The sequence below is a fragment of the Oncorhynchus mykiss genome, chromosome 13 (genome assembly GCF_013265735.2).
Source record: "Oncorhynchus mykiss isolate Arlee chromosome 13, USDA_OmykA_1.1, whole genome shotgun sequence".
NCBI classification, from domain to species: Eukaryota; Metazoa; Chordata; class Actinopteri; order Salmoniformes; family Salmonidae; genus Oncorhynchus; species Oncorhynchus mykiss.
In genome coordinates this window covers 3,481,289-3,608,728 of record NC_048577.1, presented here as the reverse complement: position 1 = coordinate 3,608,728, position 127,440 = coordinate 3,481,289, and the positions used below count along the sequence as shown (strand labels likewise).

Sequence of the window (127,440 nt, the reverse complement as noted above, 5' to 3'; positions counted from 1 at the left end):
TCCTCTCCCCTCTCTTCTCCTCTCCCCTCCTCTGCCCTCCTCCTCTCCTCTCCTCTCCCGTCCTCTCCCCTCCTCTCCCGTCCTCTCCTCTCCTCTCCCCTCCTCCCCTCCTCTCCTCTCCTCTCCTCTCCTCTCCTCTCCTCTCCCCTCCTCTGCCCTCCTCCTCTCCTCTCCCGTCCTTTCCCCTCCTCTCCTCTCCTTTCCCCTCCTCTCCTCTCCTCTCCTCTCCTCTCCTCTCATCTCCTCTCCTCTCCTCTCCTCTTCCCCTCCTCCTCCTCTACTCTCCCCTCCTCTGCCCTCTCCCCTCCACTTCTCTCCTCTTCCCTCCTCTCCTCTTCCCCTCCTCCTCCTCTACTCTCCCCTCCTCTGCCCTCTCCCCTCCCCTTCTCTCCTCTTCCCTCCTCTCCTCTTCCCCTCCTCCTCCTCTACTCTCCCCTCCTCTGCCCTCTCCCCTCCCCTTCTCTCCTCTTCCCTCCTCTCCTCTTCCCCTCCTCCTCCTCTACTCTCCCCTCCTCTGCCCTCTCCCCTCTCCTCTCCCCTCCTCTGCCCTCTCCCCTCTCCTCTCCCCTCCTCTCCCCTCCTCTCCTCTCCCCTCCTCTCCCCTCCTCTGCCCTCTCCCCTCTCCTCTCCCCTCCTCTGCCCTCTCCCCTCTCCTCTCCCCTCTCCTCTCCCCTCCTCTGCCCTCTCCCCTCCCCTCCCCTCCTCTCCTCTCCCCTCCTCTCCTCCTCTCCTCCTCCTCCTCAGACATAACCATTTTAATATGTGTGCTGCTTTAGAGCCCACCTGTCCTCCAGAGACCAGTTAGTCATGTGACCTCTGTAGTGATACGGTAATCAGCCATGTAGAACGACCGACAGCAGAACAACAAAGAACTAGAACACTGCTGTGAAGGTCATATGGTCCAGACCAGAGTCCCTCTCTCCCTCTTCCTCAATCTGTCAGTCTCCCCATTTCCTCCTCTTCTCTTGCATTGTCTCTTTAATTCATACTGCTCTCTCTCTCTCTCTCTCCCTCTCTCTCTCTCTCTCTCCCTCTCTCTCTCTCTCTCTCTCTCTCTCTCTCTCCCTCTCTCTCTCTCTCTCTGGCTCTCTCCTCTAACAGTAATAAATACTGAGTAACATTGACTGATTACCGTGAGTCAGGTGTTAAAACTCATTTCTCATCACTAATTAACACATCATTATAAAAACACATCTTCCCATTTCCATTCCCTTCCTGGTTCGTAATATCCTCCAAACACATCTCAAACTACTCCACATTTAGGGCTCAAATGGCACCCTATTCCCTATGGACCCTGGTCTGAAGTAGTGCACCCTATTCCCTATGGACCCTGGTCTGAAGTAGTGCACCCTATTCCCTATGGTCCCTGGTCTGAAGTAGTGCACCCTATTCCCTATGGTCCCTGGTCTGAAGTAGAGCACCCTATTCCCTATGGTCCCTGGTCTGAAGTAGTGCACCCTATTCCCTATGGACCCTGGTCTGAAGTAGTGCACCCTATTCCCTATGGTCCCTGGTCTGAAGTAGAGCACCCTATTGCCTATGGACCCTGGTCTGAAGTAGTGCACCCTATTCCCTATGGACCCTGGTCTGAAGTAGTGCACCCTATTCCCTATGGTCCCTGGTCTGAAGTAGTGCACCCTATTCCCTATGGTCCCTGGTCTGAAGTAGTGCACCCTATTCCCTATGGTCCCTGGTCTGAAGCAGTGCACCCTATTCCCTATGGTCCCTGGTCTGAAGTAGTGCACCCTATTCCCTATAGTCGCTGGCCTGAAGTAGTGCACCCTTTCCCTATGGACCCTGGTCTGAAGTAGTGCACCCTATTCCCTATGGACCCTGGTCTGAAGTAGTGCACCCTATTCCCTATGGTCCCTGATCTGAAGTAGTGCACCCTATTCCCTATGGTCCCTGGTCTGAAGTAGTGCACCCTATTCCCTATGGACCCTGGTCTGAAGTAGTGCACCCTATTCCCTATGGCCCATGGTCTGAAGTAGTGCACCCTATTCCCTATGGTCCCTGGTCTGAAGTAGTGCACCCTATTCCCTATGGTCCCTGATCTGAAGTAGTGCACCCTATTCCCTATGGCCCCTGGTCTGAAGTAGTGCACCCTATTCCCTATGGTCCCTGATCTGAAGTAGTGCACCCTATTCCCTATGGTCCCTGGTCTGAAGTAGTGCACCCTATTCCCTATGGTCCCTGGTCTGAAGTAGAGCACCCTATTCCCTATGGTCCCTGATCTGAAGTAGTGCACCCTATTCCCTATGGACCCTGGTCTGAAGTAGTGCACCCTATTCCCTATGGTCCCTGGTCTGAAGTAGTGCACCCTATTCCCTATGGTCCCTGGTCTGAAGTAGTGCACCCTATTCCCTATGGTCCCTGGTCTGAAGTAGTGCACCCTATTCCCTATGGTCCCTGGTCTGAAGTAGTGCACCCTATTCCCTATGGACCCTGGTCTGAAGTAGTGCACCCTATTCCCTATGGTCCCTGGCCTGAAGTAGTGCACCCTTTCCCTATGGTCCCTGATCTGAAGTAGTGCACCCTATTCCCTATGGTCCCTGGTCTGAAGTAGTGCACCCTATTCCCTATTGGCCCTGGTCTGAAGTAGTGCACTAGGTAGGGGGGGTTCCATCCGTCTGATGACTTCCATTCCCCCAGAAATCTTTGGGGTCCGAGGGGACCAATGGGTGCTCAGAGTCAACACGGGCCAATTGAGACAGCTCCACCTGCTGTGTTCTGCTGTGTTGCCGTGGTTACAGCTAATAGCCAGTCAGCTGACAGGCTGCTGAGTGATGATAAGAGTTTCTCATTATAAGACTCAGTCACACAGCGTACACACACACACACACACACACACACACACACACACACAGAGGGAAAGGGGAGAGTCATTATGAGGTAATCTCACCAGTAAATGGATGTAACTACATCTCCCAACAAGGTGTGAATAACAAGTGGGACTTTATATTACCTGTGGTGAGTGATACGGAGAGGAGTTCAGGAAGTGGGTGTGTATGTCGTGACTGTGGGAAGGGGAAAGTGTGTGTGGCATGAGAATCACAAAACCACTCAGCACACAACAGTCTAGAGAATCACACCCTGAAATATCACTTCTTCCTGTTCAACTCTGACCTCTGTAGCAGCAGTCTGACGTCCTGTTCAACTCTGACCTCTGTAGCAGCAGTCTGACGTCCTGTTCAACTCTGACCTCTGTAGCAGCAGTCTAACTGATGTTCTGTTCAACTCTGACCTCTGTAGCAGCAGTCTGACAGACGCCCTGTTCAACTCTGACCTCTGTAGCAGCAGTCTGACTGACGTCCTGTTCAACTCTGACCTCTGTAGCAGCAGTCTGACTGACGTCCTGTTCAACTCTGACCTCTGTAGCAGCAGTCTGACAGACGCCCTGTTCAACTCTGACCTCTGTAGCAGCAGTCTGACTGACGCACTGTTCAACTCTGACCTCTGTAGCAGCAGTCTGACGTCCTGTTCAACTCTGACCTCTGTAGCAGCAGTCTGACTGACGTCCTGTTCAACTCTGACCTCTGTAGCAGCAGTCTGACTGACGTCCTGTTCAACTCTGACCTCTGTAGCAGCAGTCTGACTGACGTCCTGTTCAACTCTGACCTCTGTAGCAGCAGTCTGACTGACGTCCTGTTCAACTCTGACCTCTGTAGCAGCAGTCTGACGTCCTGTTCAACTCTGACCTCTGTAGCAGCAGTCTGACGTCCTGTTCAACTCTGACCTCTGTAGCAGCAGTCTGACGTCCTGTTCAACTCTGACCTCTGTAGCAGCAGTCTAACTGATGTTCTGTTCAACTCTGACCTCTGTAGCAGCAGTCTGACAGACGCCCTGTTCAACTCTGACCTCTGTAGCAGCAGTCTGACGTCCTGTTCAACTCTGACCTCTGTAGCAGCAGTCTGACGTCCTGTTCAACTCTGACCTCTGTAACAGCAGTCTAACTGACGTCCTGTTCAACTCTGACCTCTGTAGCAGCAGTCTGACGTCCTGTTCACCTCTGACCTCTGTAGCAGCAGTCTGACGTCCTGTTCAACTCTGACCTCTGTAGCAGCAGCCTAACGTCCTTTAAATGCTGAATTGAATGGCAGAACTCAATAATTAGCGAGCTAACTCTTCAGCAGAGACCAGTGTGATGCCTACATGCATAGTACGTGTGTGTGTGTCATGGCCAGATGTCTGGGAGGAGGCCCAGGAGACAGATAAGTCTGACGGTGAAGGTCACATATGACTTGCTTCCCAAATGGCAACACTATACCCTAGGTAGTGCACTACTATTGAAGTAGGGCCCAGAGGGCTCTACATAGGGAATAAGGTGCCATTTGGAACTCAGCCATAGGGCTACACTAGTGGATGATAATTCCCATGTCCTGAGGGACAACGTGCACAAGAGTGTGTGTGTGTGTGTGTGTGTGTAGAAGTGTGTGTGTGTGTGTACTGTATGTTCCATTGTTTCCGGGGCCTCTGACCTTCCACTCAAACGAGAGGGGTTTCGGACAATCCTGAGTGACGGGTGTGTGAGTCTCAGGTCTGAGTGGCAGGGGGGCCTCAGGTCCCACAGAGAAACACAGAGCAATTAGACAGGACCAGAGGGCCAATTAAATCAACAGAGACAGGAAGAGGGTGTGTGTGTGTGTGTGTGTGTGAGACTCCTGTGTGTTTTCTTAAGAGACGACCGAGTACAAACTGAATTCATGGGTAATATTGTTGGCTTCAACCTCTTCAAATGGCGTCAATGTTTATCTACTGAAGCCCAATGGAGGCATCATTTTATTACGTTACCTAATTACCATATTATTCTAACAGTATGAACGGATTAATTCATTCCCATCAGGTGTAGGTCAGGATAGACTAACAGGTGTAGGTCAGGATAGACTAACAGGTGTAGGTCAGGATAGACTAACAGGTGTAGGTCAGGATAGACTAACAGGTGTAAGTCAGGATAGACTAACAGGTGTAGGTCAGGATAGACTAACAGGTGTAGGTCAGGATAGACTAACAGGTGTAGGTCAGGATAGACTAACAGGTGTAGGTCAGGATAGACTAACAGGTGTAGGTCAGGATAGACTAACAGGTGTAGGTCAGGATAGACTAACAGGTGTAGGTCAGGATAGACTAACAGGCAGACCGTATTCCGTTGACTCATAGTCTGTAAATTGGTCATTATGACGTTAGATATCTAATGGGGTATAATTTTTTAATGGCCGATGTATTTCCAGGCTTGAAAACGCGCTCCAATCATCCTCTACTCGGGGCGCCGTTGAGATTCTCACCTTGTCCAGTAAAATGTCAAACCGGGGACGCTTGAGACGAGCCGGTAGCAGCTAATTTACCAACGAGGAGGAACAGAACGCACCGGCTGTCGGGACTAACGATTGGCGGGGTCGCTAGGAACACTCCCTGCCCAGGTAATTAGCTTTAATAAGGGAGAGTGAAAACTGCCACTTTGGGGAGATGTGTGTGTGGGTGTGTGAGAGAGAGAGGTCAATATGGCATACAAATGAGAGAGAGAGAGGGAGAGAGAGGGGGGGAGCGAGAGGTGTGGGCGGGAGAGAGAGGAGGCAGAGAGAAGGGGGTGGGAGGAAGAGAGAGAGAGGGGGGAGCGAGAGGTGGGGGTGGGAGAGAGAGGAGGCAGAGAGAAGGTGGAGGTAGAGAGAGAGAGAGCGAGCGAGACGGGGCGGGAGGGAGAGAGACGGGGGCGGGAGGGAGAGAGACGGGGGCGGGAGGCAGAGAAAGAGAGAGGGGAGAGAGAGAGAGAGAGGTGTTCTAAATTAGCTTTACAAATGAGTCAGCTCCTACTAAATGGAAGACAGAATTCAATATGAAAATATTCTGTTCTGTTCTAATGGAAGCCTCCGTCTCCACATTGACAACCTGTCTCTCCTATCTGTTTGTCTGTCAATATCACTGGAAGTCTATGAGCCAATTAGTACAACCCATCCCCCCTGTCTCTGTCTGTCTGACAGTCACTTCACTCTGCCTACAGATCCATAATGGAACTCAATGAGTTGTCGCTCAAATTACACTCAAGTGACACCCTGGTCCAAAGAAGTGCACTATATAGGGAATAGGTCTCTGGTCTAAAGTAGTGCACTATATAGGGAATAGGTCTCTGGTCTAAAGTAGTGCACTATATAGGGAATAGGTCTCTGGTCTAAAGTAGTGTACTATATAGGGAATAGGGCTCTGGTCTAAAGTAGTGCACTATATAGGGAATAGGTCTCTGGTATAAAGTAGTGTACTATATAGGGAATAGGTCTCTGGTCTAAAGTAGTGTACTATATAGGGAATAGGGCTCTGGTCTAAAGTAGTGCACTATATAGGGAATAGGTCTCTGGTCTATAGCAGTGTACTACATAGGGAATGTGGCTCTGGTCTAAAGTAGTGCACTATATAGGGAATAGGGCTCTGGTCTAAAGTAGTGTACTATATAGGGAATAGGTCTCTGGTCTAAAGTAGTGCACTATATAGGGAATAGGTCTCTGGTCTAAAGTAGTGCACTATATAGGGAATAGGGTTCTGGTCTAAAGTAGTGTACTATATAGGGAATAGGGCTCTGGTCTATAGTAGTGTTGTATATAGGGAATAGGGCCCTGGTCTAAAGTAGTGCACTATATAGAAAATAGGGCTCTGGTCTATAGTAGTGCACTATATAGGAAATAGGGTGCCATAGGGCTCTGGTCTATAGTAGTGTTCTATATAGGGAATAGGGCTCTGGTCTAAAGTAGTGCACTATATAGGGAATAGGGCTCTGGTCTATAGTAGTGTTGTATATAGGGAATAGGGCCCTGGTCTACAGTAGTGCACAATATAGAGAATAGGGCCCTGGTCTACAGTAGTGCACTATATAGGGAATAGGGCTCTGGTCTATAGTAGTGTTCTATATAGGGAATAGGGCTCTGGTCTAAAGTAGTGCACTATATAGGGAATAGGGCTCTGGTCTAAAGTAGTGCACTATATAGGGAATAGGGCTCTGGTCTATAGTAGTGTTCTATATAGGGAATAGGTCTTTGGTCTACAGTAGTGCACTATATAGGGAATAGGGGCCATTAGGGAATCATTCTAACACCCCTGAGATGGTGAGTGTCCAGACTATGGGCCAATGCTTCAATGATCCTGACCTGCTCATTAAGGAGAGATATGAAGATGGCTGATGCACTGAACTTGGCCATCTTCAGTTGTTTTGCAGTGAATAGTTACTCTGGTCAAAAACAGGGAGGGACTACCTGCACTAGCCCAATAATACTCCTTCTCCCCATTGCAAAATGTTTTGCTACGGTGTGCCCCTAATGAATTGGACCCAGGAGTCGGAGTGGCCAGAGTTATACACCAATAGCAAGGTTTTATTCCAGCCTTATTGCAACACCTGATTTCACTAATCAGCTGATACTCAGAACCTTGATTAGCTGAACCAGGTGTGTTGTGTAAAATAGGTCTGGAGCAGGGCCTCCCGAGTGGTACAGTGATCTCTAGCTGTGCCACTAAAGATCCTGGTTGCCAGGTTACGGTGTTTCCTCCGAGTCATTGGTGCGGCTGGCTTCCGGGTTCAGCGGGCATTGTGTCAAGAAACAGTGCGGCTTGGCCGGGTTGTTTCGGAGGACGCGGAGTGCCCGCGATGGGACAAGAAGAAAATAAATAAATAAATATAGGTCTGGAGCAAAAGCCTGCTCTGTCGGTAGCTCTCTATATGAAGAGGATTTGGTCACCTCTGTGCTACTGGCTGGGTCTACAGTGTGATACAGCGTCACCTGGTGTTACACAGCAGTAATGGCTAAATTAAATTGGAATAGGTATCTGTAACCAGGTTTACACACAAATGTATGATTTAAAAAAAAATCTGAGTTAAGTAAAAATGTCATGACAGGCCTGACGGAAACAACTATTTGTTTTCGGTAAACTTTCCACATGTCGACAAAAACAAAATACGCTGGACAAGGTGGGATTTTATGCACAGATATTGATATAATAACCATCACATGGAAGTAACCGTTGAGTTACGCGATGACGTGGTGTGTGGTCCTCCCCTACGACTCGTCGGGAAAGCAAGCAGTTTATTAGGCTACAGATGAAATACGTAGAAATCATGAACTTCACAGGGTGGTGAAAGAGCACGGTGATCTTGATGCTCATTTTCAATACATTTTGAGGGTCTTATTCCGATGACACGATGATTGATGCTGGACTGCCCTTTGACAAATAACAATTATTCCTCTCTTTAGTACATAATCTCATCGCTCGCTATACAACGCAACATGTCTCGTGAGACAACTATCAACAGCTGAAAATGCAACGGAAACAGATTGTCGGTACGTGGGAATTAAACCCTGAAAACAATGTATTTCATATGCACCAAGTCATCACACACAGCCTTTTTATCTGCTACAAGTCAGTTTGATGGAAACACATCTCTCTCTCTCGTGGGAAAATTTGCATATCGTTTTTATGCAGATTTTCACAATATTCGCATTGAAAAATCTCCCGTCAGTTAGATGGAAACCGAGCTGGTGAGTTACTTTGAAAAGAAATTGGAGGGAGAATGAGAATATAAAAACACACAAAACAAAATCACTTTATTTCAAGGATCGTTTTTTTTGGGGTTACTCTGTTCTACAAAACAAAAAGGTATATTACAGTATACCTCCATTATCGGACAGTATACGAGAGAGTCCTGCACTCAGATCAGGCCTTACATTCCTGGGGCCGCATCAATGGTCTCAGAGCTGATCTAGGATCTGTTTTGTCTTTAAGATTATAACAAATACAATGATATGGACAGGGAGAACCTGATCCTAGATCAGCACTCCTACTAAAATGATACATAACAGCCCCATGGACTAAGAAACACTTAAAATGGAGATTCTCATCTGGGTCCATGAGTGTGTTTCATCTGGGTCCATGAGTGTGTTTCATCTGGGTCCATGAGTGTGTTTCATCTGGGTCCATGAGTGTGTTTCATCTGGGTCCATGAGTATGTTTCATCTGGGTCCATGAGTATGTTTCATCTGGGTCCATGAGTATGTCTCATCTGGGTCCATGAGTATGTTTCATCTGGGTCCATGAGTGTGTTTCATCTGGGTCCATGAGTGTGTTTCATCTGGGTCCATGAGTATGTTTCATCTGGGTCCATGAGTGTGTTTCATCTGGGTCCATGAGTATGTTTCATCTGGGTCCATGAGTATGTCTCATCTGGGTCCATGAGTATGTTTCATCTGGGTCCATGAGTGTGTTTCATCTGGGTCCATGAGTGTGTTTCATCTGGGTCCATGAGTGTGTTTCATCTGGATCCATGAGTATGTTTCATCTGGGTCCATGAGTGCGTTTCATCTGGGTCCATGAGTATGTTTCATCTGGGTCCATGAGTATGTTTCATCTGGGTCCATGAGTGCGTTTCATCTGGGTCCATGAGTGCATTTCATCTGGGTCGATGAGTGTGTTTCATCTGGGTCGATGAGTGTGTTTCATCTGGGTCCATGAGTGTGTTTCATCTGGGTCCATGAGTATGTTTCATCTGGGTCCATGAGTATGTTTCATCTGGGTCCATGAGTGCGTTTCATCTGGGTCCATGAGTATGTTTCATCTGGGTCCATGAGTATGTTTCATCTGGGTCCATGAGTGTGTTTCATCTGGGTCCATGAGTGTGTTTCATCTGGGTCCATGAGTATGTTTCATCTGGGTCCATGAGTGTGTTTCATCTGGGTCCATGAGTATGTTTCATCTGGGTCCATGAGTGTGTTTCATCTGGGTCCATGAGTATGTTTCATCTGGGTCCATGTGTATGTTTCATCTGGGTCCATGAGTATGTTTCATCTGGGTCCGGGAAACCAGCCCTGTAAGAACTGGGTCAACTTAGACGACTAGTCTTCTAACATTAATTTACAGAGGAAAGACTGCCAGGTGACTAGGGTTGAAAAATTCTGTGAACTTTCAATGAATTCCCTGGTTTTACAATTCCCTGGATTTCTAGAAAACGAGGGAATTTAAATAAAATAAAATAAAAATATGACACCTTTATGTTTAAAAAAAATGTATCTATTTAAAAAATCTAATGACATTTAAAAAAAATTTTACCCATCAGCTTTCAGTGATGGAGAGGAGACCAATGGACTGTCAGCGATGAGGAGGACATGTTGGAGACAATACAAAATGGAGGACCGAAGGGATTTTGTCGTAGTCAGGGTTGGGTACCATAGGACCTGGTCTAATGTAGTGTACTATGTAGGGAACAGGGTACCATAGGACCTGGTCTAATGTAGTGCACTATGTAGGGAACAGGGTACCATAGGATATGGTCTAATGTAGTGCACTATGTAGGGAACAGGGTACCATAGGATCTGGTCTAATGTAGTGCACTATGTAGGGAACAGGGTACCATAGGATCTGGTCTAATGTAGTATAGTTAACTAGTACCAGGGTTGGTGTCTGTTCCCTTTTCGATTCAGAATGTAACCCCAAATTCCAAAAGGTTCCTAAATCGGAACACATCGAAGAGAAATTGAATTTCAGTGTATTTACTGAATTGACTGGAAATGAACAGGGAATTGATCCCAACCCTGGTACTAGTCAACTATGCACCAACCCTGGTACTAGTCAACTATGCACCAACCCTGGTACTAGTCAACTATGCACCAACCCTGGTACTAGTCAACTATGCACCAACCCTGGTACTAGTCAACTATGCACCAACCCTGGTACTAGTCAACTATGCACCAACCCTGGTACTAGTCAACTATGCACCAACCCTGGTACTAGTCAACTATGCACCAACCCTGGTACTAGTCAACTATGCACCAACCCTGGTACTAGTCAACTATGCACCAACCCTGGTACTAGTCAACTATGCACCAACCCTGGTACTAGTCAACTATGCACCAACCCTGGTACTAGTCAACTATGCACCAACCCTGGTACTAGTCAACTATGCACCAACCCTGGTACTAGTCAACTATGCACCAACCCTGGTACTAGTCAACTATGCACCAACCCTGGTACTAGTCAACTATGCACCAACCCTGGTACTAGTCAACTATGCACCAACCCTGGTACTAGTCAACTATGCACCAACCCTGGTACTAGTCAACTATGCACCAACCCTGGTACTAGTCAACTATGCACCAACCCTGGTACCAGTCAACTATGCACCAACCCTGGTACCAGTCAACTATGCACCAACCCTGGTACCAGTCAACTATGCACCAACCCTGGTACCAGTTAACTATGCACCAACCCTGGTACTAGTTAACTATGCACCAACCCTGGTACTAGTCAACTATGCACCAACCCTGGTACTAGTTAACTATGCACCAACCCTGGTACTAGTCAACTATGCACCAACCCTGGTACTAGTCAACTATGCACCAACCCTGGTACTAGTCAACTATGCACCAACCCTGGTACTAGTCAACTATGCACCAACCCTGGTACTAGTTAACTATGCACCAACCCTGGTACTAGTTAACTATGCACCAAACCTGGTACTAGTTAACTATACTACATTAGACCAGGTCCTATGGTACCCTGTTCCCTTTATAGTGCACTGCATTAGACCAGGTCCTATGGTACCCTGTTCCCTTTATAGTGCACTACATTAGACCAGGCCCGTTGGCACCCTATTCCCTTTATAGTGCACTACATTAGACCAGGTCCTATTCCTGTTCCCTATATAGTGCACTCATATATGGGGATTAGGGTTCCATTTGGAATGGACAACAGGAATAGGACCTGTTCTACAGTAAAGCTACATAAAAACACACTGACTGCATCACCTGCACTGTGAGATGCCTTTTGAGTTGTTTATCAGTCCCATTTCACTTCCTCTCTCATTCCCCTCCCTCTTCTTCTCTCCCTTCCTGGTACAGGGATCTACTTCACTTCCTCCCTCATTCCCCTCCCTCTTCTTCTCTCCCTTCCTGGTACAGGGATCTACTTCACTTCCTCCCTCATTCCCCTCCCTCTTCTTCTCTCCCTCCTGGTACAGGGATCTACTTCACTTCCTCCCTCATTCCCCTCCCTCTTCTTCTCTCCCTACCTGGTACAGGGATCTACTTCACTTCCTCCCTCATTCCCCTCCCTCTTCTTCTCTCCCTACCTGGTACAGGGATCTACTTCTCTTCCTCCCTCATTCCCCTCCCTCTTCTTCTCTCCCTACCTGGTACAGGGATCTACTTCTCTTCCTCCCCCTTTCCTTCCCTCTTCTTCTCTCCCTACCTGGTACAGGGATCTACTTCTCTTCCTCCCCCTTTCCTTCCCTGTCTGTTTTTGGGGCATCCTTTCCCTCTTCCTGTTTCCCATCCTTCTCTTCCTGGTTCGACTTGATCTCTTCCTGTTTCCCATCCTTTTCTTCCTGGTTCGACTTGATCTCTTCCTGTTTCCCATCCTTTTCTTCCTGGTTCGACTTGATCTCTTCCTGTTTCCCATCCTTTTCTTCCTGGTTCGACTTGATCTCTTCCTGTTTCCCATCCTTTTCTTCCTGGTTCGACTTGATCTCTTCCTGTTTCCCATCCTTCTCTTCCTGGTTCGACTTGATCTCTTCCTGTTTCCCATCCTTTTCTTCCTGGTTCGACTTGATCTCTTCCTGTTTCCCATCCTTTTCTTCCTGGTTCGACTTGATCTCTTCCTGTTTCCCATCCTTTTCTTCCTGGTTCGACTTGATCTCTTCCTGTTTCCCATCCTTTTCTTCCTGGTTCGACTTGATCTCTTCCTGTTTCCCATCCTTCTCTTCCTGGTTCAACTTGATCTCTTCCTGTTTCCCATCCTTCTCTTCCTGGTTCGACTTGATCTCTTCCTGGTTTGTGGTGACCTCTCCCTGTTTCCCATCTTTAGGCCCCTCCTCCTTGGCAACCTCCTGCAGGTTGTACTTCCTGTATAGAGTGTAGTCCCTGACGACGCTGACGCAGCACACACTCTTGATGACCTCGACGATGATGGTGAGCTCAGGGGTGGTCAGGTCAACCTTGTTTTTAGGATTCATCTTCCCCACCAGGCCTGCAGCGGGAGATAAACATAATGAGGCCAGGTACAGAGTTTATAGGAGCAAACACAGTACACACACACAGACACAGACACAATACAGACACACACATACACAGACAGACACACACACAGAGTACATAAACACAGACACAGACCACACACACAGACACACAGTACATACACACAGACACAGACCACAGACACACAGACACAGTACATACACACAGACCACACACACAGACCACACACACACACACACACACAGGTTGTCCCATGGACAGAGGACAGGTGTGTGAGATATGAATACACTAGGAACATATAGAGACAGTTTCCTGAATGTAATCTCTACCCAGCATGCTTCTCAGACCAGGCCCAGGCTTAATCTGCGTCTGGGGGAAATGGTCCAATGAGACACAGACACACAGAGGGGTTGTGCCATGGACAGAGGACAGGTGTGTGAGATATGAATACACTAGGAACATATAGAGACAGTTTCCTGGATGTAATCTCTACCCAGCATGCTCATCAGACCAGGCCCAGGCTTAATCTGTGTCTGGGGAAAATGGTCCAATGAGAGACACAGAAACATCTAGGATGGAAGTGGTTGGACCAAGCAAAGAGGTTTGACTTTGAGGAAGATTAAATCTGTCTTCAGTATTCTAGAAGACCGTTTTAGAATTCTATAATAGAACTTCATTTAATGTATTCTAGAAGACCGTTTTAGAATTCTATAATATAACTTCATTTAATGTATTCTAGAAGACTGTTTTAGAATTCTATAATAGAACTTCATTTAATGTATTCTAGAAGACCGTTTTAGAATTCTATAATATAATTTAATGTATTCTATTTGATAGGATCTCTGTGATTATACGGCATCACAATAGATCAAAGGTAAAAGAGGGAGGTCCTCAATAAGGAAGTGGTCGGACCAAGCAGACACGAGGCTACAAGACCGTTTTGCTAGCACAGATTGGGATATGTTCCAGGGATTCAACCACAACAGTCACGAGCTTCCTCAATAAGTGCATAGACGATGAACGCGCCCACAGTACCTCTAAGAACGTATCCAAACCAAACACCATGGATTACAGGCAGTATTCACGCTGGGCTAAAAGCTAGAGTTACCACTTACAAGGAACGGACACATACAAGAAAGCTAGGACATCAAACATGCAGAAGGACAATATAGGAGGAATCGTAGTACAGAGGCTCCGATGCTCGTCGTATGTGGCAGGGCTTTGCAGACGGTAACGGATTACAAAGGGAAACCCAGCCGAGAGCTGCCCAGCGATGCAGAAGCCATAGACTCTCACTGTTCACTCTGCTACCCTCTATATCAGCCACCCAGGCCATAGACTGTCACTGTTCACTCTGCTACCCTCTATATCAGCCACCCAGGCCATAGACTGTCACTGTTCACTCTGCTACCCTCTATATCAGCCAGACAGGCCATAGACTGTCACTGTTCACTCTGCTACCCTCTATATCAGCCACCCAGGCCATAGACTGTCACTGTTCACTCTGCTACCCTCTATATCAGCCAGACTGCTATAAATAGCCAGACTGATAAATAGCCAGACTGATAAATAGCCAGACTGCTATAAACAGCCAGACTGCTATAAATAGCCAGACTGCTATAAATAGCCAGACTGATATAAATAGCCAGACTGATAAATAGCCAGACTGATAAATAGCCAGACTGATAAATAGCCAGACTGATAAATAGCCAGACTGCTATAAACAGCCAGACTGCTATAAATAGCCAGACTGCTATAAATAGCCAGACTGCTATAAATAGCCAGACTGATAAATAGCCAGACTGATAAATAGCCAGACTGATAAATAGTCAGACTGATAAATAGTCAATAAAAGGTGTCCGAACTATATTACACTGATCGCACAATCACTAGACTTTAAACCCACAAACACACACCTTTATTTACACTCATCATATTCTGCTGCTACTCTGTTCTTTATTTTACTCTTATTATCTATCCTGTCTAGTCACTTTACCCTGCCTTCATGTACATATCTACCTCAAATACCTTATTATTATCTATCCTGATGCCTAGTCACTTTACCCTGCCTTCATGTACATATCTACCTCAAATACCTTATTATTATCTATCCTGATGCCTAGTCACTTTACCCTGCCTTCATGTACATATCTACCTCAAATACCTTATTATTATCTATCCTGTCTAGTCACTTTACCCTGCCTTCATGTACATATCTACCTCAAATACCTTATTATAATCTATCCTGATGGCTAGTCACTTTACCCTGCCTTCATGTACATATCTACCTCAAATACCTTATTATTATCTATCCTGTCTAGTCACTTTACCCTGCCTTCATGTACATATCTACCTCAAATACCTTATTATAATCTATCCTGATGGCTAGTCACTTTACCCTGCCTTCATGTACATATCTACCTCAAATACCTTATTATTATCTATCCTGATGTCTAGTCACTTTACCCTGCCTTCATGTACATATCTACCTCTAATACCTTATTATTATCTATCCTGATGTCTAGTCACTTTACCCTGCCTTCATGTACATATCTACCTCAAATACCTTATTATTATCTATCCTGATGTCTAGTCACTTTACCCTGCCTTCATGTACATATCTACCTCAAATACCTTATTGTTATCTATCCTGATGTCTAGTCACTTTACCCTGCCTTCATGTACATATCTACCTCAAATACCTTATTATTATCTATCCTGTCTAGTCACTTTACCCTGCCTTCATGTACATATCTACCTCAAATACCTTATTATTATCTATCCTGATGTCTAGTCACTTTACCCTGCCTTCATGTACATATCTACCTCAAATACCTTATTATTATCTATCCTGATGTCTAGTCACTTTACCCTGCCTTCATGTACATATCTACCTCAAATACCTTATTATTATCTATCCTGATGCCTAGTCACTTTACCCTGCCTTCATGTACATATCTACCTCAAATACCTTATCTATCCTGTCTAGTCACTTTACCCTGCCTTCATGTACATATCTACCTCAAATACCTTATTATTATCTATCCTGATGTCTAGTCACTTTACCCTGCCTTCATGTACATATCTACCTCAAATACCTTATTATCATCTATCCTGATGTCTAGTCACTTTACCCTGCCTTCATGTACATATCTACCTCAAATACCTTATTATTATCTATCCTGATGTCTAGTCACTTTACCCTGCCTTCATGTACATATCTACCTCAAATACCTTATTATTATCTATCCTGATGTCTAGTCACTTTACCCTGCCTTCATGTACATATCTACCTCAAATACCTTATTATCATCTATCCTGATGTCTAGTCACTTTACCCTGCCTTCATGTACATATCTACCTCAAATACCTTATTATCATCTATCCTGATGCCTAGTCACTTTACCCTGCCTTCATGTACATATCTACCTCAAATACCTTATTATTATCTATCCTGTCTAGTCACTTTACCTTCATGTACATATCTACCTCAAATACCTTATTATTATCTATCCTGATGTCTAGTCACTTTACCCTGCCTTCATGTACATATCTACCTCAAATACCTTATTATTATCTATCCTGTCTAGTCACTTTACCTTCATGTACATATCTACCTCAAATACCTTATTATTATCTATCCTGATGTCTAGTCACTTTACCCTGGCTTCATGTACATATCTACCTCAAATACCTTATTATTATCTATCCTGATGTCTAGTCACTTTACCCTGCCTTCATGTACATATCTACCTCAAATACCTTATTATTATCTATCCTGTCTAGTCACTTTACCTTCATGTACATATCTACCTCAAATACCTTATTATTATCTATCCTGATGTCTAGTCACTTTACCCTGCCTTCATGTACATATCTACCTCTAATACCTTATTATTATCTATCCTGATGTCTAGTCACTTTACCCTGCCTTCATGTACATATCTACCTCTAATACCTTATTATTATCTATCCTGATGTCTAGTCACTTTACCCTGCCTTCATGTACATATCTACCTCAAATACCTTATTATTATCTATCCTGATTATTGTATTCCTCATGTTAGTTACCATGTTATTGTGTTAGTGTTAGTTACCATGTTACTGTATTCCTCGTGTTAGTTACCATGTTATTGTATTCCTCGTGTTAGTTACCATGTTATTGTATTCCTCATGTTAGTTACCATGTTATTGTATTCCTCATGTTAGTTACCATGTTATTGTGTTAGTGTTAGTTACCATGTTATTGTATTCCTTGTGTTGGTTACCATGTTACTGTATTCCTCGTGTTAGTTACCATTTTATTGTGTTAGTTACCATGTTATTGTATTCCTCAGTGTTAGTTACCATGTTATTGTGTTAGTGTTAGTTACCATGTTACTGTATTCCTCGTGTTGGTTACCATGTTATTGTATTCCTCGTGTTGGTTACCATGTTATTGTATTAGTTACCATGTTATTGTGTTACTTACCATGTTATTGTGTTAGTTACCATGTTATTGTGTTAGTTACCATGTTATTGTATTCCTCGTGTTAGTTACCATGTTATTGTATTCCTTGTGTTGGTTACCATGTTATTGTATTCCTCGTGTTAGTTACCATGTTATTGTGTTAGTTACCATGTTATTGTATTCCTCAGTGTTAGTTACCATGTTATTGTATTCCTTGTGTTGGTTACCATGTTATTGTATTCCTCGTGTTAGTTACCATGTTATTGTATTCCTTGTGTTGGTTACCATGTTATTGTATTCCTCGTGTTAGTTACCATGTTATTGTGTTAGTTACCATGTTATTGTATTCCTCAGTGTTAGTTACCATGTTATTGTGTTAGTGTTAGTTACCATGTTACTGTATTCCTCGTGTTAGTTACCATGTTATTGTATTCCTTGTGTTGGTTACCATGTTATTGTATTCCTCGTGTTAGTTACCATGTTATTGTGTTAGTTACCATGTTATTGTATTAGTGTTAGTTACCATGTTATTGTATTCCTCGTGTTGGTTACCATGTTATTGTGTTAGTTACCATGTTATTGTATTCCTCATGTTAGTTACCATGTTATTGTATTCCTCGTGTTAGTTACCATGTTACTGTATTCCTCGTGTTAGTTACCATGTTATTGTATTCCTCGTGTTAGTTACCATGTTATTGTGTTAGTTACCATGTTATTGTATTTCTCGTGTTAGTTACCATGTTATTGTGTTAGTTACCATGTTATTGTATTCCTCGTGTTAGTTACCATGTTATTGTATTCCTCGTGTTAGTTACCATGTTATTGTATTCCTCGTGTTAGTTACCATGTTATTGTATTCCTCGTGTTAGTTACCATGTTATTGTATTAGTTACCATGTTATTGTATTCCTCGTGTTAGTTACCATGTTATTGTATTCCTCGTGTTAGTTACCATGTTATTGTATTCCTCGTGTTAGTTACCATGTTATTGTATTCCTCGTGTTAGTTACCATGTTATTGTATTAGTTACCATGTTATTGTATTCCTCGTGTTAGTTACCATGTTATTGTATTCCTCGTGTTAGTTACCATGTTATTGTATTCCTCGTGTTAGTTACCATGTTATTGTATTCTTCGTGTTAGTTACCATGTTATTGTATTCCTTGTGTTAGTTACCATGTTATTGTGTTAGTTACCATGTTATTGTGTTAGTTACCATGTTATTGTATTCCTCGTGTTAGTTACCATGTTATTGTGTTAGTTACCATGTTACTGTATTCCTCGTGTTAGTTACCATGTTATTGTATTCCTCGTGTTAGTTACCATGTTATTGTATTCCTCGTGTTAGTTACCATGTTATTGTATTCCTCGTGTTAGTTACCATGTTATTGTATTCCTCGTGTTAGTTACCATGTTATTGTATTCCTCGTGTTAGTTACCATGTTAGTGTGTTAGTTACCATGTTATTGTATTCCTCGTGTTAGTTACCATGTTATTGTATTCCTCGTGTTAGTTACCATGTTATTGTGTTAGTTACCATGTTATTGTATTAGTGTTAGTTACCATGTTATTGTATTCCTCGTGTTAGTTACCATGTTATTGTGTTAGTTACCATGTTATTGTATTCCTCGTGTTAGTTACCATGTTATTGTATTCCTCGTGTTAGTTACCATGTTATTGTATTCCTCGTGTTAGTTACCATGTTATTGTGTTAGTTACCATGTTATTGTATTAGTGTTAGTTACCATGTTATTGTATTCCTCGTGTTAGTTACCATGTTATTGTGTTAGTTACCATGTTATTGTATTCCTCGTGTTGGTTACCATGTTATTGTGTTAGTTACCATGTTATTGTGTTAGTGTTAGTTACCATGTTATTGTATTAGTGTTAGTTACCATGTTATTGTATTAGTGTTAGTTACCATGTTATTGTATTCCTCGTGTTAGTTACCATGTTATTGTGTTAGTTACCATGTTATTGTATTCCTCGTGTTAGTTACCATGTTATTGTATTCCTCGTGTTAGTTACCATGTTATTGTATTAGTGTTAGTTACCATGTTATTGTATTCCTCGTGTTAGTTACCATGTTATTGTATTCCTCGTGTTAGTTACCATGTTATTGTATTCCTCGTGTTAGTTACCATGTTATTGTGTTAGTTACCATGTTATTGTATTCCTCGTGTTGGTTACCATGTTATTGTGTTAGTTACCATGTTATTGTATTAGTGTTAGTTACCATGTTATTGTATTCCTCGTGTTAGTTACCATGTTATTGTGTTAGTTACCATGTTATTGTATTCCTCGTGTTAGTGACCATGTTATTGTGTTAGTTACCATGTTATTGTATTCCTCGTGTTAGTTACCATGTTATTGTATTCCTCGTGTTAGTTACCATGTTACTGTGTTAGTTACCATGTTATTGTGTTAGTTACCATGTTATTGTAATAGTGTTAGTTACCATGTTATTGTATTAGTGTTAGTTACCATGTTATTGTATTCCTCGTGTTAGTTACCATGTTATTGTATTAGTTACCATGTTATTGTATTCCTCGTGTTAGTTACCATGTTATTGTATTCCTTGTGTTAGTTACCATGTTATTGTGTTAGTTACCATGTTATTGTATTCCTCGTGTTAGTTACCATGTTATTGTGTTAGTTACCATGTTATTGTATTCCTCGTGTTAGTTACCATGTTATTGTATTCCTCGTGTTAGTTACCATGTTACTGTATTCCTCGTGTTAGTTACCATGTTATTGTTTTAGTGTTAGTTACCATGTTACTGTATTCCTCGTGTTAGTTACCATGTTATTGTATTAGTGTTAGTTACCATGTTACTGTATTCCTCGTGTTAGTTACCATGTTATTGTATTAGTGTTAGTTACCATGTTACTGTATTCCTCGTGTTAGTTACCATGTTATTGTGTTAGTTACCATGTTACTGTATTCCTCGTGTTGGTTACCATTGTAATGTTAAACTCTTCATCGTTGAGAAAGGTTCGTAAAGCATTTCAATGTGCACCAGTTGTATTCGGTGCACGTGATCAATAAAATGTGATTTGATTTGGGCTTATTCTCTGGTCTCTGAACACACTGTATCTCGAGATGTGTTTCCCAGTACTGTGTCCATGTAGCCCACCTGCCAGGGCCTTGATGATGTCGTCCCTCTTGTTGTGGGAGCTGTTCCGGGCCTTGAAGGCGATCTGGTAGCTGCCCTGGTTGGGGGCTTTAAACCACGGCTCTAAGAACACACTCAGGTACTTATCCATGTCCTCCTGGAACGCCTTACACGTTCCACTCACCTAGAACACACGGAGAACCATCAGAACCACAAGGAACCCCCCCCCCCACCACCACCAAAAAAAAAACACACCTTCCCAAAAAGAGACATTCTTCCAGCCAGTCTTTCCCTCTCTCTTCTGGTTGGACGGTCAGGAAACCTTCATACTCAGCCCCACGACACCTGATACTCAGCCCCACGACACCTGATACTCAGCCCCACGACACCACATACTCAGCCCCACGACACCTGATACTCAGCCCCACGACACCTGATACTCAGCCCCACGACACCTGATACTCAGCCCCACGACACCTGATACTCAGCCCCACGACACCTGATACTCAGCCCCACGACACCTGATACTCAGCCCCACGACACCTGATACTCAGCCCCACGACATCTCATACTAAGCCCCATGACATTACATGTGCTCACCGGCAGCATTCTGAGGATGACTCGTGACTTGTTCTTCTTGGTGATGTGGAGGTCTGACAAGATGTGATGCACCAGCTTCTCAGGGTCTGGAGAGAGAGAGGGGAGACAGAGAGAGAGGGGAGAGAGACAGAGAGAGAGAGACAGAGAGAGGGGGGAGAGAGAGAGACAGAGGGGAGAGAGACAGAGAGAGAGAGAGAGAGAGAGACAGAGAGAGAGAGAGACAGAGAGAGGGGGGAGAGAGAGAGAGAGAGAGAGAGAGAGAGAGAGAGAGGGGGGAGAGAGACAGAGGGGAGAGAGACAGAGGGGAGAGAGACAGAGGGGAGAGAGACAGAGAGAGAGAGACAGAGAGAGGGGGGAGAGAGAGAGAGGGGAGAGAGACAGAGAGAGAGAGACAGAGACAGAGAGACAGAGAGAGAGAGAGCGAGAGAGCGAGAGAGAGACAGAGGAGAATAAAAATACTAGTTAGTTATAAACAAAACAGACTATTTTGAGAACTTCTGAATAGGTGTAACTGTCAATGTTGGCAGTTCTTTATTGAACTAAGGATAAAACCTAGCCTGGTCCCAGATCTGTTTCTGCTATCATGTCAGCTCCTTGTCATGCCAAGTAGTGGCATGACGGCACGAAACAGACTGGTACCCAGGCTAGGATACAACTAATGATTATTGAAATGAGCTAAAGAACTATGATAAAAGTGTCTGCTATAAATGAGTCGTCTCACTCTCCACTCGGGGCCCTGGTCCAGGGTAGTGGGCTCCCGAGTGGCACAGCGGTCTAAGGCACAGCATCTCAGTGCTAGAGGGGTCACTACAGACACCCTGGTTCGAATCCAGGCTGTATCACAACCGGCCGCGATTGGGAGTCCCACAATTGGCCCAGTGTCGTCCTGGTTTGGCCGGTGTAGGCCGTCATTGTAAATAAGAATTTGTTCCTAACTGACTTGCCCAGTTAAATAAAGGTTCAATTAAATATAAATATATACTGGGAGTCTTTTGAGACATGCTTCATCTCGGTCTAAGAAGCTCGGATGCTGTCTGTCAAACTCTTCCTCACCGAGGTTCTTGGTCTTGATGAAGATGACGTTGTTGGCCCCGCTGTCCATGGCCTGGAAGCGCCGCTGCCGTTTCCCCGACGACGCTTTGAGCTGCTTCACCTCCTTCTTCAGAGCCGCCTCCACATCTTCATCATCCTCTTCCTCACTACTGCTCTCCTCGGGTTCCTTAAACTGGGTTATCAGAAGAGTTTAGAGAAGTTCGTTTAAACAAAAAAAAAGAAAAAAAAGACTTAAGATTTATAACTATTAACAAAGATTACCAATACCGATTACCAATTCACACTGAAAGTTGGCTTGGCGCAGATACTTTAGAAATGACTCCTATTTACGTTCAGTTGATGCCTGATTTGAATGACATGATTGGACAGTTATCCGTTCCACCAGTGACGAGTTCAAGGAAGGAATTAAGGGAAACACCTCGTCACGTATTCGTACATGGCCTCGCTAAATGTACTGCTTACATTCTCAGGTCCGTAGAGTTGGTCGGCGTATTCGTTCAGCAGGTTGAAGGCTTCCGCGGTGCATTTCCTCTCGTTCATATTGCAGGTGATGAGGACACCTTGCATGCCCACCTCGAGCTCCCGGGAACCCTTGTACTTCTTACTCCGGTGTCCGCCGCCATAGCGTTTCTTACTGCGCTTTCTCAAGTCTTGTGCTTCGGACATATTTGATCATATACAGGACTCCTGGATAATAGTTTGTTAACTGTTAGAAAAAACACATTTACCTGGATAACATTAACTATCTGGTTTATTGTTTGGCACTAGCAAGTATAGCAGAATTGGCTAGCTAGCTAACATGCAAGCACAACAAACGACACGAGCCGGGATTGCTTACGGTAGCTACTGTACCAAATCTCACTCCTTGATCGTACACGTTGGATTAAATGCTAACAATGTGTCGTTTAATTTGCTAAATTACAGAGCTACTAGTCAACGTTTATCGTACTCTTCTCGAGTTGAGCCTGAAGGTACTCGTGGGCTCCTTCGTTCATTCAAACACGCGAGTGTTGTGAGCAGCAAAAGGGGAATCGGCGTATCGCCTTCAAAATAAAAGTCCCCAATTGAAACGTGCAAACTAATAAAAATATTGAAATCATGACACATTTGGACTATAAATGTTAAACAAGGTTGAAATGTTCCGTTGATCGCACTGTGGATGTATAAACTTAGGGATGATGGTCCAAGCGCACCAAGACAGTCGTGGAGAGGGCACGACACAACCTATTCCCCGTCGGGAGGCTGAAAAGATTTGGCACGGGTCCTCAGATCCTCAAAAGGTTTAACAGCTGCACCACCGAGAGCATCCTGACTGGTTGCATCACTGCCTGGTATGGCAACTGCTCGGCCTCCGACCGCAAGACACTACAGAGGGTAGTGCGTACGGCCCAGTACATCACTGGGGCAAAGCTTCCTGCCATCCAGGACCTCTATACCAGGCGGTGTCAGAGGAAGGCCCTAAAAATTGTCAAAGACTGCCAAGTCTAGGTCCAAGAGGCTTCTAAACAGCTTCTACCCCGAAGCCATTAGACTCCTGAACATCTAATCACATGACTACCCAGACTGTTTGCATTGCCCCCCCCTCTTTTACACCACTGCTGCTCTCTGTTGTTATCATCTAGTAGTCACTTTAATAACTCCACCTACATGTACATGTAACCTCGACTAACCGGTGCCCCCTCACACTGACTCTGTACCAGCTATATTGTGTGCAAGTAAAAAGAGCTCTACAGTACCATTAGGCCTATGGGATTAATTATATGGAGGATGTGCTGCTCCCGAGTGGCGCAGAGGTCTAAGGCACTGCAACGCAATATAGATTTTTGAATGACCTACTGATCTACTTCAGTCTTATCAATCACTTATACATATGTAATAATCTCTCACCAAGCTTGATGACTGTGTGCATTTTGGCTTCCTGTTTGTTGTTCTAAATAGAGACGACTATAAAGCCCATGGGTCATATTGGATTGTGTATAAATGCATTGGACCTTTAAACAAAACCTCTTTCTCTGAGAAATTGTATTGGTATAAAATAATTGAATTTTCAATACCTTTTATCAATGGTGCCAATAATTATGGACGTGACTGTAAATGAATCGTTTGACACTTTTCTATTATTGCATGGGGGACTTTTATTTTGAAATTCACCCAAATTCCGTGACCCGGATTTGACCTGTTAGTGCTACTAGCAAGAACACGTATCTAGCTAACAAAGCTCGAAATGCAACATCTCAAGGATAAAGGTAACTAACTAGTAGCTAGACAGTAGTTAGCTATCGTTGCAGTGTGGTAGCATCTGCAGAGAAATGTTCCTAAAATTGTTCTCTCTTTGGCCTCTGTCTCATAGCTAACTAACTAGCTAGCTAAAGTGAGTTATTTAAGTTGCGATCAAGTGATAGCTAAGCTAGCGAGCTATATAAACTAGCCTATTACGAATTCGGCAGGAACATTTTTATCTTGTCATTTTCCGTGGAAGCTTCACGTTATGTCAAGAGCAGCATTTGTATTTATTAGGGATCCCCATTAGTTCCTGCCAAGGCAGCAGCTACTCTTCCTGGGGTCCAGACACACCAAAGCACCCAGATTACATATAAAACAGTGAACTATATTTGTACTGAACAAACTAAAGATAAAACAGTACGTCATATAACATCTCTACACCACAACACAAAATGTAAAATACCCCCATACAATTTTGAACATTTTATTTAACTAGGCAAGTCGGTACTAGAACAAATTCTTATTTACAATGACAGCCTAACCCGGACGAAGCTGGGCCAATAGTGCGCCACCCTATGGAACTCCCAATTACGTCTGGTTGTGATACAGCCTGGAATCGAACCAGGTGACACCTCAAGTTCTGAGATGCAGTGCCTTAGACAGCTGCACCACTCAGGGAGCCATCTCCAGATGCTTCTCTTAATTGCCTATAACCACAAAACATAATAGCGTCCGTTTCTATGGCGATTTAAAGGTGAAGTCTCAGAAATACACAATGAAAACAGGAACCGATTGTCTTTGAGGAGGGTGGATATTGAAATTCAGTCTTAGCTTCATGGATACCGACATGAGTGCTATGGGTCTGTAGTCATTTAGGCAGGTTACCTTAGCTTTTTGGGGGGGCACAAGGACTATGGTGGTCTGCTTGAAACATGTAGGTATTACAGACTCGGTCAGGGAGAGGTTGAAAATGTCAATTAAGACACTTGTGCCGCGCATGCTCTGAGTACACGTCCTGGTAATGTCTGGCCCTGCGTCCTTGTGAATGTTGACCTGCTTTAAGGTCTTACTCACACAGTCGTCCGGAACAGCTGGTGCTCTCATGCATGCTTCAGTGTTGCTTGCCTCGAAGCGAACGTAAAAGGCATTTTGCCCATCTGGTAGGCACTGGGCAGCTCACGTCTGGGTTTCCTTTGTCGTCCGTAATAGTTTGCCGCCTGCCACATCCGATGAGCGTCAGAGCTGGTGTCGGCTTCATATCGAACACTGAGGCAGGTGTGAGAGAAACAACCAGCTCTGGGAGCCCTTTCCAAAGGCCATGCAATATGATTGACTGAAATGCATAATTTGAGACTTGCCAACATTCATGCAGACTCCTACATAAGTCTGCACTCCAACATATGGGAAGGGTAGCCTAGTGGTTAGAGCTTTGGACTAGTAACCGGAAGGTTGCAAGTTCAAATCCCCGAGCTGACAAGGTATAAATCTGTCGTTCTGCCCCTGAACAGGCAGTTAACCCACTGTTCCTAGGCTGTCATTGAAAATAAGAATTTGTTCTTTACTGACTTGCCTAGTTAAATAAAGGTTAAATAAAATATAGACCTCAGGGATAATTAGCAACATGGTATCATTTGGAAATTACTAACTTTATTTCTGTACTCTCAGGTTGACTTCCCCAGGGAATGGCCCACAAACAATGTCTCCTTTTCTGAATCTGTGCCCGTAGGTCCATTTTTTCCCCCAGCGTCTCTGCGTCTTTTGGTTCCTCCGCTGCGGCTGGTGTCTGCAGCTCTATGGCAGGTTGTTCAGCGGAGAGACGTCATGGACTACGGCTTGGTGGAGGAGTTTGTCGTCACAGTGTTGGACGTAGTCCCAGATCTGATGAGTTACAGGGAGAAAGTCCAACTCATCATGGGTCTGAGAGCACAGGTGAGAGATGGGGCTGATGGGTGGAGAGGGTGAAGGAGAGATGGGGCTGATGGGTGGAGAGGGTGAAGGAGAGATGGGGCTGATGGGTGGAGAGGGTGAAAGAGAGATGGGGCTGATGGGTGGAGAGGGTGAAGGAGAGATGGGGCTGATGGGTGGAGAGGGTGAAGGAGAGATGGGGCTGATGGGTGGAGAGGGTGAAGGAGAGATGGGGCTGATGGGTGGAGAGGGTGAAGGAGAGATGGGGCTGATGGGTGGAGAGGGTGAAGGAGAGATGGGGCTGATGGGTGGAGAGGGTGAAGGAGAGATGGGGCTGATGGGTGGAGAGGGTGAAGGAGAGATGGGGCTGATGGGTGGAGAGGGTGAAGGAAAGGTGGGGCTGATGGGTGGAGAGGGTGAAGGAGAGATGGGGCTGATGGGTGGAGAGGGTGAAAGAGAGATGGGGCTGATGGGTGGAGAGGGTGAAGGAGAGATGGGGCTGATGGGTGGAGAGATGGGGCTGATGGGTGGAGAGGGTGAAGGAGAGATGGGGCTGATGGGTGGAGAGGGTGAAGGAGAGATGGGGCTGATGGGTGGAGAGGGTGAAAGAGAGATGGGGCTGATGGGTGGAGAGGGTGAAGGAGAGATGGGGCTGATGGGTGAAGGAGAGATGGAGCTGATGGGTGGAGAGGGTGAAGGAGAGATGGGGCTGATGGGTGAAGGAGAGATGGAGCTGATGGGTGGAGAGGGTGAAGGAGAGATGGGGCTGATGGGTGAAGGAGAGATGGAGCTGATGGGTGGAGAGGGTGAAGGAGAGATGGGGCTCATGGGTGGAGAGGGTGAAGGAGAGATGGGGCTCATGGGTGGAGAGGGTGAAGGAGAGAAGGGGCTGATGGGTGGAGAGGGTGAAGGAGAGACGAGACTCAGGAGAACCCCTTGTTTCAACACCGGGGGGGTGAGGTCACTTCATTAGATGCATGTAGTTTGGTTATAATCTGGGTAATTCTATAAGAAGTAATTAGCTTGAGAACTAGCCTATACCACATTGCATTGCTATAGAAATGGATATAGTCCCGTGAAGAAGTATTCTCCCAACGGCACCGTTTCCATAGACACGCTGCCTACAACGCCGTGCTAAAACGGCACCGTTTCCATAGATACGCTGCCTACAACACCGTGCTAAAACGTCTCCGTGGGGGAAAGGCTCATCTCAGCTGTAGTCAATACACTGGTTTTGTTTTCTGGAATTCTTTAAAAAAAAAATAAAAAAAAAAAACTTTTATTCCCATCAGCTGGTTCTGAAGTTGTTGTTCTCAGAACACCTCGCCGACTCTGACACCATCCAGTCACACCTGAATAGGATGAAAACCTGTAGCATCACTCATAGGGACAACCAGGTGAGTGTCACTCAGAACACCTCGCCGACTCTGACACCATCCAGTCACACCTGAATAGGATGAAAACCTGTAGCATCACTCATAGGGACAACCAGGTGAGTGTCACTCAGAACACCTCGCCGACTCTGACACCCTCCAGTCACACCTGAATAGGATGAAAACCTGTAGCATCACTCATAGGGACAACCAGGTGAGTGTCACTCAATGACATTGTAACTCTGCTGGTATTATTTGTAGTGGTTGATACCAAACCATAGCGACAGAAACACGGCTCACCTTTGTATCGGTGTCATAATGGCTTCTGGGACAGCATGGCCAGCGCCATTGAGGGATGTCTCCATTTTAAAGAAGTCCATTTTCTTCTTAGTGTAAAACTAATATTGGTGATGTACCGCCCCCTGCAGTGCTGGGGTCTTGAACCGAATCGAGTGTGTCATTCATTTAGTGTGGCCACCAGATGGCGGTCCTATAACATAAAGCCATTTAAAAACAATAGCACTCTTTATGAAAAAGAAGACATTCGCTCTGATCATTGGCTGATCGCTCCCAACCCATAGGAATCCCCACCCAGTTGACAACTTAAAAATGGTGGAAGCCTTCGATGTCATTATCCATGCTAAAATGGGTTATATCCATCCAGAGTCTTCATTTTTAACTCTATGGTTTTTAAATCTTTACAGCTGTCTCAACCCCTGGGGGGGGGTAAACTAGTTATGTAACGGTAAAAGAAATAGGTGGGTAAAGGCTGATCCCTGTTCGCGGGTAGTAAGGTAACGCTCCCTACACTTTCAATGCATTCTTTCCCACATAAGTTGGGCAAACGCTCACGACAAAAACACAGCATTCACGCAGCATTCACACAGCATTCACGCAGCATTCACACAGCATTCACACGGATTTCACACGGTATTCACACAGCATTCACACAGCTTGAGATTGTGCCATGTGCTCTGGTTAGCCAGGCAAGGTGTTTATAGATGCTGGCTCTTTTGATTTATTCACTGTGCTATCCATACTTCCTGTTATTCACTGTGCTATCCATACTTCCTGTTAGTCACTGTGCTATCCATACTTCCTGTTATTCACTGTGCTATCCATACTTCCTGTTATTCACTGTGCTATCCATACTTCCTGTTATTCACTGTGCTATCCATACTTCCTGTTATTCACTGTGCTATCCATACTTCCTGTTATTCACTGTGCTATCCATATTTCCTGTTATTCACTGTGCTATCCATACTTCCTGTTATTCACTGTGCTATCCATACTTCCTGTAGATTTGTGATCCTGAGGTGGAGGCATCAGAATCCCACTTCCTGAAGCTGATTAAAACGCTGCTGGAAGACCCAGTTGAGAGAGAACGCTTCTTTCAGGTCAGTGACTAAGTAGCTGATTCTGTTGATGATGATGATGGTGATGAGGAGGATAATAACTCCAAGGTGTTGAATGCTTTGTCAAGGTAATGTTCAATGCTTAGATTTTTTTAAAAAGCACTGTCCTATTCTCTACTTCTTTGGTTGTTTCCCAGAACGTTTTTCCAGAGGAATTCGGCCCAAAGTATCACTCTGCACTGCAGACTCTGGTGTGGGAGTTCCTCTCCAGACTGGAGAGGCTGCTTCCAACACCGACCCTTCAACAGGTACCACCATAACGTCTTAGTATCTTCATCAGCGCCGGACCGAGGCTTCATACATCAGGGTGATGCCAAACATTTACAAAAATGCAAAAATATCCATTAATATTCATTGGATGCATAAAAGGATTTTTATTTTACCTTTATTTAACTAGGCAAGTCAGTTAAAATTCTTATTTTAAATGACGGCTGGGTTAACTTTCTGTTCAGGGGCAGAACGACAGATTTGTCAGCTCAGGGGTTTGAACTTGCAACCTTCCGGTTACTAGACCAACGCTCTAACCACTAGGCTACCCTGCCGCAAGGTATATTTTATACCATTGTGCGTTTTAATACCATTCATGCATATTGTCAGCGTCCTGGAAAAACAGTTTATTTTCAGATGTATTAATGTGGTATACTTCAGCAGCCACACTTTAAATATTGAACAGCTTCGTTTTGCCTTGTAGTTATTCTTTGGAACGCTACTCGTCTAACACCGTCTCTAAGCCGTTCAAAACTTTAAAACGTGCAGACTGGTCTGGAATAGTATGCTTAAATACACCTTTTTCAAACCATTTATACTTTAAAAACTATTAAATGTTTTTTCCTCCTAAAAAAAACCAAACTTAATCCACTTTAATGGAATTTCTTCCAACATTCAAACGCTTCTATTGTTGAATACTCCCGTGACTTTCTGTTCACTGTAAACATTGTCACTTTTGATGCAAATCAGCGACTTTGACCACTTTCCCAACAACTTAGACAAAAACTTAAGAGCATACAACATCTTAAGGCTGTTTTATACTTGGCCTAACGACGTGTTTGTAGACTATTACAATTTCGACAAGTGTCGTTGGTCAAAACGACATTTCATTTTATACTCCGGTGGACTGACTGTCGGTTTCCATGTTCATGTTGCAGACGTAAAACTGAACTTTGACCTCCGTTTTCGGAGTCCGTTGTCATGGTTACCAGAAACGAGAGAGGGCACACGTTCTAAAAGATCTTTAAGTAGAATGCCCTGCTTTTATTTCGTCACATTATTTAAATCTTGTTGTAATTTATCTTCCTGTAGTGATGGATACAAATGAGCTAAAGTTAAGACGTTGTCAGCTATGCTCTGGTCATTATTTTAACTGGCTAGGCAGCTAGCTAACAAGCTAGAAACAAAAACAAACATTTTTTAGGAAGTTGAGGTTATGATATTATAGAACTGGATCTGTTGACATTGTCAAGCCCTTCTCTTTCCCTCAGACTGCATCTTGGTTTCTACAACAAGTTAGACAAAAAAGTTGTGTATGAAATCCTAGTCTACTCTGCTTTTCAAATCTTAAAATCACAACACTTCTTCCACTACCACAAGAATACATTCAAATAGCTCAAGCAAGTCACACAATTTTTCTTTATGGACAATTACAATCTAGTTGCTTGTATTAAAAGTTCACAAGGTAATTTGAATTCCTTTTATTAATTATACTACAGTCAGTAAACTTTTACAGGACGTGGATGGCAATAACAGCTTTTTTTTATGTAAAAAAGACAAATAATAGTCAAAAAATGTAAATCATTGAAACGTGAGTTTTTCTAGGGCAACGAGGTTATGATATTATAGAACTGGATCTGTTGCCATTCTCTTTCCCTCAGACTGCATCTTGGTTTCTACCTGACCCCTCTGTCCTGGAGGAGTGTGGGCAGTCTGTGCGTCACCCTCAACCTTTGAGGACCCTTCTCCAGTACCACACCAACCTTTCTCCAATCCCACATGTTGAGGCCAATGGTAGGAGAAGAAGACTTTTGAAAAACGAGGGAATTATATTTTTATGTTCTTTACGTTTTTTCGACATTCATGTTTTAATATGGCCTTTTCTTCTTCTCTTGTCCTCGGCTCTGTCATCTGGAGACAACCACATCCTGTCTCCATCTCCCCGAGAGTCATCCACTGACCAAGCTGACCCAGAGATCCAATCAGAACCCATACAGACATGTATGACCATTCAAAGCCCTGCATCATATTGCTGTGAGTCAGAAATGACACCTTCGCTGGATAACAGGGAGAGTCAACGAGGGATGAATTTAGACCGCACTGCAAATGTCGTCATTTTGCCTTCGAATGAAGAGGTAGAGTGTGTCGACAAGGAAACTCTTGACGAAGAGAGCGAAATGGATCAAGCTTTTCTTCACCTTCGCGCTGACAGTGGGCCGAAAATCCAACCGGGAGCTCACCGCTTCGAAAAGGAAGCGCGGGACGTTTCTGATTGGTCTACGTCCTGTCGGCTCCGTCAGCCCACGGTGCTGCTGCACAGACTTGACATGACTGATACGCTGTCACCTGTGTCAGAGGCCTTTCCAACGCCGAGCAGAGAGAGGCTTCAGATTGACAATGTGGCGACCCAAGGACGGAGAGGAGAACGGGTCGTATCACAAAAGAGCGAGAGGAATGTCGACGTAGAGCCCTCAGATAGCCCACCTCGATATCCTCTGGTCCCTGGCCCATGCCGGACTAAGGGGCAGCCTAAAAGAAGCAAGCGTGTCAAAATATGCTCCTTGTGTGGGAAAACTTTCAGGGAAGCAAAGGATTTGACGGCGCACATAACATCTCACACTGAGCAGAGGCCTTACCAGTACACCCTGTGTAGTAGACAAGACGTTGAACACCGTGAGGACTTGCAGAAGCGTCGTCAGAATGTGTGTGAGGCGGCAGCTCAACCAGAAGAGGATAACGCGTCTGCTACATCGACGGGGGATTGCACAGAGATATCTCAGCCCCGACCAGGAGCTCACCGCCTCGAAAAGGAAGTGCAGGACGTTTCTAATTTGTGCAGGACATCGACATCGACGGAGGACTGCACAGAGATATCTCAGCCCCGCGACACTTTACCTCAGAGAAGGCACATGACAACCCAACACGGTAAACCAAGACAGTCTTCCAAAGTCACCAAGTGCTCCGTGTGTGACGAGACCTTCAGTAAGGCATCGCACGTGGGAAAGCACGTGAGATACACACATGGGAAGCTCCTGTGCCTCAACTGTGGGGATGTTTTTGAGAACTCCACTTTGAGGAAACACAAAAAAGTGTGTTTGAAGACAAAGAAACGTCTCTCTTGCTCTCTGTGCGGAGACACCTTTGATCTCTCTGAGCCAAACGAGCGTGAGGACGTGAACCCACAGCAACTTCCGAGCGAGGCTCTTCCAGAGGCCGGCGCCGTTTTGGCAGCAGTAGAAAATTCAACAGAGATACCTCAGCCCTCAAACACAACACCCCGAAACCCAACCACCTCCAATGCTCTGCCCTTTCAGCTAGCTAATCATTACAGAAAATGCCTTTTATGTAAAGAAGCTTTTGATCACGGAGAAGACCTGAGAAGACATCTGAGATTTCAACATGGTGTACTTCCTTACCTGTGTTTTAAATGTGGGGAGAGTTTCCAAAGCGCCTCTGATCAGAAGGAACACTCGGACCAGTGTTCCGGTCGAAACATTCCAGAGTCCAGGAAGTGTCCCGGTTGCAGGACGAGGACTTCTCAATATAGACAGCAGCAGCAGCAGCAGGAAATGACAAGTCAGGAAGTGAACCTTAAAAGACACCAGACAGCCTGGCCGCCACTACATACAGGGGAAAACGAGATGGAGATCCCACAGTCCAGCAGCACAGACGTCGACTTCTCAAATGACTCTCGGCAACACCGGCTAAACCAATCCGTCGATCCATCAAACTTATTTGTAAGGTGCTTTTTCGATCAGCGAACTGCTCTTACAGTAGGCCGGTCTAGACCCCGGAGAGCGAACCGCTGTGATGAGACGGACTTTCAGACACAGCAAGACTTTAATGAGGAAGTCAATCCAAGCCAAACCCTAAGGGAGGTTGACCCAGCAGGTGGAGGCACATCTCCGCCTTCAAGGGGGAACGGGATAGAGACTCCCCAGACCCACAGTACTGAATCGCAGAACTCAACAACCTGCGCCGCTTCCCCCACTCTGCCCCCTGGTGTGAATTTAGATTCTAGAACATGTCACGTGTGTTCCAAGAGTTTTCGTAGGAAACAATCCCTGATTTTGCATCTGAGACGTCACGGTGAGGGGGCCATTAAGTGTCCCATATGTTCAAGGTGCTTTGGTCGCAACAGGGATTTAAAGTTTCACCTGGCCAACAAATCAGGTTGTGGGCCAACGCGGCGTAATCTTACCACCGTAATCGTTCCCACAAAAGACACGCCGGTCTTCACCTGCCCCGAATGTCTGCAACAGTTCACAAGCGAAAAGAAACTGAAATCCCACATGGTATGTCACACAGGAGACGGGTTCTCCTGTAGCTTTTGTGGCAAAATGTTTGCTGGACACAACCAATTGAAGTTTCATATTCGTTGTCATAGTTACAGGCCTTATCTATGTGACACGTGTGGCAAGGACTTCCCATCTCAGAGTGCGTTGGAATCACACGAGCGCGTGCACACAGACGAGCGGGCATACTCTTGCACAGACTGTGGGAAAACCTTTAAGCGTAAGGGTACGCTGACACAACACCGACTGATTCATACGGGGGAGCGGCCATTCGCGTGTGCTCTCTGTCAAGTACGCTTTACCACCAATAAGCATCTGAAACTGCACATGATGTGTCACACGGGGGAGAGGCCTTTTAAATGTCCGCTTTGTGGGCGGGGCTTTAGACAGAAAGGCGATTTGAGACAACATCAAGCTTTGTGTTCCTAGTTGCCTTTTGGGGGGCTCAAGAGGTTAAGATAAAAGAGTTCTTACGTTCTTATTGTGTCTGTCAGTATTCCGACGTTCTAATTCCGTCTCACCCTGCGTTCATAACATCTGGTAAATTTGTGACTACCAGCAATCCGACTGTGTGAAGAATCCACTTGAACGCCTCTCCAACTACTTGTGAAGGAAACGTATCTGTCCTCTCTGAGCTTCCGACTTCTGCCACATGCGGAACTCTTGACGTCACAAAGGAAATCACCTTTGATAACAGCATTTTTTGGCAGTTAAATGCAACAACAAAACATTATTTATATAAAAAAAAAAATCTATTAATATGTTTTTTTGAAAACAAGTTAGTGAGCAGGTTGCTGTACATTCAGTTTGTGGTTGAAACAGTTTTGCCATCCAGCCAATCGGAGTTTTCTAAATTGGTTCAAAGCATGTGAATGTACTCAACTCGTTGCGCCCAGTTTCCCGTTTGTCGTGAAGGCAGCATAAAGCACGTGCATGGGAAGTGCCGCAGGTGCATTCCATTACGGTTTGGAATTGAGACTTCAATTTACGATTTTGACGAGGTTATCAATTAGTCTATTAGACCAATGTCAATGGGGATGTTTCGAAATGCAATAGACCTTATACCACCCGTCGCATAAATAAGGCCAATTAAGTACGACATGAATGGTTGAATTTTTTTTTTGTCTTGCACAATTGTCCATGGCTGTCTTATTGCAACGATCCAGAACGTTCTGAGAGTTGATAAAATATTTTCGGGTTATCTGATTGGAGGAATCACTGAAGACTGAACAACGCTGATAGAATGCTGTTGTAACAGATCTCTCAGTGGGCAGATGTTCCATTTGGGTACGTTGTTGGGGAGGATGATGCACTGCCCAGTTTCAAGCACACAGTGTAGAAGTCTGAATACTGCGGCTCGTGCCAGTAAATTCATAATTCAGCCAACTCTGAAAAGAACACTAGTCATTTTGATTTGTGATATACACTAACCAGATGTATTTGTCGGGTAAATTAGATTCCTGCTGGGTGGTTCTTATCAACAGACTAAAACCCTTCTACCTTTTCCACAACAAAAACTGATTCTTTGAGTTAATTTGAATTCTCCATATTGAAGGAGTTAGTTTTGAATTCTCTATATTGAAGGAGTTCATTTTGAATTCTCCATATTGAAGGAGTTCATTTTGAATTCTCCATATTGAAGGAGTTCATTTTGAATTCTCCATATTGAAGGAGTTAATTTTGAATTCTCCATATTGAAGGAGTTAATTTTGAATTCTCCATATTGAAGGAGTTAATTTTGAATTCTCCATATTGAAGGAGTTAATTTTGAATTCTCCATATTGAAGGAGTTAATTTTGAATTCTCCATATTGAAGGAGTTAATTTTGAATTCTCCATATTGAAGGAGTTAATTTTGAATTCTCCATATTGAAGGAGTTCATTTTGAATTCTCCATATTGAAGGAGTTCATTTTGAATTCTCCATATTGAAGGAGTTCATTTTGAATTCTCCATATTGAAGGAGTTCATTTTGAATTCTCCCTTTTTGAATGAAATAATCTAATATGTTGAAAAATGTTTATTTTTTTTAATTACAAACTTCTTAGCTTTGTAAAACAGCCAATTGTATATATCCTTTACAAAACTGCAACTATATGTCTACAAGAATTGTAATAAACATAACAGCAACCCATGCACTATCCTCAATTTTGTCATCCTTCCATTTTGTACGTTAGAATTTGTTCTACGCTGTAATGAACGGTTAGAAACACGTCAAAACGAATCACTTTGGCCTCTCCCCGATCTGTCTTCGTGAAAAGTTATCCACAACAGGTTCTGAATTTACATCCATTGTACAGAAATGATTATTCTGTGGGAATCATTCTTAAGGTTTTGGTTGTTACAGGTAACTGCCAAAATAATGGAAACAAAGCAGGCGCAGCTACACAGGTGTGGTTCCTGAGTTAATTAAGCAGTTAACATCCCATCATGCTTAGGGTCATGTATTGGTATAAAAATGCCTGGCAGGCAATTATTTTGGCTACCATGGCTATGCTCTCATAGGGTGACAATTCCCCCCATCCACAGGGCACGAGTGGTCACTGAATGGTTTGTTGAGCATGAAAACGATGTAAACCATGTGCCATGGCCGTCTCAGTCACCAGATCTCAACCCAGTTGAACTATGGGAGATTCTGGAGCAGGGCCAGAGCCAGTGTTTTCCCACCACCATCAACAAAACAACTAATTATTGAATTTCTCATGGAATAAGGGTGTACTTATTAACTCCAATAGAGTTCCAGACTCTTGTATAATCTATGCCAAGGTGCATTGAAGTTGTCCTGGCTCGTGGTGACCCAACACCCTTATAAGACACTTATGTTGGTGTTTCCTTTATTTTGGCAGTTACGTATGTCAGTCATGAGACACGGGCTGAATTAACACGATAAAGCCAACATGATTGAAAGCCACAATCATTTCTATCTTAATAATCAAATCATTTTCGGGGTAACAAATAAGTACCTTACTGTGATTGTTTTCAATTCAAATTGTCAAAAAATAAACAACAATTCCTTCTCAGCAAAGAGCAATTTCTCAAGCTAGAATGTTTGCTCAGACTGTCTGGGAGTGGCCTCAGTGGGGAGGTGAAAACAGAAAACCAGCTGTTATTGGCAGAGAAGTTTGGAACTCTTATTGGTCTATTAACTAATTTACCTTCCGGTGATGTCACCAGGCAGGGTATTTTATTAGGATCCCTATGAAACATACATAATACAGAACATTAATAGACAAGAACAACTCTTCAGGTCCTGGAACCCTCTGGTCGGGTCCTGGACCCCTCTGGTCGGGTCCTGGACCTCTCTGGTCGGGTCCTGGACCTCTCTGGTCAGGTTCTGGACCTCTCTGGTCAGGTCCTGGACCTCTCTGGTCAGGTCCTGGACCTCTCTGGTCAGGTTCTGGACCTCTCTGGTCATGTCCCGGACCTCTCTGGTCGGGTTCTGGACCCCTCTGGTCGGATCCTGGACCTCTCTGGTCAGGTTCTGGACCTCTCTGGTCATGTCCCGGACCTCTCTGGTCGGGTCCTGGACCCCTCTGGTCGGGTCCTGGACCCCTCTGGTCGGGTCCTGGACCTCTCTGGTCAGGTCCTGGACCTCTCTGGTCATGTCCCGGACCTCTCTGGTCAGGTCCTGGACCTCTCTGGTCAGGTCCTGAACCTCTCTGGTCAGATCGTCCATTATTTTATTAGTTCAATCCACCAGTATTTGGACAAAACACTTGAAGCTATTTTGTTGTTGTCACAACCGCTTGTAGAACTATTTTTGTTGCTGTAAAAGATCTTTCAGGTGCGATAGAGAGACACCACTGTCCTCAACGGTACTCTCGCCGGCTCTGTTCTTTGTCATGGTAGCTAGGGAAAAACTCCATCCCACCAAAACAGAGATTTCAGGCGGTCTTTTCAAACAGCTCTGACACTAAAAAGGCGTTATCATCATTTTCACAATATTATTCCAACCTCATAGTGTGGAAATATATATATAAAACACAGGAAAATCATGTTTTTGAACGCACTGGACCTTTAACTAATGTGACCATTAAACTGCATTTACTATATTGCAGATTGCACCTTTAATAAGATACTTTGGTGAAGATAGAGAGGACTGAGAAGCTCTCAAAACAATGTTCTGTTTCGCTGTCCTCTTGTTTAGTTCCAGAACCATCTCTTTTAATCCAGTTCTTTACTGTTCCTCCTATTCGTTTGTTTTCTGGTCACATGGTTCTCTTCTTCTCTGCCGTCATTGGGTTCATCTACAGTAGCTTGGTTCCTTAGTTCTGCTTTAACTACAAGAGTGTTTTTAAAAAACTAAATAGAATTAGGTTAGCCTTGGACGTGGTGTGGCCAAAGCCACATTCATTCTTCGTGAGTGTGGCTAACTGTTACTATCTAAAAACCAAAAGAAGGCTATTCAAACTATACGGGAGCTTCTCAACGAATCCATATTGTACACTAGTGTTGCAAAGACTGACCAATGTGCAAGACATTTGAAAACAGTTTAATTTTGAATGTGGCTAACACAACACTAATGGTGTCTACTGGTTGTTCTTGTGTGGGGTATGTCTTGTTTTGTACGCTTGGTACAAAATAATAAAATGCAGTACTACAGGATATTTATTAACGTAGCTCTTTATTAGCTAGCTATAACTGGTATCACGTATCTCCCACCAGGATCAGCTGACCATGACCTACCCATCCGGGTGTTCTTAACCAATCATAGCACAGTATGATACAGGGGGCGGTAAAATGCATCCAATTACAATTCAGTATGTTTCCTCATATGAATATTACATCCCCCTTCTTTTAAAAACAAAACAAAATGTTTACATATTCTAAGGGTTTGTTTTGAAAACATGCTCTGTGGTTTGAACTCAAGGTAGGTACCCATTTATATGACATACTACACCAACTGAATCAACATAGACTCTGAAACAATGATCCAACATACTGTTACTTTTCAGACAAGGGGATTCTCAGCAACTCGGCTTTCACTGTAGAAATGACATCTTAACATTTCAAACAAATACAATACCAAAGTATTTCAAGTGAACTTTTCAATAACAAGTTTACAGTCTGGAACTCGTTTAGGGCAGCGACCCACCTACACCCTTTGACATTTCACAGGTCTAGGACGGCTCTGGGCTTGACCTCTCTTCCTGACCTAGCGTGCGATATGATGCTGAGCATGCTTCTGTGTCAGTCAACAGCTCTTGTGGTGTTGCAGGTAAGTGTGGTGTATGTTGTGCTGTGTGTGTGTGTGTTTAGTCCATCACGTTCTCTTTCAGGGGAACAGTTCATCTCATCAGTGTGTTGTTCTCTTGTGTTCAGTAGGTGACGGTGATTGTGGCGGTACGCCGCTCCTTCTGCAGTGAGGACGTGATATGAACGTTCAGTGTCAGCTGGCTGGATGACGACTGCTGGCTTCCAGAGACCATGCTCCTGGATTCTAACTGACTCTCTGTCGTTCAGTGTCAGCTGGCTTCCAGAGGCCATGCTCCTGGATTCTGACTGACTCTCTGTCGTTCAGTGTCAGCTGGCTGGATGATGACGACTGCTGGCTTCCAGAGACCATGCTCCTGGATTCTAACTGACTCTCTGTCGTTCAGTGTCAGCTGGCTTCCAGAGGCCATGCTCCTGGATTCTAACTGACTCTCTGTCGTTCAGTGTCAGCTGGCTGGATGATGACGACTGCTGGCTTCCAGAGACCATGCTCCTGTATTCTAACTGACTCTCTGTCGTTCAGTAGTCTAGCTAATCTGTCGTGGTATCGCTTTTGTTGTTGTTGTCGTCTCTGTGCACATTTTTTCATGCATTTCCTTGTAGCTGACGACCTCAGGTTGCAGCTGCTGGTTGGTGCTGGGAAGGACTGAACGAAGTCTGTGTCTCATCAATAGCTGGGCCGGGGATTTGAAGTTGTCAACTGGAGTGTTGTGGTATTCAAGGAGACTGAGGTAGGGGTCTCTCTTGTCTGCTTTTACTTTCTCCATGAGTGATTTAGCAATCTGCACAGATTTGTCAGCAAGGCCATTACTTTGAGGGTAATATAGGCTTGTGGTGACATGCGTAAACTCCCATGCTTTTGTGAAGGATTCAAACTCATTTGATTTGTAACAGGGCCCATTGTCCGATATTAAAGTCTCTACAATACCATGCCTGGCAAAGGCTGCTTTCAGCTTGTGTATCACAGCTGCAGATGTGGTGCTGTGAAGTTTGTCGAGTTCGAGGTATCTGCTGTAGTAGTTCGCTGTTACGATGTAGTCCTCATTGTTCCAGGTGAACAGATCGGTTGCCACGACCTGCCAGGGTCGGTCTGGGATACAGTGAGGTAACATTGTCTCTTTGGTGTTTGAGGGGTGTCGTTCAAGACATTTGGTAAATGCGCCAACAACGTCCTCTATTTGTTTGCACGTTCCGGGCCAAAACAAAATGTCCCGTTCTCTCTGTTTGCACTTTTCCGTGCCCATGTGTCCAGCATGGATCTTTGTCAAAATATCTTCTCTGAGACTGGTAGGAATAATGATTTTACTCTCCTTTGAAAATTATTCTGTTGTTCTGTGATAGTTCATCACGATGGTTCCAGAATTCTGAGACGCTCGGAGGGCATTTTCTCCCCTCCTCAGGCCATCCATCCTGTATGACTTTCCTCAGCTGTGTGAGTTGTGAGTCCTTTTCTGTTTCTGCTTGGATCTCCTTCAGTTTTGTGTCACTCACTAACTGGTAAATTGCTGTACACAGTGTGCACTTGCATGTCCGTGCCTTCACTGCTGTCCTTATAGGTAAGAAACTTCCTGGAGAGTTGCATTCGATTGCCTCTCCATTTCCCTTCACCTCACGGGATTTATGGCTGATTTCAGTTGACGTCAACCCTGTTACTTTATTTGACACTTAATTGTGTCTTTTTTAAAATTATTTAACCTCTTGAGATGGGAAAATATTTTTTATTAAAGTTGAACATTTGCTCTTTATGACGAATTAGTGGAACGAGCCTTTGGAGTTTATTTCATAAATGTTTCAGGACCTCCGTGACACAAGATGGCGACACGGACCTAAAAAAACCTTTCACATTGCATTTAGATGGGCTATCGAAGAAGAAGCAATGCACAGAGTCCGAAACGGGACAGCTAAGGTAGCTTGTATTTACAGGTATACATTTCAGTTCCCTCTATACCTACCGAGTGCATACATTACAAAGTCAGGTTATTGTATTGTTCCCAAAACAGAACGTTGTAACATGGTGTTGAAGCGTCTTCTATCCGCTCTGCTCAACAAAGCGCAAGTGGTGGAAAAACTGGCCGAGTTGAGACCGATACGACGGGCCGCACAGCTCACCGCTTATGCCTTGATGAAGGCAAAAATTGCCGGAAAAGAAGCGACCACCAAACTGCTGAAGTTCAAAACAGTTCGCCAGATACGACATGAGGCGTCGGGACTGCCTCAAAACGCCGGGGAGATGGGGCGAAAAGCCGGAAGACTCCGGGATTCTATAGTGAAGGATGTGAAAGACGGGATAAGGGACACCTCGAGACAAGTTAAAGACAAGGACAAATGATGGTGTGTTTAACAACAAACCAAATAGTATATTTTAAGGCCTAAATGAAGGCTATCAATAATGGTCTTCAGCTCTCAAAAACGCTATTCTGACTAGTATTCAAAATAAAAAGCCCGCATTTTCAAAACACTGCAATGTGTAGAATTCATTCAAAAACATTAAAATATAAGATGTTAATTCAATGTCCATTTTTTGTGTGATTTACAAACAAATGCAAGGAGTAATTTATGGAAACAATTACAAAACATGCTTAAAAAAACATTTAAAACCACCATCGAAAAATACAATGTTCAGATCGGTATATTCACCATTTTGGGCTGTAGAGAAAAAAAAACAATTCTATGTGCTGAGATAAATGTGGGGTTGGGAATACTCTGTAGGGTCTGTAGAATCTATATAATGTGTTATTTCTTACGGGTCTGTGGTCGAAATACCCAGCAGCACTTTCTACCCCACCCGTTCCATTCACTGGAATACATTGAAGGCCTATAAAAGTACAAATTGGTTTATATAGAGAGAGAAAAAACAATTGTGTGTGTGGAAGTAAAACTAGGGTTGGGATTACTGTATAGATTACTGTATAGGGTCTGTAGATTACTGTATATATTACTGCATAGGGTCTGTATATATTACTGCATAGGGTCTGTATATATTACTGTATAGGGTCTGTATATATTACTGTATAGATTACTGTATAGGGTCTGTAGAATCTGTATATGGTGTTATTTCTTGTGGGACTGTGGTCTAAATACCCAGCAGCACTTTCTACTCCACCCACTTGGTTCCAATGCAATACACTGTAGGCATGTTACAGTGCCTTGCGAAAGTATTCGGCCCCCTTGAACTTTGCGACCTTTTGCCACATTTCAGGCTTCAAACATAAAGATATAAAACTGTATTTTTTTGTGAAGAATCAACAAGTGGGACACAATCATGAAGTGGAACGACATTTATTGGATATTTCAAACTTTTTTAACAAATCAAAAACTGAAAAATTGGGTGTGCAAAATTATTCAGCCCCCTTAAGTTAATACTTTGTAGCGCCACCTTTTGCTGCAATTACAGCTGTAAGTCGCTTGGGGTATGTCTATCAGTTTTGCACATCGAGAGACTGACATTTTTTCCCATTCCTCCTTGCAAAACAGCTCGAGCTCAGTGAGGTTGGATGGAGAGCATTTGTGAACAGCAGTTTTCATTTCTTTCCACAGATTCTCGATTGGATTCAGGTCTGGACTTTGACTTGGCCATTCTAACACCTGGATATGTTTATTTTTGAACCATTCCATTGTAGATTTTGCTTTATGTTTTGGATCATTGTCTTGTTGGAAGACAAATCTCCGTCCCAGTCTCAGGTCTTTTGCAGACTCCATCAGGTTTTCTTCCAGAATGGTCCTGTATTTGGCTCCATCCATCTTCCCATCAATTCTAACCATCTTCCCTGTCCCTGCTGAAGAAAAGCAGGCCCAAACCATGATGCTGCCACCACCATGTTTGACAGTGGGGATGGTGTGTGTTGCTTTTACGCCAAACATAACGTTTTGCATTGTTGCCAAAAAGTTCAATTTTGGTTTCATCTGACCAGAGCACCTTCTTCCACATGTTTGGTGTGTCTCCCAGGTGGCTTGTGGCAAACTTTAAACAACACTTTTTATGGATATCTTTAAGAAATGGCTTTCTTCTTGCCACTCTTCCATAAAGGCCAGATTTGTGCAATATACGACTGATTGTTGTCCTATGGACAGAGTCTCCCACCTCAGCTGTAGATCTCTGCAGTTCATCCAGAGTGATCATGGGCCTCTTGGCTGCATCTCTGATCAGTCTTCTCCTTGTATGAGCTGAAAGTTTAGAGGGACGTCCAGGTCTTGGTAGATTTGCAGTGGTCTGATACTCCTTCCATTTCAATATTATGGCTTGCACAGTGCTCCTTGGGATGTTTAAAGCTTGGGAAATCTTTTTGTATCCAAATCCGGCTTTAAACTTCTTCACAACAGTATCTCGGACCTGCCTGGTGTGTTCCTTGTTCTTCATGATGCTCTCTGCGCTTTTAACGGACCTCTGAGACTATCACAGTGCAGGTGCATTTATACGGAGACTTGATTACACACAGGTGGATTGTATTTATCATCATTAGTCATTTAGGTCAACATTGGATCATTCAGAGATCCTCACTGAACTTCTGGAGAGTTTGCTGCACTGAAAGTAAAGGGGCTGAATAATTTTGCATGCCCAATTTTTCAGTTTTTGATTTGTTAAAAAAGTTTGAAATATCCAATAAATGTCGTTCCACTTCATGATTGTGTCCCACTTGTTGTTGATTCTTCACAAAAAAATACAGTTTTATATCTTTATGTTTGAAGCCTGAAATGTGGCAAAAAGTTGCAAAGTTCAAGGGGGCCGAATACTTTCGCAAGGCACTGTATATGTTAGTCATTTAGCAGACACTCTCATCCAGAGACTTAGGGTACTGAGTCATTTAGGAGATGCTCTCATGTCGTGTCATTTAGGAGACGCTCTTATCCAGAGAGACTTAGGGCAGTGTGTCATTTAGGAGAGACTCTTATCCAGAGAGACTTAGGGCAGTGTGTCATTTACTTCGGCACATGGAATCATTTTTTCCTTATAAGCCAATGTGTAATTTATAGGCCTATAGTCTATTGCATTGGGACCAATGGAGTAGGTGGAGTAGAAAGTGTTTCTGGGCCTATAGACCTCAGTCCACCATATATATAGATTCTACAGACCCTACTGACGACTTCCTTTCTGGGCCTATAGACCTCAGTCCACCATATATATAGATTCTACAGACCCTACTTACGACTTCCTTTCTGGGCCTATAGACCTCAGTCCACCATGACATAACACCATATATATAGATTCTACAGACCCTACTGACAACTTCCTTTCTGGGCCTATAGACCTCAGTCCACCATGACATAACACCATATATATAGATTCTACAGACCCTACTGACGACTTCCTTTCTGGGCCTATAGACCACCATATATATATATAGATTCTACTGAGCCTATAGACCTCAGTCCACCATGACATAACACCATATACACAGTGGGGTGTGAAATTATTGACACCCTTAATAAAGATGAGCAATAATGACTGTATAAAATAATTCAAACACAGTTATATTGTGTGCAAAAATAAAAGGGGAAATTCTATTATTTTATATTATCTCACCATTACCAATAACATGAGAGCTTAGCATGTCTTGGGGGGTTAGATCTTTGACCCACTAACTATCTCACTCATTCACAGTTCATTTTTGAAGGCAAACTGCCGATTTCACTATTGTTGCGCATGTAAAATATTGGCGGCTCTAGTACAGGGCGCCAAGAGGGACAATTTGCAATTCCGTCCTTATGTCAGAACACAAAGCATTTTATAAAATGTCCATTTTGGTTCCGACCTCAGCTGTTCAATTTACAACAATAGGAACCCCTGTAATACAATTCATCACATCTTTCATTATGACAGTGCCGACCTAAAAAAAAAGGTATTTCACATTTCATTATGACATCATGTCATCTCACATTATGGAGGATCAATTCTATTTAATAACTGTACAGGATATTGGTCAATGAATGCACCAGATTTAGTACGTGGACATAAATCATATACTCACAAAAAAACAACATCATACATATTTTCATAAAGTACAGTTTAAAATATGACACCTTTGTGAGGAGAATCTCAATTACATTTCCTTGATTCCTTGTGTCCTCCCGAACCCATTGGATGAGAAAGAAATGCTATTGAGAGTCTCCCTATGACCTCAAGCTAACTGATATCTCGTCCTAGACGACGACAGGGGGACGAACAACACTGGAGTTGAGCCCAAAACGCAGAGCGATGGAGTTGGCAGCGGAGGCTGGTGATTTAGCCTGGAGGAGAGCAGACTCCCACTTAAATAACTCACATCCCTTCCTGGTCCCCCCGGGGCCGTGTTTACGCACCGTACAGCAGTAGAACGCTCGGCCTTGGTTCGGGCCGCCGTTACACACCGTTAGACGCTTGGCTCGCCGCCCGCAGTCGCACAGCGGGGCCGTGATCTTGGTGCTGCGGGTCGGCGGGAGCGAGGAGCGGTTAACGGACGAGGAGAGGACGGAAAACGATCCACCGACAGAAGGACGAGAGACAGAGGAGAGGCAAGAGGAGTACTTGTGGATCGTGAAAGATGTGTTTGGCGTCTCTGCGTGCAGCCTCGAACGTGAAGTCAATGGGTCGGGGTGATGGACGACAGGTCCGGGCCTGGCAAAGGAGAGACTGGATGCAGAGCCGTTTGTTGTCTTTGAAGCAGAGAGGTTAGAGGCACTGCTGGTGGTCACTGGTTTGAGTCTAGTGACGGAAGGATTGGGAAGGTTTGTCGTAGAGGACATGGGTGTGAAGGAGTTACCAGGGTTTTTTGTTGTGAGAGGTCTTGACCGTGTAGCATGGAGGTTGGAGTTCTGGAGGCCTGGTCTGGGTTTGACAAAGGAATGATTGGATGCTGTTGAGGTATTGGATGCTGTTGAGGTATTGGATGTGGAAGAGGTATTTGAGGCTCTCGGCTTGTCCTTGTAGATCACAAAGGAGTTGTTCCATGTTGCCATTTGCGGTCTTGACCGTGTAGAATCATGGGTAACAGGTCTGGGTTTGTCGAAGGAGGAACTGCATGAACTGTTTGACCCAGAGGTGTTGTATATCCTCGTTGTCGCAGCTTGTGCAGAACTTGAGGATGTTCTTGATTTGTTCTTGTCGATCACAAAGGAGTTTGACGTTTCCGTGTTCAGTCTTGACCGTGTATCTGAGAGGTTTGAGCCAGGGGTAACGGGTCTGGGTGTGACAAAAGAGGAAGTGGACAGACTGTTGGGTGCAGAGGTGTTGTAGGTCCTTGTTGTCTCAGCCTTCAAAGACACCAAGTTACTGGAGGATGTTCTAGTATCGGTCTTGTGTATCAGGCTGGTCAGATGTTGGCAGGGCGTGTTGGTGGTATTGGACCTAGGCCTACTGTTGGTTGGACCTCTACCAGGATTTGAATGTACTGGGCTTGGACACAGCAAGGTCCTCCCATAAACCACCTCAAACCTCTCGTTCTCTGTGTACACATCAGCAACAGAAGCCTCGTCACCAACCGTGACCTCCCAGTCCTCCTCCAATACCACGCTCTCGTTCTCTGTGTACACATCAGCAACAGAAGCCTCGTCACCAACCGTGACATCCCAGTCCTCCTCCAATACCACGTCGTCATACGAACCGCACGAGATAGGCACGTCCTCCTCCATACTTCCTGTTTGCGGGTCACGGGTCGGGTCTGGCTGGGGTAGATGGGTAATGCAATTCACAGTGGTGGAGACCAGAACGAGGCTGTTGATGTAGTGATGAGGAGAGGGGATATTGAAAGTCATAGGAGAGGAGATGGTTCCTATTCTAACTGTTCTGCTACTACCACCACACATTGGAGTGGTCAGACCATTGAGAAGGGTCTTTGGTGAAACAATACTCTGATACTGAACAGGTTCAGCGGTTAAGTTGGAGTTCACCTCTGTGTTGGGAACCATGTTGTCTGAAAGCTTGGGTCGTGTCTCAACAACGTCCGTGTTGCTAGCTGGCTTGCTGTTGGGTCGATTTTCAAGATGGCCGCCGCCGCCGCTCTCTGTCGTCTCGGAGGGGTTTTTGATAGTGGTTTTGTTATCCCTCTTGTTGCCAGGACAACCATCCCCTGGCACGTTCCCATTTCCAAACAGGGGTTTGGTCTTCAAAGGCGCCTAAGAGGTAAACAAGTCAAATAAATCAATACATTATCATTTCTTATTTTTTTTCCTCACCATTTTTGTGATTACGATCTTGTCTCGTCGCTGAAACTCCCCAACGGGCTCGGGAGGCGAAGGTCGAGTCATGTGTCCTCCAAAACATGACCCGCCGACCCCCGCTTCTTAACACACGCCCACTTAACCCAGAAGCCATCCACATCAACTGACGACCGAGGTCAGACTGCAGGCGCCCGATCCGCCACAAGGAGTCACTAGAGTGCGATGAGCCAAGTAAAGCCCCCCCCCCCACGGCCAAACCCTCCCCACGGCCAAACCCTCCCCACGGCCAAACCCTCCCCACGGCCAAACCCTCCCCGAACCCGGGCCGATTGTGCGCTGCCCTATGGAACTCCCGATCATGGCCGGTTGTGAAACAACCTGAGGTCGAACCAAGGTCTGTAGCGACACCTTTAGCACTACGATGCAGTGCCTGAGACCGCCGCACCACTCACGAGGCCCAAATCCTAAAAACATTTTTAACCAACTTTATGGATAGTCAGTCCAGTAAACAGAGGAGACCGAGTAATATTCACTAGAAACTAAATGAAAGAAAACTGACCCGAAACAAGGACTCCAATAAGAAACGAATCATTGCAAAACCTTTTACATGGCAAAATGTTTCACTACGGTTTGCACTAATGAATACACCCCAGGTGTGTATGGAACGGGGGGGGAAGAGTCACCTGCGTAAGTCTTTACGGGAGGAGGAGTGGGTATTCTGGGGCGTTGACAGAAATCCAAGGGTTCGATGTAGTTCGCCACTGGGTGAGTCTTTAGGGGCGTAGTACAGTAGTCCAGGGGTCGTCAGCACGGTGGGGTTGTTAGTACTGGGGGTGTAGGAGTGGGGGTTTGTCAGGGAGCCACTCACCCTCTCCAGACTGCGTGTAATCTTCATCAAACAGCCATCCCTCATCATCCTCCAGGCCAGGTGGGCAGTGTTACGGGCGTCATCCAGACCTGCAAATAACATTCAACAAAAAATATTTTTGTGTCTAGATTTTGAAAAATGCTTAAGAGAAATATTCACGTTGTTTTATATGAATTTTATTCATTGTAACTTATGGGCTTCATCCAGGCCTTCAAACAATATGTAGATTATTCACAGTAACTGACAATGATGACTGGGGTTGTGTGTGTTTCGATCCTAATGCTATTAAATGACATGAGAATGCTAATAGCTAGCTAGCCAGCCACTAGTGCTGAGAATGCTCATACTTAGCTAGCCAGCCACTAGTGCTGAGAATGCTCATACTTAGCTAGCCAGCCACTAGTGCTGAGAATGCTCATGGCTAGCTAGCCAGCCACTAGTGCTGAGAATGCTCATACTTAGCTAGCCAGCCACTAGTGCTGAGAATGCTCATGGCTAGCTAGCCTGCCACTAGTGATGAGAATGATAATAGCTAGCTAGCCAGCCACTAGTGCTGAGAATGCTCATGGCTAGCTAGCCTGCCACTAGTGCTGAGAATGATAATAGCTAGCTAGCCAGCCACTAGTGCTGAGAATGCTAATAGCTAGCCAGCCACTAGTGCTGAGAATGCTAATAGCCAGCCAGCCACTAGTGCTGAGAATGCTAATAGCTAGCCAGCTACTAGTGCTGAGAATGCTAATAGCTAGCCAGCCAGCCAGCCACTAGTGCTGAGAATGCTAATAGCTAGCCAGCCAGCCACTAGTGCTGAGAATGCTAATAGCTAGCCAGCTACTAGTGCTGAGAATGCTAATAGCTAGCTAGCTACTAGTGCTGAGAATGCTAATAGCTAGCTAGCTACTAGTGCTGAGAATGCTAATAGCTAGCCAGCTACTAGTGCTGAGAATGCTAATAGCTAGCTAGCTACTAGTGCTGAGAATGCTAATAGCTAGCCAGCTACTAGTGCTGAGAATGCTAATAGCTAGCTAGCTACTGGTGCTGAGAATGCTAATAGCTAGCCAGCTACTAGTGCTGAGAATGCTAATAGCTAGCTAGCTACTAGTGCTGAGAATGCTAATAGCTAGCTAGCTACTAGTGCTGAGAATGCTAATAGCTAGCCAGCTACTAGTGCTGAGAATGCTAATAGCTAGCTAGCTACTAGTGCTGAGAATGCTAATAGCTAGCCAGCTACTAGTGCTGAGAATGCTAATAGCTAGCTAGCTACTAGTGCTGAGAATGCTAATAGCTAGCTAGCTACTAGTGCTGAGAATGCTAATAGCTAGCTAGCTACTAGTGCTGAGAATGCTAATAGCTAGCTAGCTACTAGTGCTGAGAATGCTAATAGCTAGCTAGCTACTAGTGCTGAGAATGCTAATAGCTAGCTAGCTACTAGTGCTGAGAATGCTAATAGCTAGCTAGCTACTAGTGCTGAGCGATTAGTGCTTTTTGAGGATGGTTCGATTATTATTTTTTTTAAATAGCCAGGGTTTTAGATTATGTGGGATGCTGTAACACAGAATCCAACTATTACTAAATGTCCCATGATGGTAGGGACTGCCCGTTACTGATCATCACCCATTAACCATTTAATCACTTCACTCTAATAAAATATATTTCAGTTGTTGTGTATTTAACATTTGGTTGATCTCTGTAGAGCTGCTGCCTATGCTGTCCGACAAAAATAACTATTTTTGTAGTTCCTCAAAGTAGATAAGGCATACTTTTCTGACTGCTTATTACCAACTATCAATCACTTAGCTTGTGAAGCAACGGCTTCAGCCTCTTTCGAAGCAGGCATAAAATAAAAAACAGACCGGACAAGTAGAGCAATGGATTATGGTTATTGTAGTTAATTACCACATTGTATGCGCTAAACTGAATATTGGCCTATTGGAAACTACAACATCACGCAGTTCAGGCCGGATCTGACGCATCTCCATAGAAACTACACATTGAGCTCACAGAAAAAAACGAAAAAAACTAAATGGAATTTAAATAATTGAACCGACGTCAGTCAATAAGTTGTTTTTAAAATAAAAACACGAATTTCTGTTCATTTTCAGCACTATAAATGATAACAGAGAGAGGTTTTTGGTCTGTGTGTACCTGAGTGCTCCCGTCCAGAGAACTGTATCCCTAGATCCTGTAAAGCTCCATTCAGTCCCTTGGGTTTTCTGTTGTAGAACAGCTGAGAGAGACACACACACACACACACACACACACACACGAGTTAGACTGGGTTAAGAGTAACACACACACATGAGTTAGACTGGGTTAAGAGTAACACACACAACACCTACTCTGTACGTAGCTCTCAGGTCTATCCAGCTGTTCAGAACAGCAGGTTTGTGGAGCTGCTTCCGTTTACACTCATACAGCAGACACACCCCCAGGTCCCAGTCTGAAACAATAGAACACAGATAATCAATCAAGTTGAACAGGGTTATCCCCACTAAATGTTTGAGACTGTACTAAAGTGTGCAAATGTCTTATTTTCTCTAAACCTTAACAAAGAATCCACTGGAAAAACAGTATATAGTCAGATATGAGTCCTGGGCCTACAGAGAAAGGCAGTATATAGTCATGAGTCCTGGGCCTACAGAGAAAGGCAGTATATAGTCATGAGTCCTGGGCCTACAGAGAAAGGCAGTATATAGTCATATGAGTCCTGGGCCTACAGAGAAAGGCAGTATATAGTCAGATATGAGTCCTGGGTCGACAGAGAAAGGCAGTATATAGTCAGATATGACTCCTGGACCTACAGAGAAAGGCAGTATATAGTCAGATATGAGTCCTGGGCCGACAGAGAAAGGCAGTATATAGTCAGATATGAGTCCTGGGCCGACAGAGAAAGGCAGTATATAGTCAGATATGAGTCCTGGACCCACAGAGAAAGGCACTATATAGTCAGATATGAGTCCTGGGCCTACAGAGAAAGGCAGTATATAGTCATATGAGTCCTGGGCCTACAGAGAAAGGCAGTATATAGTCAGATATGAGTCCTGGGCCGACAGAGAAAGGCAGTATATAGTCAGATATGAGTCCTGGGCCTACAGAGAAAGGCAGTATATAGTCAGATATGAGTCCTGGGCCTACAGAGAAAGGCAGTATATAGTCAGATATGAGTCCTGGGCCTACAGAGAAAGGCAGTATATAGTCATGAGTCCTGGGCCTACAGAGAAAGGCAGTATATAGACATATGAGTCCTGGGCCTACAGAGAAAGGCAGTATATAGTCAGATATGAGTCCTGGGCCTACAGAGAAAGGCAGTATATAGTCATGAGTCCTGGGCCTACAGAGAAAGGCAGTATATAGACATATGAGTCCTGGGCCTACAGAGAAAGGCAGTATATAGTCAGATATGAGTCCTGGGCCTACAGAGAAAGGCAGTATATAGTCATGAGTCCTGGGCCTACAGAGAAAGGCAGTATATAGTCATATGAGTCCTGGGCCTACAGAGAAAGGCAGTATATAGTCATGAGTCCTGGGCCTACAGAGAAAGGCAGTATATAGTCATATGAGTCCTGGGCCGACAGAGAAAGGCAGTATATAGTCAGATATGAGTCCTGGACCTACAGAGAAAGGCAGTATATAGTCATGAGTCCTGGGCCTACAGAGAAAGGCAGTATATAGTCATATATGAGTCCTGGACCTACAGAGAAAGGCAGTATATAGTCAGATATGAGTCCTGGGCCTACAGAGAAAGGCAGTATATAGTCAGATATGAGTCCTGGACCTACAGAGAAAGGCAGTATATAGTCAGATATGAGTCCTGGACCTACAGAGAAAGGCAGTATATAGTCAGATATGAGTCCTGGGCCTACAGAGAAAGGCAGTATATAGTCAGATATGAGTCCTGGACCTACAGAGAAAGGCAGTATATAGTCAGATATGAGTCCTGGGCCGACAGAGAAAGGCAGTATATAGTCAGATATGAGTCCTGGGCCGACAGAGAAAGGCAGTATATAGTCAGATATGAGTCCTGGGCCGACAGAGAAAGGCAGTATATAGTCAGATATGAGTCCTGGGCCGACAGAGAAAGGCAGTATATAGTCAGATATGAGTCCTGGGCCTACAGAGAAAGGCAGTATATAGTCAGATATGAGTCCTGGGCCGACAGAGAAAGGCAGTATATAGTCAGATATGAGTCCTGGGCCGACAGAGAAAGGCAGTATATAGTCAGATATGAGTCCTGGGCCTACAGAGAAAGGCAGTATATAGTCAGATATGAGTCCTGGGCCTACAGAGAAAGGCAGTATATAGTCATGAGTCCTGGACCTACAGAGAAAGGCAGTATATAGTCAGATATGAGTCCTGGACCTACAGAGAAAGGCAGTATATAGTCAGATATGAGTCCTGGGCCGACAGAGAAAGGCAGTATATAGTCAGTTATGAGTCCTGGACCTACAGAGAAAGGCAGTATATAGTCAGATATGAGTCCTGGGCCTACAGAGAAAGGCAGTATATAGTCAGATATGAGTCCTGGGCCGACAGAGAAAGGCAGTATATAGTCAGATATGAGTCCTGGGCCGACAGAGAAAGGCAGTATATAGTCAGATATGAGTCCTGGGCCTACAGAGAAAGGCAGTATATAGTCATGAGTCCTGGGCCGACAGAGAAATGGAGGGAAATAAGAATTTCTGATTTTCGTATCAAAACATTTCTTCCCATTTGAAGGTGACCCGGGTAACCTTTCCTATCCTAAACTACAATACCTGACCAGGTGACGAAGGCACAGGGGCGGTGCTCTGCGACTGGAGCCCTCTGGTCCCTGGGGAAGACCACACCCCTCTGGTGCTCCAGAGTCTGCAGCCATCGGGAGAACCGAGACAGACAGATGTGGAGGGGAACCCCGGCCTCCACCTGTTGCTGTAAACAAAATGAATAACAAACCGAGTGAGGAGGGGAACCCCGGCCTCCACCTGTTGCTGTAAACAAAATGAATAACAAACCGAGTGAGGAGGGGAACCCCGGCCTCCACCTGTTGCTGTAAACAAAATGAATAACAAACCGAGTGAGGAGGGGAACCCCGGCCTCCACCTGTTGCTGTAAACAAAATGAATAACAAACCGAGTGAGGAGGGGAACCCCGGCCTCCACCTGTTGCTGTAAACAAAATGAATAACAAACCGAGTGAGGAGGGGAACCCCGGCCTCCACCTGTTGCTGTAAACAAAATGAATAACAAACCGAGTGAGGAGGGGAACCCCGGCCCCCACCTGTTGCTGTAAACAAAATGAATAACAAACCGAGTGAGGAGGGGAACCCCGGCCTCCACCTGTTGCTGTAAACAAAATGAATAACAAACCGAGTGAGGAGGGGAACCCCGGCCCCCACCTGTTGCTGTAAACAAAATGAATAACAAACGAGTGAGGAGGGGAACCACCTGTTGCTGTAAACAAAATGAATAACAAACGAGTGAGGAGGGGAACCCCGGCCTCCACCTGTTGCTGTAAACAAAATGAATAACAAACGAGTGAGGAGGGGAACCCCGGCCTCCACCTGTTGCTGTAAACAAAATGAATAACAAACCGAGTGAGGAGGGGAACCCCGGCCTCCACCTGTTGCTGTAAACAAAATGAATAACAAACCTAGTGAGGAGGGGAACCCCGGCCTCCACCTGTTGCTGTAGAAGAGAAACAAAAGGTTTTGTAACACACACACGGATGTTGGCTAATGCTTAAAATATTCTGACTGTTACCATCCTGTTGAACAGGCCACAGGGAAGAAGGGTGTGTCTGTGTGTGTGAATACCTGTGTGATTCCAGTGAGCTCGGTGCAGAAGTCAGACAGTACCGGGTGCTCCTGCGGCTGAACGTACGTATGGAACTCTGACTCCACCTCGCCTGTAGAGGTGTTCAGGAGAACAGCAGGAAACTCAACTAGATGGGGGGAAGCAAGGGGGAGAGAGGGGGGACGCAAGGGGGAGAGAGGGGGGAGGCAAGGGGGAGAGAGGAGAGGCAAGGGGGAGAGAAGGGGGAGGAGGAGGCGAGGGGGAGGCAATGCGGTGAGGGGGAGGCAGGGAGGGGAGGGGGAGGACAATAAAAAGTGCAATGGTTACAGTATGTAGGTATGATTTTACCACAAATACTGTCAAAGTAGTGTATACTTACTAATCTCCTGCCCGTAGCTGTTCCTCTCTCTCCAGCATGTGGATTCAAAGTCGATGACAATCAGATATGGGAATATTTGATCTGGAAAGTAGAAAGTCAAAAGTGATGGAAGTTGAACGAGATGTCATCGATTCAAGCAGAAAACCAAACATGCAGGGCGTTTGAAAAGACTCTTACTAGATGTTAGTGGTTTCTTCTGTCCAGTTGATGACTGACTGCGTTTCCTCACGAACCCCAATTGTCTGTTGTTTTATGGAAGACATTATCCTATCAGTTTTGTCATCCCCTGCTACTGTGAATATTACTCGTTGTACATTTATGTTCATGGAAGCGCTACTAAAAAACATTTATGAGAATCATGGCAAATCGGCATTTGAATTACATTGTTTCTCGGCTAGTATGGCTGTCTAGATATAGTTTAGCTAGAAAGCTAGTCAACGTTACTTACTTCGCCAGTTTCTTTGTAGACATGTCGTTTTCTTCAGGCCACGGACTCAACTTCGTTACGAATAGTGTACATTAAAATATAAACAACGTGACAACCGAAGTACGGCTTAAAAAAATAAAAGTACCAGGTTAAAAATATCGCATACAACTTCATTAATAACAAAGCGGTGTTGGATTCGCGGTGATCCTTTTTTTGAATTCTCGTCTCATCGGTGAATGATGTGCTGCGCTCGACTGGTTTGGGCTGAAAGGGAAAACCAATCGAGCAGGAAGCGATGATCGATCAGCAGCATGGAAACCTTGAAACGTGTGAGGCGAAGCAGGAAATCTTCACAAAACAGATTGACCCACTACGAGGTATTGATCTTTATTTGCACTTAGTCACACTGTAACTTGTTGGTAGATTTCGGACATGCTATACTGTATTTACTTATTGTTTGCGCATGGATATGATTGTTGTGGTTTTGTAAATAAAACAAGTCACGATCACTTCTCATCGACCGAGTCGAGATGCAGTAGTGTAGAGTTTGATCCCCAGTAAAAAAACAGACAAGTCAACGACATAAGGAAGACTTATTAAATAAATTATGAAAACAAAATGTAATGGTATTTTGTCACGTTTGGGCCTGTTGCTAGGATATGATCGCTAGATGTATCTTCTGAAAACTCCGTTGGCTGATACAGTGTTTGTTCCATAAGAGCAGGATTAATAAAGTAGCCAGCTAAACTAACTGTCCTGTTCTGAAATAACTTGATATTTTCCAAAAGTACACAAAGGGCGGCAGGGTAGCCTAGTGGTTGGACTAGTAACTGGAAGGTTGCAAGTTCAAATCCCAGAGCTGACGAGGTACAAATCTGTCATTCTGCCCCTGAACAGGCAGTTAACCCGCTGTTCCTAGGCCGTCATTGAAAAGAAGAATTTGTTCTTAACTGACTTGCCTAGTTAAATAAAGGTAAAAAGCATGATATAATTGACTCAACAATAATTTACTTTCTTCACTCGGATCCATGTCCAGTTTGAGTCACAACAACGAGCCAACCAACACAGCTGCTGACGTTCATGAGAACTTGTTCTCAGAGCTACAACCTTCCTACATCCAACCTGGTTCTCCCCGTAAGCACATGGAGCCACAAGTCTGTCTCAAGAGAAAGAGGGAACCTTCCCCAACACCAGAGAGCAGTAAAACAGTGAAAGAGACAGGTGGTAACAGAGTTCCAGAGTCTGAGCACCGTTCCGGTTCCCGACCCCCGCGGCTCTCTCTGCCGTTTGACCGTCTCCAGGAACCGGTCACGTTGAAAGATCTGACGGAACTGCTTCAGTTTGCTGCTCTGGGGAACACCGGGGGGCTGAAACAACCCAGGTATGTTAGCTAGCTAAAATAAGTTGAGGTGTTTGTTGTTATTGTTGTTGTTATTGTAGCTAGCTAATAAGTTTTGAGGTGTTTGTTGTTATTGTTGTTGTAGCTAGCTAATACGTTTTGAGGTGTTTGTTGTTATTGTTGTTTTGAGGTGTTTGTTGTTATTGTTGTAGCTAGCTAGCTACAACAACAATAACAACAAACACCTCAACTTATTTTTTAGATCAGAGTCTAGACTCTCAAGGCAATAACTCTACTCCATAGAGATGGACGTCACACCACGACAGGAACTGAAGCAAACATTCTGCCACAACAACAACATGATATATATGTATGTGGATGGATAAGTGACAACATCAGTGTTATTGTCTTGTACCTGTTTCAGTTGGTGTCGCCTCCACCACCAGAAGAATGTGTCAGGGGTGAGCGTGATCCTTCTAGAAGGACTGAGCCAGGCTCACTTCTACAGACACTACCTGCACTTTAAACACCTCCGCACCAAGTACACCTCTGTAAGTCAAAGACCAAATGGCACCCTATTCCCTACATAGTGCACTACCTTTGACCAGAACCGTATGGGTCAGAAAGTAGTGCACTCTATAGGGAACAGGGTGACACGGACTATGTCAGTCATATTGCATAAGATTCCACCGTGACACCCCCCCCTCCCCTCTGACCTCAGAGACACAGTTATACTCCATCGCCTGGCAACATGATTTCTGAGATATTTAGCAGTGAAGTTGTCAACAACAGTCCTGCCGATGCGCTAGGAGACCAGAAGAGCGCTCAGCCAGAGGGAGGTATGTATGGGTAGCCCTGCCTGAGACTTAAAAATCTGCCACTCTCGGCGCAAGGAGGAATTTCCTCTGGGTCTATTTGTTAGGATGTTGATTTCCGGAGTGTGTGTGTGTGTGTGTGTGTGTGTGTGTGTGTGTGTGTGTGTGTGTGTGTGTGTGTGTGTGTGTAGGTCTGCAGTGGCACCCAGTGATCAGGAAGTTTGGTCTGGAGACCAGAGGGCTGACTGGATACCTCCTCACCCAGGAGGAGATGATCAAGAAACACTTCCCTGTCCGCGGTGAGACACACACTGGACACACACACACTGGACACACACACACTGGAGCCTCACACACTGGACACACACACACTGGACACTCACACACTGGACACACACACACACTGGACACACACACACACACACACACACACACACACACACACACACACACACACACACTGGACACTCACACACTGGACACACACACACTGGACACTCACACACTGGACACACACACACACTGGACACACACACACACTGGACACACACACACACTGGACACACACACACACTGGACACACACACACACACACACTGGACACACTGGACACTCTCACACACACACACACACACACACACTGGACACTCACACACTGGACACTCACACACTGGACACTCACACACTGGACACACACACACACACTGGACACACACACACTGGACACACACACACACACACTGGACACTCACACACTGGACACTCACACACTGGACACACACACACACTGGACACACACTGGACACTCACACACTGGACACACACACACTGGACACACACACACTGGACACTCACACACACACTGGACTCACACACACTGGACACACACACACTGGACACACACACACTGGACACACACACACTGGACACACACACACTGGACACACTGGACACACACTGGACACTCACACACTGGACACACACACACTGGACTCACACACACTGGACACACACACACTGGACTCACACACACTGGACACACACACACTGGACACACACACACACTGGACACACACACACACTGGATACACACACACACACTGGACACACACACACTGGACACACACACACACACTGGACACACACACACACACACACACTGGACACACACACACTGGACACACACACACTGGACACACACACACTGGACACTCACACACTGGACACTCACACACTGGACACACACACACACACACACTCACACACACACACACACACACACTGGACACTCACACACACACTGGACACTCACACACACACACACTCACACACACACACACACACTGGACACACACTGGACACACACACACTGGACACACACTGGACACACACTGGACACAAACACACACACACACTGGACACTCACACACACACTGGACACTCACACACACACTGGACACTCACACACACACACTGGACACTCACACACACACACTGGACACTCACACACACACACTGGACACTCACACACACACACTGGACACTCACACACTGGACACACACTGGACACACACACACACACACTGGACACTCACACACACACTGGACACTCACACACACTGGACACTCACACAGGTCTCTCTCTCTCTCATGTCTCTCTGTGGTGTGTTTTCCAGGTATGCCTGGCAGTGAGGGCTTTGTGTGTACAGACAGTGACGACTGTGTGACTGACAGTAGTCCTCTCTATGGGCTGGACTGTGAGATGGTGAGGACACGACTGTGTGACTGACAGTAGTCAGTCATAGGGCTCTGGTTCAAAGTAGTGCACTATATAGGGAATAGGGTGCCATAGGGCTCTGGTCTAAAGTAGTGCACTATATAGGGAATAGGGTGCCATAGGGCTCTGGTCTAAAGTAGTGCACTACATAGGGAATAGGTGCCATTTGGGACATCCCATATTCATGTCATATCATTCATTCATAGATTTTATTAACAGTAGATGAAACCTCCATTTTGTTCTCTAGTTATTGCTCGGTGTCTAATGTGTGTGCGTGTGCGTGTGTGCGTGTGTGTGTGTGTAGTGTCTGACAGAATGTGGCAACGAGCTGACACGCATCTCTCTAGTAGACAGCAGAGGGAGCTGTGTTCTGGACGAGCTGGTCAAACCTCCCAACCGCATCCTACACTACCTTACACAGTAAGCAGAGTGAGTGTGTGTGTGTGTGTGTGTGTGTGTGTGTGTGTGTGTATGTGCGCTTCTCAATATCTGTACGTAACCTCTCCCCTCCCCTGATAGGTTCTCTGGTATCACCCGTGCAATGCTGCAGCCAATCACCACCACCCTGAGAGAAGTCCAATCAAAGCTCAAGAAAGTGTTGCCCCGGGACGCGGTCCTGGTTGGCCACTCCCTTGAGAACGACCTCGTGGCCCTGAACGTGAGTCGCCGTGGTTTTACCAATGTAGCCATGACGATAGTGGTTGCAATGGCAACTAGCAGCAATGCCCGAGGCCTGTTCAGGAGAATATAACATTACAGAACGTTCAGATAGAAATGTATGTTGTAGAACAGGTAGGTAGAATAGGAATCATGTCAGATCTATTCATTTCTATCTGGAACACATAGGTCATCTGACCTGTTGTCTCAGCTGACCCCTGACCTCAAAACCCCTGATCTATGACCTGTTGTTGTCTGGGAACTGAACGGGCCAAAACGAGGAGGGACCGACCTGAATTTGTCCAATAAGAAACCCTTGTTTTTAGTTTTCCATTGAAAAGCGTTTTGCTACTGTGAGCGCTAATGAATTCGATCCGGTCGATCCGGTCTCGTCTCAGCTGACCCCTGACCTCTAAGCCCCTGATCTGTGACCTGTTGTCTTGTCTCAGCTTACCCCTGACCTCTAAGCCCCTGATCTGTGACCTGTTGTCTCGTCTCAGCTGACCCCTGACCTCAAAACCCCTGATCTGTGACCTGTTGTCTCGTCTCAGCTGACCCCTGACCTCTACGCCCCTGATCTGTGACCTGTTGTCTCGTCTCAGCTGACCCCTGACCTGTTGTGTTGTCTCCTCCCAGCTGATCCACCCCCATGTGATTGACACCTCCCTGCTGTACAGGAGAGAGTTTGGACGGAGGTTTAAACTCAAGGTGCTGGCTGAGACTGTGCTCAAGTGAGTTCACAACACACACACACACACACTGACGACACACACACACACACACACACTGACGACACACACACACACACACTGACGACACACACACACACACTGATGACACACACACACACACTGATGACACACACACACACACACACACTGACGACAAACACACACTGACAACACACACACACACTGACAACACACCGCTACGATCCATAATAGGTAGGAACTGCAGCATGTTTGTGTGTGTTTCTGCTCTGGGGGGAATTTCCCCCTATAGGTACAGATCTAGGATCAGCTTCCCCCTCCCCTAATCCTAACCTTACCCATTAGTTGGGGGAAATGCTAAACTGACCCAAGATCAGTGTCTAGGGGCAACTTCACCCAACTCTTATGTTTGTGACCCACAGGAAGCAGATCCAGACGGAGGAGAGGAAAGGTCATGACCCCACAGAGGACGCCCAGGCTGCCCTGGAACTGGCCCAGTACTTCATACACACTGGACCACGACAGGTACACAACACACACACACACTGGACCACGACAGGTACACACACACACACACACACACACACACACACACACACACACACACACACTGGACCACGACACACACACACACTGGACCACGACACACACACACTGGACCCCGACACACACACACTGGACCCCGACACACACACACACTGGACCACGACACACACACACTGGACCACGACACACACACACACTGGACCACGACACACACACACTGGACCCCGACACACACACACTGGACCCCGACACACACACACACACACTGGACCACAACACACACACACACACACACTGGACCACGACACACACACACACACACACTGGACCACGACACACACACACACACACTGGACCACGACACACACACACACACACTGGACCACGACACACACACACACACTGGACCACGACACACACACACACACACTAGACCACGACACACACACACACACTGGACCACGACACACACACACACTGGACCACGACAGGTACACACACACACTGGACCACGACACGTACACACACACACTGGACCACGACACACACACACACTGGACCACGACAGGTACACACACAGACTGGACCACGACAGGTACACACACAGACTGGACCACGACAGGTACACAACACACACTGGACCACGATAGGTACACACACAGACTGGACCACAACAGGTACACACACAGACTGGACCACAACAGGTACACAACACACACTGGACCACGACACACACACACAGACTCCCAGGCTGAGTAACCAGTGTGTGTTCTGTATCAGGTAGTAGAGCTGTATTGTGAAGAGCTGTGGGGTGGGAGTCCTACCATGTACCAGCCTCCTGTCAACAGAGCAACATCTACACACAACAACAACAACAGGTATGACCAACAAACCCTTCCCCTCTTTTCCATATGTGGTTCCTCTTGTATTAGCCTGGAGGCGAAATAAACACACCTGTTTAGGAGAGGTGCTGGCTAGGGGAGGAGAACACCTGTTTAGGAGAGGTGCTGGCTAGGGGAGGAGAACACCTGTTTAGGAGAGGTGCTGGCTAGGGGAGTAGAACACCTGTTTAGGAGAGGTGCTGGCTAGGGGAGTACAACACCTGTTTAGGAGAGGTGCTGGCTAGGGGAGGAGAACACCTGTTTAGGAGAGGTGCTGGCTAGGGGAGGAGAACACCTGTTTAGGAGAGGTGCTGGCTAGGGGAGGAGAACACCTGTTTAGGAGAGGTGCTGGCTAGGGGAGGAGAACACCTGTTTAGGAGAGGTGCTGGCTAGGGGAGTAGAACACCTGTTTAGGAGAGGTGCTGGCTAGGGGAATAGAACACCTGTTTAGGAGAGGTGCTGGCTAGGGGAGGAGAACACCTGTTTAGGAGAGGTGCTGGCTAGGGGAGGAGAACACCTGTTTAGGAGAGGTGCTGGCTAGGGGAATAGAACACCTGTTTAGGAGAGGTGCTGGCTAGGGGAGGAGAACACCTGTTTAGGAGAGGTGCTGGCTAGGGGAGGAGAACACCTGTTTAGGAGAGGTGCTGGCTAGGGGAGTACAACACCTGTTTAGGAGAGGTGCTGGCTAGGGGAGGAGAACACCTGTTTAGGAGAGGTGCTGGCTAGTGGAGTAGAACACCTGTTTAGGAGAGGTGCTGGCTAGGGGAGGAGAACACCTGTTTAGGAGAGGTGCTGGCTAGTGGAGTAGAACACCTGTTTAGGAGAGGTGCTGGCTAGGGGAATAGAACACCTGTTTAGGAGAGGTGCTGGCTAGGGGAGGAGAACACCTGTTTAGGAGAGGTGCTGGCTAGGGGAGGAGAACACCTGTTTAGGAGAGGTGCTGGCTAGGGGAATAGAACACCTGTTTAGGAGAGGTGCTGGCTAGGGGAGGAGAACACCTGTTTAGGAGAGGTGCTGGCTAGGGGAGGAGAACACCTGTTTAGGAGAGGTGCTGGCTAGGGGAGTAGAACACCTGTTTAGGAGAGGTGCTGGCTAGGGGAGGAGAACACCTGTTTAGGAGAGGTGCTGGCTAGGGGAGGAGAACACCTGTTTAGGAGAGGTGCTAGCTAGGGGAGGAGAACACCTGTTTAGGAGAGGTGCTGGCTAGGGGAGGAGAACACCTGTTTAGGAGAGGTGCTGGCTAGGGGAGGAGAACACCTGTTTAGGAGAGGTGCTGGCTAGGGGAGGAGAACACATGTTTAGGAGAGGTGCTGGCTAGGGGAGTAGAACACCTGTTGAGGAGAGGTGCTGGCTAGGGGAGTAGAACACCTGTTTAGGAGAGGTGCTGGCTAGGGGAGTAGAACACCTGTTTAGGAGAGGTGCTGGCTAGGGGAGGAGAACACCTGTTTAGGAGAGGTGCTGGCTAGGGGAGGAGAACACCTGTTTAGGAGAGGTGCTAGCTAGGGGAGGAGAACACCTGTTTAGGAGAGGTGCTGGCTAGGGGAGGAGAACACCTGTTTAGGAGAGGTGCTGGCTAGGGGAGGAGAACACCTGTTTAGGAGAGGTGCTGGCTAGGGGAGGAGAACACCTGTTTAGGAGAGGTGCTGGCTAGGGGAGTACAACACCTGTTTAGGAGAGGTGCTGGCTAGGGGAGGAGAACACCTGTTTAGGAGAGGTGCTGGCTAGGGGAGGAGAACACCTGTAAAAGGGTGATGAAGAAGCTCCTCTGTGTAAATGGTTATTAAATTATCTGAGCATAAGAGCTAATTTCTCTCTTGTAGTAACAACACTGCTGTAGCTCTCTCAGGTTTGAGTGTGTCTCTCATTTCTCTCTCGTAGTAACAACACTGCTGTAGCTCTCAGGTTTGAGTGTGTCTCTCATTTCTCTCTTGTAGTAACAACACTGCTGTAGCTCTCTCAGGTTTGAGTGTGGCTCTCATTTCTCTCTTGTAGTAACAACACTGCTGTAGCTCTCTCAGGTTCGCCGAGGCCCTGAAGAGTTCTGGCCAATCAGCCGTGTTTATAGGGAAGCGTGCTGACAACACCCTGGATCTGGCCAATCAGCAGTGGCACAGCTCAGACAGAGAGGTGAGACGCGTGATGGGTCAGGGGCTCCCATGGAGCTCAGTTGGTAGAGCATGGCACTTGCAACACCAGGGTTGTGGGTTCAATTCCCACTGGGGACCAGTTTGAAAAAGTAGCCTAACCCGCCTAACCTCCAACCCTTCACCCTACCTCCTAAACCCTCCACCCTAACTATCCCTCATTCTCTCCTCCAGGTCTTGTCTTCCTTTAAAAGAGGACTAGACTCTCACTCGTTCAGCGTTGTCCAGTTGTCTTCCTTCTCTGACCATCTGAAGGCTATGATCTCTACTGACCAGCACTACCACACGGTATGAATCTGTCTACCTCTGTCTGTCATATCTATCACACGGTATGAATCTGTCTACCTCTCTGTCTGTCATATCTATCACATGGTATGAATCTGTCGACCTCTCTGTCTGTCATATCTATCACTACCACACGGTATGAATCTGTCTACCTCTCTGTCTGTCATATCTATCACATGGTATGAATCTGTCGACCTCTCTGTCTGTCATATCTATCACTACCACACGGTATGAATCTGTCTACCTCTGTCTGTCATATCTATCACACGGTATGAATCTGTCTACCTCTCTGTCTGTCATATCTATCACTACCACACGGTATGAATCTGTCTACCTCTGTCTGTCATATCTATCACACGGTATGAATCTGTCTACCTCTCTGTCTGTCATATCTATCACATGGTATGAATCTGTCGACCTCTCTGTCTGTCATATCTATCACTACCACACGGTATGAATCTGTCTACCTCTCTGTCTGTCATATCTATCACACGGTATGAATCTGTCTACCTCTCTGTCTGTCATATCTATCACTACCACACGGTATGAATCTGTCTACCTCTCTCTGTCATATCTATCACTACCACACAGTATGAATCTGTCTACCTCTGTCTGTCATATCTATCACACGGTATGAATCTGTCTACCCCTCTGTCTGTCATATCTATCACACGGTATGAATCTGTCTACCTCTCTGTCTGTCATATCTATCACACGGTATGAATCTGTCTACCTCTCTGTCTGTCATATCTATCACACGGTATGAATCTGTCTACCTCTCTCTGTCATATCTATCACTACCACACGGTATGAATCTGTCTACCTCTCTGTCTGTCATATCTATCACTACCACACGGTATGAATCTGTCTACCTCTCTGTCTGTCATATCTATCACACGGTATGAATCTGTCTACCTCTCTCTGTCATATCTATCACTACCACACGGTATGAATCTGTCTACCTCTCTGTCTGTCATATCTATCACTACCACACGGTATGAATCTGTCTACCTCTGTCTGTCATATCTATCACACGGTATGAATCTGTCTACCTCTCTGTCTGTCATATCTATCACACGGTATGAATCTGTCTACCTCTCTCTGTCATATCTATCACTACCACACGGTATGAATCTGTCTACCTCTCTGTCTGTCATATCTATCACTACCACACGGTATGAATCTGTCTACCTCTCTCTGTCATATCTATCACTACCACACGGTATGAATCTGTCTACCTCTCTGTCTGTCATATCTACCACACGGTATGAATCTGTCTACCTCTCTGTCTGTCATATCTACCACACGGTATGAATCTGTCTACCTCTCTCTGTCATATCTATCACTACCACACGGTATGAATCTGTCTACCTCTCTGTCTGTCATATCTACCACACGGTATGAATCTGTCTACCTCTCTGTCTGTCATATCTACCACACGGTATGAATCTGTCTACCTCTCTGTCTGTCATATCTACCACACGGTATGAATCTGTCTACCTCTCTGTCTGTCATATCTATCACTACCACACGGTATGAATCTGTCTACCTCTCTGTCTATCATATCTATCACTACCACACGGTATGAATCTGTCTACCCCTCTGTCTGTCATATCTATCACTACCACACGGTATGAATCTGTCTACCTCTCTGTCTACCATATCTATCACTACCACACGGTATGAATCTGTCTACCTCTCTGTCTGTCATATCTATCACACGGTATGAATCTGTCTACCTCTTTGTCTGTCATATCTATCACTACCACACGGTATGAATCTGTCTACCCCTCTGTCTGTCATATCTACCACACGGTATGAATCTGTCTACCTCTCTGTCTGTCATATCTATCACTACCACATGGTATGAATCTGTCTACCTCTCTGTCTGTCATATCTATCACTACCACACGGTATGAATCTGTCTACCTCTGTCTGTCATATCTACCACACGGTATGAATCTGTCTACCTCTCTGTCTGTCATATCTACCACACGGTATGAATCTGTCTACCTCTCTGTCTGTCATATCTATCACTACCCCACGGTATGAATCTGTCTACCTCTCTGTCTATCATATCTATCACTACCACACGGTATGAATCTGTCTACCTCTCTGTCTGTCATATCTACCTCTTTATCTTTATGCTCCAATAGGGGGCACTAACTGTATACTGAACTAGTCCTGTTGGATGTAATGACTTCATATTCCAATAGGGGGCGCTAACTGTATACTGAACTAGTCCTGTTAGATGTAATGACTATATTCCAATAGGGGGCGCTAACTGTATACTGAACTAGTCCTGTTGGATGTAATGACTATATTCCAATAGGGGGCGCTAACTGTATACTGAACTAGTCCTGTTGGATGTAATGACTTTATACTCCAATAGGGGGCGCTAACTGTATACTGAACTAGTCCTGTTGGATGTTATGACTTTATACTCCAATAGGGGGCGCTAACTGTATACTGAACTAGTCCTGTTGGGTGTAATGACTTTATATTCCAATAGGGGGCGCTAACTGTATACTGAACTAGTCCTGTTGGATGTAATGACTTTATACTCCAATAGGGGGCGCTAACTGTATACTGAACTAGTCCTGTTGGATGTTATGACTTTATACTCCAATAGGGGGCGCTAACTGTATACTGAACTAGTCCTGTTGGATGTAATGACTATATTCCAATAGGGGGCGCTAACTGTATACTGAACTAGTCCTGTTGGATGTAATGACTATATTCCAATAGGGGGCGCTAACTGTATACTGAACTAGTCCTGTTGGATGTAATGACTTTATGCTCCAATAGGGGGCGCTAACTGTATACATGTTGATGTCATATCTGTCTAAATGAACTTTGTATGTGCGTGTCGTGTCGTGTCGTGTGTTCCAGATGTCTCAGCGTCTGAGAGAGATGTGTGTGGTGTTTGCAGGGCCGTTGCCTAGCGACTACACAGAGAGGGCTGTGAGGAGGCTGTTCAGCAGCTGTGGAACCGTACGAGCTGTCAGGCTGTTGAACACTACTCAGAGGGTACGTGACCAGAAATCAGAAGCCATCAAGCTGATCTAGGATCAGGTCCCCCTTGTCCATTCGTTACCACAGTAGAGCTGATCTAGGATCAGGTCCCCCTTGTCCATTCGTTACCACAGTAGAGCTGATCTAGGATCAGGTCCCCCTTGTCCATTCGTTACCACAGTAGAGATGATCTAGGATCAGGTCCCCCTTGTCCATTCGTTACCACAGTAGAGATGATCTAGGATCAGATCCCCCTTGTCCATTCGTTACCACAGTGGTGCTGATCTAGGATCAGGTCCCCCTTGTCCATTCGTTACCACAGTAGAGCTGATCTAGGATCAGGTCCCCCTTGTCCATTCGTTACCACAGTAGAGCTGATCTAGGATCAGGTCCCCCTTGTCCATTCGTTACCACAGTAGAGCTGATCTAGGATCAGGTCCCCCTTGTCCATTCGTTACCACAGTAGAGCTGATCTAGGATCAGGTCCCCCTTGTCCATTCGTTACCACAGTAGAGCTGATCTAGGATCAGGTCCCCCTTGTCCATTCGTTACCACAGTAGAGCTGATCTAGGATCAGGTCCCCCTTGTCCATTCGTTACCACAGTAGAGCTGATCTAGGATCAGGTCCCCCTTGTCCATTCGTTACCACAGTAGAGCTGATCTAGGATCAGGTCCCCCTTGTCCATTCGTTACCACAGTAGAGCTGATCTAGGATCAGGTCCCCCTTGTCCATTCGTTACCACAGTAGAGCTGATCTAGGATCAGGTCCCCCTTGTCCATTCGTTACCACAGTAGAGCTGATCTAGGATCAGGTCCCCCTTGTCCATTCGTTACCACAGTAGTGCTGATCTAGGATCAGGTCCCCCTTGTCCATTCGTTACCACAGTAGAGCTGATCTAGGATCAGGTCCCCCTTGTCCATTCGTTACCACAGTGGTGCTGATCTAGGATCAGGTCCCCCTTGTCCATTCGTTACCACAGTAGAGCTGATCTAGGATCAGGTCTCCCTTGTTCATTCGTTACCACAGTAGAGCTGATCTAGGATCAGGTCCCCCTTGTCCATTCGTTACCACAGTAGAGCTGATCTAGGATCAGGTCCCCCTTGTCCATTCGTTACCACAGTAGAGCTGATCTAGGATCAGGTCCCCCTTGTCCACTCATTACAACTTAAAAAGGCAAAGATGATCCTAGATCAGCTCTCCGTCTCAGAGATGCTTTATGAGTTCTGGCCCAGGGGTCTCCAATGGGTACAGGCTTTTGTTCCATCCAAATCATGTTATTTGTCACATGCTTTGTAAACAACAGGTGTAGATTAATAGTGAAATGCTGACTTATGGGTCCTTTTCCAACAAAGCAGAGTTAAAGATAAACATGGTAAATAGATAGAAAGTGACACAATGCTGATTGGCTGAAAGCTAATATTTTTACACTTCTAATTAAGTTAGTAACCAGTTTATAACAGCAATAAGGCACCTCTGGGATTTGTGGTATTTGGCCAATATACCTCCGCTAAGGGCTGTATCTAAGAACAGCCCATAGCTGTGGTATATTGGCCATATACCACATCAGCATGCGCACATATGTAGTGTGTGTCTGGGCGTGTGTAGTGTGTACTGGGGTGTAGTGTGTGTCTGGGCGTGTGTAGTGTGTACTGGGGTGTAGTGTGTACTGGGGTGTAGTGTGTACTGGGGTGTAGTGTGTGTCTGGGCGTATGTAGTGTGTACTGGGGTGTAGTGTGTACTGGGGTGTAGTGTGTGTCTGGGCGTATGTAGTGTGTACTGGGGGGTGTGAGTGTCTGGGCGTGTGTAGTGTGTACTGGGGTGTAGTGTGTACTGGGGTGTAGTGTGTACTGGGGTGTAGTGTGTGTCTGGGAGTATGTAGTGTGTACTGGGGGGTGTAGTGTGTGTCTGGGCGTATGTAGTGTGTACTGGGGGGTGTGAGTGTGTGTCTGGGCGTATGTAGTGTGTACTGGGGGGTGTAGTGTGTGTCTGGGCGTATGTAGTGTGTACTGGGGGGTGTGAGTGTGTGTCTGGGAGTATGTAGTGTGTACTGGGGGGTGTGAGTGTGTGTCTGGGAGTATGTAGTGTGTACTGGGGGGTGTGAGTGTGGCGTTAGGTTCTAATTTTCAGAGTATAAAACTCATTTGACAAGCTCAAACCAAGTTTATTTTTCCCCAGAGGCTCCATAGATGCTCTCAATGGTGTAGCTGTAGAACTGAGGAGATCTGATGCCAAATCTCCTCAGCCTCCTGAGGGGGAAGAGGCGCCGTCGTGCTCTCGTCACAACTGTGTGGGTGTGTGTGGACCATGTTCATTCCTTAGTAGTGTGGATACTGAGGAACTTGGAAGTTCTCGACCTGCTCCACTACAGCCCCGTTGATGTGGTTGGAGGCTCTCAACCTGCTCCACTATAGCCCCACTGATGTGGTTGGAGGCTCTCGACCTGCTCCACTACAGCCCCACTGATATGGTTGGAGGCTCTCGACCTGCTCCACTACAGCCCCATGGATGTGGTTGGAGGCGTGGCTCACCCCTCCGTTTCCTGTAGTCCACGATCAACTCCTTTGTCTTTCTGACGTTGAGGGAGAGGTTGTTGTCCTGGCACCACACGGCCAGGCCTCTGATCTCCTCCCTATAGGCTGCTTCATCGTCGTCGGTGATCAGTCCTACCACCGTCGTGTCATCAGGTAAATTTGATGATGGTGTTGGAGTCGTGCGCGGCCACACAGTCGTGGGTGAACAATGAATACATGATGGAACTAAGCACATACCCGAGCGGCCCGTGTTGTTGGTCAGCGTGGCGGATGTGTTGTTGCCTACCCTTAACGCCTGGAGCCGGCCCGTGTTGTTGGTCAGCGTGGCGGATGTTGTTGTTGCCTACCCTTAACTCCTAGAGCCGGCCCGTGTTGTTGGTCAGCGTGGCGGATGTTGTTGTTGCCTACCCTTAACGCCTGGAGCCGGCCCGTCAGTAAGTCCAGATCCAGTTGCAGAAGAAGGTGTTTAGTCCCAGGGTCCTGAGCTCAGTGATGAGCTTGGAGGTGACTGTGGTGTTGAATGCTGAGCTGTAGTCAATGGACAGCATTCTCACATACCAGTAGGTAATCCTTTTGTCCAGATGGGTGAAGGCAGTGTGGATGACAATAGAGATTGAGTCGTCTGTGTATCTGTTGGGTAATGTGAATTGGACTGGGTCCAGGGTGTCTGGGTTGATGATGGTGTTGATGTGAGAAATGACCAGCCTTTCAAAGCATTTCATGGCTATATATGTGAGTGCTACGGGGCGATAGTCATTTAGGCAGGTTACCTGGGCGTTTTTGGGCACGGGGACAATGGTGGTCTGCTTGAAACAAGTTGGTATTACAGACCGGGTTAGGTTGAAAATGTCAGTGAAGACACCTGCCAGATGGTCAGCGTATGCGTCCTGGTATTCCGTCTGGCCCTGCGGCCTTGGTCTTACTCACACCGCCTACGGAGAGCGTGATCACACAGTTGTCCTGGACAGCTGGTGCTCTCATGCATGGTTCAGCGTTGCTTGCCTTGAAGTGAGCATAGAAGCAATTTAGCTTGTCTGGTAAACTTGCATGGCTGGGTTTGGCTTTGTATAATGTGATAGTTTACAAGCCCTGTCACATCCCTCGAGCATCAGAGCCGGTGTCGTAGGATTCGATCTTAGTCCTGTATTGACGCTTTGCCTGTTTGATGGCTCGTCGGATGTCGTAGAGGAATTTCTTATAAGCCTGCTGATTAATGTCCCTCTCCTTGAAAGTGGCAGCTGTACTTACGGTCACTGGAGACGACGACGTCGTCGATGCACTTATTGATGCCGCTAAACTCCTCAATGTTATCGGATGAATCCCAGAACATATTCCAGTCTGTGCTCGTGAAACAGTAGCTTAGCATCCACTTCATCGGACCAGCACGAACACCTGATTTGACTAATCAAAGTCTTGATGAGAACCGGAGTCGGTGACTAGTGTTCAAGATTACTTTCCTATGAGTATATGTGCTTCATAAATGTGAGTTTGACCTTTGACCCTGTGATGACTCGGCAGGTGCATGCAGAGGTAGAGTTTGAGCTGCTGGAGGGAGCTGTGCTGGCTGTCGAGATGCTCAACGGAACACTGCTACACAGCGGACACATCGTCAAGGTCTGGATCTGTCCCTCGTTTTCTGTTTATCTACGTTTCTCTCTCCTAACCCCCTCTTCATGTACCTGTCTGGGTTTTTTCTGCCTCTCTTTTTTTTGCTTTCTGTCTCTCTCAATCTCGTTGTCTCTCTCAATCGCTTTCTGTCTCTCTCAATCGCTTTCTGTCTCTCTCAATCGCTCTGTCTCTCTCAATCGCTTTCTGTCTCTCTCAATCGCTTTCTGTCTTGCCTGTGTCTCTTTCCCCACTCTCTTTCTCCCTCGCCCTGTCCTTTTTTCATATACTCGTTCTTATTTCTCCCTCTGACCTTTGCTTCCAGTAATTCTCCCCTTCTGTCTTGTTGCTCATGCTCTTTCTGAATGTAAATCTAATATGTGTTCTCTCTTCTACCGGTCAGGTCCAGAGACCTGTAAAGGAGTCCATGTTGGATCTGGACGTCTTTCTGAGTTCCCTGCAGGATGACCCGCTAAATGCTAACGTCATCTACGCCGCAGGGCTAAAGGCTAATGCTAAAACAGCACAGTTTGCAGCCAAAGTCAATGGGACTGGGCTAAATGCTAATGCAGCAGCTGAAGTCAATGAGACTGGGCTAAATGCTAACATAGCAGCACTCCCAGCTAAGGTCAATAGAGCTAGGCTACATGCTAAAGCGAACCATTCGGGGCTCTTAGAGAAAGTCAATGGAACTTTTCTAAATGCTAAAGCTAAGCTAGCTGAAGCGAATGGACCTGGGCTACATGCTAAAGCTAAATTTGCTAAGCTAGCAGAGCTCTCAGTTGAAGTCAATGGCACTCTGCTCCAAGTGAAAACTATGCTAGCAGAGATAGCAGCCGAAGCCAATGTTGGAGCGAGGCTCCATGCTAAGACTGCCGGACTCTGTGAAGAGGACCTCCGCGAGGCCTTCGGACAGTACGGAACGGTTCAGGGCGTAATTCTACCTGCAAAGCACTCTGGAAAACAGAAACGTAGGAGACATGCTTTCTTAAGTGAGTCAAAGCTTCACATGTACCAACATCTTTATTATTATTATTTTAATTATTATTATTTGTATTATTATTATTACTATTTTATTATTCTTTTATTATAATGTATTTTTTGCAATTATTACTATTTTTATTTTATTATTATTATTTTTTTAAAACATTTTAGTCAGTTAGCAGACGCTCTTATCTGGAGCAACTTACCCTTGTTGGCTCAGGGATTCGAACTAGCAACCTTAAGTCACCGGCCCAATACTCTAACGGCTAGGCTACCTGCCGCCCATCATCAATGACCTGAGTCTAATTTTAGCCGTTGAATTTGTTGTTCGAAATATAAAGTATGATTTTTAAAATACAATTGGTTTGCTAATCATCATATTAAAAATGTGCACATTTTTCCAGAGTATGATAGTCCTGACACTGTGGACGCGGTCCTCAGCTCACCTGTGGAACTCTGGGACAGGAAGGTGAGCACTCGCAGAGCCCTAACTCCGCCCCACCTGTGCTCCTGGGTTACTATGACGACGACGACTGGGTCCGACAGAGAAACACTGGACGAGTCGTCGCAGGAAACCGGAAGAGAGGAACAGGAAGTGGCGTGCGTGATGAGGAAGTTGGACCGGCGCGTGGGGAAGCTGTTCAGATCTCTACCTGACAACACCCTCAGCATCGTACTGCTGCCTGGTCACAACAGGTGAGAACAGACTAAACATGTTTAGTTATGGTAGCCCCTCCCTGTTTTGGACGATGTTTAGTTATGGTAGCCCCTCCCTGTTTTGGACGATGTTTAGTTATGGTAGCCCCTCCCTGTTTTGTCCCTTCGTTTCCAATGGGTTCCTAGTGAATACAACCCCTGGTGAAGAAAGGGGTTTTCACAGGATGGGTTGTTGTTTTCTATAGAGAGGGAACTCAGGGGGGTTGTTGTTTTCTATAGAGAGGGAACTCAGGGGGGCTGTTTTCTATATAGAGAGGGAACTCAGGGGGGTTGTTTTCTATAGAGAGAGGGAACTCAGGGGGGCTGTTGTTTTCTATAGAGAGGGAACTCAGGGGGGCTGTTGTTTTCTATAGAGAGGGAACTCAGGGGGGTTGTTGTTTTCTATAGAGAGGGAACTCAGGGGGGCTGTTGTTTTCTATATAGAGAGGGAACTCAGGGGGGCTGTTTTCTATAGAGAGAGGGAACTCAGGGAGGCTGTTTTCTATAGAGAGGGAACTCAGGGGGGCTGTTGTTTTCTATAGAGAGGGAACTCAGGGGGGCTGTTTTCTATAGAGAGGGAACTCAGGGGGGCTGTTGTTTTCTATAGAGAGGGAACTCAGGGGGGCTGTTGTTTTCTATAGAGAGGGAACTCAGGGGGGCTGTTGTTTTCTATAGAGAGGGAACTCAGGGGGGCTGTTGTTTTCTATAGAGAGAGGGAACTCGGGGGGGCGGCTGTTTTCTATAGAGAGGGAACTCAGGGGGGCTGTCGGTTTTCTATAGAGAGAGGGAACTCGGGGGGGGGGCTGTCGGTTTTCTATAGAGAGGGAACTCAGGGGGGCTTGTTTTTTTCTATAGAGAGAGGGAACTCAGGGGGGCTTGTTGTTTTCTATAGAGAGAGGGAACTCAGGGGGGGCTGTTTTCTATAGAGAGAGGGAACTCAGGGGGGGCTGTTGTTTTCTATAGAGAGAGGGAACTCGGGGGGGCTGTTGTTTTCTATAGAGAGAGGGAACTCGGGGGGGGGCTGGTTTTCTATAGAGAGAGGGAACTCAGGGGGGGCTGGTTTTCTATAGAGAGAGGGAACTAGGGGGGGCTGTTGTTTTCTATAGAGAGAGGGAACTCGGGGGGGCTGTTTTCTATAGAGAGAGGGAACTCGGGGGGGGCTGTTGTTTTCTATAGAGAGAGGGAACTCGGGGGGGCTGTTTTCTATAGAGAGAGGGAACTCAGGGGGGCTGTTGTTTTCTATAGAGAGAGGGAACTCAGGGGGGCTGTTGTTTTCTATAGAGAGGGAGCTCAGGGGGGCTGTTTTCTATAGAGAGAGGGAACTCGGGGGCTGTTGTTTTCTATAGAGAGAGGGAACTCAGGGGGGCTGTTGTTTTCTATAGAGAGAGGGAACTCGGGGGCTGTTGTTTTCTATAGAGAGAGGGAACTCAGGGGGGCTGTTGTTTTCTATAGAGAGGGAACTCAGGGGGGCTGTTGTTTTCTATAGAGAGAGGGAACTCGGGGGCTGTTGTTTTCTATAGAGAGAGGGAACTCAGGGGGGCTGTTGTTTTCTATAGAGAGAGGGAACTCGGGGGCTGTTGTTTTCTATAGAGAGGGAACTCAGGGGGGCTTGTTTTTTTCTATAGAGAGAGGGAACTCAGGGGGGCTGTTGTTTTCTATAGAGAGAGGGAACTCGGGGGCTGTTGTTTTCTATAGAGAGTGAACTCAGGGGGGCTGTTGTTTTCTATAGAGAGGGAACTCAGGGGGGCTGTTGTTTTCTATAGAGAGAGGGAACTCAGGGGGGCTGTTGTTTTCTATAGAGAGAGGGAACTCGGGGGCTGTTGTTTTCTATAGAGAGGGAACTCAGGGGGGCTTGTTTTTTTCTATAGAGAGAGGGAACTCAGGGGGGCTGTTGTTTTCTATAGAGAGAGGGAACTCGGGGGCTGTTGTTTTCTATAGAGAGAGGGAACTCAGGGGGGCTGTTGTTTTCTATAGAGAGAGGGAACTCGGGGGCTGTTGTTTTCTATAGAGAGAGGGAACTCAGGGGGGCTGTTGTTTCCTATTATTTATAGAGGGGTGGATTCTAATACGCTGTCGGTTTGCTTTTTTCAGTTCCCATGGCGATGGTCTGTGTTTCCTGGAGGTCAAACAGGGGTCAGCAGCACTCAGTGACCACGCCCCCGACCTGATGCTACCTGCATAGGGTACCTTCCCAAGATTCCCAGGAATCCAGTTCCTTCCCAAGATTCCCAGAAATTCCGGTTGGAAGATTCTGGATTTCTTGCTTACTCCCTCCTGATTTCGTGAATCTTCCAAACGGGACATTTTGAGAAAGTTAACAGATGTTGGCAACACTTCGCCTGCGATACTGTGTTTTACCATCTTGGTGTGCTGTAGCCCAGCAGTGCTACAACTTGACTAACAAAGACAGCTCTAGGCTACGAGAGTATTAAGTCATGTTTTAAATAAAGAGGTGAGTCTACCTACGAGTGCTTGATATGTTTCGTTCAGTACAGGCTGGACAGGGTTTTGGACACAGGCAATGTGTCTGATATGACACCCTATTCCCTATGTAGTGTGCACTATGGCCACCCTATTCCCTATGTAGTGTGCAGCCTATTCCCTATGTAGTGTGCACTATGGGCAGGCTATTCCCTATGTAGTGTGCACTATGGGCACACCATGGGTCCTGGCAAAACTCTCTACAGGGATTATTAGGGTGCCATTTTGGACGTAAACTCACTGTTTGACCTGTATTGCTGCTTCTGATCCGAATCACATGATGCCTTGTGTCGTCTTTATCATGTCCATCTAATAAACAGGTGATTGTTGTTAACATGGTTCTGTCATTCAATAGAGAGCAGGCTTCACCAGAGTAGAATGCATAACTCATTCTAGTCTTATTTTGAAGGCTTCCTCTGAAGGAAGACGGGGGAAACAGATGTTCTGTTTGAAATTAATGGTGGGTCGGGTGAAGATGAGAACACAGAGTGAGAACGAGTGGGTTACCGTGGTGAACAAGGAAAGGATTGAGTGGCGTTGAAGACGCGATGGTAGTAGAGCCTACACCCGTGAATGTTTCTCTGCACCAAGGGACCCTGATATATTTCATGTTAAAAAAGGTGGACTGGGCCTCCCGGGTGGCGCAGTGGTTAAGGGCGCTGTACTGCAGTGGTTAAGGGCGCTGTACTGCAGTGGTTAAGGGCGCTGTACTGCAGTGGTTAAGGGCGCTGTACTGCAGTGGTTAAGGGCGCTGTACTGCAGTGGTTAAGGGCGCTGTACTGCAGCGCCAGCTGTGCCACCAGAGACCCTGGGTTTGCGCCCAGGCTCTGTCGTAACCGGCCGCGACCGGGAGGTCCGTGGATTGACGCACAACTGGCCTAGCGTCGCCCGGGTTACGGAGGGCTTGGTCGGTAGGGATATCCTTGTCTCATCGCGCACCAGCGACTCCTGTGGCGGGCCGGGCACAGTGCACGCTAACCAAGGTCGCCAGGTGCACGGTGTTTCCTCCGACACATTGGTGCGGCTGGCTTCCGGGTTGGATGCTCACTGTGTTAAGAAGCAGTGCGGCTTGGTTGGGTATCGGAGGACGCACGACTCTCAATCTTCGTCTCTCCCGAGCCCGTACGGGAGTTGTAGCGATGAGACAAGATAGTAGCTACTAAAAACAATTGGATACCACGAAATTGGGCAGAAAAAGGGGGTAAAATAAAAAAGGTGGACTGTATAATTGATTGCGACGGTCATAAACTACACAGCACAAACTGAAAATGAATCAGAGACAATTGGCATCATTGTAAGTGCAGCTGAACGCTCTTTGGGACTTAAGAGTCCTGTCGAAGAATGTTCCGCCCTGGACTATGACTGGATGTGTTTTTTTAATGAGTCTAGTTTTGTATAGTTTTTTTTTTCATTGTGCCCCTCTAATGAGGGACTGATTTAGACCTGGGACACTTGGTGTGTGCAATTAATTATCAGGAAGAACAGCAAACCAACAGGCTCCAGACCTAGGCTTAGAGTTGAGTACCCCTGCTATAGCGTATGATGTCGTTTCCTCCACCCTCCCCCAAATTATTTTTATATTTATTTCGTTCACTACCCTGTACAGTAGGTGGCGGCAATAGACCGCCACCTACCCCTGAACAGCCACTGTTAAAAAAAACTCAGAACAAGGCTTCCTTCCCATACCGGAAATGACGGCATCAAACTGCTGCCATCAAAACAGACTGGGTTGAAAGCAAGACTTATCTAAACCATCTTTGGTCAAAAAGTAAACAAGAGAACACGTCGGAGGGAAACGTCACACAGACGATATGATTAAAAGCATCCAGGTAGATCATAAATGCACATCTAGCCAAATTATAACCGCTTTGTAGCATGGATCGCTAGCTTATCTAACTAGTTTACTGTTGTAACGTATTTGTTCAAACGTTAGCTATATCAGAACGGTTTATATAGACCTGTAAAGGCCAAAATCATACGATAAGTGTTTAAGCACGAATATAATGCAGAATGAGAAGAGCGTCACTCTTTTTTTCCTCGCGTCTACACGGATCAATGCTGGTAAAATGAATGGTTAAATTGCCAGAAAATATTTTTTGTGTATATAGTGGTTCCATCGAAATGCATGGTACAGTGTAGCTTTGGGACACAACATCGGGGGTCTGTATTGGTTGGACTCCCTGAGTTGTGCATATAGTAGTTCTGGTGGCTGGCGACGGGAAATAACCCTACCACAATATAGCCGGCTACACAAAAGCATATGTGTAATCTCTAGGAACTCTTATTTACCAGACGTAAATTGAAATGTGACTCTCACTATCAAATAAACGTCTGAATCCAAACTTTGTCCGAACCGCACCGTATTTCTGCTCTGTAGACAGTGGTAGGACGTGCGTGGTCTAATGACAACCCGCTGTCTAACTCAACATGGTGCTGTTCTGACAAAAGTTGGATACAGACGTTAAATGTGACCCTCACCATCAAATAAACGTCTGAATCCAGACTTTGTCCGAACCGCACCGTATTCCTGCTCTGTAGACAGTGGTAGGACGTGCGTGGTCTAACCCGCTGTCTAACTCAACATGGTGCTGTTCTGACAAAAGTTGGATACAGACGATAATTCGATAGAGAGGGTCACATTTAACTTTACAATCGGTAAATAGTTCCTAGAGATTATACATGCATATGCCTTTGTTGACAGAAAACGTTTTTTTGTTGTTGTTGCTGAAGCCGGCTATATTGTGGTACGTTATGTTCTGTTGCCAACCACCAGAATGATGCAGCCAATGAGTCCAACCAATACAGAAAGCTAGGTAAAGGGATAGTTCATGGAATCAAACGGGTTATCCTCATCAGCTGTGATAACCGTTGATCTCAGGCAGCTGCATAGCAGGAGATTTATCCACCAAACCTTTTTTTCTGGTCGATACTTTCTTCGTTCTTGATTAGGAGAGGCACCATTCTCTTAAATCTATGTGTCCAGTTGCAGCGAGAACGATTGGATTCACAAGATGCTCCCGTTATTAAATACACGTCGTGCTCCATGATGTATTCACCGCCATCTTTTCTATCTCTGATCTGCTCTCATTGGTCGAGCCAGGTGAGTGTCATTCAAAGTGACGCTTGATTGGTGGATTAGTTAACGAGCCAGGTGGGTGTTCACCAATCAAGCGTACACTGACCTGACTCTGATCAATGAGGGATGAGGAATAGACAAGATGGCTACGTTTACATTGTTGGATTACTTCTTGGAACAAAATATTTCATTTAATATCTAAGTGTTTTCTAAATTCAAACGTTACCCCAGCAACTGGACACATACGCGTATAAGACAACAGTGTCTCTCCTATGCTGACTAAACAGGACTTGCACATGTTGATTTTTGTACCCCTACACCAGACACGATCAGGACACGCAGGTTGAAATATGAAAACAAACTCTGAACCAATTATATTAATTTGGGGACAGGTCGAAAAGCATTTTAATCATTTATGGCATTTTAGCTAGCTAGCTTGCAGTTGCTAGCTAATTTGGCCTATTTAGTTAGCTTGCTGTTTCTAGCTCATTTGTCCTGGGATATAAACATTGGGTTGTTTATTTTTTCCCTGAAATGCACAAGGTCCTCAACTCTGACAATGAATCCACAGATAAAACGGTCAACGGAATTCCTTTCTCCTTCTTTTTCTTCTTTGGACTTTATATGGCGGTTGGCAACCAACTTTACAGCGTTACTACAACCTACCGGAGTGTGGACCTTAGTTCATCTTTCAATCAACCACGTGTGTATATGTAACGGATGTGAAACGCTAGCTTAGTTAGCGGTGGTGCGTAGTAGTTGTTCCCGCGGCTTTTGTGGAGCGATGGGTAACGATGCTTCGTGGGTGACTGTTGTTGACGTGTGCAGAGGGTTCCTGGTTCGCGCCCGGGTATGGGCGAGGGGACGGACTAAAGTTATACTGTTACATATATGCTCCTAAAAACCAATGAGGACGGGGAGGCAGGTGGTTAGAGCGTTGAGCCAGTAACCTGAAAGGTTGCCGGATCGAATCCCTGAGCTGACAAGGTTAAAAACTGTCGTTCTGCCCCCTGAACAAGTCAGTTAACCCACTGTTCCTAGGCCGTCGTTGTACATAAGAATTTGTTCTTTAACTGACTTGCAGAGTTAAATAAAGGTGAAAGGAGATTCTCGCGTCTGGTTTGGTCAGCATGTCGTCGAGCAGGAAGAAAGTATCGCCAAGGAAAGGATGATGGAAGAATCTCCTGCTGTGAAGCTGCCTGTTGTCAACTGTTATCACAGCGAATGAGGATAAACCGGTTGATGGAAGAATCTCCTGCTATGAAGCTGCCTGTTGTCAACTGTTATCACAGCGAATGAGGATAAACCGGTTGATGGAAGAATCTCCTGCTATGAAGCTGCCTGTTGTCAACTGTTATCACAGCGAATGAGGATAAACCGGTTGATGGAAGAATCTCCTGCTATGAAGCTGCCTGTTGTCAACGGTTATCACAGCGAATGAGGATAAACCGGTTGATGGAAGAATCTCCTGCTATGAAGCTGCCTGTTGTCAACGGTTATCACAGCTAATGAGGATAAACCGGTTGATTCAACTGTTCCTAGGCCCTCATTGTACATTAGAATTTGTTCTTAACTGGCTTGCCTATGTAAAATAAAGGTTAAATAAGCTAAGGTTTGTCAGTCAAATACGCTACATATTTGAAAACCAATGAAAGCCTGTGTTGATTTGGATCATAAGAATGACTGGAAGTCTAAGGAAACTGTTTCTGTAGACGTCGTCATTGCGCTAACGCTAGTTAGCATTGGCTCGCGAAACTATATCTCTTAACTGATTTCATACTGGACGGCAGAAACATAAACATGTCCATTTACCTCTGGGGAAGTAAAGAAACTCATTGCCAAAATCCTGAACTGTTCCTTTAAATATCAGCTAATGAGGACATGAAATTACAGATGAGTGTTTTGATGTATAAATCTTTTTTTACAGGTTCTCTAAAGTCCTGCCATTGACTGCATTGTCGTTGTTGCCACACGAGCAGAACAATATGAATCCACTCAGTTCAGAGAAGGAAACATTGATGGATGACATTGAACAGAGTTTATTCACTTTAACCGTGGACAATTTACGCTACCTGTGTGAACGTCATGGCAAAGATGGCTCTGAAATTAAAGGGATGAATCATCGCTTATTAAGGCGTAGAATCATGGAGGAAATGTGGGACAATACGGAGTCAATGAAATCAGAGGAGCAGGGAATGTCTTGGTTAGTCCAACTGAAAGAGGACATCAGGAGGATGCTGGAGGATGCTAGTGGGGCACCAATGAGTCCCAGCCAGTCTGATGATGATGATGATGCTGTAGACTGTGATGAAGAATGCGACAAGGAGGACAGCGATTGGTTGCCTAGCAATGGACTGAAGGCGGAACACTTGAGTTCCAGCCGATCCGATGATGACGCTGCAGACTGCGACAAAGACTCGGACGTGGAGGAAAAGGATTGGTTGGCTAGCGATGGGCTGGAGGCAGAGTCAGATCCAGAGAGGCACACTCCAGAGCAGAGAGTAAGAGAGGTGAGTATTTATTTTTCCCAGTCATAAAATGTGTGTTTCAGTCTTTCCTTGATTCCTTGTCCTCAAATCCGTTTGTTGGTCGCGAAACACACATTTTCAGATATCGCAGGTGCAGCGAAATACTTGTGTTCCCTAGCTCCAACAGTAATAATATCTGAAAAATAATTAAGAAATAAAGAAATATCAGAACGTGCAATGTCAGAGGCAGTCTTTTCCCTTCATCACCCCCAGTATATCAGAAACAACACCCCCAATATGTCAGAAATAACACCCCCAATATGTCAGAAATAACACCCCCAATATGTCAGAAATAACACCCCCAGTATGTCAGAAATAACACCCCCAATATGTCAGAAATAACACCCCCAGTATGTCAGAAATAACACCCCCAATATGTCAGAATATGTCAGAAATAACACCCCCAATATGTCAGAAATAACACCCCCAGTATGTCAGAAATAACACCCCCAATATGTCAGAATATGTCAGAAATAACACCCCCAATGTCAGAAATAATACCCCCAATATGTCAGAAATAACACCCCCAATATGTCAGAAACAACACCCCCAATATGTCAGAAACAACACCCCCAATATGTCAGAAACACCACCTCCAATATGTCAGAAATAACACCCCCAATATGTCAGAAACACCCCCAATATGTCAGAAATAACACCCCCAGTATGTCAGAAATAACACCCCCAATATGTCAGAATATGTCAGAAATAACACCACCTCCAATATGTCAGAAATAACACCCCCAATATGTCAGAAATAACACCCCCAATATGTCAGAAACACCCCCAATATGTCAGAAACAACACCCCCAATATGTCAGAAACACCACCTCCAATATGTCAGAAACAACACCCCCAGTATGTCAGAAACACCACCTCCAATATGTCAGAAATAACACCCCCAATATGTCAGAAACACCCCCAATATGTCAGAAACAACACCCCCAATATGTCAGAAACACCACCTCCAATATGTTAGAAATAACACCCCCAATATGTCAGAAATAACACCCCCAGTATGTCAGAAATAACACCCCCAATATGTCAGAAATAACACCCCCAGTATGTCAGAAATAACACCCCCAATATGTCAGAAATAACACCCCCAATATGTCAGAAATAACACCCCCAATATGTCAGAAATAACACCCCCAATATGTCAGAAATAACACCCCCAATATATCAGAAATAACACCCCCAATATGTCAGAAATAACACCCCCAGTATGTCAGAAATAACACCCCCAGTATGTCAGAAATAACACCCCCAATATGTCAGAAATAACACCCCCAATATGTCAGAAATAACACCCCCAATGTCAGAAATAATACCCCCAATATGTCAGAAATAACACCCCCAATATGTCAGAAACAACACCCCCAATATGTCAGAAACACCACCTCCAATATGTCAGAAATAACACCCCCAATATGTCAGAAACACCCCCAATATGTCAGAAACAACACCCCCAATATGTCAGAAATAACACCCCCAATATGTCAGAAATAACACCCCCAATATGTCAGAAACACCCCCAATATGTCAGAAACAACACCTCCAATATGTCAGAAATAACACCCCCAATATGTCAGAAATAACACCCCCAGTATGTCAGAAATAACACCCCCAGTATGTCAGAAATAACACCCCCAGTATGTCAGAAATAACACCCCCAGTATGTCAGAAATAACACCCCCAGTATGTCAGAAATAACACCCCCAATATGTCAGAATATGTCAGAAATAACACCCCCAGTATGTCAGAAATAACACCCCCAATATGTCAGAAATAACACCCCCAATATGTCAGAAATAACACCCCCAATATGTCAGAAACAACACCCCCAGTATGTCAGAAACACCACCTCCAATATGTCAGAAATAACACCCCCAATATGTCAGAAACAACACCCCCAATATGTCAGAAACACCACCTCCAATATGTCAGAAACACCACCTCCAATATGTCAGAAATAACACCCCCAATGTCAGAAATAATACCCCCAATATGTCAGAAATAACACCCCCAATATGTCAGAAACAACACCCCCAATATGTCAGAAACACCACCTCCAATATGTCAGAAATAACACCCCCAATATGTCAGAAACACCCCCAATATGTCAGAAACAACACCCCCAATATGTCAGAAATAACACTCCCAATATGTCAGAAACACCCCCAATATGTCAGAAACAACACCCCCAATATGTCAGAAACACCACCTCCAATATGTCAGAAATAACACCCCCAATATGTCAGAAATAACACCCCCAGTATGTCAGAAATAACACCCCCAGTATGTCAGAAATAACACCCCCAGTATGTCAGAAATAACACCCCCAGTATGTCAGAAATAACACCCCCAATATGTCAGAATATGTCAGAAATAACACCCCCAGTATGTCAGAAATAACACCCCCAATATGTCAGAAATAACACCCCCAATATGTCAGAAACAACACCCCCAGTATGTCAGAAACACCACCTCCAATATGTCAGAAATAACACCCCCAATATGTCAGAAACAACACCCCCAATATGTCAGAAACACCACCTCCAATATGTCAGAAACACCACCTCCAATATGTCAGAAATAACACCCCCAATATGTCAGAAATAACACCCCCAGTATGTCAGAAATAACACCCCCAATATGTCAGAAATAACACCCCCAGTATGTCAGAAATAACACCCCCAATATGTCAGAAATAACACCCCCAGTATGTCAGAAATAACACCCCCAATATGTCAGAATATGTCAGAAATAACACCCCCAGTATGTCAGAAATAACACCCCCAATATGTCAGAAATAACACCCCCATTATGTCAGAAATAACACCCCCAATATGTCAGAAATAACACCCCCAATATGTCAGAAATAACACCCCCAGTATGTCAGAAATAACACCCCCAGTATGTCAGAAATAACACCCCCAATATGTCAGAAATAATACCCCCAATATGTCAGGAATAACACCCCCAGTATGTCAGAAATAACACCCCCAATATGTCAGGAATAACACCCCCAGTATGTCAGAAATAACACCCCCAATATGTCAGAAATAACACCCCCAGTATGTCAGAAATAACACCCCCAATATGTCAGAAATAACACCCCCAATATGTCAGAAACAACACCCCCAATATGTCAGAAATAACACCCCCAATATGTCAGAAATAACACCCCCAGTATGTCAGAAATAACACCCCCAGTATGTCAGAAATAACACCCCCAATATGTCAGAAATAACACCCCCAGTATGTCAGAAATAACACCCCCAATATGTCAGAAATAACACCCCCAAAAATACTGCAAAGTTGTCTAGTACCTAGAAACGAGGCCACTGTGTCTGTCGGCGCCATCTTGTCCTCCTCCTTCTATAAATGTTTTGGAGGAAAAGATTCAAGGTTTCTCCTCTTTATCCTCCAATGTTTTTAATCAAGGATGAGTGGAGTCAAGGGAAAGACTTTTGAGGCCCAAAAAAATTCCTTGACAGGTAGGAGAATGTTTCCCACCCTGATTCTCTCTCTTATTTTTATGATTTCCAGAACAAGCTTCCCACGTCACCCTCCGCCCTCCTGAAGTCCCCAGGTCGTGCCTCTCCCAGTAGCGTATTACTGCTGGGTCTGAAGAGGGTGTCTGTGAGGCTGGTCGACTGCAGGAAGACACCGGGGCAGAGTACCCATATAATACACAAGACAACACAGACGGGAGAGAAACCCCACAGCTGGTCTAATGCTGAACAACACAAAACCCTCTCAGGAGACAGGCCTGGCTCCCATATCTGTGATCACTGTGGGAAGAATTTTACCACAGCAAGAAGTCTACAACTACACATACAGTATCTGAAGAGATACAGAGATAATTTGACTGGAGAGAAACCACACGTGTGCTCTACATGCGGAAAGGGATTCAGTGAGGCTGGCAGTCTTAAGAGACACCTGAGAACTCATACGGGGGAGAAACCGTACGTTTGCCATCATTGTGGGAAGGCTTGGAGTGATTCTGGAAACTTAAGGAGACACATGAGAAAAACTCACCCAGGAGAGAAGGTCGTTGTGAAGAGCGTCCTTACAGGAGAGAAACCTTACCATTGCTCCTCTGACGACTGTGGGATGAGCTTCGTTACCTCACGCAAACGCAGAGTACACCAGAGAAAACACACAAGAGAGAAGCTTCGCAGCACACCTAATGCTAAGCAACGTAAGGAACCCCTCTCAGGAGATGGCTTCCATATCTGTGATCACTGTGGGAAGAATTTTATCACAGCACGAAGTCTAAAACGACACTTACAGTACCTGAAGAGATACAGAGATAACTTGACTGGAGAGAAACCACACGTGTGCTCTACATGCGGAAAGGGATTCAGTGAGGCTGGCAGTCTTAAGAGACACCTGAGAACTCATACTGGGGAGAAACCGTACGTCTGCCATCATTGTGGGAAGAACTACAATGATTCTGGAAACTTGCAGAGACACATCAGGACTCACACAGGTGAGAAACCTTACCACTGCTCGGAATGTGGTAGGAATTTTCGTGAAAAAATAAGCCTTGTACATCACCGGGAAGTTGTTCACACAGACCACCCTCACCGCTGTGCTCACTGTATAAAGAGCTTCGTAAGTGAATCTAAACTGGAATCGCACATGCAAACCCGGCATCCACCAAATGATCCTCTGAAAAAGCCACACGTGTGCTCTGAATGTGGAAGGGGTTTCAGTGAGGCCGGTAGTCTTAAAAGACACGTGAGAATCCATACCGGGGAGAAACCATACGTCTGCCCTCGTTGCGGTAAGGATTTTACTCAATCTGGACTCTTACAGAGACACATGAGAACTCACACAGGAGAGACGCCTTACCACTGCTTGATGTGCGGGATGAAGTTTCGCCATACAATCTCGCTAAAGCAGCACCACCTGAAGAACCACAAGGGGGAGACACTGGGTCCAGTCCGTATGCACCAAGGCCCTCTTCCATGCCCCCACTGTGGGGAGAAGTTCTCTACCAAGGCTCTTCTGAAGGATCACCTGCAGAAGACCCACAACAGCCGTGTCCACTGTCCACAGTGCGACAAGACCTTCTCCACTAAAGGTAGTTTACTAGTCCACCAGAGGAAGCACACTGGAGAGAGGCCTTACCTTTGCCCTCAGTGTGGGAAGAGTTTCTCCCTGACAGGGAGTTTAAAACTTCATCTCCGGATTCATGCGGGTGAGAAACCTTACTGCTGTACTTACTGTGACAAGAGCTTCACAAGTAAGAGCCACTGCATTCTACACCTGCGAATCCACACTGGAGAGAAACCGTACCAATGCCTTGACTGCGGGAGGAGGTTTCGTGATGGGAATGTCTTGAAAAACCACCGGCGGACCCACACAGGAGAGAAACCGTTCCAGTGCCACGTGTGTGATAAAGCCTTCGCCCAGTGGAGCAGTCTGAAGAAACATCAGGACACACACAGGCTAACACAGCCTGTCTCTATCCCAAGACTCCCTAATCCCTACCTACCACCCAATCAGCATGTCCCTTATCCCTACCCATCACAGACTCAATGGTAACCTGGTTTATCACCTGTCCAATCCCTTATAGAGGGATTCCTTACGATACCCAGACAGAAAAATACCAAGATTTGGGGGAAATTCACAAAATATAATCCATAGAATAAAACATTAACACCTTCCTAATATTGAGTTGCACCCCATTTTTCCCTCAGAACATCCTCAGTTTGTTGGGACATGGACTCTACAAGGTGTGGAAAGCGTTTCCACAGGGATGCTGGCCCATGTCGACTCCAATGCTTTCCACAGTTGTGTCCAGTTGGCTGGATGTCCTTTGGGTGGTGGACCGTTCTTGATACACACAGGAAACTGTATGACAAACCCCGAAGCGTTGCAGTCCTTGACAATAGGTGTAGCCTGGCACCTATTACCTACCACACCCCGTTCAAAGGCACTTCAATCTTTTGTGCGACACTGCACTAAGATGCAGTGTCTTAGACCACTGCTCCACTTGGGAGCCCCTGAGCCCTGTTTCATAAAATGGGCTTAACTTTAAAACTAGGAGAGCTTCCACTCTGGAACCGTGATATGCTTATAGAGTATATTATGTTCAACTATATAAATATACACTGCTCCAAGGAGTGGTTCTGCAGGTGACAACCAAAGACCACTTCTCAGTTCCTATGCTTATATTATGTACAACTGGATACATATATATACACTACGTTTCAAAAGTTTGGGGTCACTTAGAAATGTCCTTTGTTTAAAAAAAAAAAAAAAAAGCACATTGTTCATTAAAATAACATCAAATGGATTGTAATGGATTCTTTAGACACGTTGAGTATCTGGAGCATCAGCATTTGTGGGTTTGATTACAGGCTCAAAATGGGCAGAAACAAATAACTTTCTTCTTAAACTCATTCTTGTCTATTCTTGATCTGAGAAATGAAGGCTATTCCATGCGAGAAATTCCCAAGAATCTGAAGATCTCGTACAACACTGTGTACTACTCCCTTCACAGAACAGCGCAAACTGGCCCTAACCAGAATAGAAAGAGGAGTGGGAGGACCCGGTGCACAACTGAGCAAGAGGACAAGTACATTAGAGTGTCTAGTTTGAGAAACAGACGCCTCACAAGTCCTCAACTGGCAGCTTCATTAAATAGTACCCGCAAAACACCAGTCACAATGTCAACAGTGAAGAGGCGACTCCGGGATGCTGGTCCTTCTAGGCAGAGTTCCTCTGTCCAGTGTCTGTGATCTTTTGCCCATCTTAATCTTTTATTTTTATTGGCCAGTCTGAGATATGGCTTTTTCTTTGCAACTCTGCCTAGAAGGCCAGCCAAAAACAAGGACATTTCTAAGTGACCCCAAACTTTTGAACTGTGATGTGTGTATGTGATGTGTGTATGTGATGTGTGTGATGTGTGTGATGTGTGTATGTGATGTGTGTGTGTGATGTGTGTGTGTGATGTGTGTATGTATGCATATATATATATATATATATATATATATATATATATATAAAAAAATTGGCAAATCACCCCCCCAATTTTTTTATTTTGTGTTGCTTTGTAGCACTTACAGATGAAACATGGAGTTTTAAATTAGGCCTGGGTAAGGCCAAAATCGAATAACTTTTGATCAGTTATTTCTCAATGATGCTTTAAGAGATGAATCTCAAACATATGTAAACAATCCTTCCTCCAAATGACCCATTCTATGGATGACATTGAGTTACAACCCCCAAAACCCCACTGGACACACACCGGTTGAATAAACGCTGTTTCTACGTCATTTCAATGAAAATCACATTGAACCAACGTGGAATAGAATTAGAATGGATGTCTGCGCCCAGTCGTTGTTGTTGTTGTTGTTGTCGTCGTCGTCGTCGTCGTTGTTGTTGTTGTTGTCTGGGTTTCATGAGGAATCACTCTCTATAGATCTGGTTACCAACTGATGCAAATAGATTGGGAGGAAGCATTTCCTGAAGTACTGGAACACTGCCTTTGACTCTGTCCAAAATGGCACACTCTGTACGGTAGAGGGCACTAATTATGACCAGAGCCTAATGCCCTACACTCTGTACGATAGAGGGCACTAATTATGACCAGAGCCTAATGCCCTACACTCTGTACGATAGAGGGCACTAATTATGACCAGAGCCTAATGCCCTACACTCTGTACGGTAGAGGGCACTAATTATGACCAGAGCCTAATGCCCTACACTCTGTACGATAAAGGGCACTAATTATGACCAGAGCCTAATGCCCTACACTCTGTACGATAGAGGGCACTAATTATGACCAGAGCCTAATGCCCTACACTCTGTACGATAGAGGGCACTAATTATGACCAGAGCCTAATGGCCTACACTCTGTACGATAGAGGGCACTAATTATGACCAGAGCCTAATTCCCTACACTCTGTACGATAGAGGGCACTAATTATGACCAGAGCCTAATGCCCTACATACACTCTGTTCAATAGAGGGCACTAATTATGACCAGAGCCTAATGCCCTACACTCTGTACGATAGAGGGCACTAATTATGACCAGAGCCTAATGCCCTACACTCTGTACGATAGAGGGCACTAATTATGACCAGAGCCTAATGCCCTACACTCTGTACGATAGAGGGCACTAATTATGACCAGAGCCTAATGCCCTACACTCTGTACGATAGAGGGCACTAATTATGACCAGAGCCTAATGCCCTACAAGTTGTGCAAGACTTTTAACCATAAGGCTCTAACCAGGGCTCTGGTCAACATTAGTGCACTCTATAGGGACAAAGGTGCCATTTGGCACTCAGGACATCTCAAACCCCTACCTACTACGTCCCCCTGGGCCCCTCCCCCTTCTATGTGGGCCAGATCTCGGGACATCTCAAACCCCTACCTACTACGTCCCCCTGGGCCCCTCCCCCTTCTATGTGGGCCAGATCTCGGGACATCTCAAACCCCTACCTACTATGTCCCCCTCCCCCCTTCTATGTGGGCCAGATCTCGGGAGGGATTTGGAACCTGATGAGGTAATAAAAGATGAAACAGATGGGAGACTGAATAGAACTCTTAACAACTGACTTCGTCAAAGTATTGGGTCTGGTGTGTCCTGATTTCTGGGGTTTTGAAATACTTTAACGCAGACTTACCTCCTTGACCAGAGATTGAATCGAGACATCCCACTCCCAAATGTTTCCGTTTCAATGGAAGTCAATGCACTAAGTAGTCCAGACTCGCATTTGGTGTCTATTGGAGAGCCACCCACTTAAATAGACAAATGGTTAAACGGCTTGAGTCGTTCATCTTACATTTATCCGCCATCTTTGCCTTGACCAGTTCATTCTAAATGACAAATGTGGGTCAAGTTGTATGTTGTGATGTTTGTTTGTTTGTTTGTTTGTTTGTTTGTTTGTTTGTAATGTAAAACATTCTGCTTTATTCAGTTACTGTGGTTGTGTCCAACTACAGAGCTGTGGAACTGCAGAGGGGCCACGATTCATTAACACCACTAAAGAAATGCTAGTTCATTTTTTTTTATTTTTTTAGGGGGGTTAATAACATTTATAAACAACACCAGCGGTTTATAATTTAACACATTTTTTTGTGAGGAATAAAAATGTTTTTAAAAAATTATAATTGTGAGAGAAAAAAACACCGTAACTCCAAACCCAGACTGAGGCTGTTTTCTGTTTAACTGTACAGTTTATTTATGATTATCTAGACAACTCCATAGCAACCATTAGTCCTGTCAATTGTAAATCTAAGATGTGGACTACATTGCAACACCCTATCTACAGCTTAGTATATATTTAAGCAGTAAGGCACGAGGGGGAGGGGGTGTGGTATATTGCTAATATACCACGAACTAAGGCTCGATGCAAAGCGGAGTGCCTGGATACAGCCCTTAGCCGTGGTATATTGGCCATATACCACAAACCCCCGAGGTGCCTTATTGCTATTATAAACTGGTTACAAATGTAATTAGAGCAGTAAAAATACATGTTTTGTCATACCCGTGGTTTACGGTTTGATATACCACGGCTGTCAGCCAATCAGCAATCAGGGCTCGAACCACCCAGTTTATAAATATTGATATCACACTGGCTGTAATTATGACACGGTATATTCATGAGTCTTTAGTTTAAGGCATGAGTAAGAGAGACCTGGGTTAGCGCATGACGGTGTCTTCTCAGTTTCTCCATGATCGCAACCGGGTCTGCGTCACGCCAAATGCCACCGGGTCTGCGTCACGCCAAACTCCACCGGGTCTGAGTCACGCCAAACGCCACCGGGTCTGCGTCACGCCAAACTCCACCAGGTCTGCGTCACGCCAAACTCCACCGGGTCTGCGTCACGCCAAACGCCACCGGGTCTGCGTCACACCAAACGCCACCGGGTCTGCGTCACGCCAAACGCCACCGGGTCTGCGTCACGCCAAACGCCACCGGGTCTGCGTCACGCCCAAACGCCACCGGGTCTGTGTCACGCCCAAACGCCACCGGGTCTGCGTCACGCCCAAACGCCACCGGGTCTGCGTCACGCCAAACGCCACCGGGTCTGCGTCACGCCAAACGCCACCGGGTCTGCGTCACGCCAAACGCCACCGGGTCTGCGTCATGCCAAACGCCACCGGGTCTGCAGCACACCAAACGATGGGCGTCACAGACACAGGGAATCTTCCATTTCAGTTGCTCCACCTCAACACTTAACGCCACCCCAGTAACCACTCCTTTCAAAGGCACCCTGCTCCGGAGAGCAAGGTAAGTCACAGGTCTTGTCCCGAGCGCATGACGCGGAGCACCTTTTCCTTCTGGGCGGAAGAAACACAGGAAATCATCAGAAGTCCACTTCTCGTTACCTTCATTGATTTAACAGTACCCAAATGATTTGTATGCGTTATGTGCGTTTTGCACCCCCGACATTCCGACCTGAAGATCACTGACATGATGATTTGAGCTCGTATTTTCCCAGTTGTTTTGAACGTGACATGGGAACTCTGGGGGAAAAAAGGTAAAAGCATGACGTCAGTGATCTTCAGGTCGGAAAGTCTGAGCTCTAAGAGGAGGCCCAAGTTTCCGATTTGAAATTCCAAGTTGGATGACCATTCAAAGTGATTTTTCCCAGTTGTCTTGAACGCACTGAAGTCGGAGGTCGGGTGATCCCTGAGTTCCCAGTTGTCTTGAATGCAGCATGAGCCCATGTCGTCAACCAAGTGCACCTACCTGTATGTGTGGTATCAATGAAATAGATTAGACTGCCTGTTATCTTTCCAAGGAAATTAACTGAAATATGATTAGACTATAGTTTACAACAATGCCCCGGAAATGAATATTGATCACCAATATTTGCTCAGAGATGTCGAAATAACATTCAATATAAATACCAATGGCCTAATACAATGGGCCACATGAGAATCTCTGGTAATTTGACCTGTTTAGGTTACTTCTGCACATTTTGATATTGCCTATGGACAGGGTTTTTTTTATTTATTTCACCTTTATTTAACCAGGTAGGCCCAGTTGATAACACCTTTATTTAACCAGGTAGGCCCAGTTGATAACACCTTTATTTAACCAGGTAGGCCCAGTTGATAACACCTTTATTTAACCAGGTAGGCCCAGTTGATAACACCTTTATTTAACCAGGTAGGTCCAGTTGATAACACCTTTATTTAACCAGGTAGGCCAGTTGATAACACCTTTATTTAACCAGGTAGGCCAGTTGATAACAAGTTCTCATTTACAACTGCGACCTGGCCAAGATAAAGCAAAGCAGTGCGACACAAACAACAACACAGAGTTACACATGGAATAAACAAACGTACAGTCAATAGCACAATAGAAAAGTCTACATACAGTGTGTGTAAATGAAGTAAGATTGGGATTGGGCGGATTACTTGAAAAATGTAACCTGTTGCTGATTACAGTTACATGAAAAATGAAGTAATTGTTAACGTAATCCTCTGGATTACTCTAAATGAGTAACGTAATCTGATTACAATTGGATGACTTTCCCTTCTTTAACACCCAGAAATATTTTTAAACGTTTTAAAAACATTCACTTAATATAGTGTAACAGTATAACTTTAGACCGTCCCCTCGCCCATACCCGGGCGCGAACCAACAACAGTCACCCAGGAAGCATCGTTACCCATCGCTCCACAAAAGCCGCGGCGCTTGCAGAGCAAAGGGGAACTACTACTTCAAGGTCTCAGAGCAAGTGACGTCACCGATTGAAACGCTATGTAGCGCGCACCGCCGCTAACTAAGCTAGCCGTTTCACATCCGTTACACTAGCATTTTGTTGTAGTGGTTGTAGTATTTCCACACTGGGGACTAGTGTGAGAGCATAGTCTAAAGATCCTGAAATTCACATGTTCTATTCTAAAAGCATAGTTACAGGCAGGACTCCATACTAACATTTTCAGTTGGTGGCATCAGCCCGTGATTTGGTCGTATCACAATTGGGGGGGGGGGGGGGGGGGGGGGTCAAGCAATAGAACAAATTAGAAGCCTCCTCATCTTATGGAGTCATTTGGAAGTGTTCTAGAATAGGCCTACTAGAATGTTGTGATGCAACAAATAAACGGTGTATTCTAACATCATGTCCAAGCACCAATGCATGATTCCAGAAATGTTTATGTGCAAACTAAACCTGTGATTAACATTCGTTTTTGTTTTGACAATTGAACAATTGCTGCTATTATTATTATTTATTTCTTTGTTCTTCAATAGAGATTCATTTTCCTACATATTTTGGGGGCACTTATATCACATAGACTAATTCATTTGGGGCTAATCCACCACCTGAGGAAGTGGTTAGCTGAATGGCTAACTCTAAATACAGCCTAATATCACTGATAGTTAGCCATGTAATTGATATCTAACAGATGGCTACATTTAGTGTATAGACCTATACACCCACCTTGAATGACTGACGTGAGTGCCATTATTAAATACAATTCAGAACAGAAAGACATTTTTTCTCCAGCAGAAACAACACTGGTTGATCCTTTTCTCGCCAATAGTAACAACACTGGTTGATCCTTTTCTCTCCAATATAAACAACACTGGTTGATCCTTTTCTCTTCAGCAGTAACAACACTGGTTGATCCTTTTCTCTCCAATATAAACAACACTGGTTGATCCTTTTCTCTCCAGCAGTAACAACACTGGTTGATCCTTTTCTCTTCGGCAGTAACAACACTGGTTGATCCTTTTCTCTCCAGCAGTAACAACACTGGTTGATCCTTTTCTCTTCGGCAGTAACAACACTGGTTGATCCTTTTCTCTCCAATATAAACAACACTGGTTGATCCTTTTCTCTCCAATATAAACAACACTGGTTGATCCTTTTCTCTCCAATAGAAACAACACTGGTTGATCCTTTTCTCTCCAATATAAACAACACTGGTTGATCATTTTCTCTCCAGCAGTAACAACACTGGTTGATCCTTTTCTCTCCAGCAGTAACAACACTGGTTGATCCTTTTCTCTTCGGCAGTAACAACACTGGTTGATCCTTTTCTCTCCAGCAGTAACAACACTGGTTGATCCTTTTCTCTTCGGCAGTAACAACACTGGTTGATCCTTTTCTCTCCAGCAGTAACAACACTGGTTGATCCTTTTCTCTCCAGCAGTAACAACACTGGTTGATCCTTTTCTCTTCAGCAGTAACAACACTGGTTGATCATTTTCTCTTCAGCAGTAACAACACTGGTTGATCCTTTTCTCTCCAATATAAACAACACTGGTTGATCCTTTTCTCTCCAGCAGTAACAACACTGGTTGATCATTTTCTCTTCAGCAGTAACAACACTGGTTGATCCTTTTCTCTCCAGCAGTAACAACACTGGTTGATCCTTTTCTCTTCGGCAGTAACAACACTGGTTGATCCTTTTCTCTTCGGCAGTAACAACACTGGTTGATCCTTTTCTCTCCAGCAGTAACAACACTGGTTGATCCTTTTCTCTTCGGCAGTAACAACACTGGTTGATCCTTTTCTCTCCAGCAGTAACAACACTGGTTGATCCTTTTCTCTTCGGCAGTAACAACACTGGTTGATCCTTTTCTCTCCAATAGAAACAACACTGGTTGATCCTTTTCTCTCCAGCAGTAACAACACTGGTTGATCCTTTTCTCTCCAGCAGTAACAACACTGGTTGATCCTTTTCTCTCCAGCAGTAACAACACTGGTTGATCCTTTTCTCTCCAGCAGTAACAACACTGGTTGATCCTTTTCTCTCCAGCAGTAACAACACTGGTTGATCCTTTTCTCTCCAGCAGTAACAACACTGGTTGATCCTTTTCTCTTCGGCAGTAACAACACTGGTTGATCCTTTTCTCTTCGGCAGTAACAACACTGGTTGATCCTTTTCTCTCCAGCAGTAACAACACTGGTTGATCCTTTTCTCTTCGGCAGTAACAACACTGGTTGATCCTTTTCTATCCAGCAGTAACAACACTGGTTGATCCTTTTCTCTCCAGCAGTAACAACACTGGTTGATCCTTTTCTCTCCAGCAGTAACAACACTGGTTGATCCTTTTCTCTCCAGCAGTAACAACACTGGTTGATCCTTTTCTCTCCAGCAGTAACAACACTGGTTGATCCTTTTCTCTCCAGCAGTAACAACACTGGTTGATCCTTTTCTCTCCAGCAGTAACAACACTGGTTGATCCTTTTCTCTCCAGCAGTAACAACACTGGTTGATCCTTTTCTCTCCAGCAGTAACAACACTGGTTGATCCTTTTCTCTCCAGCAGTAACAACACTGGTTGATCCTTTTCTCTCCAGCAGTAACAACACTGGTTGATCCTTTTCTCTTCAGCAGTAACAACACTGGTTGATCCTTTTCTCTCCAGCAGTAACAACACTGGTTGATCCTTTTCTCTCCAGCAGTAACAACACTGGTTGATCCTTTTCTCTCCAGCAGTAACAACACTGGTTGCTTTCAAAGAGTTTTTCCTGCGATTAGGCTACATTTTGTAATATTGTGCAACCAGAAAGCATTTTCACAAAATAGAGAGAGAGAGAGAGAGAGAGAGAGAGAGAGAGAGAGAGAGAGAGAGAGAGAGAGAGAGAGAGAGAGAGAGAGAGAGAGAGAGAGAGAGAGAGGGAGAGAGAGAGAGAGATCTCTACTGAACCATCTTTGTGTGATATAACCCGGGATGAATTCAACTTGAATGAAAAAGCCTACGAGATTATAAAGTTATTTTAAATTACAAACCGGGTATTTTGGGTCCTGCATGCTGATTGGCTGAAAGCGGGGTGAGCAGGCAGTGGCTCGGGTTGTTGATGTCCTTGATGATATTTTTGGCCTTCCTGTGCTGTAGGTGTCCTGGAGGGCAGGTAGTTTGCCCCCGGTGATGCGTTGTGCAGACCGCACCATCCTCTGGAGAGCCCTGCGGTTACGAATGAGTGTTGGGTTAGTCGGAAGGGTTTAAAAAATATATTTTATTTTATACTTTTTTAATTTCCCCCTTTTCCCGTTTTGTATCACAAAGTATCATGGACTTATATTAATGTCCAGTTGGGGTCAGTAATGCAACATATTGGATGCCAACCGGCGTTAGATCACAAAGAAGAAGAAGAAGAAGCAGAATGCGACGTCATCGAACTGCTGCCAGTAGAATTGTGGTCAAAATGTAAACATCAGAAGGAAAATCACAGACTATATGATCAGAGTTATTAAAAGCAGCCAGGTATATTATAAATGCATATATAGACCATTTATATTCGCTTTGTAGATAGGCATAGTCAGCGATATAGCTGCTAGATGGCTAGGTCCACATGGGTAGCTAGCTAAGTTAGCACATGCTGATCTAGCTACGCTAACGTGTAGCTGCTTTGTACACCGTTAGCTAGCTAGATCTGTTGTAGTGTTTATTGTATACTGTAAGATGAGGTTTATTTTCCCAACTTTGCTACACGTTCAAGCTGTGAATGTGTATTTCCAGGATCTGTAAATCGATTGAACTGATTTGGGTCCCCTACACAACGTGAACAGAATAGCTAGCTAACTTGCTAAACGGCTAACAGAGCGACGGTCACGTCCCAGGTTTCTTTGTAGACGGCTGCCAGATCTCACAACGCCTGGTGACGTGTTTTAAATATCAGCTAATGAGGACGTGAAATTACAGATGAGTGTTTTGATGTATAAATCTTTTTTTACAGGTTCTTTAAAGTCCTGCCATTGACTGCATTGTCGTTGTTGCTACATGAGCAGGACAAGATGAATCCACTCAGTTCAGAGAAGGAAACGTTGATTGATGAAATTGAACAGAGTTTATTCATTTTAACTGTGGACAATTTACGTTACCTGTGTGAACGTCATGGCAAAGATGGATCTGAAATTAAAGGGATGAATCATCGCTTATTAAGGCGTAGAATCATGGAGGAAATGTGGGACAATACGGATTCAATTAAATCAGAGGAGCAGGGAATGTCTTGGTTAGTCCAACTGAAAGAGGACATCGGAAGGATGCTGGAGGATGCTAGTGGGGCACATTTCAGTCCCAGCAAGTCCGATGATGATGATGCTATCGACTATGACGAAGAATGCGACAAGGAGGACAGCGATTGGTTGCCTAGCAATGGACTGAAGGCGGAACACTTGAGTTCCAGCCAATCCGATGATGACGCTGCAGACTGCGACAAAGACTGGGACGTGGAGGACAAGGATTGGTTGGCTAGCGATGGGCTGGAGGCAGAGTCAGATCCAGAGAGGCACACTCCAGAGCAGAGAGTAAGAGAGGTGAGTATTTACTTTTCCAGTCATAAAATTATTCCTTGACCTCCTTCTATAAATGCATTGGAGGAGAAGATTCAAGGTTCATCCTCTTGGAATTTCTCCTGAAATGTTTTTTAAAAGGAGTCAAAGTAATCAAGGGTGAGAGGAATCAAGGAAAGACTTTTGAGAGTATTACCCTGATTAAGTCTGTCTCTTTTTTTAAGGATTTCCAGGACAAGCCTCCACCACCCCCCTCCCCTCGCCCAGAGTCTCCAGGTCATGCCTTTCCCAGTAGTATCTTACTGCAGAGTCAGAAGAGGGTGTCCGTGCGGCTGGTCGACTGCAGGAAGACACCAGGGCAGAGTAGCCATATAATACACAAGACAACACAGACAGGAGAGAAACCCCAAAGCTGGTCTAATCCTGAACAACACAAAACCCTCTCAGGAGACAGGCCTGGCTCCCATATCTGTGATCACTGTGGGAAGAATTTTACCACAGCAAGAAGTCTACAACTACACCTACAAAACCTGAAGAGATTCAGTGATACCGTCACTGCAGAGAAACCACACGTGTGCTCTGAATGCGGAAAGGGATTCTCTCAGGCCTACAGTCTTAAGATACATTGGAGAACTCACACTGGGGAGAAACCGTACGTTTGTTATCAGTGTGGGAAGGGTTTCACTGAATCTGGAACCTTAAAGAGACACATCAGAACTCACACGGGAGAGAAACCTTTCCACTGCCCTCGTTGTGGGAAGGACTTTATTGAATCTGGAGGCTTGAAGAAACACACCAAAAGAGCTCACCCAGGAGAGGAGGTCGTTGTCCCTCAGAAGAGCGTCCATCCAGGAGAGAAACCTTACCATTTCTCCTCTGACGACTGTGGGATGAGCTTTGCTACCTCACGCGAACAGAGACTACAACAGAGAAAACACACAAGAGAGAAGCTTCGCAGCACACCTAATGCTAAACAACGTAAGGAACCCCTCTCAGGAGATGGCTCCCATATCTGTGATCACTGTGGGAAGAATTTTACCACAGCAAGAAGTCTAAAACTACACCTACAGTACCTGAAGAGATACAGAGATAACTTGACTGGAGAGAAACCACACGTGTGCTCTACATGCGGAAAGGGATTCAGTGAGGCTGGCAGTCTTAAGAGACACCTGAGAACTCACACTGGGGAGAAACCGTACGTCTGCCATCATTGTGGGAAGGACTACAATGATTCTGGAAACTTACAGAAACACATCAGAACCCACACAGGTGAGAAACCTTACCACTGCTCGGAGTGTGGGAAGAATTTCCGTGTAAAAATAAGCCTGAAACATCACCAGGAAATTGTTCACACAGAACACCCTCACCGCTGTGGTCAATGTAAGAAGAGCTTCATAACTGCAGAAAGACTGGAATCACACATTAAGACACGACACCCGCCTAGTGATCCTCTGAAGAACCCACATGTGTGCTCTGAATGTGGAAGGGGATTCAGATATGCCGACAATCTTAAAATACACCTGAGAATCCATACCGGGGAGAAACCGTACGTCTGCCCTCGTTGCGGTAAGGATTTTACCCAATCAGGACTCTTACAGAGACACATGAGAACTCACACGGGAGAGAAACCCTATCACTGCTCAGTGTGCGGGATGAAGTTTCGTCATACAATCTCGCTAAAGCAGCACCACCTGAAGAACCACAAGGGGGAGACACTGGGTCCAGTCCGTATGCACCAAGGCCCTCTTCCATGCCCCCACTGTGGGGAGAAGTTCTCTACCAAGGCTCTTCTGAAGGATCACCTGCAGAAGACCCACAACAGCCGTGTCCACTGCCCACAGTGCGACAAGACCTTCTCCACTAAACGTAATTTACTAGTCCACCAGAGGAAGCACACTGGAGAGAGGCCTTACCTTTGCCCTCAGTGTGGGAAGAGTTTCTCTCTGACAGGAAGTTTAAAACTTCATCTCCGGATTCATGCGGGTGAGAAACCTTACTGCTGTACTTACTGTGACAAGAGCTTCACAAGTAAGAGCCACTGCACTCTTCACCTGCGAATCCACACTGGAGAGAAACCGTACCAATGCCCTGACTGCGGGAGGAGGTTTCGTGATGGGAATGTCCTGAAAAACCACAGGCGGACCCACACAGGAGAGAAACCGTTCCAGTGCCGCTTGTGTGATAAAGCCTTCGCTCAGTTGAGCAGTCTGAAGAAACATCAGGAGACACACAGGCAAACTCCGCCTGTCTCTGTCCCAAGACTCCCTAATCCCTACCTACCACCCAATCAGCATGTCCCTTATCCCGACCCACCACCCAATCAGCATGTCCCTTATCCCTACTCACATCACACTCCATTGTAGCCTGGTTTACACCAGATGTGTTTACTACTTCAAGGAAACAAGATGTGAAGCATGTGTTTTTTTTAAAGGGGGGTATATTTCAAATCAAATGTATTTATACAGCCCTTCGTACATCAGCTGATATCTCAAAGTGCTGTACAGAAACTCAGCCTAAAACCCCAAACAGCAAGCAACGCAGGTGTAGAAGCATGTTGTAATTGTTTTTAATGGAGACAGGTTAGAAGTAGAAACGGAGACAGATGACAAGGGAAGACAGTGAAGAGTAGATGCAGGGATTGAACCCTGGACTCCAGTGGGGAGGCCTGAGGCATGCATAGAGGATCCAGCTGTGCTACCACAAGACTACAGGCTATGTGTACTAGAGCTGGGACATTAAACCCAGAATGATCTACAGCGAACATACCAATCACTTTATTGCAGGGCGTTTAGCTCTGTCATTCATTAGGATAAATACACTAGAACGTTTCAACTGAAACAGGTTTGTTAAAATGGCTGATTGTTCATGGGACAATTCATGGCTAGAACCATCCAACTAGTAGTAGTATTTTTAAAAGGATAATTGATTAAAACCGCGGAGCTCGTTGATGATATAAACGCATTGTTCCGTATGTCGTTATCCACATCAGTTCAGGCAATTTATGACGATATGGAGATTAGTGACCATATCGCCCGCAGCTCTACTGTGCATCTCTGTAAAGTATTGGAACAGAACCCTAGACTTAGAACCCCCGTCCAACCCCCCCCCCCTACCTACCTACCTACCTATCACATCCCGTTTGGCTCTCACCGTTCCACGTTGACAGATCTCAACACCCCCACCCACCTATCACATCCCCTTGGCCCTCACCGTTCCGACATGGATCTAAACGCAGGGGATTGTTACAAGCATCGGGCTGAAGAGAGCTTCCACCATTGGTCAAATCCATTCCAGAATAGGAGAATCTCAATTTCCTCGCGTCGGCTTCTCAAAAACCCATTGGATGAGAAGGTCAGAGGTTCCCCATCCGCTCTGACTTTCTTATCCAATGGGTTTTGAGAAGGAGGCGAGGAGAGAGGACGCGAGGAATCAAAGGCAATTGAAGATTCTTCCAAAGTGTTCAAATTTGTCACACTTGTGGAGAATCGGGACACCCGCCCATGAAGTAGAACTCGATACAACTGACCTCCTGTCACTGGACCACTGGACAAAGTATTGGATCAGTTCCAGGTTCTGATTCCAGGTTCTGATTCCAGGTTCTGAAAGGCTCGTCTTCAAACATTCTAAATGACTCCATAGAATTCCATAGCAGTGTTTCCTGTATATATATTACTGGGAAAGGTATTGCACTTTGTCTGTTTCACACATAAATTATTATACTCTGATCACATTCTTGCCTTGGAGTTTTTTTTGTATGAACGGGTTGACAGTTAAATCAAATTGTATTGGTCACATACAGATGAAGAGTCAGGTGGTCGTGATTCATTTGGCAGGGACAGATACAGATGAAGAGTCAGGTGGTCGTGATTCATTTGGCAGGGACAGATACAGATGAAGAGTCAGGTGGTCGTGATTCATTTGGCAGGGACAGATACGGGGCGGCAGGGTAGCCTAGTGGTTAGAGTGTTGGACTAGTAACCGAAAGGTTGCAAGTTCAAATCCCAGAGCTGGCAGGGACAGCTACAGCTGAGTCAGGTGGTCGTGATTCATTTGGCAGGGACAGCTACAGATGAAGAGTCATTTTATTTAGCTCACTCATTTACAGCATCAGCAGTTGTTTGTTTGGGCTTTAAAAATAAGAAAAACATACTACCTCTTCTAAAACATTTACAGAGGTATTCCTTTAAGTTCCATTGTTTATGTCCTTTTATGTATCATAGGAAATGCTGCAAACCATGTATGCAAGTGTAATGAATAACTTTACCATGATCAAAGTTTTTGATGAGAAAAAAAATCCAGAAAATCACATTGTAGGATTTTTAAGGAATTTATTTGCAAATTATGGTGGAAAATAAGTATTTGGTCACCTACAAACAAGCAAGATTTCTGGCTCTCACAGACCTGTAACTTCTTCTTTAAGAGGCTCCTCTGTCCTCCACTCGTTACCTGTATTAATGGCACCTGTTTGAACTTGTTATCAGTATAAAAGACACCTGTCCACAACCTCAAACAGTCACACTCCAAACTCCACTATGGCCAAGACCAAAGAGCTGTCAAAGGACACCAGAAACAAAATGGTAGACCTGCACCAGGCTGGGAAGACTGAATCTGCAATAGGTAAGCAGCTTGGTTTGAAGAAATCAACTGTGGGAGCAATTATTAGGAAATGGAAGACATACAAGACCACTGATAATCTCCCTCGATCTGGGACTCCACGCAAGATCTCACCCTGTGGGGTCTAAATGATCACAAGAACGGTGAGCAAAAATCTCAGAACCACACGGGGGGACCTAGTGAATGACCTGCATGAGAGCTGGGACCAAAGTAACAAAGCCTACCATCAGTAACACACTACGCCGCCAGGGACTCAAATCCTGCAGTGCCAGACGTGTCCCCCTGCTTAAGCCAGTACATGTCCAGGCCCGTCTGAAGTTTGCTAGAGAGCATTTGGATGATCCAGAAGAGGATTGGGAGAATGTTATATGGTCAGATGAAACCAAAATATAACTTTTTGGTAAAAACTCAACTCGTCGTGTTTGGAGGACAAAGAATGCTGAGTTGCATCCAAAGAACACCATACCTACTGTGAAGCATGGGGGTGGAAACATCATGCTTTGGGGCTGTTTTTCTGCAAAGGGACCAGGACGACTGATCCGTGTAAAGGAAAGAATGAATGGGGCCATGTATTGTGAGATTTTGAGTGAAAACCTCCTTCCATCAGCAAGGGCATTGAAGATTAAACGTGGCTGGGTCTTTCAGCATGACAATGATCCCAAACACACCGCCCGGACAACGAAGGAGTGGCTTCGTAAGAAGCATTTCAAGGTCCTGGAGTGGCCTAGCCAGTCTCCAGAGCTCAACCCCATAGAAAATCTTTGGAGGGAGTTGAAAGTCCGTGTTGCCCAGCAACAGCCCCAAAACATCACTGCTCTAGAGGAGATCTGCATGGAGGAATGGGCCAAAATACCAGCAACAGTGTGTGAAAACCTTGTGAAGACTTTGACCTCTGTCATTGCCAACAAAGGGTATATAACAAAGTATTGAGATAAACTTTTGTTATTGACCAAATACTTATTTTCCACCATAATTTGCAAATAAATTCATAAAAAATCCTACAATGTGATTTTCTGGATTTTTTTCTCTCATTTTGTCTGTCATAGTTGAAGTGTACCTATGATGAAAATTACAGGCCTCTCTCATCTTTTTAAGTGGGAGAACTTGCACAATTGGTGGCTGGCTAAATACTCCCCCCCACTGTAGGTGGAGCTCCTCCTCACCACTCTGTTATTATAACATGTAGGAGGAGCTCCTCCTCACCACTCTGTTATTATAACATGTAGGTGGAGCTCCTCCTCATCACTCTGTTATTATAACATGTAGGTGGAGCTCCTCACCACTCTGTTATTATAACATGTAGGAGGAGCTCCTCCTCACCACTCTGTTATTATAACATGTAGGTGGAGCTCCTCCTCATCACTCTGTTATTATAACATGTAGGTGGAGCTCCTCCTCACCACTCTGTTATTACTACATGTAGACCCTACTTTACGGACTTTATTGTTCCCATGGGGAAATGTTGTTCCAGTGTCATGTACACGTTTAAAGTGGTGTTTAAATACCAAAACAAATTGACAACTTTCATAACAGTTACATACCAATAAAACTCAATATCAGCACATACAAGCTTGAACCCCCCAAAAAACATACAAATCTGCACGGATGGAGGCTGACGGAGGCTGACGGATGGAGGCTGATGGATGGGAGCTGATTGATGGGAGCTGACGGATGGGAGCTGACGGATGGGAGGTGACGGATGGGAGGTGACGGATGGGAGGTGATGGATGGGGGCTGATGGATGGGGGCTGATGGATGGGGGCTGATGGATGGGAGCTGATGGATGGGGGCTGATTGATGGGAGCTGATGGATGGGGGCTGACTGATGGGAGCTGATGGATGGGGGCTGACTGATGGGAGCTGATGGATGGGGGCTGATGGATGGGAGCTGACGGATGGGAGCTGACGGATGGGGGCTGACGGATGGGGGCTGACGGATGGGGGCTGACGGATGGGGGCTGACGGATGGGGGCTGACGGATGGGAGCTGACGGATGGGAGCTGTCGGATGGGAGCTGTCGGATGGGAGCTGACGGATGGAGGCTGTCGGATGGGAGCTGACAGATGGGGGCTGACGGATGGGAGCTGACTGATGGGAGCTGACTGATGGGAGCTGACGGATGGGAGCTGACGGATGGGGGCTGATGGATGGGGGCTGATTGATGGAAGCTGACTGATGGGGGCTGACGGATGGAGGCTGACGGATGGGAGCTGACGGATGGGAGCTGACGGATGGGAGCTGACTGATGGGGGCTGACTGATGGGGGCTGACTGATGGGGGCTGACTGATGGGGGCTGATTGATGGGAGCTGACGGATGGAGGCTGACGGATGGGAGCTGACGGATGGGAGCTGACTGATGGGGGCTGATTGATGGGAGCTGACGGATGGGAGCTGACGGATGGGGCTGACGGATGGGGGCTGACGGATGGGGGCTGACGGATGGGGGCTGACGGATGGGAGCTGACTGATGGGAGCTGACTGATGGGAGCTGACGGTTGGGAGCTGATGGATGGGGGCTGATTGATGGGAGCTGACTGATGAGAGCTGACTGATGGGGGCTGACGGATGGAGGCTGACGGATGGGAGCTGACAGAAGAAGGCTGACGGATGGGAGCTGACGGATGGGAGCTGACTGATGGGGGCTGATTGATGGGAGCTGACGGATGGGAGCTGACGGATGGAGGCTGACGGATGGGGCTGACGGATGGGGGCTGACGGATGGGAGCTGACGAATGGGAGCTGACGGATGGAGGCTGACGGATGGGGCTGACGGATGGGGCTGACGGATGGGGCTGACGGATGGGGGCTGACGGATGGGAGCTGACGGATGGAAGGTGGTCTGAGAGTTGAGACAGAACAGATGGTATTGAGAGCGGAGGAAGCATTCGTGGTCTCGGAGGGAGCCAGTCAGATCCGCAGCCTCAGCAATGCACCTCACTGTGTCCCCTGGTGTCGAGTTTGCTCCGGGTTTGGTTGACGCTGGTTAGCCACTCCTCTCCACAACACCACTCTAAGCCCCCTCCTGTATACATGATATATGTGGTGTTTCCTAACGATTACAGATATATATATTTTTAAATCCCACCTCTCTCTGTGGACCACCTCTCTCTGTGGACCACCTCTCTCTGTGGACCACCTCTCTCTGTAGACCACCTCTCTCTGTAGACCACCTCTCTCTGTGGACCACCTCTCTCTGTGGACCACCTCTCTCTGTGGACCACCTCTCTCTGTGGACCACCTCTCTCTGTAGACCACCTCTCTCTGTAGACCACCTCTCTCTGTAGACCACCTCTCTCTGTGGACCACCACTCTCTGTAGACCACCTCTCTCTGTGGACCACCTCTCTCTGTGGACCACCTCTCTCTGTGGACCACCTCTCTCTGTGGACCACCTCTCTCTGTGGACCACCTCTCTCTGTGGACCACCTCTCTCTGTAGACCACCTCTCTCTGTGGACCACCACTCTCTTGATTTCCACGGGCCATATATTTTTCAACTCTGCTGTGACGTCTTAGACAAAATGAAGTCACTGTGTAAGTTAATTTAACCAGCACTGTTTCCCCTATGGCAGTTTCTTGGGTCTGCCTAACTGCTGTTTAGGTCCAGGTGCTGACAAATCTTCAGTCTTTCAGACATCCACAGATGCTTCATATTGTATTGTTTTATGTCCGTTTATGAGAAATGCATAATCAATGGAACATAACTATTTTGTTGGTGATCAGGAGAGACACTACACAAGTTCATTTGTCCTGTCCCATTGTCAGTTTGGCAGCTGCTTCGGTCTGCCTAGCTGACGTTTAGGTCCTATGGGTTTGCCAGCGTGTCTCTTGTTGTGCGAATAAAGGTTTGCTCTACAGCTGAAACGCTTCCCACATTCAGTGCACAGGTACGGTTTCTCTCCCGTGTGAACTCTCTGGTGGATTTTGAAAGTTCCTTCTCGACTGTATGTCTTCCCGCAGATGGAGCAAAGGTACGGTTTCTCTCCAGTGTGTGTCAGTACGTGACTTTTTAAGTATGCTTTTTTCACAAAACTATTTCCACACACAAGGCAGCTGTAGGGTCTCTCTCCAGTGTGTGTTCGCTGGTGAATTTTAATGTAGCTTTCATTGACGAAACATTTCCCACAGTCAGGGCAGGAGTACGGCTTCTCTCCAACATGCTGTAACTGGTGGTCTTGGATTTGCCCTTTCTCAGTGAATTCCGCCCCGCAAAGGGAGCATTGGTAAGACGGCTTCTTACTGGTGTGAGTTTTCATGTGTTTTTTTAGTGCTGGTAGAGTTTGGCACATCTCCCCACATTCTATGCAATTCTGAAATGTCTTAGCTGTGTGGTTCTTCTGGTGTTGTTCAGGTTCTCCTGATGTAGAGGGACTGTCCTCTCCTGCCGACCACAATTTGGGGTTCAGCCCTGCGTGGAAGACATGGTGTGAAGTCGGTCAAACCAGCATGTTCTTCGTGAAGAAGTAAGAAAGTCCAATGGAAATGCGGTCAAACACTTACTAGGACATAAATGTTTATCTTTTCAGAACTACTCAACATAATTTTTTTTAAATCAGATAAAACTGTTTTAAAGTGTAAATTTCAAGTGTAATGTCTGAATTATATATTTTTTGCATAATAAACTCAAGCTGACAAACGTTTCCATAGTTACAGCTATGCATAGTTATTACTGGGGCAGATGACAAACGTTTCCATAGTTACTGCTATGCATAGTTATTACTGGGACAGATGACAAACATTTCCATAGTTACTGCTATGCATAGTTATTACAGGGACAGATGACAAACGTTTCCATAGTTACTGCTATGCATAGTTATTACAGGGACAGTCATTTAAGGTTTCTCCTCACCTCTGTGTGTTTTCATGTGTGTTTTCAGATTTCCTTTCTGCGTGAACCCTCTGCCGCACACGGAGCAACTGTGAGGTTTCTCTCCCGTGTGTGTTCTCATGTGCCTCTTCAGCTTCATTGCTTCCGATAGTTGTTTTCCACACACGACACAGTCGTGAGACTTCTTAGCTTTGGGATTCGTCCGGTGTTGTCCAGGTATTCCTGATGCAGGAAACAAAGAGAGTGGCCGTGTCCGAATACCCATACTAGTCTACTACGTACTTAAAACGGCACACTCATTTCGACGTTTGTTCTAGTAGAATTCACACGTTTTTTCCTGACTCACGTGTCTGACCACAGCTGATAATCAATAGCGAAGACATACTATAACACTTTAAAAATATATATATTTCCGCATACTATTTAGTACGCCAGCATGGGTCGGTTTACTAGTAAAAGGCCAACATGTTTAAAAAAAAAAGTGAGTTATCAATGGTCACATTCCAGGCTGACTGCATTGCAGACGCATGCCAGACCTCACGACGCATGGATAGGTGTTTAACATAAACATTATCATCAAACCACGTCATAGGATACGGCAATCTGATGCCCGGCTGTACAGTCGATGACATGGCACGCAACCATTGGCTGATGGTTGAGGTCTGCACAACGCATCACCGGGGGCAAACTACCTACACCTACACCACCCGATGTCACAGGAAGGCCATAAAGATCATCAAGGACAACAACCACCCGAGCCACTGCCTGTTCACCCCGCTATCATCCAGAAGGCGAGGTCAAAGCTGGGACCGAGAGACTGAAAAACAGCTTCTATCTCAAGGCCATCAGACTGTTAAACAGCCACCACTAACATTGAGTGGCTGCTGCCAACACACTGACTCAACTCCAGCCACTTTAATAATGGGAATTGATGGGAAATTATGTAAAATATATCACTAGACACTTTAAACAATGCTACCTAATATAATGTTTACATACCCTACATGATTAATCTCATATGTATATGTATATACTGTACTCTATATCATCTACTGTATCCTTATGTAATACATGTATCACTAGCCACTTTAACTATGCCACTTTGTTTACATACTCATCTCATATGTATATACTGCACTCAATACCATCTACTGTATCTTGCCTATGCCGCTCTGTACTCATTCATATATCTTATGTACATATTCTTTATCCCCTCACACTTGTGTGTATAAGGTAGTAGTTTTGGAATTGTTAGTTAGATTACTCGTTGGTTATTACTGCATTGTCGGAACTAGAAGCACAAGCATTTCGCTACACTCGCATTAACATCTGCTAACCATGTGTATGTGACAAATAAAATTTGATTTGATTTTTGATGCAATGCACAGCTCAACTTTAGTAATGTTGCATGTAAAACTCAACTACAGTACCAGTCAAAATTTTGGACACCTGCTCGTTCAAGGGTTTTTCTTTATTTTTTACTATTTTCTACATTGTAGAATAATAGTGAAAACATCAAAACTATGAAATAACACACATGGAATCATGTAGTAACCAAAAAAGTGTAAAAAAAAAAAAGAAATCGTAATATATTTTATATTTGAGATTCTTCAAAGTAGCCTCCCTTTGCCTTGACAGTTTCTACAAGTGCAGTCATAAAAACCATCAAGCACTATGATGAAACTGGCTCTCATGAGGACCGCCATGGGAAAGGAAGACCCAGAGTTACCCCTGCTGCAGAGGATACGTTCATTAGAGTTACCTGCACCTCAGATTGCAGCCCAAATAAATGCTTCACAGAATTCAAGTAACAGACGCATCTCAACATCAACTGTTCAGAGGAGACCGCGTGAATCCGGCTTTCATGGTCGAATTGCTGCAAAGAAACCACTACTAAAGGACACCAACAATAAGAAGAGACTTGCTTGGATGATCTCAACCCAATTGAGATGGTTTGGGATGAGTTGGACCGCAGAGTGAAGGAAAAGCAGCCAACAAGTATTCAGCATATGTGGGAACGCCTTCAAGACTGTCGGGATAAGCATTCCAGGTGAAGCTGGTTGAGAGAATGTCAAGAGTGTGCAAAACTGTCATCAAGTCAAAGGGTGGCTACTTTGAAGAATCTCAAATATAAAACATATTTTGATTATTTCTTTAACACTTTTTTTGGTTACTACATGATTCCATATGTGTTATTTCATAGTTTGGATGTCTTCAATATTATTCTACAATGTAGAAAATAGTAAAAAATTAAAGAAAAACCCTTGAACGATTAGGTGTCCAAACTTTTGACTGGTACTGTAGTTGAGTTTTACATGCAACATTACTAAAGTTGAGCTGTGGTAAACTTAGTGTGATAAACCATATTTTCAGTCACTCAAATCACTTCGGCTACACTCTAGCTGTCATGGTTTCCTACATGGCTGCTCACACACAAGAATCTCATTATTTTATTTAAAAGGATCTCTGTGGCTTTTCACCTGTGTCAACTTTCTGATGGTGTGTTTTGAGTAACTCTTTCTGGTAGAACAGCTCTCCACAGACAGACTTGTAGAAGCCTCTCTCCATGTGTGTCCTCTGGTGTAACAGGAGGTCGTAGGCGGCAGGGAACTCCTGTCCACAGCCAAAGCAGTGGTGAGACGTCGTGGCTGTGTCGTGGTTCTCCCGGTGTTGCTCAGGTTCTCCTGATGTAGAGGTAGTCTCCTCACTGCCGTGGCTGGAGGCAGGACTCATTCCTGTGGGGGGAAAATAATATGGATTTACTAATAGAGCAAATAGGTCAATAGCTGTGGTAGTATTGGTTGAGTCGATCCCAAATGACTCCCTATTCCCTTTAGAGTGCACTACTTTTGACCAGAACCCTATGGGCCCTAGTCAAAAGTAGTGCACTATGTAGGGAATAGGGTGCCATTGGGGATGTATCACAGGGTAAAGTAGTGCACTATGTCGGGAATAGGGTGCCATTTGGAGGCAGGAGTAATATGGATTTACTAATAGAGCATATATAGGTAACTGCCAAAATAAAGGAAACATTTGAGTCAATTAGGATTCTGGCTGCTCTGTTAGAACTATAGGTAACTACCAAAATAAAGGAAACACTTGAGTCAATTAGGATTCTGGCTGCTCTGTTAGAACTATAGGTAACTACCAAAATAAAGAAAACACTTGAGTCAATTAGGATTCTGGCTGCTCTGTTAGACCTATAAGTAACTACCAAAATAAAGGAAACACTTGAGTCAATTAGGATTCTGGCTGCTCTGTTAGAACTATAGGTAACTACCAAAATAAAGGAAACATTTGAGTAAAGTAGTATTGTGGCTGCTCTGTTAGACCTATAGGTAACTACCAAAATAAAGGAAACATTTGAGTAAAGTAGTATTGTGGCTGCTCTGTTAGACCTATAGGTAACTGCCAAAATAAAGGAAACACTTGAGTAAATTCGTTTTGTGGCTACTCCGTTATGTTGTGGGGAGCATTTTCCTGGCATAGGTTAGGTCCAATCAACCCCTTAGAGGACAAGATAAACACCAATAAATACACCACCATTCTGACTGATCACCGTCAACCTTTGGCAAATAATTTCTATCCAGATCGGGGTGGTCTCTTCCAGGATGACAATGCCCCCATCCACAGGGCACGAGTGGTCACTGAATAGTTTGATGAGCATGAAAACGATGTGCCATGGCCGTCTCAATCACCAGATCTCAACCCAGTTGAACTATGGGAGATTCTGGAGCAGGGCCAGAGCCAGTGTTTTCCCACCACCATCAACAAAACAAAATATGATGTAATTTATTGTAGAATAATGGTGTCATATCCCTGCAAGAGTGCCAGACCCTTGTTGAATTCATGCCAAGGCACATTGAAGCTGTTCTGTCTCATGGTGGCCCACCCCCAAGAGAGTTCCAGAACCTTGTAGAATTCATGCCAAGGCACATTGAAGCTGTTCTGTCTCATGGTGGCCCACCCCCAAGAGAGTTCCAGAACCTTGTAGAATTCATGCCAAGGCACATTGAAGCTGTTCTGTCTCATGGTGGCCCACCCCCAAGAGAGTTCCAGAACCTTGTAGAATTCATGCCAAGGCACATTGAAGCTGTTCTGTCTCATGGTGGCCCACCTCCAAGAGAGTTCCAGAACCTTGTAGAATTCATTCCAAGGCACATTGAAGCTGTTCTGTCTCATGGTGGCCCACCTCCAAGAGAGTTCCAGAACCTTGTAGAATTCATGCCAAGGCACATTGAAGCTGTTCTGTCTCATGGTGGCCCACCCCCAAGAGAGTTCCAGAACCTTGTAGAATTCATGCCAAGGCACATTGAAGCTGTTCTGTCTCATGGTGGCCCACCTCCAAGAGAGTTCCAGAACCTTGTAGAATTCATTCCAAGGCACATTGAAGCTGTTCTGTCTCATGGTGGCCCACCTCCAAGAGAGTTCCAGAACCTTGTAGAATTCATGCCAAGGCACATTGAAGCTGTTCTGTCTCATGGTGGCCCACCCCCAAGAGAGTTCCAGAACCTTGTAGAATTCATGCCAAGGCACATTGAAGCTGTTCTGTCTCATGGTGGCCCACCCCCAAGAGAGTTCCAGAACCTTGTAGAATTCATGCCAAGGCACATTGAAGCTGTTCTGGCTTGTGGCCCAACGGCCAATTAAAACACTTTATGTTGGTGCTTCCTCTTTTTAGCAGTTACCTTGTAGGTCCATTACTATGGAAACGGAAAGGAAAGGAAAGGGGGAGACCTAGTCAGTTGTACAACTGAATGCCTTCAACTGAAATGGCTCTTCTGCATTTAACCCAACCCCTATGGTGGTATAGTATAGTGTCCCAAATGGCACCCTTTTCCCTATGGGGGCTCTGGTCAAAAGTAGTGCACTATGTAGGGGATAGGGTGCCATTTAGGACTAACCTTTGTGTTCTTTAATAGCATCATATCCCAGCCCCTTACCGAGTTGAGGAGGATCCCAAGTAGCTGCTTCTTCACGTTTAATAAATCCACCAACTTCCTCTCCTTCCTCCTCCTCCTCCTCCTCAGTGTGACCACGCTCTCTCTTCACAGCGGATGTTTGCAGGTGTGCAGTCATGGTATGTGTCTCACATGGAACCCTGTTCCTTATATAGTGAGTCCTCTGGTGTAGCATGAGGTCATAGGCACCAGGGAACTCCTGTCCACAGGCACAGCAGCAGTGGTGAGACGACGTGGCTGTCTGATGAGTCTCCCGGTCAGTCGACGTGGCTGTCTCTTGAGTCTCCCGGTGAGACGATTTTTCTGTCTGATGTGTCTCCTGGTGAGACGATTTTTCTGTCTGATGTGTCTCCCGGTGAGACAATTTTTCTGTCTGATGTGTCTCCCGGTGAGACGATTTTTCTGTCTGATGAGTCTCCCGGTGAGACGTCGTGGCTGTGTCGTGGTTCTCCTGGTGTTGCTCAGGTTCTCCTGATGTAGAGGTAGTCTCCTCACTGCCGTGGCTGGAGGCAGGACTCATTCCTGTGGGGGGAAAATAATATGGATTTACTAATAGAGCAAATAGGTCAATAGCTATGGTAGTATTGGTTGAGTCGATCCCAAATGACTCCCTATTCCCTTTATAGTGCACTACTTTTGACCAGAACCCTATGGGCCCTAGTCAAAAGTAGTGCACTATGTAGGGAATAGGTTGCCATTAGGGATTTATCACAGGGTAAAGTAGTGCACTATGTCGAGAATAGGGTGCCATTTGGGGCCTGTCTTTTATGTTTAAAGGCATCCTTTAACCACTACTTACCAAGCTGAAGAGAATCCAAATGACCTAATTCTCCTTCAGAATGTATCAATCCACCTACTTCCTCTTCTTCCTCCCTTTTCTCTTCTTCCTTCTCTTCCTCCTCAGTGTCATTAGTCTCTCTCTCTCTACAGTGTGGGCAGTCACATCTTCCTGCTGAGTCAAGCCCATGCCACAGACAGGGCAGGAGTAAGGTTTCTCTCCTGTGTGCACTACCTGGTGTAGCTTCAAGTTCTTCCTGGATGCAGAACATCGGTAAGGTTTCACCCCTTGGTGGATCTGTTGGTGTCTGCGTAGTTTATACGAGGTAGGGAACTCCTTTCCACACTCTCTGCAGCCGTGTGTCTCTTCTTGGATTTGTGTTTGGACTGGTCCTATTGTTTAGGTTCTCCTGAGGTAGAACCTCCTCACTGTCAGAGTGACGGCGGCAACTCTCTCCTGTGGCGATATAGGAAGAGTCCGGTCCGTCTAGCTCCAGTGGGAACCACATTAGAGGCCCAGTTCCAAACAGACCCTACACACTTGTTGAGATGTGATTGGTCTAAGCAGTATGGGGATGATTCCACCTGACCTCTCAGAGGACAAGGTGGAGATTTTTCTCAAGTGGGATCTTATTGGACTATCAGCATGAACGAATAAAGCCAATCTCGGTCTGCTCACTGGTTACTGCTACAGCTGACCCTTTAATGCCCTTGACGATACAAAAGCAGTTTCCACAAAGATGATATGCGTTGCAAATGGCACTCTGTTCCCTATATACGGCATCAACGTATTGCACTAAAGGGTTGTCATTTGGGACGTAAAACCTTGGGTCTTTGTCTGATTATTCTCTCTTGTGTCCAGCTACATGGGACAACTATTGAAAGGCATTGCACGCTCACCAGTATTACTCTGACCACAAGGTGCATGGTCGTCACCTTCTGGCTCCTCTTTGAATACAATGTTAAATCTATGGACCATCTCGGGACCCTGGAGTCTGCTGCTCTGGTCACCATGGTTACAGCCAGGACTCCGACATTTTGACTGTTGGTGTTCATCAAACTATTAAAAAAAGTCAAGGTGAGAGAGCATATCACACATTGTATCAATAATGTAAATTAAGCTTTGTTTACAGTCCTAACAACTAGCCTAGTTAGGGTTGATAACGTATTATTTTTTAGAGATAACTAGCTAGCTGACCGCCCTGACAACTTATCGACTTATTCAACTCTGACAGGTGAAGTTGCATAGCTAACCGCGTTAGTTAGCTAATATACCTAGCTAGTTAACGTTAGCAAACTAATAAGTTAAGAAGTTGTCTTCTCACCTCATGCATTATGAATGGGCTTCAAATATCTCAAAGAATATGTTGTTGTGCCAGAGTTATTCCAGTCTCTTGCTGTGCTGTGAGGGAGAAATGTTATCTAACGATAGCGCGCTGCTACAACTGGCTAGTATTGTAGCTCCTAAACTGGCAGAGGCGGAAATGCTGCGTTTCATAGTTCCATACTTTAACTAGTCCAGCCAGTGAATAATAATTAACGTTACCATAACCCTATCATAAGTTATATCTGGTGATATTAGCTGTATGGAACTAGCTACAATGCTTTGAAGTGCGATAAATAAACTGGTTAGTTAACGTCAGCTAGCTGCATTACTACTTCCGTGTTTGGTTTTCTTGGTACGCCTTAGTAAATCAAATCCAATTGTATTGGTGGCGTGCACATCTTTTGTAGCTGTTATCGCAGGTGCAGTGACATGCTTATGTTTCTAGTTCGTGCAGTAATACCAAACAATACACAATCCCCCCCAAAATAAAAAATGTGGAAATTAAGAAATATGAGAACGAGCAATGGTCCAAGTCAGGAATGTCAATATGTGGAGGTGTGTATAGACAGTATATTAATATACAAGGTGTGTATAGCAGTAGTAATATAGCATTAGCATTGGCTAAAACACAGTATATACATATGAAGTGTGTAAAACAGTAGGTAAATATGATTAAAGTGACCAGTGGTAGGAAGCAGTCTGTAAGGTGCGGTGTAGAGTACCAGGCTGGGCAGAGACCGGCTAATGGTGACTAATTAACAATCTGATGGCCTGGAAATAGAAGCTGGTTTTTTTTTTCGCCTCTTGGATGCACCTGTACTGTCATCATCTGGGCTGGATGGGAAAGACAATGTACAAAGCCTGTTACAATATATCAGTATACTAAGTAGCCTACTGACACGGTTTCTTAAATCACATGTTTTGTAGATAATAAACACGTAAGATGTTTATCCCCACAATGCTCTTGTATTCATTCCATCAGGACATGCATATGATCAGTGAGTAACATGTCACTAGTGGTCTGTAAGTCACTGTGGATTTCTTGGCACAATAAGTAACATCAATGAGGTGAAATAATAATAATACAGACAATTAAAATGGATGACAAGAAAATAATGGGTTGTTTGAAGTAATTCTTTATGACCAAACAGAAGCTTTGTGCAGATGTGCCCTTAGTTTTGTTCTTATAAAATATATCAGGAACGAAACACGTAACAGACGAACAGGTGGTGGGAAATATAACATGTCGGAAGAAATTCGGATTCTCTATCCTTGTGCACTCGCGCACTCCCCCTCGTGTATTTAAAGGAATGGATTGGTGGAAAAGGAATATGGTGGAAACTCCCTCGAGCCATGCTTGCACCAATCCAATGGCTTTAAATGCACGAGGGGTCGTGACCACGTGCACACTTCTGAAAGAGGGCAGAGATAGTAGTGCTGCCATTGTCAAATCAAATCAAATGTTATTTGTCACATGCGCCGAATACAACAGGTATAGTAGACCTTAGAGTGAAACGCGCACTTACAAACGCGTACTCTGTACCATCACTCATCCATATATCTTTATGTACATATTCTTTATCCCCTTACACTGTGTATAAGACAGTAGTTTTGGAATTGTTAGTTAGATTACTCGTTGGTTATTACTGCATTGTCGGAACTAGAAGCACAAGTATTTCGCTACACTCGCATTAACATCTGCTAACCATGTGTATGTGACAAATAAAATTTGATTTGATTTGATTTACAATCCCTTAATTAACCAACAATTCAGTTTTAAGAAAAAATACACACACACAAAAAAATGTAACAAATAATTAAAGAGCAGCAGTAAAATAACAATAGCGAGGCTGTAGACAGGTATTACCAGTACAGAGTCAATGTGGAGGCTGTAGACAGGTATTACCAGTACAGAGTCAATGTGGAGGCTATATACAGGGAGGTACCGGTACAGAGTCAATGTGGAGGCTGTAGACAGGTATTACCAGTACAGAGTCAATGTGGAGGCTGTAGACAGGTATTACCAGTACAGAGTCAATGTGGAGGCTATATACAGGGAGGTACCGGTACAGAGTCAATGTGGAGGCTGTAGACAGGTATTACCAGTACAGAGTCAATGTGGAGGCTGTAGACAGGTATTACCAGTACAGAGTCAATGTGGAGGCTGTAGACAGGTATTACCAGTACAGAGTCAATGTGGAGGCTATATACAGGGCGTACCGGTACAGAGTCAATGTGGAGGCTGTAGACAGGTATTACCAGTACAGAGTCAATGTGGAGGCTGTAGACAGGTATTACCAGTACAGAGTCAATGTGGAGGCTATATACAGGGGCGTACCGGTACAGAGTCAATGTGGAGGCTGTAGACAGGTATTACCAGTACAGAGTCAATGTGGAGGCTATATACAGGGGCGTACCGGTACAGAGTCAATGTGGAGGCTGTAGACAGGTATTACCAGTACAGAGTCAATGTGGAGGCTATATACAGGGGCGTACCGGTACAGAGTCAATGTGGAGGCTGTAGACAGGTATTACCAGTACAGAGTCAATGTGGAGGCTGTAGACAGGTATTACCAGTACAGAGTCAATGTGGAGGCTGTAGACAGGTATTACCAGTACAGAGTCAATGTGGAGGCTGTAGACAGGTATTACCAGTACAGAGTCAATGTGGAGGCTGTAGACAGGTATTACCAGTACAGAGTCAATGTGGAGGCTGTAGACAGGTATTACCAGTACAGAGTCAATGTGGAGGCTGTAGACAGGTATTACCAGTACAGAGTCAATGTGGAGGCTATATACAGGGAGGTACCGGTACAGAGTCAATAGCGAGGCTATATACAGGGGCGTACCGGTACAGTTGTTTCTTTGATGCGAAGTGTTCCATGATGTAGCGTTACTAATGTTGAGCTGTGCTAAACTATGTGTGATAAACCAGACTTTCAGTCACTCATAACCACTTACACCTGGGTTGGGGTCAATTTGAGTTTAAGTCAATCCTTTCAGGATGTAAACTGACATTTCAATTCAATAATTGAAAGAAAAAGCATCTATTTTCAATGACTTCTCAATAAGTTGAAAAATAAAAGATGAATAAAAAAATTAAATAAAGTTTTTCCATTTTACATTCAAATCACTTCCTGAATTGACTGCCTTCAATTCAAATTGACCCTAAACCTGACTTACAGTCTAGCAGTCATGGTTTCCGTCACAGGTTCTTACACCCAGAATAACGTGCAGAATCTCACCTAATCTAATTGAATAGGATCTCTGTGAGTTACACCCAGAATAACGTGCAGAATCTCACCTAATCTAATTGAATAGGATCTCTGTGAGTTACACCCAGAATAACATGCAGAATCTCACCTAATCTAATTGAATAGGATCTCTGTGAGTTACACCCAGAATAACTTGTAGAATCTCACCTAATCTAACTGAATAGGATCTCTGTGAGTTACACCCAGAATAACTTGTAGATTCTCACCTAATCTAATTGAATAGGATCTCTGTGAGTTACACATAGAATAACATGCAGAATCTCACCTAATCTAATTGAATAGGATCTCTGTGAGTTACACCCAGAATAACATGTAGAATCTCACCTAATCTAATTGAATAGGATCTCTGTGAGTTACACATAGAATAACATGTAGAATCTCACCTAATGTGAAGAATGTATCTGCACTGTATATGTGTTAGCTCGCTAGCCAGGCAGTTTTACAGGAATGATTACATCAATTGTTTAAATTAACTAGACAACTTGTAAATGCAACAAGTACTAATATTGTATGATATAATAGCAGTCACAGCTTCCCAATAAAAAAAAAAATGGAGACATTTATGGTCTGTTTGCAAATATTTTAGAGACAATTTATACAGAACATTTGTATAAAACCTGTATAACAGGTATTTATAATTATAACCAATCATTTTAGGTTGAATGTAATTTATGACACCATTTCTGATACATCACATGCCTTACTTTTATTTTCCTGCATCAGTAAAAGCAGGAAATGCATCACCTACTGCCGTTCATACCAATTAAGACTGGTTTTGTATTTCTCCCTGACCAAGATGGCTGCCATTTTGGCTCCACTATGGAACTTTGAGGGTTTATGGCGTAGCCCCTCTTGTAATTTAATAGGATATCTATGGCTCCAACCAGTTAGCTACTTAGCTGACGTTAGCTAACCTCCTGCATTGTGAATGAACTCGAAATTATCTCGAGAAGGACGCTGTGCCTGCATTAATCCACCGTTGCTGGCTTTGCTACGAAGAACAAAAATGTTGTTCTTTCCTTGTTGCGTTCAGCTCAAAGAAAGGTTACGCTAGCTAGTTGCAAGCTAACGTTAGTCAGTGAAGTGAGAACGTAAACAACCGCTTATCCAACGTTAGCTTAGCTAGCTACATGACTATTTCCTTGTGTCCTTCAGGTCCTCTCCTGCCTGGACATTACTGCCACCATCTGAGCTGGAGGGAAAGACAACAGGAACCATAACCAGAATGCTACTTTATTAATCATGACATGGTTATTCTCAGTGAGGAACATTTCACAAGTGGGCTACAAGTCACTGTTGATTTCTTAGCACCATCACAGCATTGATGAAAAATTGACCCCCCCCCCCAAAAAAGGGACCCCCCCCCCCCCTTTTTGTTGATCATAATATGTTGATTGATGAGATGAGTGAGAGTTAGCATGATTATCTAACTGATCAGAGATGGCGACAACACAGACACAGCTTCAGGGAGAAGAACCCTACCTACTAAGAGACAAAGTTGCAGCTAATTGTCATAGTACTGGCAGTCCTGCGTCACTCTCCATCTTTGGCACTTTCTTGGACATTTGAGCCCTGGTTAACTGCTTTGGCCTGCCTAACTGGCGGGTCGGTCCGATGGGCTTGGCGTCATGTGTCCTCTGGTGCTGCCGGAGCCCTTGTTTACGAACGAAGCTCTTGCCGCATTCAATGCACTCGTGGGGTTTCTCTCCTGTGTGTGTTCTGAGGTGGACTTTGAGGTCAAATTCTCTGGGGTAAGTCTTGCCACACACAGGGCAGGCGAGGCACTTTTCTCCCGTGTGAGATCTCATGTGTTTGTGTAGTTCTGGGAGGTTAGAGTGTTCCTCGCCGCACACGAGGCAGCCGTGAGATGTGACGTCCGCGTGGTTCTCCTGGTGTTGTTCCGCTTCTCCCGATGTACAGGGACTCCCTTCACCAGTGGACCAGGAGCTGGGATAATCTCCTGTGGGAAAGAAACAGTGTGAGCTGTTTCAGATACCCTATTTCCTAGTTGTTTTAATGTCATTTAAATGCCCTATTTGTTTTAATGCCATTTCATTTTTTCTTTTCACTCTGTAGCCCACACACTATTTGTAGCTTGCAAACCAGGGTCCTACCACTTCCATTAAAGTTTACATGCAACGTGCTATGTGAAGCTAATGCAACGTGCTAATGTGAAGCTGTTAGGAGTGTAGGCTGTCATCATCAATCATGATTAATCAATAATAATAATAATAATAAATCAATGACAGCATAACGTGTTCTCACCCGTGTGCACTTTCTGATGCGTTTTTAAATTTCCTTTCTGCGTGAAACTCATCCCACACACAGAGCACTGGTAAGGCCTCTCTCCTGTGTGTGTTCTCATGTGTCTGTCCAGGTAATATGTTTGAGGGAACTCCTTCCCACAGTCTGGGCATCTGTGAGTCGCCTTCGCTCTCCTCTGTCGGTGTTCAAGTGCTCTTGATACAGAGGAACTCAACTCCCCTTCGGAACAGTGAAGCCGCTGATGAATCTTCAGATAGCCTTTCTGAGTGAAACTCTTTCCACAGACTGAGCAAGGGTGTTTCTCTCCGGCGTGCGACTTCTCGTGTGTTGTCAAGTTTCCTTTCTGAGTAAAACTCTTCTCACACAGAGAGCAAGAGAAAGGCTTCTCTCCTGTGTGGGATCGCTGGTGTACTTTCAGTAATGCTTTATGAGTAAAGGTCTTCTTACACACACAGCAGGTGTAAGGCTTGTCTCCAGTGTTTGTCTTCAAGTGAACCTCCAGAACATTCTTGGAAGAGAACTCTTGTCCACAGCAGCAGCCAATCGTGTCATCCGGGTCAGTTTTAATCTGTTCAGAGTGTTTCTTCAGGTGGTGGCATCTCAAACTACACTGATGAGTGAAGCCCTTCCCACACTCAGAGCAGGTGTAAGGCTTCTCTCCTGTGTGGGTTCTCATGTGTATTTGTAGTGCCGATAATGTCTGGCAGTGTTTCCCACAATCTGGGCATGGGTGGGTCTTTTTCTGCCTCGTTCTGCGTTTCATCTGGTGTTGTTCAGGTTCTCCTGATGTAGAGGGACTCTCCCCGGCTGCAGAGTGATGGCTGGGACTCTCTCCTGTGGGGATGAGACAGGACAGATATAGTCAGTGAGACTGAGTCAGACTCAGGTTCTCCTGATGTAGAGGGACTCTCCCCGGCTGCAGAGTGATGGCTGGGACTCTCTCCTGTGGGGATGAGACAGGACAGATAGTCAGTGAGACTGAGTCAGACTCAGGTTCTCCTGATGTAGAGGGACTCTCCCCGGCTGCAGAGTGATGGCTGGGACTCTCTCCTGTAGGGATGAGACAGGACAGATAGTCAGTGAGACTGAGTCAGACTCAGGTTCTCCTGATGTTGAGGGCATCTCCTCGCCTGCAGAGTGATGGCTGGGACTCTCTCCTGTAGGGATGAGACAGGACAGATATAGTCAGTGAGACTGAGTCAGACTCAGGTTCTCCTGATATAGAGGGTCTCTCCCCGGCTGCAGAGTGATAGCTGGGACTCTCTCCTGTAGGGATGAGACAGGACAGATAGTCAGTGAGACTGAGTCAGACTCAGGTTCTCCTGATGTAGAGGGACTCTCCCCGGCTGCAGAGTGATGGCTGGGACTCTCTCCTGTAGGGATGAGACAGGACAGATAGTCAGTGAGACTGAGTCAGACTCAGGTTCTCCTGATGTTGAGGGCATCTCCTCGCCTGCAGAGTGATGGCTGGGACTGAGTCTAAGTTTATTGTACATACCTACTGGGTTTCTCCATTGTTTTACACCACCTCCCATGCTATTCCCATTCTCATATTTATGGCAACACACAAGACTGAGTCCCAAATCATGCCACCCTATTCCCTATATAGTGCACCACTTCTGATTAGAGCCCGATGGACCATAGAGAGCAGTGTAGTAGATAGGGATTAGTATTCCCTTTGGGACCCATCCCAAGTTAGCCTGGCTCCAGCTACCCACCTGTATTATCTAGTTCCCAGTCTTCTTCTTCTTTGACTACGATATTAAATGTTGGTGTTTCACTGTTGATGTCCAGACTCACAGTAACCCTCTCCTGACCCTGCGGTGTGTCTTTCTGATCACCATGGTTACTGTCCTCCTGGTCACCATGGTTCCTGTCAGGACCCGGGGACACCGTGGGTTGGGTTTTGGTGGAGCAAGATGGAGACGGGCTGGACGGGTCTTCAGAGTTCTATATGATGAAGAGTTACAGCGCAGTTTTCACAACAAGCTACCTTATGAAAGATGGACTAAGCAATATGACACCATCCTCAACAGCAAGGCAATGTCTCTGCTTGTTATAGAAATTACCATTTCTCAGTAAAGAAACCGTTCAAACTAAAAATACTTGGTTTAAAAACGATCAATCAATGCAAACCAAATTACAGCAGCTAATTTATTGTATTTTCATTCACCTAGCTAGCTAGCACTGGCCAGTTAGCTAACGTTAGATACCTACTAGAAAACAAAGTCGCATCATCAAGCAACACAAACGTAGCTAGCTAGTACTGCTGTTACTAGCATGCGTTGAGCAACTCGACTTGCAAGCTAGCCGCACCATTTGGTATAGCAACAAACGAGCAGTTTGCAGAGCAGAAAAGTGATGTGGCTAGCACATGTTCAGATTACTACCTCTTCCATTGTAAATCAATCCCTGAGCTAGCTAGCTAACTGATAAATTAAGATATAAATCTAGTTTAGTTTTAACTTATGATGACTGCCAATGCTGTAGGTCGTAACCTCGCGTATCGTTGGATGTAGGATGGGAAATACCAACACCTGAGAATATTTAATCGAAAGTTACTGTATTCTTTTTTACAAATAGCAATGCTAACGTTACAATGTTGTACATTTAAATAAACTGTCAAACTCTCGTTGGCTTCCTACTTCCGGTTTAGCGCCGACATGCGGTCTGGAAGTTAAAGGCAATAGATTTAGGATTTCTTGCAGTGGTGCAGTGTGAATACTTTGAAGTACTACATAAGTAGTTTTGGGGGTATCTGTACTTTAAATTTTTGACCACCTTTTACTCCAAATCATGGACTTTTTACTCCACACATTTTCCATTTTCTGGTATGTTTAAACCAGGCCTCTCCAACACTGTTCCGTCCTGTATGTTTTTGCTACAACCTTCAGGTAGCGCACCTGATTCTAATAATTAGCTGGTTGATGTTCTGAATCTGGTTAGTTACAACTGGGGTTGGAGCGAAAACCTATAGGAGGGTTGCTCTCCAGGAACAAGGTTGGAGAGCCCTGGCCGAAACCTATGGTGAATCATTTAAATGCTGATGGCAGTGACTTCTTCGAGAATTACAATTAGCTCATCCACAGAGAACGAGTGGTCACTGAAGGGTTTGATGAGCATGAAAACAATGTAAACCATATGCCATGGCCGTCTCAGTCACCAGATCTCAACCCAGTTGAACAGGTATGGGAGATTCTGCAGCAAGGCCAGAACCAGTGTTTTCCACCACCACCATCAACAAAATATGATGTAATTTCTCGTGGAAGAATGGTGTCACATCCCTCCAATAGAGTTCCAGACACGTGTAGAATTTATGCCAAGGTGCATTGAAGATGTTCTAACTGCTCGTGGTAACCCAGCGTCCTATTAAGAACACATCTTATATTGGTGTTTTCTTTATTCTGGTAGTTACATCTGACCGCTTCTGAATTTAAATGTTTTATAGACAGACCCCTTTCTGTTTGAAAACATTGCCGCACGAAGAACAAGAGGGAGTTCTTATAGAACGCCAGCCAAAAAAAGCATCTATTTACATGTTGCTTATGAGTGCATTTCACGCTACTTTTGGATTATACTTGGATTTTAAGGCTCATATGAATGTCCTGATTAATTTAGTGTTTGTGTCATCATCACAAATCAACTGCATTATACTTAAACACTTAAACCAGTAAAATGTCTCTTTTGGCTAGCTTTTGCGACAGGTTATAATCAATGAGCGTTAGCATTCTAGCTAACAACTGCTACATCCAAAAATAGTTATTTTGCTAAGATCACAACCAAATATAATCTTAGCGACTGTTAAAGAAATAATCAAACCATCATTGTAAGCCTATAAGAACACCAAAACGTTTATTTTATTTAGAAGTAATAAAAACGTAAATCTAGGCTATGTTGAACGAGAGCAGATCACGATGGCTTCCTTACTGCCGCCCGAAAGAGTCGCGCATCTGTGACGTCGGTGTATCGTGCCCTGGATAAGGGGTAATAAAGGAGCGACGTTTTTCCCCAAATGTTCATTTATTGGACCATGGCGTTATATGAAATGCAAGTCATTTCTTAGTATCATGATAGCTTCAATAAGTAAAATAAGATATATATAAAATAAACAAGAAATAAAATGCACAGGATTACATAGTATGATTATCTTACAAAGCACAGTGGACAGTTTTGCACTGATCACAACAACACACACACAAATACACGCGTGCATACAGACGCGTGCGCGCACACACCAGAAATAATAACGATTCTGTAGTCATAAGAGGCATTGTGAGTGTCCAAAATAGCACCCTATTCCCTATATAGTGCACTGCATTTCAGAAGAGCCCTTAAAGGTCCCCATATGGGCCTTGGTCAAAAGTAGTGCACTATATAGGGAATAGGGTGCCATTTGGGATGAAGATATAGACCCAGCCCCGTGTTTCAAGGTGCCAGAACTGCCAGTGTCCTCTCTCCATCTGCGGTAAGGGCATGAGTCTCTCATATCTACATTGATGTATGCATTTTTTGCTTAGCTCTTCCTACCCTGGGTGATTGGTTGGACCTTCCACTACTAGAGCCCACCCTGGGTGGTCTGCCTAAATGGCGGGTCGGTCCCGTGGGCTTGGGAGCATGCGACCGCCGGTGTTGTTGGAGATTGTTTTTCCGGGCGTAGGCCTTCCCGCAGTCATAACACCGGTACGGTCTCTCTCCCGTGTGCGTTCTGAGGTGGACTCGGAGGTCGTATTCCCGGGTGTAAGTCTTGCCACATTCAGGGCAGAGGTGGTGTTTTTCTCCCCTGGGGGACATGGTGGGTTTCTGTGGCTCCCTCTGCGCTGCCGGGAGGTGGTGGCTTCCCTCCCTCTGCGCTGCCGGGAGGTGGTGGCTTCCCTCCCTCTGCGCTGCCGGGAGGTGGTGGCTTCCCCCCCTCTGCGCTGCTGCCGGAAGGTTGTGGGTTTGTGGTGCCGGATGGTTGTGGGTTTGTGGTGCCGGATGGTTGTGGGTTTGTGGTGCCGGTTGGTTGTGGGTTTGTGGTGCCGGATGGTTGTGGGTTTGTGGTGCCGGTAGGTTGTGGGTTTGTGGTGCCGGATAGTTGTAGGTTTGTGGTGCCGGATGGTTGTGGGTTTGTGGTGCCGGATGGTTGTGGGTTTGTGGTGCCGGATGGTTGTGGGTTTGTGGTGCCGGTAGGTTGTGGGTTTGTGGTGCCGGTAGGTTGTGGGTTTGTGGTGCCGGTAGGTGGTGGGTTTGTGGTGCCGGTAGGTGGTGGGTTTGTGGTGCCGGTAGGTTGTGGGTTTGTGGTGCCGGTAGGTTGTGGGTTTGTGGTGCCGGATGGTTGTGGGTTCCCTCCTTGCCAATCTGATTCAGGAATTGTTGTGGTTTCCCAACATTATGTCTGTTATCCGGAGGCTGTTTCGCTGCTTCTGAAGAAGTCGTCCTCATGTCCATGTCAGGCAGCAAACTGGGATCCCTGCCTGCATGACAGACAAAACGGACAGAGAGAAAGGAGAGACACAATGCAACATTGCTATTGTTAAAGTGTGGATGAGTATACTAAGTCATGGTTTACATGTTGTTTTAAACAACATGGTTTGGATCACTGACAGTTAGTAGTAGCTTGTAGTCTATCAGGATGTATTAACGGTAAAGGAGGACACTCACCTGTGTGCACTTTAAAATGCGTTTTGAGATTCCCTTTCTGGTTGAACCTCATCCCACACACAGAGCACTGGTAAGGCCTCTCTCCCGTGTGTGTTCTCACGTGTCTCTCCAGTTTGTTTGCTTGTGTGAACTCCTTCCCACAGTCCGGACACTTGTGAAACCTCTTCGGTTGCCGTCGTTCTTCTCCCCCGGAACAGTTGAATCGCTCGTGGGTCATCAGGAGTCCTTTACTGATGAAGCCCTTGCCACACTCAGAGCAGAGGAAAGGCATCTCTCCTGTGTGCGTTCGCTCGTGGACTTTTAACGTATACTTACTAGAGCAGGTCCGTCCGCACACGGAGCACAGGGGCTTCTCCTCGGTGTGCGTTCGCTCGTGGGCTTTCCAAGCCGGTTTGTGGTAGTAACCCTTGCCACAGAAAGAGCAAGAGTAAGGCATCTCTCCTGTGTGGGATCGCTGGTGTTCTTTCAATGATTCTTTATTGAACCTCTTGCCACACACACAGCAGGTGTAAGGCTTGGCTCCCGTGTCCGTCTTCAAGTGAACCTCCAGAACGCACTTTGAGGAGAACTCTTGTCCACAGCAGCAGGTCATCTTCTCATTCGGGTCTGTTTTAATCTGTTCAGAATTCCTCTTTTGATGGTATCTCAAACTACATTGATGAGCGAAGCCCTTCCCACACTCAGAGCAGGTATAAGGCTTCTCTCCTGTGTGTGTTCGCTGGTGTGTTTTCAAAGCTTGTCTAATAATGAATGTTTTCTTACACACAAAGCAAGCGTAAGGCTTCTCTCCTGTGTGGGTTCTCATGTGTATTTGTAGCGCCGATAATGTCTGGCAGTATTTCCCACAATCTGGGCATGGGTGCGTCTTTTTCTGCCTCGTTCTGCGTTTCATCTGGTGTTGTTCAGGTTCTCCTGATGTAGAGGGACTCTCCCCGGCTGCAGAGTGATGGCTGGGACTCTCTCCTGTGGGGATGAGACAGGACAGATAGTCAGTGAGACTGAGTCAGACTCAGGTTCTCCTGATATAGAGGGACTCTCCCCGGCTGCTGAGTGATGGCTGGGACTCTCTCCTGTAGGGATGAGACAGGACAGATAGTCAGTGAGACTGAGTCAGACTCAGGTTCTCCTGATGTAGAGGGTCTCTCCCCGGCTGCAGAGTGATGGCTAGGACTCTCGCCTGTGGGGATGAGACAGGACAGATATAGTCAGTGAGACTGAGTCAGACTCAGGTTCTCCTGATGTAGAGGGTCTCTCCCCAGCTGCAGAGTGATGGCTGGGACTCTCTCCTGTGGGGATGAGACAGGACAGATAGTCAGTGAGACTGAGTCAGACTCAGGTTCTCCTGATGTAGAGGGTCTCTCCCCGGCTTCAGAGTGATGGCTGGGACTCTCTCCTGTGGGGATGAGACAGGACAGATATAGTCAGTGAGACTGAGTCAGACTCAGTGTGCATATGCAGACCTACCGGGTTTCTCCCTTATTTTACAACATCTCCTGTGCTTCTCCTGTTGCAGGATTGATGGCAAAGCAATCCAAGACAGCTCCCCAAATGGCACCCTATAAAGTGCACTCCTTTTGACCATAGCCATAGGGTTCTGGTCAACAGTAGTGCACTATATAGGGAATAGGGCCCTTGTCAACAGTAGTGCACTAGATAGGGAATAGGGTGCCATTCTGGTCAACAGTAGTGGACTAGATAGGGATTAGTATTCCCTTTGGGACCCATCCCAAGTTAGCCTGGCTCCAGCTACCCACCTGTATTATCTAGTTCCCAGTCTTCTTCTTCTTCTTTGACTACGATATTAAATGTTGGTGTTTCACTGTTGATGTCCAGACTCACAGTAACCCTCTCCTGACCTTGCGGTGTGTCTTTCTGATCACCATGGTTACTGTCCTCCTGGTTGCCATGGTTCCTGTCAGGACCCGGGGACACCGTGGGTTGGGGTTCAGTGGAGCAGGATGGAGACGGGCTGGACGGGTCTTCAGAGTCCTATATGATGAAGAGTGACAGCGCAGTTTTCACAACAAGCTACATTATGAAAGATGGACTAAGCAATATGACACCATCCTTAACAGCAAGGCAATTTTTTTGTTTGCTTGCTATGGAAAAAAATACAACTTCTCTCTGAAATAAACCTTTCCAGCTAAGTAGAACTGGGTTAGGAACTATCAGTGGAAAGCTTCAAGTCGCTCGGCGTACACATCCCTGACCATCTGAAATGGTCAACACACACACACAGTGTGGTGAAGAAGGCACAACAGCGCCTCTTCAACCTCAGGAGGCTGAAGAAATTTGTCTTGGTCCCGAAGACCCTCACAAACTTTTACAGATGCACAACTGAGAGCATCCTGTCGGGCTGTATCACCGCCTGGTACGGCAACTGCACCGCCCGCAACCGCAGGGCTCTCCAGAGGGTAGTGAGGTCTACCCAACGCATCATCAGGGGCACACTGCCTGCCCTCCAGGACACCTACAGCACCCGATGTCACAGGAAGGCCAAAAATATCATTGAGGACATCAACCACCCGAGCCACAACATAGTCACCCTGCTATCATCCAGAAGGCGAGGTCAGTACAGGTGCTTCAAAGTTGGACAGGTAGGCTGAAAAACAGCCTCTATCTCAAGGCCATCAGACTTTTAAATAGCCCTCACTAGATGACTTCCAACCGGTTACTCAACCCTGCACCTTAGAGGCTGCTGCCCTACATACATAGACATGGAATCACTGGTCACTTTAATAATGTTTACATACTGCGTTACTCATCTCATATGTATATACTGTAATCTATTTTAGTCAATGCCACTCCGACATTGCTCGTCCTAATATTTATACATTTCTTAATTCCATTCTTTGATTTTTAGATGTGTGTGTTGTTGTGAATTGTTAAGATATTAATGCACTGTTGGAGCCAGGAACACAAGCATTTCGCTACACCCGCAATAAATTATGCTCAATATGTGTGTATGTGACCAATAACGTTTGATATCAATCAATGCAAACCAAAATACACCAGCTACTGTTGATTGTATT

At 45.3% G+C, this 127,440-nt stretch overlaps 9 protein-coding genes across 22 annotated transcripts in view; 4 read left to right on the top strand and 5 right to left on the bottom strand.

The window, feature by feature from the left end:
- Positions 1-11,652: 11,652 nt before the first annotated feature.
- Positions 11,653-23,272, bottom strand: LOC118938406 (THUMP domain-containing protein 1-like). 5 transcript variants are annotated; one of them, XM_036942263.1, is made up of 6 exons: positions 22,678-23,226; positions 22,216-22,387; positions 21,163-21,248; positions 20,584-20,746; positions 12,214-12,990; positions 11,653-11,915 (listed from the first exon to the last, which is right to left on the bottom strand). In XM_036942263.1, exons 1-5 carry the CDS (start codon positions 22,879-22,881, stop codon positions 12,227-12,229), a joined length of 1,389 nt encoding a protein of 462 aa, XP_036798158.1. In that variant the 5' UTR covers positions 22,882-23,226; the 3' UTR covers positions 11,653-11,915; positions 12,214-12,226. The 5 variants fall into 5 exon arrangements, with proteins under 5 accessions (XP_036798158.1, XP_036798157.1, XP_036798156.1 ...); XM_036942262.1 differs by having other exon boundaries at positions 11,653-11,928; positions 12,227-12,990; XM_036942261.1 differs by lacking the exon at positions 11,653-11,915 and having other exon boundaries at positions 22,678-22,902; positions 23,165-23,272.
- A 1,076-nt stretch (positions 23,273-24,348) lies between these two features.
- Positions 24,349-35,767, top strand: LOC110524887 (zinc finger protein 585A). Of its 4 annotated transcripts, XM_036942160.1 has the most exons (8): positions 24,349-24,461; positions 26,165-26,367; positions 27,636-27,740; positions 29,018-29,113; positions 29,269-29,379; positions 31,000-31,132; positions 31,256-32,109; positions 32,209-35,767. In XM_036942160.1, the coding sequence occupies exons 1-8, from the start codon at positions 24,440-24,442 to the stop codon at positions 34,060-34,062; spliced, it is 3,378 nt and encodes a 1,125-aa protein (XP_036798055.1). In that variant the 5' UTR covers positions 24,349-24,439; the 3' UTR covers positions 34,063-35,767. The 4 variants fall into 4 exon arrangements, with proteins under 4 accessions (XP_036798055.1, XP_036798054.1, XP_036798058.1 ...); XM_036942159.1 differs by having other exon boundaries at positions 31,256-35,767; XM_036942163.1 differs by lacking the exon at positions 24,349-24,461 and having other exon boundaries at positions 26,324-26,367; positions 27,636-27,835; positions 31,256-35,767.
- An 8,868-nt stretch (positions 35,768-44,635) lies between these two features.
- Positions 44,636-54,584, bottom strand: LOC110511518 (ERI1 exoribonuclease 2-like). Of its 2 annotated transcripts, XM_036942176.1 has the most exons (10): positions 54,442-54,584; positions 54,171-54,235; positions 53,994-54,074; positions 53,635-53,762; positions 52,598-52,751; positions 50,183-50,283; positions 49,989-50,070; positions 47,847-47,935; positions 46,385-46,933; positions 44,636-46,306 (listed from the first exon to the last, which is right to left on the bottom strand). In XM_036942176.1, the coding sequence occupies exons 1-10, from the start codon at positions 54,462-54,464 to the stop codon at positions 44,984-44,986; spliced, it is 2,595 nt and encodes an 864-aa protein (XP_036798071.1). In that variant the 5' UTR covers positions 54,465-54,584; the 3' UTR covers positions 44,636-44,983. The 2 variants fall into 2 exon arrangements, with proteins under 2 accessions (XP_036798071.1, XP_036798069.1); XM_036942174.1 differs by having other exon boundaries at positions 44,636-46,933.
- Positions 54,585-54,667: 83 nt separating this feature from the next.
- LOC110517154 (RNA exonuclease 5-like) lies at positions 54,668-75,221 on the top strand. Of its 2 annotated transcripts, none has more exons than XM_036942178.1 (18): positions 54,668-54,797; positions 55,457-55,801; positions 56,184-56,310; positions 56,481-56,598; positions 56,766-56,873; positions 58,251-58,339; positions 58,656-58,771; positions 58,871-59,009; positions 59,645-59,739; positions 60,141-60,243; positions 61,045-61,142; positions 63,164-63,272; positions 63,464-63,577; positions 66,467-66,604; positions 70,640-70,735; positions 71,130-71,718; positions 72,115-72,406; positions 74,498-75,221. In XM_036942178.1, the coding sequence occupies exons 2-18, from the start codon at positions 55,563-55,565 to the stop codon at positions 74,586-74,588; spliced, it is 2,661 nt and encodes an 886-aa protein (XP_036798073.1). In that variant the 5' UTR covers positions 54,668-54,797; positions 55,457-55,562; the 3' UTR covers positions 74,589-75,221. The 2 variants fall into 2 exon arrangements, with proteins under 2 accessions (XP_036798073.1, XP_036798072.1); XM_036942177.1 differs by having other exon boundaries at positions 63,155-63,272.
- Positions 75,222-76,587: 1,366 nt separating this feature from the next.
- LOC110487308 (zinc finger protein 665) lies at positions 76,588-87,044 on the top strand. Of its 2 annotated transcripts, none has more exons than XM_036942181.1 (3): positions 76,588-76,716; positions 79,891-80,464; positions 84,044-87,044. In XM_036942181.1, exons 2-3 carry the CDS (start codon positions 79,949-79,951, stop codon positions 86,048-86,050), a joined length of 2,523 nt encoding a protein of 840 aa, XP_036798076.1. In that variant the 5' UTR covers positions 76,588-76,716; positions 79,891-79,948; the 3' UTR covers positions 86,051-87,044. The 2 variants fall into 2 exon arrangements, with proteins under 2 accessions (XP_036798076.1, XP_036798074.1); XM_036942179.1 differs by having other exon boundaries at positions 79,891-80,473.
- An 8,524-nt stretch (positions 87,045-95,568) lies between these two features.
- LOC110487303 (zinc finger protein 709-like) lies at positions 95,569-100,447 on the top strand. Its single transcript, XM_021559222.2, has 3 exons — positions 95,569-95,694; positions 96,167-96,746; positions 96,947-100,447. The coding sequence occupies exons 2-3, from the start codon at positions 96,225-96,227 to the stop codon at positions 99,083-99,085; spliced, it is 2,661 nt and encodes an 886-aa protein (XP_021414897.2). The 5' UTR covers positions 95,569-95,694; positions 96,167-96,224; the 3' UTR covers positions 99,086-100,447.
- Positions 100,448-104,714: 4,267 nt separating this feature from the next.
- LOC110487323 (gastrula zinc finger protein XlCGF57.1) lies at positions 104,715-113,704 on the bottom strand. Of its 2 annotated transcripts, XM_036942219.1 has the most exons (6): positions 113,227-113,704; positions 112,802-112,961; positions 111,107-111,646; positions 108,644-108,898; positions 106,185-106,385; positions 104,715-105,743 (listed from the first exon to the last, which is right to left on the bottom strand). In XM_036942219.1, the coding sequence occupies exons 1-6, from the start codon at positions 113,233-113,235 to the stop codon at positions 105,097-105,099; spliced, it is 1,812 nt and encodes a 603-aa protein (XP_036798114.1). In that variant the 5' UTR covers positions 113,236-113,704; the 3' UTR covers positions 104,715-105,096. The 2 variants fall into 2 exon arrangements, with proteins under 2 accessions (XP_036798114.1, XP_036798113.1); XM_036942218.1 differs by lacking the exons at positions 112,802-112,961; positions 113,227-113,704 and adding an exon at positions 111,924-112,679.
- A 2,394-nt stretch (positions 113,705-116,098) lies between these two features.
- LOC110487178 (zinc finger protein OZF) lies at positions 116,099-121,441 on the bottom strand. 2 transcript variants are annotated; one of them, XM_036942248.1, is made up of 4 exons: positions 120,986-121,441; positions 120,487-120,718; positions 118,769-119,602; positions 116,099-118,463 (listed from the first exon to the last, which is right to left on the bottom strand). In XM_036942248.1, exons 1-4 carry the CDS (start codon positions 121,004-121,006, stop codon positions 118,015-118,017), a joined length of 1,536 nt encoding a protein of 511 aa, XP_036798143.1. In that variant the 5' UTR covers positions 121,007-121,441; the 3' UTR covers positions 116,099-118,014. The 2 variants fall into 2 exon arrangements, with proteins under 2 accessions (XP_036798143.1, XP_036798144.1); XM_036942249.1 differs by having other exon boundaries at positions 121,159-121,441.
- Positions 121,442-122,601: 1,160 nt separating this feature from the next.
- LOC110487325 (zinc finger protein 79) overlaps positions 122,602-127,440 on the bottom strand; it is a 5,405-nt gene continuing 566 nt past the window's right edge. The window contains exons 2-5 of one of the 2 annotated variants that reach the window (XM_036942203.1): positions 126,163-126,397; positions 124,409-125,371; positions 123,674-124,221; positions 122,602-123,640 (exon numbers count right to left, since the gene is read on the bottom strand). In XM_036942203.1, coding sequence (XP_036798098.1) covers positions 123,257-123,640; positions 123,674-124,221; positions 124,409-125,371; positions 126,163-126,397 — 2,130 coding nt within the window. In that variant the 3' untranslated portion in view covers positions 122,602-123,256. Of the gene's footprint in view, positions 124,222-124,408; positions 125,372-126,162; positions 126,398-127,440 lie in introns of both variants that reach the window. The other variant, XM_036942202.1, reaches the window with a different exon arrangement.

Excerpts from the sequence above, each read along its gene's own strand:
- LOC110524887 (XM_036942159.1), top strand. The coding sequence starts at position 24,440 with ATGCAACATCTCAAGGATAAAG. Across the intron at positions 27,741-29,017 it reads TCACTCATAGGGACAACCAG|ATTTGTGATCCTGAGGTGGA; the intron begins GTGAGTGTCACT and ends TACTTCCTGTAG. Across the intron at positions 31,133-31,255 it reads CCCACATGTTGAGGCCAATG|ACAACCACATCCTGTCTCCA; the intron begins GTAGGAGAAGAA and ends TGTCATCTGGAG.
- LOC110487303 (XM_021559222.2), top strand. The coding sequence starts at position 96,225 with ATGAATCCACTCAGTTCAGAGAAGGAAACGTTGATTGATGAAATTGAA. Across the intron at positions 96,747-96,946 it reads CAGAGCAGAGAGTAAGAGAG|GATTTCCAGGACAAGCCTCC; the intron begins GTGAGTATTTAC and ends TCTTTTTTTAAG.
- LOC110517154 (XM_036942177.1), top strand. The coding sequence starts at position 55,563 with ATGGAGCCACAAGTCTGTCTCAAGAGAAAGAGGGAACCTTCCCCAACA. Across the intron at positions 56,599-56,765 it reads GAGCGCTCAGCCAGAGGGAG|GTCTGCAGTGGCACCCAGTG; the intron begins GTATGTATGGGT and ends GTGTGTGTGTAG. Across the intron at positions 70,736-71,129 it reads ACAGCGGACACATCGTCAAG|GTCCAGAGACCTGTAAAGGA; the intron begins GTCTGGATCTGT and ends TCTACCGGTCAG.
- LOC110487178 (XM_036942248.1), bottom strand. The coding sequence starts at position 121,006 with ATGATGCGACTTTGTTTTCTA. Across the intron at positions 120,719-120,985 it reads TGATGCGACTTTGTTTTCTA|AACTCTGAAGACCCGTCCAG; the intron begins GTAGGTATCTAA and ends TTCATCATATAG. Across the intron at positions 119,603-120,486 it reads CTGGGAACTAGATAATACAG|GAGAGAGTCCCAGCCATCAC; the intron begins GTGGGTAGCTGG and ends TCATCCCCACAG.
- LOC110511518 (XM_036942174.1), bottom strand. The coding sequence starts at position 54,464 with ATGTCTACAAAGAAACTGGCGAA. Across the intron at positions 54,075-54,170 it reads GAAGAAACCACTAACATCTA|ATCAAATATTCCCATATCTG; the intron begins GTAAGAGTCTTT and ends TCTACTTTCCAG. Across the intron at positions 46,934-47,846 it reads TTACACGCAGTCTGGAGAGG|GCGCCTTTGAAGACCAAACC; the intron begins GTGAGTGGCTCC and ends TTTACCTCTTAG.
- LOC110487308 (XM_036942179.1), top strand. The coding sequence starts at position 79,949 with ATGAATCCACTCAGTTCAGAGAAGGAAACATTGATGGATGACATTGAA. Across the intron at positions 80,474-84,043 it reads CAGAGCAGAGAGTAAGAGAG|AACAAGCTTCCCACGTCACC; the intron begins GTGAGTATTTAT and ends TATGATTTCCAG.
- LOC110487323 (XM_036942218.1), bottom strand. The coding sequence starts at position 112,173 with ATGTTCTGCATCCAGGAAGAACTTGAAGCTACACCAGGTAGTGCACAC. Across the intron at positions 111,647-111,923 it reads TTTGGATTCTCTTCAGCTTG|GAATGAGTCCTGCCTCCAGC; the intron begins GTAAGTAGTGGT and ends TTCCCCCCACAG. Across the intron at positions 106,386-108,643 it reads CCATCAGAAAGTTGACACAG|GAATACCTGGACAACACCGG; the intron begins GTGAAAAGCCAC and ends TTCCTGCATCAG.
- LOC118938406 (XM_036942261.1), bottom strand. The coding sequence starts at position 22,881 with ATGTCCGAAGCACAAGACTTGAGAAAGCGCAGTAAGAAACGCTATGGC. Across the intron at positions 21,249-22,215 it reads CATCAAGACCAAGAACCTCG|ACCCTGAGAAGCTGGTGCAT; the intron begins GTGAGGAAGAGT and ends CTCTCTCTCCAG. Across the intron at positions 12,991-20,583 it reads CATCATCAAGGCCCTGGCAG|GCCTGGTGGGGAAGATGAAT; the intron begins GTGGGCTACATG and ends CTCCCGCTGCAG.